Below are 104,641 nucleotides of genomic sequence, written 5' to 3' on the forward strand. Positions count from 1 at the left end.
AAAAGAAAAAGACATTTTGATGGATCATGTAAGACCTACCTAAGCAGAAATAGGTTAAAAAAATAATAAAAATAACAACGATGGCATAAAAACCCAATGCCTAACCAAAAATGGCCATGCACGTCGGGTAATGACTGGCACAGGTACCTGCACCAAATTTTAAAACCTTGATTTAATCACACTCCAAAATCTTGGAGCCCGTATCCAGTCCATAGCTTCCTAAAAAGTTGATACCATGAATTTTGATTATAGATTTAGATCCTTAATATGCACACATATAGACATAAATCTCAATATGTTAAGGTGATTGAGCGGGTTATGCCTTAAGGAAGGGGAAATCAAAAGGTTCAAGCAAAACTATAAGGTCATTGTCTTGATTCTGTTACAGCTAGAAATGGGCCTAGCCTGTTACAGCGAGGCATTGCAAGCCAGGCCAATTATAGTCAGGCTCTAGGTTAAGCTAGGGCCTAAAGTTAAAAGGCCCTGAAGGATTTCAAAGCATGTTTGGGGAGCCCTTATCCAACTTGAGCCCAGTCCAAAGGCCAAATCATACTTAATAATATATTTTGCCTAATGTATTCAAATGTTTAAAATCCAAATAATTCATTGCTAACGAATGGATAGGTTCAATTGGGTTTTCTTAGAAACCCTAGCCCATTTTCCTATTTCCCAAGCCATTTCCTAGCAGATCAAGCATCTCTTCATCTCCCATCTATTCTCCTATACTCCTCTCATCTCCTACTCATCCCCCTCTGACCTGCTTCCCAGTGCCCTATTATTGTAATTGCAAGTGCTATTGTAATATTGCAGCCACTTTACAATGCAGTGGGAAAAATAGTTTAAAGGATAAAATATAATTTTAAATTCTAAATTATTGGGATAAGTCAATCAACCTCCGACTCAAATCAACCAACTACCGACTTCGACTCAACAACAGCCGACTGATCAGACATGCAATCCCGACCGACTCTACATCGGCTGATTATGCGGTTCCGACTCTTAATCGATCAACTAAGCAAACCGCACCGACCTATTACTAGCTGACCGACTAATGATTCGACTACTACCGATCGACAGCAAACGACTTAGACCATCGGCATAGCAGAACTACTAGCCGACGGTCGCTCATGAATTATACTAACATATAGTCGGCCAGTCAACCTAAATATACCATAACTGTCACGAACGATTACCGACCGTATATCATGGTGCGATCAATGAGAATTAATGATCCACTACGTGATTATGATCCGATGATTTAGTGTCATAAAACACGGGACCACGTCCGATGGTTATGAAAACCTCATCTATAAAAGGGGATAAGAAAAACAGGATTGGTAAGCCAACTCTAAGCCAAAACTCTGCTACTGCTTACATTCAACTCCTGTTCATCAATTTTTCTCTCTGACTTAGGCATCGGAGGATCCCTGCCGGACACAAATTCGATCTGCGTGGATGCTGTTTTGTAGGTGTTCGTTCCCGACGACAGGCGACGGAGAGTTGGCTGTAACAGTTGATGCGTCGGAAAGGAGAAAAAGCAATCGTATTCACTATGACGAAAATCAGGGCCCAGTATTCTACTGCAACTGGGTCGACGGAAAGAGGTTCCTCCCCCTCCTCTAGTAGCAGAGCCTAGTTCTTCACGTCCTGTGATCATCACGGACGTCTAGATTGTTGCCCTCGTGTAGCAGATGAATGTCCTCACGGAGGCAGTTAAAAGCCTCCAACAGCAACAAACCCAGCAGCCACTGGTAGAGCAACTGGTAGCACAATCGATGCCGTCTAGGCACAGCCGCCGTCATCCACGGCGATCACCGTCTCCTTCTCCGGAGCGACCATCTCCGTTTTTTCGTCGAGATGAGCAACGATATTCTCGGCACTCTCGGCATGCCACTCATCGTTCCCGACGACAGGCAACGGGGAGTTAGACGCAACATAAATCTTAGTTTAGTAAGATCTTTAAATTGAACTTAAGAGTTTAGCGCAAGAAATAATGCAAATCTCAGTAATAATATAATCTAAAATTAGATTAACAGCAATCATAAGAACTAAAAATGAAAGGCTAATAACTGAGATCAATACACCAATATCAAGTGCATATAATAGTCCCAAAACAAACATCCAAGAAATGAATCTTTCCAAGCTTAATTATTAAAAAGAAAATAGATAGATTTTGAAGGATGGTGAAGTAGGTAATAGGTTACGAAGGTTATGAGAATATAGTGATTACCTTAGATGAGAAGATAAAGGTCGGTGAGGTTCAAAGTTGCAATAAGTTTATCAGATGCGAGTTACTCACGATCACTAAGGCTAGCAGCATCATAGTGGACAAACTCCAGCATGGAAAGGATAAAAAGTAAGGACAATCCAAAAGAAGTGGAGAGAAAGGAGAAATCGATCCGAGCGCGAGGAAAAAATATCTACGAATTAGAAGATAGAGGAAAGCTATATAAAGAGATAGGGGGTTTTAGGATTTCTATCAAGTCTTTTTTTTCTCCCTTTTCCAAGCCTCAAGAACGAATATTTATAACCTTTTTTATTTTTTCTTTTTTTGATTGATCCAGAAATGCTATTTTTTCTCTTTCCTCTCTTTTTTTTCTCTCTTTTCTTTTCTTTCCTCTTTTTCTCTTTCTTTTTTTTTCTTTTCCTCTTTTTTTTTCTCTTTCCCCTTTTTATCTTTCCTTTTTTTATTTTTCTCTTTATTTTTCTCTTTCTTTCTCTTTCTTTTTTTTTTCCCTTTCCTAATAAGAGATAAATTTATTGGAGAATCATGTGTCCCCCGCAAATACAGATTAGCATTCTATTTGACTAAAAATAAAAAAGATTGGGTTCAAATTTGGGTCAATCTATCTAATCTTTCTCAAAATAATTAAGCTGGATTGAATCAAACACCACAAATAAAGAAAAATAATGACTTGATGAATAAGATAAAATAATGGCTTGATACGCTACATCACCTATTCCACCCATTCATTATCCCTCTGCCATCTACATCAACTTCATTGACATCAACATTTGTCTCAAAGGTAACTCCACCACCATGGTCATTCATGGCCATAACACATCCCTCCCCATCTCCCTCAACTAGATGCTTGTCCATCACTGCAACATAACCCATGCCTACCACCCTCTCATCGATGACATCGCCACCATCATAGTCCATAGCCATGATAATCCTCCACATCTATGTTAGCCAGATATTTTCACTATCACACCATTGCCTACAGCACCTCTCACCCTCTTTTTGTCGACAACCACCACTTTAGCTCCTAGAAGTTCTCCTCCTAGGTCCCTCTCTTTCCAAAAAAAAAGTCTCTTTTTTCTTCTCTTTCACATCAATGTCAGGCTTAGACTCGCTCAGGCTTTGATCTTGAAAAGTTAAACATTGATCTTGTGTAAAAAGTTCAGGGCTTAGGCCTAGCTTGAAGCTCAAAAATAACAATTCAGGCCAAATTCAAGCAATTGGTGGCTTGATCAAAGCCCGACCCTTTTCTAGCCTAACTTTGTGACAAGGCATAAGTGATGTGTTTTGAAAATAATGAGAAATAAAAGAGATTTTTAAATCTAATCCTAGGCAAGCGTTTAAATCTTGATATCAAGCTCCATCTCGGCTTAGTCCTGCAATGGTACAAGCATTGAGATGGGACCATTTGTTGGTGAAAGAGCGAAACAATCAATAACAAAAGCAAAAATAAAATAAAAAAAAAGAAGTGCTCCAGCTGTCCCGATTGTCTCAATGCATCCCAAGTATCGGCATAGAACTAAGAGAGAGAGAATTGGTGTCCCGCACCTATCTCGATCGTGTTTTTCGATCAAAATTATATGGTACTAAGGACACCCTCCCATAAGGTGGGATTTAAATCCTTGCTCCTAGGACTAAAAGGTAGGGAAGGATTCTAAAAAGGGATTATGAAGCTTAAGAGCTAAAGAATTGGTTTGGTGTTGATCAAAAGTTAAAATCAATAATTGTGATAAATTTCAGCATATATTACTGAATTGATAGGTTAAGTTAATGACAATTTGCTGGTTATAAGTAGGTGAACTAAAACCAACAAATGTTCCAATTATCATCAAAATTAGTATCACTATGAAATAATAGGAAAAAAGTAGAAGAATGGTAAGCAAGTGGGAAAAACTGAAGAAAAAATAACCAAGCCTTGTCTTTCTTTCTTTTCCTTCAATCAGAATAAATTAAAATTCTTCAAAATGCATCACTTTAATGTACTGTAGTAACCATAATAGCTAGGAAACAATAATTCTTAGTCCAAGAGCGATTCTCATCTTACTAATTATAATCCTGTCGCTCTTTCAACACAATTTGACTCCAAAAAGAGACTCCTCGCCAACTAAAACTCCATTGCATCCAAAACTTTCCAAATAACAACAAAATAAAAAGAAAGTAAAGTTATTGCGAGTAGAGCATCCGAAAAAAAGGCTCCTAAAAACTATCTAACACCACTGAGACTTCAGCAAAAATCTCTCCTTAAGACTTGGAGAGGAAGCGAGCTCTTTGTTGGACCAATTATAAACTATTTGATACTATTGATGCTCCAATACATTTTAATCACACTCCCAACAACTAGATGTGTGCTCAAAAATTCTTGATTACCTGTCAACCTCAAGTTTTAAACCATTAATTGATCCAAACAGTGATCTGGGCGCTTCCAGTGTTGATTCTTGTGTTCAATATATCCTATCCTTCTTCAATGTTAAAGACAAGAAATCCCTCAACAATTTCATCGAGAGAGTAAAAGAAGTTTATCATGCTGTCCTCTCTTGTATGTTAACAGCTGATCTTCCATGGTTAGTGGATCCACATGTAATAGTGCAATCAAAAAAAGTCTGAAATCCATGTTTGAGTGGTGCTTTAACCTGTGTTGGAGCATACAAAAACGGAAAGGGAAAGCCTATGCTACTGCAGATGGAAGATATAATAGGAATGATTCATGATTCAATACAATCATATCAAACATAGCAAGAACAAGACTACATAATTATACATACGGCCATAAGCATGCATAAATGATAAACTAAATATTGTCGAATTAAATATTACACAACTAGATCGAAATGATAAAGCACAGCGTACTGGCTGAATAGGTTTCCTAGACAGGAATATCAAAACTAGCATGCCATGTTCCTCTCACAAAAACCATGGATAATTGTCATGCAGAAGATCTTTTTTTTTGAAGAAGATGATGATGAAGAAGAAGAAAAATTTGGTGACATTATGGAGCAAGAGTTGTCAGTGGACCGGATCCAGACCCGAGATCTGAGGGTATTTATCCGACAGATCCGGGTCTAGTATTAGTATTAGACCCGTTTATCCGGATCCAGATCCGATAAACCATCATATAAACGGATAGGGTCTGGATATTTAATATCCAGATCCGATAGACCCGAGATCTGAATAATATAAATATATAAATATATATATATTATAATTATATGTTGTTATTATAATTGTATGTTGTTATGTTTTTGGATGTTTTAATTGGAGTTTTACTTATTGAATTTGAATAATTTTTATATTTTTATTTATATGATCGTGTGATTGTATAATTTTTAAGTATTTTTTTAGGTTATTGTATAAGTTTTAAATTTTTTTTTTGAGACTTTAAATATGAGTTTCGATCTTGGAACCGGATCTAAATACCCAGGATTCATTAGGATCCAGATCTGGTACTTCAAGACTAGACCCGTCGGGTATTCGGGTTCGAATCCGGTATCAGTAATTAAAATTTAGTCCGGATCTAAATATTCAGATTTCGATCCGAATCCGATCCATTGACAAATCTATATGGAGCCATCATATAAGAACATGGACAATTGAGAAAACCAAAACAAGAACAAGGTCGATGGAAAATACCAAACGCCTTCGTGACAACCTAAATCACATGAGTACCAGACGAATGCATAAACACTCATGTCTGGAATTCTAAAGCAACTATAAGCCTTAAACAATTACACGTATCAAACTATTAGTCATATTTCACATGGTGGATGACTTTAAAATAAAATAATTCAAGTTTTTCATCTAATTTAGCCCTCATTTTTTCTCTGTCAAGGAAAATATTGTTTGTTGAAGAATACGAAATTTGATTCCTAACAACTTATTTCTTGTCCATCGAATAAGAAAATCCTAATTGAAACCACTCACATGAAGAAAATCATCAGTCCAAACAGTCCAACAACACGCATACATATAACACGGTCCATAGCACTAAAATTCGGCTTAAAAATCATTAAAAAGAGACAAAAACAAACAACTGGTAACAACTTAATTAAGATTTGAACAAAAGGTGAAATTAGCATAGCAGCAACAGCAGCAGAACCATCATAATATTCCAGACAAGTGATTCACGTAACTAAATAAAAAATAGCAATTACAAGCAAAAAAGTTGGGACAAAATATAGCTGCAGTTTTAGTGGATCGGATTTATCCAAGAAATGCTCAGAGGCCGCTTCATCCATTTGGAAAAAAATCCGAACTTTCTCAAAACTCGACAATCTGTGAAAGTTACCTGCAGGAACAGTTTAGTTACAGTGTTCCACCACTTCACGATCCATGGTGAGGAACCATAAAAGCATGATCCTCGAGCCTGGATCCTATAAGTATATATTTTAGATCGTAGAGAGCTGTGCATGCTCGGGTAGCCACCACAATCTTGAAATGGATGGCACCTGTACAATTTGTCAAAATTATGATTTTGGCACATTGTACATGATTCGATACCACAAAGTGCAGCAGGAAAAAAAAATAAATAAAATAAAAAATACAATACAAATACGTGAATCGGTCTCAAGCCTATCTCTAAAGGACGTGCAAGTTTTACTATGAGAGAATAAAATAAAATCAATACAAAAAGAACTCACCACTCAATCTTTGTACAAGAGTCTTTTAAGAAAAGCCTCAAAATCCTCACAAAAGCTTTCTGAAATCTTTGTTGAAGCTTTTTCGTACCTCCAAAACATCACCAGCTTCCCAACGCAATAAACGGTTCGTCAATCGAAGCTATATAGGCTCCAGAATCATAAAAATACTGTTTCAATAGGAATACAGAGTCCCAATCAAGTCTAGAACTATTTGTGGCTGTCCGATCGTGATCGGCTGGTACAAAAGCCGTCCGATCGTGCAAAACAATCTCCGATCATATCTGATCAAACTTGAAATCATTTTTAGCCATCCGATCATGATCGACTGTGATCTGGGCCCTCCGATCACACAAAAGCAGTCTGAACCGCGTGTGGACCGCAACTTCGATCCACACGGCTCCCATGGACCGCCAGTGCCCCGCAGTCCATGATGAACCGCACGGGGGTGCTGGCCTGGGCGCCTGTGCGCGCTAGGCCGACCCGCCCGCTAGGGATGGCAATGGATAGGATTTGGGTCGGATATTGTACTACCCATCCCTAAACCCGAACTTAATACCCTATACCCAAACCCTACCCGATATCCAATCAGGTAAAAAAAGAGATATCTATTCCCATACTCAATGGATTCGGAGATACCCATGAGTAACCCATTTTTTCATACACAATCCATATCCGCACCATACCTATCCCATATCCAAAAAAAAATAAACAATTAAAATAATTTTATGCATATTATCGATCAATACAAAATTATCAATTTAACATAAAACATAATATATAAGTCCTGATTTATAGAAATCAAACATTAAAATAGAATTACAATTCAACATAGAACAAATAAATAACCAAAATAATTTTATGCATATTATCAACCAAAACAGAATTATCAAAATAGAATTATAAATATATATATTCGAATATGGGTTCGGATATTACCCATACCCGTAGGTTTGAGTCGGGTTTGAATTTGGATTCGGATAGAAAACAGCACTACCCATGCCCTATCTATATCTGTGCTATAGTTTTCGGATTTTATCCAAACCCAGTCAAACCCTATTTTTCAGGTTTGATCGGGTTTGGATAGGGTGCATACCCATCGGGTCGAGTCAATTTTGCTATCCTACTGCCTGCGTGCGCTGGGCTGGCCCACGTGTGCGCTTACGTTGGGCCCGCTCGCACCTGGGCCGCGTGTGCCTGCACGTGTGCACGTCTCCATCGGGCCCAACGGTGCTCCATCGATCTCCGTCAGCCCGTCGCTGTCTCATGCACCGTTCTGCCCTCTTTCGCATGTATCTCCTCCGTCTGGACTCCGTTTGGACTGTTCTTGAGCTCGTTGGACTCCGTTTTTCATCCTGGACCTCGCTGTGGGCTCAATGTAGACCAAATCTTGAGACATATTTTTTAACAATCTCCATCTCGACTCGATATTCGACTTTTACCTGTCTTTGAGAGCCTGTGATCCATCTCACCCCCATGTCCTGGGGCATGCCTGCTATCTCATGGATGGACAAACGTAGGAGTCGAGTCAGACCGTTCGATCCCACCTCCGTTATGGACTGTATCCACTTTGACCAAAGATCTGCTCAAAAAAATCTCTTGCGACAATAAAAATCTCACCATGCGATGTCACTTCTCGTCCTCCCGAGTCTCCCGTCTAGTGCCCTATCCACTTTCATCTAGAGCTCCACCTCGTTCTGGGCTCCTTCTGACTCCTGAAGCTCTACCTCGCACTGGGCTCCCCGTTGATAGTAATGTCCTCTCGTCTTCTTTTTTCCCTCCAGAATAATCCTATCGCCGTGCAGTATCTTCAGGATTTCTCCATCAGCTACCGTTCTGTAGCCTCTCGAATCCAGTTTGCTTAGTGAGATAAGATTTTGTCTGAAATCGGATATGTATCGGACCTTCCTCCATCTTCTCACTGCACGATCATGTGTCCTCCAGTTGACCGTTTCGATACCTTTGATCGCACAGTTCGATCCATCCGACAGATAAACAGTATCCTTACCGCTCTTCAAGGAGTCAAAATGCACTTCTCTGTAATATACATAATGGGTGCATGCAGAATCTAAAATCTATTGCTGGAAAGAAGTAGATATCTCATCAGATATCTTCAGGGCATCACCCTCTGAGTCACTACTGGCTGTTGCTGCAGTAGCCCTCGTCCGATTCCTGACTTGAGGGCAATCTCTGGCTAGATGCCCCAACTCGTCACACCGGTAATATCTGATCTTGTTCAAGTCCCTCATCCTGGACTTGGACCGCTCTCGTCGCGATATCCTGTCGCTATGTCTACCACCTCCTGCTCCTCCGAAAATCTCCAAAGCTGAGCTGCCGCCTGAGCTCGAAGCTGGGTTCTCCCTTCTGAGAATCTCATTCTGAAGAATCACCATGGTGACCTCGTCTATCTTGATAGTATTTTTCTCAACTAAAAGAGCAGTCACCAAAGACTCATATGAAGGGAGGAGTGACGCTAGTAAGACCAACGGCTTGATCTTCTCCTCAACTTTCTCGCCAATGCTGAGGAGGTCAGTGAGGATCTTTCGAAAATGACTAAGATGCTTCTGCATGCTCTATCCCTCAGTCATTCACAGCTAGTAGAACTGCCTCCAGAGAAAGAGGGTGTTGGTGAGAGACTTCGTCGTGTACAACTTCTCGAGCTTCGACCATAGCATCGTCGGAGAAGTCTCGTCAAATACATAGATCACTACCATATCCATTAGGTATAAGCAGATCGTACTCACCATCTATATCTGGAGCCACCTTCAATCCTGCACCTTCATGGTGATCGGCTTCTTGTCGCACAAGAGAGCATCGATCAACCTTTGCTGGATAAGCACGTCTTTCACCTTTACCTGTCATAAGGAGAAATTGCTATTTTCATTAAATCTGTTGATCTCCACTTTGATTATGCTTGTCTTCTCTATCTTCTATCTCATTCACCACCACTGTAGCCTACGCTCTGACACCACTTGGCTCTGATACCAATTGTTGCACCATCAGAATTCGATACCACAAGATGCAACAGGAAGAAAGAAGAAACAAAATAAGAAACACAATACAAATACGTAGATCGGCCTCAAGCTTACCTCTATGGGGCGTGCAAGCTTCACCATGAAAGAATAAAACAAAATCAACACAAGAGGAACTCACCCCTCAATCCATGTACAAGAGTCTCTCAAGAAAAAAATTTAAAATTCTTACAAAAGCTCTCTAAAATCTTTGTCGAAGTCTTTCTGCACCTTTAGGATGTCACCAGCTTCCCAACATAATAAACGGTTCGTCAATCGGAGCTATGTAGGCTCCAAAATTATAAAAATACTATTTCAATAGGAATACAGAGTCCCAATCAAGCCTATAACTATACGTGGCCATCCGATCGTGATCGGCTCACACCAGAGATGTCCGATCGAGCAAAACAATCTTTGATCACGCCTGATCAAACTCAAAATCATCCTCAACCATCCGATCACGTTCGGCTGCTATCTGGGCCCTCCGATCGAGCAAAAAGCAGTCTGAACCATGCATGGACCGCGACTTCGGTCCATGCGGCTCCCATGGATCGCCAGCGCCCCTTGGATGCTCGCGCGCGCATCTCCGCTGGGCCCAGCGGCGCTCCGTCGGTCCGCCGCCAGCTGCCGCCGCCGCCTTGTGCACCGTACCGCCCTCTTTCGCGTGTATCTCCTCCATCTGGACTCCGTTTGGGTTGTTCTTGGACTCGTTGGACTCCGTTTTTCGTCCTGCATCTCGTTGTGGGCTCAATATAGACTAAATCTTGAGACATATTTTCTAACATGCTAGTGGTTTGTCAGTGTCTTGGCAACAATAATATCAACCGCATGAAGAACAATATTTTGAGATTTGCTAATGTCTGGGAAACATGAATGGATTATACTCACAAGACACCGTTTCTAACTATAGGGACTTCTTACTAGCCTGGGATAAGATGTCATTGTATATTGGTTAAGGGTTTAGGCAATAGAACCGAATCCATATAAAGAGGTTATGTATCTTTCTTATAACCGACTTGATAAAAATGCTGGCCCTTGTTGAAACCATGTTTTACAAAGAAAATAGCTAAATCTATGTGTTGGGATATACCGACCCATCCTCGACGCTGAGTCACCGACGGGTCACGATGCCGACCCATCCTCGATGCCGACTCACCGATGGGTCACGATGCCGACCCATCCACGAGGATGGACCGATCGACTTTGTCCGTCTGACGACGGGCGACACCAACGGTAACTACTGATCATGTCCGGCCAGAACGTGTCGGCCTAACAGGCCAACACTGCCTCCGATCGCCTGAAGGTCGATCTCCCATCGCCGACCCTCTATCGGCTGGGACATCACCGACTCACTGTCGGTTTGGACAACTGACGTCCGACCTCTACAGGCCCTTCTAGACGTCGAACGAGCGGCATGGGCCGCAGTCCTATCAAGGACATGCCGTGCAACCGCCTGAGGGCGTTGTCCTACCAGGAGCCTGGGGCGCTGTCCTGCCAAGGACGCGAATTAATTTCTAGGACCTGTCAGCTCGTCAACGACGTGACAACCCCCGATAATTTGATAACTCTCCAGTTGTCTATATCACCGACGGCGGGACCATACGACCTCTTACTATAAATCGGAGAAGGCAACAGTGCTGAGGAGGTCTTTCTGAAACCCTTGAACCCTTCCTCTCTAGCTCTCGTTCTCACCCTCTCTCGCTGAGCTCTCCTTGATTCTTGTCTACTGTTGCCTAGTCTCCTCTCTGACTTGACCGTCGGAGGGTCTCCACCGGAGTCACCTCCGGTCAGTGCGGACTTCTTTTGCAGGCGCTCGTTCCCGGCGACCAGGCGACGAGGGGATTGGCTGCAACAGGTTTGGCGCGCCAAGTAGGGGGGTGCTGGGGACGATCAACAGCACCAGGGATTGTAACCCCCACGGAACTCAAAGCATCTCCCAAGATGACAAGGATAAGAGCTCAACGGTCGAGGGTCATCGGATCGGCGAGGTGCTCTTCCCACCGGAAGGAGGCCTCTCCTCCACCCTCCATGACGGAACCTAGCTCTCCGCATCCCACGGTGACCACGGAGGCACAGATCGCGGCGATCATGCGACAGATGATCGTGCTGACAGACGCGGTCAAGAGCCTTCAACAACAATCGATCCGGTTGCCATCCTCACCGACGGAGCAACCGGCAGCACGTCCGATGCCCTCCAGGAGCAACCACCGACAACCGCATCGATCTCCATCACCTCCTCTGGAGCACCTGCCACAGCGCTCCCACCGAGAGGAGGAGGGACGGCCGCGACGTGACACCCATCGGCCCCGACGGTCATCTTCCTCCCAACTGGAACGAGTGAAGAAGGAGAAGCGACCGCGAACACCGTCTGCCTCCCTCTCAGACTCATCGAGAGACTCCACCCCTGAGGTCTCTCAGCACCGACGGATCGACGACTACGAACGCGGATTCGAAGAAATCGACCGTCGGCTTGCCTAGCTGCAGGTGGACGGACAGAAGTCCTCAAATGACGTTGACTTTCAGACCGCCCAACCTCTCTCCCGACTCATCCTCGACGAACCGATCTCCAATCGGTTCAAGATGCCGCACGTGGAGCTTTACGACGGTTCCACCGACCCGATTGACCACCTGGAGAGCTACAAAGCTCTCATAACGATTCAATGAGTGACTGACGCTCTTCTTTGCATCGGCTTCCCCGCCACGCTTCCTAAAGCTGCCAGGGCCTGGTACTCCGATCTTCGATCATGAAGTATCCACTCCTTTGGACAGCTCGAGCATTCTTTCGTGGCCCACTTCAGCACCAACCGGAAGCCGCCACGAACCTCGGACAGCCTTTTTTCTCTTAAACAGAAAGAAAATGAGACACTCCGACACTTCGTGACGCGGTTCAACGCAGCCACGCTTGAGGTTCGGGACCTCAACGAAGACATGGCCATCTCGGTCATGAAGCGGGGGCTGAGGGCATCCCGATTCACATATTCCTTGGATAAGATCCTCCCCCGAATGTACGTCGAATTGCTGGAGCGTGCGTACAAGTACATGCACGCAGACGAAGGAGCTTCCGACCGGCACCTAATCGAGTCCAAGGGCCCGAAGGAGAAGCGAAGGAAGGGTCGGGACCCTGCCGAGTCTAGCAGGCCCCCGACCGACAGTCGAGTCTCACCCCCACAACGGAACCAGAGGTCGCCTCGACGGTGGAGTCCAAGGCCGACGCATCCCAGGTATGACTCCTATACTCCTCTTTCTGCTCCTCGTGTGCAGATTTTGATGGAGATCGAAGGGAAAGAATACCTGCGACAGCCTCCGCCTCTGAAGGCAAAGGGCCTCGATCGATGAAAGTACTGTCGATTTCATCGGGTCCACGGCCATAATACCGAGCAATGCATCCAACTTAAGCATGAGATTGAAGCCCTCATATGCCAGGGATATCTCGACAAGTTTCGAAGGAATCCGCCGACCCGACCCGTTGCCGACCAACGATCCCAGCCGACTGAAGAAGCAACGAATAACCAACCTACGGCCGGGGTCATCAATATGATTTCCAAACGACTGGGCCCGAGGACGTCTGCTGGGAGGGAGCCGACGAAGAAGCTGCGCCCGGACGATGTAATCACTTTTACAGATGAAGATGTTCGGGGTATTCAAACTCCCCATGACGATGCTGTTGTTGTCTCGGCAACAATAGCCAATTATGATGTAAAAAGAATCTTTGTAGATAATGAAAGTTCAACGAATATTTTGTTTTACTCGACCTTCTCCCGGATGTGACTGTCGGCCGACCGACTCAAGAGAGTCTCTACACCCCTGATAGGCTTCGCTGGAGATGCTGTCACGGTGGAAGGAGAGGTTACTTTGTCCGTGACGGCTGGAACCGAACCACGATGAAGCACAGTTCACTTGACCTTTGCGATCGTCCGAGTGCCTTCGGCCTATAATGCCATACTTGGAAGACCCAGACTAAACGCCCTCAAGGCGATAGTTTCGACGTATCACCTCCTGGTTCGGTTTCCGATCAAGAACGGAGTCGGAGAGATGCACGGGGATCAGCAGCTCGCTCGGTGATGCTTTCAGATCTCTGCTCAAATCGACGAATCGAAGAGCCCCCTGACGGTCGACAAGCTGGACCAATGGGAAGAAGAAGAACGGGGTGAACCGGCCGGACAGCTTGCTCCCATCCCGATAATGGAGAATTCCGAATGAACGGTCTGGGTTGGGTCCCAATTATCCGACCCCGAGCGACGACAGCTAGTGGAGCTGCTGAAGGCTAATGCCGACGTATTCGCTTGGTCAGCAGTGGATATGTCGGGCATTCCTCCGGAGATGATGACGCACTGACTCAACATCGACCCAGCGATGAGGTCGGTGAGGCAGAAGAAGCGATCTTTTGCTCCTGAAAGACAGAAGGCTATTGACGAGGAGGTGGATAAGCTACTCGGGCGGGCTTCATTAGAGAGACCACCTATCCCGACTGGCTCGCCAATATTATTATGGTGAAGAAAGCCAATGGGAAGTGGAGGATCTGCATCGACTACACCGACTTGAATCAGGCCTGTCTGAAGGACAGCTTCCCACTTCCGAAGATCGACCAGCTGGTGGATGCGACGTCCGGTTATCGACTGCTCAGCTTTATGGACACCTTCGTCGGGTACAACCAGATTTGGATGGTGCCTGAGGACGAGGAGCATACGGCTTTCGTGACCGCCAAGGGCCTCTACTCCTACAGAGTAATGCCCTTCAGACTGAAGAACACTGGAGCCACCTACCAGCGACTTGTCAACAAGGTCTTCAAAGATCAAATCGGGCGTAACATGGAAGTGTACGTGGATAACATGCTGGTGAAGAGTGCGTAAATTTCGGATCACGTGCGAGATCTCGAAGAAACCTTTCGCACTTTACGATGACACCAGATGAAGCTGAACCCGACTAAGTGCGCCTTTGGAGTGACCTCGGGAAAGTTTCTCGGGTTCCTCATTTCGCAATGAGAAATCGAGGCCAACCTCGAAAAAATCAAAGCAATCATCGACATGCGCCATCCGGACACCAAAAAGGAGGTGCAGCAACTCAACGGAAGGATCATCACGCTCAACCGATTCATTTCTCGGTCGGTCGAGAGATGCCTCCCGTTCTTCAAAACCCTGAGATAGGCAAAGCATTTCTCTTGGTTGGACGAGTGCCGACAAGCCTTCGAGGAACTGAAGAAATACCTGACTTCTCCGCCCCTACTTGTGAGGTCGGAGGTCGGAGAGGTACTGTATCTTTACTTGGCTACCTCCCCGGAGGCAGTTAGCTCGGTGCTCGTCCGAGAGAATGAGAACCGAGTCCACCAACCGATATATTACGTCAGCAAAGTGCTTCATGAAGTCGAGACTCGGTACTCGAAGGTGGAGAAAATGATATTCGCTCTGGTCATTTCAGCACAGCGGCTCCGTCCATACTTCCAGACGCACGCTATCGTGGTCCTCACCGACCAACCCTTGAGAGCAATCCTGTACCGCCCTGACACATCAGGATGGTTGGCGAAGTGGGCCGTGAGACTGAGCGAGTTCGACATTCAATACCGATCGTGACCTGTTCTGAAAGCCCAGGTTCTGGCCGACTTTATCGCGGAATGCCCGACGATCGATCGAGCGTCGGGAGAGCGGAGCCCCAAAGAGGTTGGGACCTCCGAATGTGACCCCAATTCAATCTGGGTGTTGCACATCGACGGAGCCTCCAACGCTCGAGGGAGCGGGATCAGGTTCCTGCTCACTAACTCGGAGGGAGTGGTTACCGAGCATGCCCTCCGATTCGACTTCAAGGCCTCCAACAATCAAGCCAAATATGAGGCGCTCGTCGCAGGCTTGGGGTTGGCACTGGAGCTCGGGGTCGACCGTCTCAAAGTCTTCTCCGACTCTCAACTGATCGTTGGACAGGTCAAAGGCGAGTTTGAAGCGCGGGATCCGACCATGGCCAAATATCACCAAAAAGTAAAAGATCTCGTCACACCCTTCAAGTACTTCGAGATCTTCCACATCCCCAGGGCGAAAAATGCTCAGGTCGATGTGCTTTCCAGGCTCGCGACATCCGACTACGGCACCTTGGGCCGGACATTCATAGAAAGTCTTGAACAACCGAGCATCGACAAGGTCAAAGAGGTGCTACAATTGGCGACAGAGCCGAACTGGATGGATCCGATCGCTCAGTACTTGACCGACGGATCTACCCCCGAAGATCCCGCGGAAGCCAAACGACTCCGGTGGGCGGCTTCCCAATATGTGATGATGGACGGCCGACTATACAAAAGGTCATTCTCCCTTCCCTTGCTGAAGTGCCTGGGGCCGGCCGACGCGGACTATGCCCTTAGAGAAGTACATGAAGGGATTTGCGGTGATCACTTGGGGGGCAAATCCTTGGCTTACAAAGTCCTGCGACAGGGTTACTACTGGCCCACCATAAGGAAGGATGCAGCTGAGTTGGTTCGAAAGTGTGAGCCGTGCCAAAGGTATGCCAACATACAACACCGACCCGCCAGCCAGCTCACTCCAGTCGTCGCCCCATGGCCCTTCACCCAGTGGGGAATCGACATACTCGGACCCTTTCCTCCGGCATCCGGACAACGAAAGTTCATAGTCGTCGTGATCGACTACTTCACTAAGTGGGTGGAAGTCGAACCTTTGGCGCAAATCACTGAACGGAAGATGGAAGACTTCGTTCAGAAGTCCATCATCTTCAGGTTCGGATTGCCAAACACCATCATTACCGACAATGGGCGACAGTTCGACAACCAGGACTTCAGAGACTTCTGTGCAAGGTTTCATATCACGCACTGACTGACCTCGATCGGACATCCACAGTCCAACGGTGAGGTCGAGGTGACCAACCGGATCATTCTACATGGACTGAAGACCTGACTGAATGAAGCCAGGGGCCTATGGGTCGAAGAATTGAACTCTGTCCTGTGGGTGTACCAAACGATGCCCCGTGTCCCAACTGGAGAATCTCCCTTCAACTTAGCCTATGGAACGGAAGCCATGATCCCGCTGGAGATTGGGTTACCATCGACCAGAGTCGAGCAGTATCGCGAGCCGGACAATTTCGAGTGTCAGAGAGCCGACTTGGACCTCTTGTCCGAACTCCGACGTGAGGCACAACTCCGTATGGCTTCCTACCGATGAAAGGTGGCTCAGTACTACGATGCCAGGGTCAAGCCGAAGCTTTTTCGACCCGAGGATCTGGTCTTGAGAAAGGCGAAAGTCTCGAAGTCCCTGGATCAGAGAAAGTTGTCCCCGAACTGGGAGGGACCCTACAGGATAGCCGACACCTACGGGCTGAGAGCTTACCGACTGGAGACTCTAGAAGGGACGGCCATCCCACGGACCTGGAATGCCGACAACCTAAGATTGTACTACCAATGAACTTTGTATCCCCTCACTTGGAATACAAATTCAATTTCAAAACCTCGAAATCTGGAACCTCGACTCTTCGACTGTGGGTCGGCGCTCGCCAAGAAGTATGAGTCCCGACATCCCGACTTGAGCCTAACATTCCACTGGGGACCAACGGTCCGATCGCCGACGATGCATCGGACGCTTAAAGAAACCGATACACCCACGACGACGGAAGTTACACTACTTCTACAGTTGAAACTCTCGGGCAAAATGATCGGGCAGAACGATCGGTCGACTCGCCGACTCGGCCCCGATCGAGAAAGGCAAAGTGCCAACACGACCAACATCGTGTTCGCAACTTACCGACTAGGTCACGATCGATCGAAGGATATTCGGCTTACCACCGTTTATCATGCGGTGCGACGTAAGTACCCGACCTAAGTCTGGGTAATGGGAACTCGACTTGTCATCGTTTCCCCGACTAAATACGTCGGACACCATCCGACTGATCACATCAGACGATGTTCGACCCTACGCAATGATCGGGTCATCGGTGTGTGCCCGAAGGTCGGTCGACCTTCAACTCCACGACCGACCTTCAACTCCACGAACGACCTTTGACTCAACGAACGTGCCCGACTCGACGAACGTGCCTGACTCAACGAATGTGCCTGACTCATGTCGGGACGATGCGCATTCGATTTTGACCTTCGACTCACGATCGGGCGACGGACGTTCAGCTCAGGCCTCCGACGAATGCACACTACGACCGTCGGACCGACGGTCTGTGATAGGAGTTCACTTTGCCTTTTCCACGATGCACGTTACCGACTATCTTGACTAATGACTTGGGATGATACCGAGTAAGGTATGTCGGGCCTACGACTCTACGACTCTAAGTCAGAGCGCATTTTAACGTACGGAGGGAAGAAGTTGAAAATACTTAACTTCGTTAAGTCTACAAAATTGGGACGGAGCCCGATTACAAATATGTAAAGCAAAGCAAAAAGTAACAAGACTCCGATCATCCTTCAGAGTCGATTTCTTCAACCGAGAGGAGCTCGGGGATGGCCGGTGTATCCACTCTGTTCGGTGCTAGGTCGGAGGTCGGAGCTGGGTCGGAGGTCGGAGCCGTCTGCACTTCGGCGGTCTGCTCTGAAATGGTTTCCTCCACCGCAGTACCGTCTCCCGACGATGGGTCGGCCACCTCTTCTGTGGCTTGGTCCTCGGATCCTGGGGGGACGATGCCGCTAAGGTCGAGCTCCGGGTACAAGGCCTGGACTGCATCCCGAGCATCTTCGTACCCCACCCGATACGACGCGAAGCCGCTTTCCAGGAGTTCCTCCCGATATTTGTCGGAGCCACGAAAGTCTTCCACCGCCCGACCCAGTGATTCCCTCGCCGACCTCGCCTCCGCCTCCACACGACCAAAGGACTCCTTCGCCGACTCCGCCTCCGCCTTCGCTATGTCAGCGTCGGCTTTGGCGATCGACAAGTCCTCCTCGGCCTTGGCGAGATTCTCCAGGCTAACCCGAAGTTACTCACGTTCGGCCTCGAGCTCGATGACGACACCATCCCGCTCGCACCGCAGTCGGTGAGCGGTCTGACCCTTGCGCTTGGCTTCCCCCCGGGCCGACTTAAGTTCGATCCCGAGATGAGAGATCTCATCCTCGAGCCTCACCTCCCGATCGGTCGACAGCTTCAACTGCTCAACCAATACCACCTTGTCAGCTTCGACGGTCGTCGCCCTGTCCTTTCAGGCCGCCCGGATGTCCCCGAACCTCCGGTATCCGGTCTCTAGTTCGGACATAGTATAAATCAACTGCAAATGGGAATCGATCGTCAGAAAGATGAAATAATAAAGACAGTAATGGAGGGAGGAGGTGAGGCAGAACTTACCCCGATCATGGTCGGGTAAAAAGAAGACAGCATCTCGTCACCTGCCGAGCCTTCGGAACCTCCACATCGGCTGGGAGGAGGGTCTCCTGACATAGTCTCCTGGCCAAGTTATGGTTGGCCAGGGCTGACGCTCCCTCAGGGACCCGGGCGCCAGACGACGTAGCGCGACCCTCCGACCTTGGGTCGTCAGCAGAGGCCATCGGGGCTTTCCCTCGATCGACCGCCTAGGCCCGTAGATCGGGGAAGGAAGGGATGCTCGAGCTTGATTGAGCACCCCCCACGACAGCAGCGGGCGCCGACGGAGGACGTTCGGGTTCCCGAATGATGTCCTGCGCCTCCTCCATCGGCGAAACCGCCGATGCTCCTTCGGTCATTCCCTCCACCGGCTGCTCCTCCGATGGTGCTGTCGGGGTCGAAAGCGCGATGACCGGCTCCGACTGATCGGCCGCCGATGCGGTGGCGGTCGGCGCTGCTGTCGAGGGTTTCTTCGGTGGTTGTGAGGGCCCGACCCCAGACGCCGACCTCTTCCTCACCGCATATTGTCTAATTTCGATGTCGATCGGCCTCATCCTCGATGACGTACCTGCAATTTCAATAAGAGAATCAGTACATGTTCGGGGACAAACGCGAAACAAAAGGATAATCGATGGATCAGACGGTACCTAGACGGGGGACCAAGCTCAGGCCAGCATCATAGAGGGCTTGTTCGGTAACAAGCTCCCTCTGCTTCGGTACCGACATGTCCTTGAGTCGGTAGAAATCCTTCCGGTCGTTCGCCTCCACTCGGCTGTTCTCGTTCGCCTCGGTCCAAGGCCCGCCCCAGCGGAAAGGAAAACCCCAGGGAGAAGAAGAGGAAACAAAGAAAAACTGATTCTTCCACCCATGAATGGACGATGGAAGACCAGTGATGAAAGAAAGACCCTTCTGGGGAGTGAAGAGCCACCACCCTCGGGCCTTAGGGTGGGGTCGGAGGATAAAGAATGCCCGAAAGAGAGAGATTCGAGGGTTGGTCGGCAAGAGCTGACACAACAAGGTGAAGCTGATTATTAACCGAACTGAGTTCGGCGCCAGTTGCGCCGGACAAAGTCTGTAATAATCTAGAAGATTCCGAACGAACTCCGGAATCGAAAGTCGAAGACCAGCCCGGAGGTCCTCGACATACAGAGCCACTTGGCCCACGGGTGGGTTGTTGACCCGCCCCCCGGCCTCGGGGGCGAAGAGTCAGAACTGCTCCGGGATACAATACTGATCCCGAAGCTGATCGACATTCGACCCCGAAAGTGAGGAAGCCTCCACTTCCGGGGTCGACTGGAGATCATCGGTCGGGTCCCCCGACCGAGCCTCCCGAGGAGAAGTCCTGGCCATGATACCAGAACCAAGAAGAAGGAAAAGACAGAGAAGAAGAAGAAGAAAGGATTTCAAAAGAAGCGAGAGCAAGGCAAAAGGAAACACAAGACTCGGATGGACTTTCCAAAGAAAGAAGGCGAAAGCAGCTACCTGAGACGGAGAGGGGACCGTTTGGGCAGAGTCTCTGCAGCAAAAATGTGAAAGGCGAGATTTGAGAAACAAGTGGCCCCATATATATAGGGCCTTTCGACGGTCGGGATGTGGGCGCGCCGACGAGAACCTCTCGGATGATCGACACGTGGCGGCATCCGGGCCCTCCTCCAGTCCGACGGTTCGGCGCACCCATCCCAGATCAGGCCACGTCGCCTTCATTTGCACGAATGACGCCAGCCCAACGACCTCCCGACGCGTGGCAGAAAGACCGCGCCTCAGAATTAATTCACTGACGGCAATCCGCATCCCCGATGGGACGCCTGACAGCGGTCCGCGCTCCCAAGGGAGCGCCAAGCGGCGGTTTGCATTCCCCAGAAGGCGCCTGACACTGGATCGTCTGACACCAGATCGTCCGACACTGGATCGTCTGACATCGGATCATCTGACATCAAATCATCAAACATCAGGACGCCTAACGCCGATTTGTCCGAATCGTCCGCTGGTGAGATCAGCAGAATCAAGGCATGATGCAATGAAGAATCCACTCCTTTCGCCCGATGCCGCACCTGCGTGGAAATGCGGGCCGATGTGGCATCCGGCTCAGGAGTAGGGGGGCAACTGTTGGGATATACCGACCCATCCTCGACGCCGACTCACCGACGGGTCACGATGCCGACCCATCCTCGACGCCGACTCACCGATGGGTCACGATGCCGACCTATCCTCGATGCCGACTCACCGATGGGTCACGATGCCGACCCATCCACGAGGATGGACCGACCGACTTTGCCCGTCTGACGACGGACGACACCAACGGTAACTACTGATCATGCCCGGTCGGAACGTGTCGGCCTAACAGGCCAACACTGCCTCCGATCGCCTGAAGGCCGATCTCCCATCGCCGACCCCCTGTCGGCTGGGACATCACCGACTCACTGTCGGTTTGGACAACTGACGTCCGACCTCTACAAGCTCTTCTAGACGCCGAACGAGCGGCATGGGCCACAGTCCTATCAAGGACATGCCGTGCAACCGCCAGGGGGCGTTGTCCTGCCAGGAGCCTGGGGTGCTGTTCTGCCCAGGACGCGAATTAATTCTTAGGACCTGTCAGCTCGTCAATGACGTGACAACCTCTGGCGATTTGACAATTCTCCAGTTGTCTATATCACCGACGGCGGGACCATACCACCTCTTACTATAAATCGGGGAAGGCAACAGTGCTGAGGAGGTTTTTCCGAAATCTTTGAACCCTTCCTCTCTAGCTCTCGTTCTCACCCTCTCTCGCTGAGCTCTCCTTGATTTTTATCTACTGTTGCCTAGTCTCCTCTCTGATTTGACTGTCGGAGGGTCCCCGTCGGAGTCACCTCCGGTCAGTGCGGACTTCTTTTGCAGGCGCTCGTTCCCGACGGTCAAGCGATGAGGGGATTGGCCGCAACACTATGAAATAAATAATAAAAAATTAATCATAATAGACAACATTATTTTTCAGTAGATTGGTTTTAGTTCCCTAGCAAACATATCCATAATTGAAATTGCTTTATCAATAATCAAAAATTCTTGCTTTATTGTTACCAAGTGTGAAAGTTTTGATGCAAACTGGTTGTCCCTCTTTCACTATGGTAAATGGCTATTAGAAATAATCCAGTAATTACTACCACATATGACAGACTTCTATCTGGCCATCTTTGTCAATATGCAGTAGTACAGAATATATGATCAGATAAATAATTTCTAACAGCTAGATTTTTTATGGAAACAGTTATTGTTGTTGATGTGAACGGACACATTACTGAATTCAGTTCTCATTGTGTAAAATGTAGCACTTTCCAACTTACTCATGACTGGCAGCAATTTATCATCATCAATCGGTTTCGATCCTGCTGAGATGAGCCTCGAAAAATTTGTAAACTTTATGAAAAAAATAAAGCAATCACTTGATTCTCCTTATAAAAGTTTTGTATTATTCTAATGAATAAAATAGTTACAAAATATCATCCAATATTAATTTATTACAACCAAAGACCAATCAAATAGAATATAGTAATTAAAAGGACATAACCACTTCAATGTTAATATTTGCTCATTCACAATTGGAAGATTATGTACATCTCATGGAGTACAAAACCCATATCATATATCCATCTTGAACTTGCTCCTTCCATAATCTAAATCTCTGTATTCTTTTTCTGACCATGGTGGGTCCTCATATTGAAATATTCTTTCTGCATGCTGATCTTCTAGATTCAACAAAGCTACAACTTTCTAAGCAGCTCCTAATAAAGCTTCATTATTGTGTACATTATGACTTTTAACTATTTCAAATCTTCATTTTTTCTTTTCCTTTCTTTTCTTTTCTTTTTTTGTATTAGGAGAATCCAATGAATGAGCAGGCATTCCTGAGTAACTTCTGAAAAAACTAAGTTGTTTTTTTGATTTTCCTCCTGTGTTACAGTTACTGACCTTTGAAGAAGCTGTGTGGAAAAGAAGGTCTAAAACAACTGATAAGGATAAAAGTTGATTTCCTTTTTCATGGATGGTTGTGACTGTAACTGTGAGTTTGCTGTATCAGCTCCACTCTCAGTAGATGAAGAACAAGTTAGGTACCACAGAGCATAGCCAGATCATTTCTCTAAAGGTCAAGGACTGTTAGATTATCTGTGGTTCTTCTGACTAATAAAATTAGAAACATCAGGGGCAACAATGATATAAGTATTTAACCTTATACCAAATATTTAAAGCTCAAGCACATGCTGGTTTATACCATGGTGGTGTGAAAAACAGTAAAGGAAGATGTCTCTTCATCTCTTATTTGAGAATGTAGCAAAAAGAAACTATATCATACTAGGATAATACTCCTACTCTTGTTATGACATTTAGACTGATGAAGGTAGAAGGGTTGTTGACCCAGATCAAATACAGTATATATAAATACAGATAGACTATCTAACAGTATTTAAAAAGGTTAATATATAAACTACCTACAACTCACACAATTACTCATTTAAAGTTAAATAAAGTAATGGCAATGAAAATATGGTTCTTAATTCTCTATACCTTAGTTGACTGTTAGTTAGATGACATTTATAGAGTAGAAAGGCAGGTGTTTAATGGGTACCTTATATTAAAATTTTGAAAAAAATTCTGTATCAATTATTAACTGTATACTCAGCATATGACTTACAACGTCAATTAAATAGATTTGTTTGACTGCCGAGCTTGCCTTGGAGAGATGTATAAAGTACATAACGCAGACGGCTTTATTTATGTCAGGAGCTTCCAAAGATATAAATCTGTCAATGTACTATGGGAGGTAAACTGATTGCCAGCTGAAGGGCTAATTGCTTGCATTTTTAAGAGAACATTCATAAATAATCAAAATCCATATAACTGCAAGGTTGATAAAGACTATTCATTGCTACATAAATATATTTTTCTATGGTTATAATCTAACCCATTCATCTATAGTTTAGTACCTTAATGGGCTTGGCTTCCATTGAATCATTACCATCTGATCTCCGAGACCTTTCAGTAGAGAAACAACGGATACATAAATCTACCTTGGCAGGCCACTAGTTGTTCTGTCAATGATGCCTTCGTCCATGGAGATTTAGATGAGGAGGTTTACATAAAGATTCCACCAGGTTTGACAAACAGGAGGAGAGAGTGTCTGCCATCTCAGTCACTTTATGGACTAAATAAGGCATCAAGAAATTGGTTTGTGAAATTTACTATTACATATTCATTGTTATTTCAAGATCACTATGTTAAGGTTCGTTAATTTTCTTCTTTTCCTTCTTTTTCTTCTTGCTATTGCATAGCTGTAGTTGTTTTAAGATCATATCTGCAGTTGTGTGCCATAGTATCATATATCTTGGATGTTTCTCCTGAGAATTCTTTATGATGTAGAATACTCTCTAGACATGCATGAATTATTGATTGAGTTTTGTTTTCATGCTCCATTAATTTTAGAAATTAATGCAATGAAATAATGTTCCAGAAGCATATGTCTACTTTGAAATTTTCAAAATACATGCTTCTTGCTCTATTTTAGTGTCTCTCTCTGTATGCTCTTTTATAGACTGTAGCAGCCAAACAAAACCTCCAAAATACGCTTCACTTTTATAAATTCCAAATTTTTTAATGGTGGAAAACTTAAAACATGACTTTGAAAGCCAACTTTCATGTACATATTCTAAGCATGACAACTTAATATTTCTTGATGACTCATCGAGTTTATGGGACCACTTCTGATAAGATTATGGAGCTTGTTGTAAGCTGCAAGTCTCCTTGTTGCCTGTCAAGTAGCTTGGTTGTTAGTGGGATCAATCATATTGTTAGAGAGGCTAAAGTAAATGTTACGAATAGCCTCACCAAACTCATTGCTTATCACTAACTACAATAACAAAATCATTATGATTTTCTTCTGAAGCAACAAGTCTCTCTGATTAAACTTTTTTTTAGCTATAGTCATGACAAAAAATAATATTGCTCAAGCTATTTGTTTAACCAATAGAATAGTAAAGAGGAATATTCTAACCACTCAATTAACAAATAAATATGCGACACCATTTTTAACCTTCTCCCTTAAGCCTTGTTGCTATGTCCATCACTTTCGCTGTCACTGTTAGCCTTGTTGGAGAGACTTGAACTAATTGCATGCAATCCCTCCCGAGAAACATGATTGAAAGCAAGTTGGGAACTGCCCATGGAATTCATCTCACCTATAAATCCTCGTGGCAAGGGAATTCTCAAGTGAAAGCTCTTATTGAATCACCAAGAAAAAAGAAAGAAAAGAAAAACATTCTAAAAGCCCCTTAGCCTTCCTCTCTGGCTACCTAAAGAAGCTAGAGTGGTTTTGGAGTAGTTATGAATCCAAGTTGCCAAGAAAACTTTTCTTACTAAAATGTCCACTTCTTGACTCCTTTCTTGCTGGTTTTTTGTCCAAGATTGTTTTCTCATCTTTTTTTGATAAGGATGGTTGGTCTATCTTTTTTTGATAAAGATGGTTGTTTTCTCATCTTGTTCCTATGCACCAAACAATTCTGTTGTCTATTATATTCCTGCTTGCTTACACCTCATCATGCACACATCACATCTGCACTGACCTAGCAAATTATGTAGCATCTTATTTTGAGAGGTCGGTGTCTCCTATCTTAGCCTTGATTTAGAGAAAAATAAAGTGAAAAATAATCCATGGACGACTATAACTCAACTCATACCTTGCAGTATCAGAGGATTAATATGTTGTATTAGAGCTTAATTCAGGTGAGTCAGCTTTAAGCGTTGTTCGTTTCCTAAAGTTTTTTATTCAAAAATCTAAGACCACATGATCCATTTATACCTTTTGAGACATAGTGGCTCATAAAATGCTGTGTATAAATCTTTTTTCTTTTTTTCCCCAGTAATCAAGTAGTAGATGGATACAAAGCTCACTAATATATTTTAAATGAATGATGAATGCTCCATCCACCGGTACTACATGAATGAATTAAAAATCCTAGATGACCTCAAAAGGATCTAAATACACTGCCTTTTTTTTCTATTGGTAAAGCAGCTACTTTACATACTATGGGAATAAATACAGCCTGCAAATAACCATGCTTTGAAGTGATTACGTTCATCAAGTCGGTAAGCTTAATAATTATTTATGCAACCAAAATTTGATTGTTATTTCTTCAAGTAGATTAAGATCCACTTGACTGGATTTCAAACATGATCCAATTAAATAAACTTGAAAGATAAGATTTTAATATCAATATCCAAACTTGTCCAGTGTAATTGACTACCTTTAAACTACTTACATAATAAAGCTCATATAATTTAGAGACCCACTAATCTATACATCAACTAATCAAAATACATAATATTATATTATATTATTTAAGCTATAAATTTGTACTACTTGATGAATTGGTTAAAAATCTCTAAATTATGTGATTTTTTTAGAAAAAATTATAGGAACATCCCTTCAACTTTAGTCTAATTTCACTTACATCTTCTGTACTTTAAAAAGTGTCAAATTGATCCTTCTAATTATCAATATATTTTAATATGGTCTAGCCATCTATCTCCGAAATGATGTCACATGACCATTACATGATATCATTATTTTATAAAATGATAAAAATATATTTATCTCCATCTCCTCCCTCCTCTCCAATTGATCTTCTCCTCCTCTATCGCCGGCATCCCTCTTTCTTCCTTCTCCTTCCTCCATCTCTTTCCTCTTCACCTATTTTTTTTCTTCCATGGTGGCTTCCTCCACCTCCATCTGTCCCTTAAAGACGACTCTTTTTCTTTCTCCTCTCCTTCCTCTTCACTTACTTCTTTTTCTCTTCCTCCTCTAAGCTTGTCAATAGACCTTTTCTCTCCATGGTGGCTCCCTCCACCTCTAACTATTTTTTATCAGTGACGCATCCATCTCCCTCTTCTCCTTCCTCATTCATTTTTTTCTTCTCATCCTCCTTCAACTTGCCCATAGCCACTCTCTCCCCTCCTCCACTTCCTCCTCACCCGCTTTTTTTCTCCATCCTCTCCCCTTTCAAGACGTCCATGAGCCATCTCCTCTCTCCTTCTCATCTATTTTTTTCCTCATCCTCCTCCTCCAAGCCACCCATGAGCCAGATCCTTTCTCTCATCCTCTCCTTCCTCTTCATCCACTTCTCCTCCTCATCCTCTTTCTCCTCCAAACCATCCATGAACCATCTTCTCTCTCCTCCTCTCCTTTTTTGTCATCTATTCTTTCTCATTATTCTCCTCCTCCTCCAAGCCGCTCATTAGCCATCTCATCTCTCCTCCTCCCCTTCCTCCTCACCCTCTCTTCCTCTTTCAATCCCATCCATGAAGCCTTCGATGCTTAGTGGTTGGAACTTCCAGTTATCTTGGTAGGAATCTGATATCCGTATTTCCATCTCAGCAAATTATTTTTTTTCCACAAGGGATCGTGATGTCTTTCTATGGGATCTCTACGCATTTCACCGCTCCATCGGAAATTCCCTCTGCCCCTACCGTACTCCAGCTTGGTAGTTTCCACCGCCTGTCCAGGGTTGAGCCCTGGGATTTGACGGCGACTCTGACTCTCCCACTCCAGTCGTTGCTTTTCTTTCTGTTACTTCGAAAGTAGCTGCTTCAGCTTCAGCCACGCGAATTTTCCGTATTTCTTCCAGAGAATCTCCTAATTGTTCCAGAGCAACTAGAAGGAGATTCTTTAACCAGAAAGTCTCAATTAAAAAATATAAAGACAGGTTTCTCTCATGTCATGTACTACAAATTCTCATCGAAAAGAAAAATAGTTGTTTCTTCCTATAAATAAAGAATTCGTTCTCGTATAATCTTGTATCGTATAATCAAATAATAAGTTTCTATTCCTCATCATAGAGATCCAATGAAAAAAAAAGGAAAAAAAGAAGATTTTTGTTTTTTAACAATTTGGGGAATGGAAGCAGAAGTTTTGTTTCTGTTCATTCCTATCACAACAAGGTGGACTTTGCCTAGGATAAGACAGCTAGTTATAACTAATATTGAGTAGTTCAATACATTAATTAATGTGAATCGTTCATCTTAAAAAATTTTCAGTTCTTCGGGCTATGTCAATTCCGATTATCCATAATGTGAATATTCCACCAAAAAGTTTGATTTTAGTTCAAAATGATCAATATGTAGAATCAAAACAAGTGATTGCTGAGATTCGTGCCGGAATTCTCGAGCTCCGCTGTTATCCGCTACATTCAAAAGGGTCTGAGGTTGAATCATATATTTTTTATTTGAATCTGTTATTTCAATGCAAAGCTCCAGAATCTTTTCGATTGCTCGTTCGAGAACTACGATCTTTGGCTCTAGAACTGGACCTTTCTCTTCGTCTCAGGTCGATGGATCTTCTCAATTGGAAGATCTCCCATATGGATAATACACATTCCAGTTGACCGAGCCTAATTCTAATTGTTTTGTTCCGAAGCATCATTCGGAAAAGACAAGAAAATTTCAGGATAACAAACATTATCTAGAATTTTTCTTAGGTCCCTATGAGAATTTAGAAGTCCGACGCTTTGATAGAGCAAAAAATTCCGAATGGAATGATTTTATATAGGGTTTATTGTTTTTGTAATTTCTTCTCTAGCACACTATAGAATTTCCTTTTTTTAGCACACTTTAATGTTCAAAAAAGAATTCGCGGATTCTTTTTGGTAGTAGAATTTATAGAGAGAATACTCATGTTTCTATAATCGATTCGATCCCCAGATCCAATTGGGGACAAACGCCTACGAAAGGATCGCTTGTATTTACGAAAAGGAGCAGCAATGAAGGCGATAATGAATACAGAAGTTGCGGTCAATAAGGTAGAATAAGAAAGAGGAATCTTATGGAAATATCATGGAATAAGATTTGATCTATTCATGGGGATTCCGTAAATATCCCATTCCAAAAATAGAATTCGATCCATGAATTGGGCAAATTACTCACTCATAGAAAAAAAAATAAAGGATCTTGCTATTTGTGTATGTACTCCCGGTAAAAATAGGGGAACTCCTTTTTCTTGTATGTGTTCCTAAGAAAAGGAATTTGTCCATTTCATTATTTTTCGAGGTCTCAAAAAAAGGGCGTGAGTTATATACCTCTTCCTTCATTAGTTGATACTTCAAGGGGGTTACCTAGAATGAAAGAACAAAAATTGATTCATGAAGAGGTATAGGTATAGGTGGATTGCTTAACACATGCAAGCGGAGCTCGAGAATTGATGTGTATTCGAATCATAGGAGCTGGTAATCACCGATATGCTCATATTGGTGACGTTATTGTTGCTGTAATCAAAGAAGCAGTGGGAGAGATGGCTGAGTGGACTAAAGCGGCGGATTGCTAATCCGTTGTACGAGTTATTCGTACCGAGGGTTCGAATCCCTCTCTCTCCGCTTCTTCTTATTACTTGAAGACTTTCGAATTCGAAGGAATTTCGATCTTTTGAAAGGAGTAAGGATCACCGAAGTAATGTCTAAACCCAATGATTTCAGCAATGCAGTTCATCCAACGATAAACCTAATTCGAATTATAGACGCTGCTGTTTTTTTTGCAGCTTTCGTTGTTGCTGGAACTATGTGGTATGGTTCAGCAAGTAGTGTTTTTTAAATTTTTCTTTTTGACTCGTCAATGAATCCACTGCCATCGCATAGTATGGTGCGGCTACAGTTGGTGGGGAACTCGCTTTAGGAAAAAACATATTAGTAGCTTATATGCCATGGGAAGGTTACAATTCTGAAGACGACACAATACATCCGGTCGATTAGAATTGAGAAAATTTTGTCGCTATTGTCACAAGCATACGATTCATGGGGAAATAAAGAAATAGATGGAACGGAACGTGTGCGCGATCTTTCCAATGAAGAGGAAGCATAGCAATTATACTAAATTGTCAATCAAGAAAAAAAAATTTAGAAAAAGCAGGAAAAACTAAAAATATCTTTTTTTTATTCCTCACGTCCAGGATTACGCCCTGGATCATTGGATAAAAATCCGAAGATGAAGAGAGAATCCCTAAAATATTTTCCGTGTAATCGTGTTCGTACAGCAGTATCTACAACTCCTTTGCGGGCTCCGTAGCAGGAAATTATATATTCTGTCAAAGAAAGATATAGAACACTCATATCGATAAAATGATTTGAACCATTTATTAAAAAAATGGGCATCTTGCTCTTTTTTCCAATGCCGAATCTGTCTAGATATCATCATATACATCTAGAAAGCCGTATGCTTTCAGAACAGGTCCGAGTCAAATAGCAATGATTCGAAGCACTTCTTTTTACATTACACTATTTCGGAAACCTAAGGACTCCTATAAGTAAAGTAATGCAACTATGAATCTCATGGAGAGTTCGATCCTGGCTCAGGATGAACGCTGGCGGCATGCTTAACACATGCAAGTCGGACGGGAGGTACGAGAATTTTACTAAAATAGTTAATCGTGGGAGGTACCAAGAATACCCTCGGTACGAATAACTCGTACAACGGATTAGCAATCCGCCGCTTTAGTCCACTCAGCCATCTCTCCCCATCCCCAAAGATCGTAGTTCTCGAACGAGCAATCGAAAAGATTCTGGAGCATCCTCGGGGTTAGGTACTGTTCCTCCAACGATTGTAGCACCAAGTGCTTGGTATAAATAACTCACTTCTTGGTCTTCGACCCCCCCAATAGCTCGCTAATTGATCTTTACGGTGCTTTCTCTATCAATTCGATCCTTTATCCATAGAATATATAGGCCGTATCTATTTCTTCCTATTTCTACATCGCTTTCTTCCTCACTTTCTCCCCTTTCTTCCATTTCTGAGGTTTCTTTCAGTTTCTTAGTGACAATAGGCGACGGCATTCTGCCTAAATAATTTGATCCGGCTCTACCCAAACTTTTTTGGTTCACCCCAACATTACCCACTTGTCCGACTGTTGCTAAGCCCTTCCTATCTGATAGAAAAGGATCCCATGATCCTGAACCGATCTTACCTGGGATCTTCGATTTCTTCCGGAAGCAGATGATTATTCATCTGCTTCTCACGTTCCGTGAATAGCCGGGACATTGAGGAAGATCCAAAAAGGCATTTCGGGAATCGATCTGATTCTATCTCTGTTCGTTCCGTTTGAAGAAAGGATCTGCGCCTGCCTTTATACAGTTAGATACGAAATTATCAATCTTTGAAACAGGGATTAAAGTGGTGGATCTTTTAGCTCCTTATCGCCGTGGAGGAAAAATCGGACTATTTGGCTTTCTTTTCCTCTGGCTACTAAGATGTTTCAGTTCGCCAGGTTGTCTCCCACTCCAGTCGTTGCTTTTCTTTCTGTTACTTCGAAAGTAGCTGCTTGACTCTGACATCTTTACCCTTGGCCATGAACCCCCTTTTGATTTTGGATCGACTTAACTTCTTCTATTTTCGACCCGGTATACCATGAAGTTACAAAAGTTGTACCTGTAAACCAACCTCCTAAAGCGCGCAGCAGGGTTATGAAAACCCACGAGAAGCAACTGGACGAATTGTATGGCTTTTCTGTCGCTTCTTTCAAAGTGCACTGAACTGGCCAATACTTTTAGGAGGGATTACTAGTCTTCCTAATCTTCTATTCGACACAAGAAAAGGGATTTTACACCCTTTTCTTGTGTCGTCTTGTATCGAAATAATAATGATTTTTTCTCTTGTTCGTCAAAGATCCAGGTAATTATATTGAAGCACATAATTGGTTGAAGATCACGAGGCGTTTCGAATTCGAATAAGACCGCTCTTTTGTTTAATTCCTCTAACAGAGGAACAAATAGTCAATTTTGAAAGAACTTATTGTCAGCCTCTTTCAGATATGAATCTATCTGATTCAGAAGGGAAGAACTTGTATCAGTATCTCAGTTTCAATTCAATTCGGAGTTTTTAGTTATTTCGACCCGATAGATCTTAATCAGATAGATCTTAATGATAAAATCTTAATGAAATAAAATGATAAAAAAATTAAGTAAAGTGTGGAAACCACAGGACTAGAAGGAGTAGGATTGATTCTCATAATTATAATAAAGTGAAATATGTCGAAATTTTTTTTGGAATAGTGCCATGTCAAATCGAAAATAAATGTCCGATAGCAAGTTGATCGGTATTGAACCTCGACAAAAATCTGGTGAATCTAAGATCGAATTTTGGGGAACAGAAATGGAAATGTGTATCCAGATCTAGGGCAGAATCCACGAAATCATAGCATAATCTTTCATTTTTGCTTGCTATACGTATGCAAGATATGTTTGGGGGTAAAAGCTACTAAGAAATAGTATTCTCGTGAAAATGTTGAAGACAATTACGCGAGATCAGACATTAAAAAACAGTTGAACAATGAAAATAGATGGCGAGTGCCTGATCGAATTGATCAGGTCGTGTAGGAACAAGGTTCAAATCTCTCGGTCTGTTAGGATGCCTCAGCTGCATACATCACTGCACTTCCACTTGACACCTATATTGGATCAAATGACAAAGACATTGTTGAGAAAGAGATGGCTTTTCCCGGATGAAATGAAACATTTGATTCATGTAACTTGCGCCAAAGATCTTCCATTTCCGAAGGAACTGGAGCTACATTTCTTTTCAATTTCCATTCAAGAGTTCCTATGTGTTTCCACGCCCTTTTTTTGAGACCTCGAAAAATAATGAAATGGACAAATTCCTTTTCTTAGGAACACATACTGCCAGATCTTACTTATGAATTAAGAATGTTCCTTTACTCTCTCTCTTGAGCGCTTTCTGGTGAAATGAACCAATTCACCATTGAGTTCGATTTTTTCTAGTTTCAAAAGTAATAAAACCAGTTGTTGCTGATACCTCCTTCTCGGTTCCTTCTTCCATAACCCGAGCTCGGAGAAGGAAGAGAGAAGAGGCCCTCTTCCCCGACAAGTTTGCTTGCTCACTAGAAGAGTAAAGCGAGAGCAGCTAGTTCTTAATAACCGTTATTTCACGTAAAATACCATTTATGGGTATTTCAATCGAAATACCAAAACAGGGCATTAGTTCTTTATCTCGTTCTACTCTTGAATGGAAATTGAAAAGAAATGTAGCTCCAGTTCCTTCGGAAATGGAAGATCTTTGGCGCAAGAAGAAGGGCTCGGTGTCATTATGTTAATAAAAAATGGCTTGGTGGTATGTTAACGAATTGGTCCACTACGGAAACCTCCAGGAATTCCTTCTAGAGCCTGTTGAATAATTTTTATAGATTCCCCCATTTCACCTATTCGTACTAAATAACGAGCTAATGAATCTCCTTCTTTTTGCCATTGGACTTCCCAATCGAATTCATTGTAACACTCATAATGATCAACCTTACGAAGATCCCATGAGGGTCCAACTCCATTGCATTGCCAGAATCCATGTTGTATATTTGAAGCAGGTTGACCTCCTTGCTTCTCTCATGGTACAACCCTCTTCCCGCTGAGCCCCCTTTCTCCTCGGTCCACAGAGACAAAATGCCTTTTCTTGTGTCGTCTTGTATCGAAATAATAATGATTTTTTCTCTTGTTCGTCAAAGATTGCTAAAATATCGGTATTAAACCCGAAACTCCCGACGGATGGCCAGTGACCCAAGGAAAGGAAAGAATCGGTTCCATTTTTCATATGCTCTCCTCTTATAGATAGGACTAGATTAACGAAAATGTGCAAAAGCTCTATTTGCCTCTGCCATTCTATGAGTCTCTTCCTTTTTGCGATATCTTGAGCGGTTACGTATCTAGGCCCCCTGACGCAGATGGATTCTCATGGTTTTCGGTGAAAAAGAATAGAATACTAGGAGATGGGAAATGAAATGGGGTGGGCTAGCTACTCTTTCCGCTGACCGGTAGGTAGCAGTAGCAGCAATGGGGTATCCCAATTCCACAGTCTATGTGGAGACTAAAGAGTAGGGAGTTTTTGGTACTAATTTCTTTTTCTATTGATTCTTTTCCGATCGAGATGTATGGATCCATGGATCTATGTTCTATGAGGAACTACTGAACTCAATCACTTGCTGCCGTTACTCAACAGTTTTCTGTTGAGGTCTATCCCGTAGAGGTACTCAAATTGGATCAGTGATCGATTTCTAGGTTTCATCGTAAACCTAATTGGTTACTTCCAAAGAACTCATTTGATCTCCTGATATCAATCAAATCAGAATCTTTCTTCGTATATAAAGACAGGTTTTGCTATGACTTTTTACTATCGTCCAACCGTTACAGAAGCTTTTGGTTATTCAACTTAGATGAAATCTTAGATGAAATAGTAATAGTTCCGTTCATTGGTATACTACGAAATTGTAATGAAATCCAATCTGAGCCCGCTTAGCTCAGAGGTTAGAGCATCGCATTTGTAATGCGATGGTCATCGGTTCGATTCCGATAGCTGGCTTTTTTTTCATACGGATACTACCAGGAGATAGAGTAAAAATTGAAGTAAGTCGTTATGATTCAACCAGAGGACGTATAATTTATAGACTTCGCAAAGATTTCTCCTCGGATCCATTTGTGAAAGAGTAAGTCTCCTTCGTTTCGGAAGTTGTTTCTACATCGCTTTCTTCCTCACTTTCTCCCCTTTCTTCCATTTCTGAGGTTTCTTTCAGACACCTTGCTGGGATTGTAGTTCAATCGGTCAGAGCTGAGTTAAAAGGGCCCGTTTTATTCAATTCATGAATTTTCATTAAGATTCATTATCTGCTTCTATTTCTGCTTCTATTTCTGCTTCTATTTCTAGCGGAGGTAGGATGGGCAGTTGGTCAGATCTAGTATGGATCGTACATGGACGATAGTTGGAGTCGGCGGCTCTCCTAGGGTTCCCTCATCTGGGATCCCGCATACGAAACAGAAAGACTTATATTGGAACTATATAAATGCAGTGAACCGCAATCAAATCAATCATTGATAAGAACTAATAATCCAACCAAGTTTCAGTTAAATTAATCATTTTGACTGACTGTTTTTACGTAGATAATAAGTAAAAAAGCAGTAGGAACTAGCTTTCTCCAGACCTCCGGGAAAAGCATGAAAAAAAAGGCTCGAATGGTACTATTACCCATCAGAGCCACCGTTAACCATTGGTCGTTGAGGCGTATTCTCAAAAGACGGTGCCGAGTGGAAGGGCCGTCGCTCAACGGATAAAAGTTACTCTAGGGATAACAGGCTGATCTTCCGAGTATCTTATCTGTTGATACGAAGTATTCCGGCGATCCCCACGATCCGAGTCCGAGCTGTTGGAATTGGAATAGGTTCGGCAGGTCTTAGTTACTCTTCGGGACGGAGTGGAAGAAGGGAGGAGATTCTCGAACGAAGAAAAGGATCCAATTACTTCGAAAGAATTGAACGAGGAGCCATATGAGCTAGGAGGAAATAGCATTTACAGCCTCTACTCGTGTCCTAGCTCGTCTGAGAGCTAGACATGGAGTAACTCCCGATATAGCAGTAAAAGCAAGACGTGTAGGCGGATCGACTCATCAAGTTCCTATTGAAGTAGGATCTACAGCCAGGAGGTTTGAACCTATCGGGTTAACCATTTTTTTATCATTTTTTTTCATTAAGATTTTATCATTAAGATCTATCTGATTAAGATCTATCGGGTCGAAATAACTAAAAACTCCGAATTGAAATGGTAATATTACTGAATCGTCAGAACTATTTCGATATCTCATTTTGAGTTTCTACCCATAATGGAGTTTTTTTTTTTACTTTACGCGGAATTCCTAACTAAAATAGATATGTACAATGAACCGATAGATGAGATTTTCCTGTCCCTAAATTCGGTCGTTGTGGGCGGACTCTATTATGGATTTCTGACCACATTCTCCATAGGGCCCTCTTCTCTCTTCCTTCTCCGAGCTCGGGTTATGGAAGAAGGGGTTAGCAGCCTTATCGGCCCCTCTTATGGAATTGCTAAAGAAAAAGGTGGAGTACAAATGGGAAGAGGTCCATCGACAAGATACAATTGTGAAATATTGGATCTTCTATTATTTAAATCGTGTATCTCCTTCACTTGTAGTTATTTATCATTCAATGAATGAACCGCTACTACAAGCAGTACTACACCTTTGATCGTGAAATATCGATTGCTTGTTGAACCCCGTGAATCACGTGAAAGTAGGATACTCCAAATTCGGGGGTCAAAGAGTTTCATAAAACGTTCTTGGTGGAAAAAAATGTGAGTGAAAGATCCCACTATGCCGATAATTATGGTCTTTTTTCACGAAAAGCAGACATGAGATAACAAATCAAGTCTTTCCCTAAGATTTCGAATAGCTGTCCTGTTCAAAGATTGATTCATTCGGATCGACATGAGGGTCCAACTCCATTGCATTGCCAGATTCAATATAGTCTAGGAAACATTAGAATCGATGAAAAAAAACTCGTTTAAATTCATATTTGAATCTTCATTCAATAAAATAATCCTTAGTTAGGAGATTTGAACCGCAATGACCTCTTTCTCTCTCTAATCGGGAGAGATTTTTGAAAATAGATGAAAAAGCCTATCTTTGGACTCTTTCAATCTGTACTAAGGGTAGGTTGATAACCCACTGCGGAAGGCATTCTCCCTAATAAGGCGGATACTTCTGATCCTGCTTGGACGAAACGAAAAATATTGTCGATGAATAGAAGCACGTCTTGTTCATTAACATCCCGGAAATATTCCGCCATGGTTAGGGCAGTTAAACCAACTCTCATACGAGCTCCCGGCGGTTCATTCTTACGGGTCAGTGGAATCTTTATGCTCAAAACCCTGATTCGAGTAGTCATTTATTTGGTACTTCCCAAGGAGCCGGAACTGCCTTCCGTTTCATCTATTTTTTCCGGATCTTCCTGTTCTTCCGAACAAAGGGAAGGGTCTTCTTCGGCGGATCCCTCTTGTTCCTGTTTAGTCTCCTTCCTTTTAAGCATCCATGGCTGAATGGTTAAAGCGCCCAACTCATAATTGGCAAATTCGTAGGTTCAATTCCTGCTGGATGCACACCAAACACACATAGAGTTAATGGTATTTCATAACTAATAGATTGAGCAGCAGCTCGTAAACCACCTGAAAAAGAATATTTATTATTCGATCCATATCCTGACATAAGAAGCCCAGTAGGGGCGATACTTGAAATGGTGATCCATAAAAAAACACCTATACTGAGATCCATTTGTGTTCGTAAAGAGTCACATATCGTACCATATTACACTAAATAAATATCGTACCATTATTTAACGTAGCCTTGAGTACTACGGGTTTCTCCGGCCACAGGTGGTTGGCTAAGGGGGAGGCCTCTTAGTTCAGAAACGAGGGGGCAGGAAAACCTCCTATGTTCTATGAAGAAGAAGAAGAGGGGAAGAGGATGTGCGGGTCCTTTGTTCTCATGGAAAAAAAAAGAAAAAAGAAAAGAGAAAAAAAAGAAAAGAAAAAGAAAAAGAAGAAGAAGAAGAAGAAAAATAGAAAAATAATAAATAGACACTCTCTCCTCTCTCTCTCCCCCTCTTTTCTCTTCTTTCTAAAATTTTTCTTTCTCTCTCTAGTCTCTCTCTCTATTTTCTCTCTCTAGATTATTTCTCTCTCCTAAGATTTTTAGAACTTTGAGAAGAATGATGTTGAACTGAAATTGATCCTAGTGATAGATTTTGATCTGTGATCATCAGACAGTATACCGGCATCTACTTTGATTAGATCAGGTACTTTTAGGATTTTATTTCTTATGATTTTATTAAATTATCTACATAATAATTTCAGCATGATTTGATCCGATCAATCGGATTTGTTGAATCATATCGTCAGAAGAGTCCAAGATGAATTTTCTCTCTCTAAAATTTTTTTTCTCTAAAATTATTTCTCTCTCTAAAAAGATTAGTCAATGAAAATTTTTTTTTAATATTTCTAATCTGATGAAGAATTCTGATCCATAATTATCGGACAGTGTGCTGGCACTCATCTTGATCAGATCGGATATTTCTTAATTTGATCATCCATGATTTTGATTTAACCATGACTTGATTAGATTATTTTGATCACACCAATCGAGATGTTGGACTATGACATCTGATTAATTTGGATTGTACCTCATAAATGAGGGGACAGTGTGCTGGCACTCATCTTGATCTGAATAATTCTGATCCATAATTATCGGACAGTGTGCTGGCACTCATCTTGATCAGATCGGATATTTCTTAATTTGATCATCCATGATTTTGATTTAACCATGACTTGATTAGATTATTTTGATCACACCAATCGAGATGTTGGACTATGACATCTGATTAATTTGGATTGTACCTCATAATCAGAAAGATCTCTTCCATTTAGCAGCACCTTAGGATGGCATAGCCTTAACGTTAATGGCGAGGTTCAAATCAAAAGTAGCTCTAGTCTATGGTCAAATGAATGAACCGCCGGGAGCTCGTATGAGAGTTGGTTTAACTAAGGGATCATCGTACATCGTGAATAACCAAATTCCAATTGAAATGAAATCTTTAGGAGGAATCAATGAAAGGACATCAATTCAAATCCTGGAATCCATAATAAAGAATAATTAGGATTCATTAAAAAAAAAGAAAGAAAATCAATGGTCCACATAGTACTTTTTTTTGATCGAAAAATCAATCTGATTGATTTCGTACCCTTCGCTCGATGAGAAAATGGGTCAGATTCTACAGGATCAACAAACCTGGTCGGAAGAGTCCTCCTAATATTCTGGTCTTATATCAGTTTCGATGTTTTTGAATATAAACAGAAAAGAGAGGGTAGGCTCGACATGCCAACTATTAAACAACTTATTAGAAACACAAGACAGCCAATAAGAAATGTCACGAAATCTCCCGCTCTTAGAGGATGTCTATTCGATACTGGTAGGAGAAGAACCCGACTCGGTATTGTTAAAAAAAGAGGGTAAGCAGAACCTTTTACTTTTTTTCATCATGTGGGAGTTAGAATTAATTCCTGTTTACTTACTTTTATCCATGTGGGGAGGAAAAAAACGTCTCTACTCGGCTACAAAGTTTATTTTGTACACGGCAGGGGGTTCTATTTTTCTCTTAATAGGAGTTCTTGTTGGTCCCGAGGGACGGAGGAGGCTAGGTTAGCCGAAAGATGGTTATCGGTTCAAGGACGCAAGGTGACCCTGCTTTTTCAGGGTAATAGCTATGAATAGTTATCGACTCCCGGGAAAGGGTAGAAGAATGGGACCTATTATGGGACATACAATGCATTACAGACGTATGATCATTACGCTTCAACCGGGTTATTCTATTCCACCTCTTATAGAGAAAAGAACTTAAAGAATATTACCCCGTGAAATAGTAAGAGGAATGATAGCTATCCTTAGGCCATACAATCAGTTCTTTTTCCCGAATTTGACTTTTAGCAATCCCTATGTTAGAAGCAACATGTTGTCTGATTAGACCACGAATTAAAAATGTTTGGAAAAGCTCTATTGCTATTTCTCGAGGTAATCCACATTGATGTAATGAAACTAGAATTCTTATCGATACTGGAACTCATAGGGAAGAAAATGGATTTATGGATGGATCAACAGATATATATCTCTATGACTAAATCCCACAAAACAATTTGTAAATAAAGTGAATTAAAATAGAAAAAAATCTTTCTTTTTTCCATATGGGTTGCCCGGGACTCGAACCCGGAACTAGTCCATTCGCTCCGGTATAAATAGTAACTATCTGTTCTTCCACCGTGAGAGGGTCTGATTGGGATTGTTTAAGCAACTCACGTAATCGTTGACCTCTTGCCAATTGATTCTGAGTAGCTTTATCGAGATCAGAAGAGAGAGAGGGATTCGAACCCTCGATAGTTCGTTGTTCAGAACTATACCGGTTTTCAAGACCGGAGCTATCAACCACTCGGCCATCTCTCCCAGAGGTAATCTTCTCCAACTTATTGTCTACCCCTCCCTCCGGTATCCGCTGCCCGACCTTTATTGTTCGTTCGCTCCTGACCGGTGTCCCCTCCCGGATGGTCGAGTTCACGAAATACTTTTTCTTGGGTAAAGGAACAGATGACTCAATCGATTTCTGTATCGATCATGATATATGTAATAACTCGGGCATCTATTTCAAATGCATATCTCCTATTCAACTACTTCAACCATTTCCGAACACCTCATATCATTTCCAAGGCATACGATAGTTCGATTATCTATGGACGATTTCTCGCCCAATGCCCCTTAAAATGGGTTTCGAAGATACAAATGCTAGTTCTTTTTATGAGGCACAAGCAGGCGAATTTATCCTGGAAGCGGAAGAACTACTGAAATTACGAAGCCAATAATGGAAACACCTTATAAGGAATTTGAGGAATTTTCTATTGATCTATTGAATAACATACAGTTATGCATAGACAAGGAACAAAAAAAGAAGAAAAGAATTATGTAGTATTTCGGTACCCATCGAGACTGCGTTGCTGTGCCAGAGGAAGGATAGCTATACTGATTCGGTTTTCACTTGACTGTCTACTTAGACCGATAAATCCAAGTAAAATTGCTATATCCTCGATTCAAAAAGGAGAGATAAATCTGGGTGGAATGCTAATTCATAAAGATCCAACTCTTAGAGAGTCACGGGTATCTGACATATTCATACCTAAGGATTTTCCACAAAGTGGTGACGAAACGTATAACTTGTACTTTTCCAAATTCAGGAATAGCAATGAAGCCTTTTTTAGGCCTATCCATAATACGAATTAGAGTCCAGTTACTCTGTTTCATCTAGAACAGAACGTAAAAATATTCCTTGACTTGAATAGACAGGATGCATTTCAGACACAATACAAATAAAATTCAATCCCTTTTTATTTCGGAATTTCGCTGTTAATGAGAATAGTAATTCGCTCTTCTTAACAATAGGTCCTGGAGATTTCTTGGTTCATCATGCTATTGCTCTAGGTTTGCATGAGATAGATAATAGAAGGCTTGTTATTTAACAGTATAACATGTCTTATATGCCAATGTCAACCAATCTCAACAGATATATATCTCTATGACTAAATCCCACAAAACAATTTGTAAATAAAGTGAATTAAAATAGAAAAAAATCTTTCTTTTTTCCATATGGGTTGCCCGGGACTCGAACCCGGAACTAGTCGGATGTCTGATTGGGATTGTTTAAGTAACTCACGTAATCGTTGACCTCTTGCCAATTGATTCTGAGTAGCTTTCATGTTCCAATTGAACACTTTCCATTTATGATCAAAGGGGAAGATTATTCTTTTTACCAAACATATGCGGATCAAATCACGATTTTATAATAAGAACAAGAAATCTTTCTCGATCAATCCCTTTGCCCCTCATTCTTCGAGAATCAGAAAGATCTCTTTCGAGTTTGAATACTTCTGGTTCATAATTATGGATATTCTAGTACTACGTTATTCTAGTACTACGTTGCTTTCTACGGATATGGACAGTTCCAATAAGATTTCATTCTTGAAAAAAAATCCATTTTTTGATTTATTTCATCTATTCCATGACCGGAACAAAGGGGGATACACGTTACACCACGATTTTGAATCAGAAGTCCAGAGGTTAATCGTACTCTGGCAACTTTACGTAAGGCAGAGTTTGGTTTTTTGGGGGTGATAGTGGAAAAGTTGACAGATAAGTCACCCTTACTGTCACTCTACAGAACCGTACATGAGATTTTCTCTTATTTTGATCAATAATTAGTTTTATCTTTTTTCCCACCTTCAGACGAATGAAACATAGATATTCCCCTATATCGTTAGAATTTTCTGAAAGGTAACTATCTCGGTTTCATATATGAAATTCATATAGGTCAAAAAAATTGAAAAATTGGATCTATGTCCAACGGATCACACCCACCAAGAAAAAGTATTTTGTTTCGGTTCGGTCCGTAGTCTCCATATTTTTTGCAAGATTCTATGATATTGATATGGTAAGCCCCCCCTCCTATTAGACTGGAGAAAAGAAAACGGATTGAACTGGCTTACTCGATGTCTAGCCCAATCGCTCGCTTAGAAAAAGAAAATTTGACTGACAAGTTAAATTTGGGGAATGGAATCTTTCAACCCATTTGAACCTATAATTAGCTTTTCGGGAAATAAAACGGGCCCTTTTAACTCAGCGGTAGAGTAACGCCATGGTAAGGCGTAAGTCATCGGTTCAAATCCGATAAAGGGCTTTTTCCACTGCCTCCATTATGTTGTTGCTAGCAAATACCGCTGTTTTTAGTTTTGGATCTTCCAAATCATTCCCGCAGTAGATCCGGAAAATCAGCACTTTTCCAAATCCAGAAAACAGACGAGATTCTAGGATTATTCCTTGGGACAAATACTTTTATGCATACTTTCTCCTCTATGCCGACCTCCATAACCCCACCCCCTCTCTCCATGGTGAATCTCTCTATCTCCATTTCTTTCTCATTGGCAACCTATTTCATATGAGCAAGGGCATTTCCATCCATTAAAAGAAAAAGCTAACATCGTTTATTGATAAGTAAACAATTAGACCATATTGTAACATATCGATAACTAGAAGAAATAGTTTGATATTTTTTAAAGTACAGAAGGTGTAAGTAAAATTAGACTAAAGTTTAGAAGATATTCTTATAATTTTTTTTTTCTTATTTGTATATATGTTAAAAATAATATATCATATTTATTTGTTTATACCATCAATGTTAGTCCTAAAATCTTTTGATTTCATCGGATCAATTGACCATATTCTCTTCAAATATATTAAATAGAATTTGAGCCCACCTTACAATTTTTTCTATTTACAAGAAATAAAAAAATAACATATATCCCCTCTATTGGATGAAAAAGATATGCCAACAATATCTCTAAACACTAATTAATATAAGCTTTGCTTAAATCATTTTTTTAGTGGCAATCATTTTGTTCATAGCTCCAAGAAAGAGAGCAAACTAGCATTGCTGGTGGGGTATGTGTGCCATTTAACATCTTCAAAATGATAATTTTATCATACTTACAATATACTTTAAAGATAAAGTGAAAATAAATATGGCAAAATAATCAAAAAAAAGATGAAATTATCTATAAAATTTGATTTAATTTTTTTAAAAAAATATCAAATCTCTTGCAACTATCAATGAATCCATGTATACATCTATATATTTAAGATTGTACCCAAACATATAATTTATATTTTACCCTGGTGCATCAACTTCCCTGGTAAACTTGTCTACCTTACACGTGATTCTTCGCCCAAAATTGTTCCATATTTGTCCATATATAAATAACAAAAACATTAGAAAAACTTTTTAATGAAGTGGAGTATCGTAACCATCAATATGCATTTGTGCATGGGTGGAAATATCAATATTCTCACTAAAATTCAAAATTATCTTTTCAGAATTAGAACACAAATTTTTGGAACATTTCCACCTACGGTCCTGATCTTACTACCGTACTCAAAAACTGCCACATGCAAGTTTCTTGAGGCACTCAAGATATACACCATATATTGATAAGAATACATCTCAAGTATCTCCCCTCATTCTTAAGAGAGGAATATGCGGGGCGACATCAAACATAGGGTGCACTTATCATCGGAGCCACCAAGTCTTTCTCCCCACGTGATCCCGCACCATTCATATCTTCCATCACACGCACAGCACGTGCCCATTTCTATTTCCCAATGGCCACGTCCTCGTTCGCATGCCGTCGTCGGACCGAGAGGAAGACGGCACCTGCGAGAGCCGAAGCCCTGAACGAGGATAGAATGTCCAAAACACCCCTACTCCCCAACGTAATAACGAAGCCAGCTCAAACTTGCCCTCGTGGGAAATAATAATTATGTTGACCACCAAATGACCAGGCCACCAATTTTATTCCTTAATTAATTAATCATTGCCCTTTTTTTGGGGATAAAATTAATCGTTGCCGGTTGATTTGTTGGACTGCCCAAATCAATCTTTTCCCTCCTCTTTTTTTTTTCCCCAAGTTGATTTGCCAATTACTCTTTCATCCATGATAAGTTAAACCCATAAAAAAAATAATATATTAACTCATAGCCACCAATAGAACCATCCCAAAATCCAACATGTTCCGTTTAAGCAACATATGCATGGCTCTTGAAATGCAACTTGATGAGAAGATATATGATTCAGGATTGGAATCATATATCATATATTAGTTGACCTGTATTCTTAATAAAAAATATAATAATTTTAAAATAATAAATTTAAAAATAATCATCAATTTTTATGCTATTCAAATTTTTAAAAAAAAATGATAATATTATATATATATAATGTATTATTTTTTGAGACACTAACTGCATTATTGCATTACATTGAGAAGGATATTACAAAATATAAAAAATATATGAGATATTAAGAAATTATTTCAACAGAACAGCAAGCTAAATAAGATAAATTGTATGACAACGAAGAACTAACACAAAAAACTCCAAAACAAAATCACTAACATTGATCCAACCAAAAACTCCACTATATAGATATGAGAATATAGGCAATCCTTGAAATAGAGTAAAGGATACTCTAAAGCAATAATAGTGTAATAGTTCATTGCAATGATTTGCTTAAAAAAATAGCATCACCCAACCACCATGGGACCTAAAAAATATTAGATGCAGCAGCCTTCACCCTATATGGAAAAGAAGTTGTTCCATAGTTTGAACCTATAGCAGTTAGATGAGCTCTTTTCTTGAATAATACAAAAAAAAAACTTTTTTACCAAAATATATTCAAACCAAACTTATTTACCAAAATGATGTGAGAGGGAAAAACGCCATTTTGAATGGCGTTTTTTCCCCTGCCACGTCACCCCCCATTTCCACGGTGGCATCGTCCCAAAAAAAAAAAAAAAAAAAGAAACGCCATTTGGAATGGCGCTTTTAAAAACGCCATTCCAAATGGCGTTTTCCAATTTTCCCACCCAAAAATAAAAGAAAAAATCGTGGGAAAATGAAAAATTATGTTTTTTAAAATTTGAAATTAGTAAATAAATTAAAAATTTTAATTTTGATTGAATTTTAAAATATAAAGATTTGAATTTGTAATTCATTAAAAAAATTAATTTAGATTTTTTATTTCAAAATTTTTTTAAAAGATGTCCAAAAAAATCTTAAGAAATTAAAAAAAAATTATCATAGAAAATAAAAAAAGAGAAAAAAATATGAAAGAAATAAAAATTTGAAATTAAATTGAAAAACATCATTCGAAATACTTGTCTTCAAAATTTTTAAGAAAATTAAAAATTATAAAATTTTTAAAAAATAAAAAAAAAGAATTATAATGTAAAAATAAAAAAGAATAAAATTTTAAAGATAAATTGAAATTAAAATATTATTTCAAATTACTTTCTCAAATAAAAAATAATAAATTAAAAAAAGATTCAAAAAAATTTTAAAAATAGGCTAAAAAAATTTTATAAAAATAAAATAAGTCTTTAAAAACGCCATTTTGTAAATTGAACTTTAGAAAAAAATAATAATTTTTTAATTAAAGAAAAAGAATACGTAATAGAATGCTAAAAAGAAAAAAATGGAAGAGAAATGAAATTATAATTTCAAATGATAACTATTTTAAAATAAATAAAAAAAAGTATCATAGGAAAATAAAAAAATAACAATAAAATAAGAATTATAATTATAAATTTTAAAGAAATTTAATTTTAATTTAAATTAAAAATTATCATTTAAATTATTATTTTCATTATTTCATTTAAATTATCATTTAAATTAATTTAATTTATATTATGTATTTGTAATCTTTTAATAAATAAATTAAATGATATAATGAAAATAATAATTTAAATGATAATTTTTAATTTAAATTAAAATTAAATTTCTTTAAAATTTATAATTATAATTCTTATTTTATTGTTATTTTTTTATTTTCCTATGATACTTTTTTTATTTATTTTAAAATAGTTATCATTTGAAATTATAATTTCATTTCTCTTCCATTTTTTTCTTTTTAGCATTCTATTACGTATTCTTTTTCTTTAATTAAAAAATTATTATTTTTTTTAAAGTTCAATTTACAAAATGGCATTTTTAAAGACTTATTTTATTTTTATAAAATTTTTTTAGCCTATTTTTAAAATTTTTTTGAATCTTTTTTTAATTTATTATTTTTTATTTGAGAAAGTAATTTGAAATAATATTTTAATTTCAATTTATCTTTAAAATTTTATTCTTTTTTATTTTTACATTATAATTCTTTTTTTTTATTTTTTAAAAATTTTATAATTTTTAATTTTCTTAAAAATTTTGAAGACAAGTATTTCGAATGATGTTTTTCAATTTAATTTTAAATTTTTATTTCTTTCATATTTTTTTCTCTTTTTTTATTTTCTATGATAATTTTTTTTTAATTTCTTAAGATTTTTTTGGACATCTTTTAAAAAAAATTTGAAATAAAAAATCTAAATTAATTTTTTTAATGAATTACAAATTCAAATCTTTATATTTTAAAATTCAATCAAAATTAAAATTTTTAATTTATTTACTAATTTCAAATTTTAAAAAACATAATTTTTTATTTTCCCACGATTTTTTCCTTTATTTTTGGATGGGAAAATTGGAAAACGCCATTTGGAATGGCGTTTTTAAAAGCGCCATTCCAAATGGCGTTTTTAAAAGCGCTATTTGGAATGGCGTTTCTTCTTTTTTTTTTTTTTTTGGGACGATGCCACCGTGGAAATGGGGGGTGACGTGGCAGGGGAAAAAACGCCATTCAAAATGGCGTTTTTCCCTCTCACATCATTTTGGTAAATAAGTTTGGTTTGAATATATTTTGGTAAAAAAGTTTTTTTTTTGTATTATTCGAGAAAAGAGCTCGCAGTTAGATCATAATGAAACAGTTTTTTTTATCATTGTACCAGATTTCAAATAATTTATTCTTGCAAATCAGGTAATATAATAGTTACTAAAAGAAATAGAAAATACAGTATAAATTTAATCCATAATATCTATTTTTAAAGCATATGAACTAATATTTATAGGCTATTTATGCAAAATTTCTAGTTCAAAAAAAATATTGAAAAGTATAATTTGGTCAAATATCATATAACTCGTTCCCAGGGAAAAAAAAGAAAAGAGAAGAAAAGAAAAAATAATATAGTTTCCAATGCAGGTTTTCGATCAAAATTGCCTAAATCAAGACAGGATAAAGTTTTATTTTAACTTTAATACGAAGATAGATAGATCTGTTCAAGTGCGGGCCATTGCTGACGGCTAAATTAGGTGCCAACAGGAAAGCCATTCGGCCTGCGGTCCCACCGCTTCCAACCGTGTGATCATGACGCTGATCTAATGGCATTTTGGAACTAGATGTAGCCAAGGTGACAGAGACATCACACCCAAAAGCAGTGTGCGGTACTCACAACATCATCGCTGCAGCCAGGTGGGCATTTCGGTCACATGAAATTTTTTTTAAAAAAAAAACTAAGTGAGATTCCCACAATTTCTTCCACCAACAAATAGCTCGCAAGTCACAACCGGCAGCGAGGTTTAAATGGACGGTTTCCATGGCAGGAATCAAAAAGGAAGCAAATATTAAAAGGAAAATATGAGGCATGAGATGTAGCTAGAGGCCAAGGGAAGGACAAGCAAACGACAAGTGTGAGAGTTAAAAAGGCGTGCCTTTCTTCTTTACCTAAATCAAGTATTTAAAGTTTTATGCTGTCCAAGTATCTAATGATATTTTTATAATATTCAATGTTGAGGAATCGCAACACGAAATTTATGGTAGGAAAGTTGTATTCGAGTCGTGACATTATCAAAATTATGGTACGATATAACCATCAATATTAAAAGTTATGGATAAAAAATAATAAGCTTAATTGCTAAATTAGTCTACATTGTTGGAGCTAAAAATTTGTGAAGTCTCTAATTTTTTAAAAATTATAATATCATCTTTGATATTATAAAAATAATATCAATTAAATTATTATCTCTGCTTCTCTCAAACACATTTGTTCTTTTTGGGTATAGCAAGAAAATACTTATGTGTATGGCCAAAATATCGTAGAAAATAATTAAAAAAAATTATCATATTTATTGAATAAAAATTTAAAAAATTTAAATATTTAAATATTCATATGTCAGTGAAATATTTTGGCACTAGCCAAATCTCAAATGATGCTTGTTGCCATCACAATCTATTATATTTTAATATTTCAGCTAGATAAATAAGCAGATAAACCACATAATGTACAAGAAAACCAGTGCAAACCCCAACAAAGAAACAACATAGTTTAAAATATTTATTTTTTCTTCTTTCTATCATTTTTTTTTTCTCCAAATCTTACGCTACAGCTCTATAACAACCTACCTCTCAAATTGTCACAAAGTATGGTTCATACCAAATAAAAATACCCACATATACTAGTTTGTTTGAAAAAAAATAAAAAAAATAAAAAAATAAAATATTCGATGCATCAAATAAAAAAAATAAAATAGACAAGCCTCCTGGTTGAACGGAAGAAAAAATGAAGAAAAATGACAACTAATCTATCTCGTAGTTTTTGTATTTAAATTTTTCTTTTAAATTAACCTCTATTCATATTTATATTTATTTGATAAATATAAATATTAATTTAATATTTATATTTATATTTATGTCTCCATAGATTGTGATATAAAAATAAATTTATAAATATTATTCAGTCTATTTTTATCCTCAAGTGGGTGAGAGAGAGAAGAGGGTTGAAGGTGGGAGGCGTGTTTCTATTTTTTTTTTCCCATCTTTTATATAGATATATATACATGTGCGTGTGGTTAGATATGAAAATAGATCCGTAAATATTATCGGGTCCATTTTTACCCTCGGGTGGGTGAGGGAGAGAAAGGGGTTGGAGGTGGACGGCGTGTTTCCACTTTTCTTTCCCCATCTTGTTATTTTTTCTCCCTCTGTTTCTTTGGAGGTTTTGTGGGAGACAGAACACATAGTACTACTAGAAACAGGCTCTCTCTCTCTCTCTCTCTCTCTGGGGCGATGGTGATTGTGAGCAGCTTAAGCCCGTTCCATGCGCTGTCCTGATCCTCCACTCCAACCAATCGTCTCTAAATCCAGCTTTCTCTGGACTACTATCGGCTTCCCCAGGTATGGAGAGATCTCCCTTCAGTCCCATTCCTTAATCTCTCTCTGGGCGTGTTTCTTTACGTGATGCGGGGTTTTGGGATCTCGAATCTGGGTCTCTGATCCATCCCACTGTGCCCGTTTCTTGCGGGAATGGAATGTGGGCTGGTCTTGACCCTCTGGTTGGCGTCCGAGAGGGGGAAATGCTCCGGCCTTTCGGGGGATTTGGGTCGTACTAGGTGGTTTTGGTCTCTGTCCTTAGGTCTTCCTTCGATGCAAATGGGAATGTAGGTTGCTTTCTTTCCGGAGTTGGGATCTGGGATACAGGGATGTGGGATTCAAATAGAAGGGTAAAAATCGTTCCTTTTCTCTGAGGGCAGTCGAAATGTGGTGGGATGAGTTACTTTGTTTATCGATTTACTTCCTCGCGGTATGCGATCTACAGTTCTGGTTTTGGTGACCGATTTGCGGTGAAAAGTTTTTTTTTTTTTTTTTTCCATAATTTTAGTTCTTGCTCTTACTAGTATTTCAGTTTCTCGCCACTGCAAAATATTGCGGATAAGAGGGAGCAATTTGTGTGTATTTTGACTTACTAATTGAGGTCTGTAATCTGATTTAGAACTATGTTTGGAAATGGTGCAGTAATCACGTTGTTTGTGCGGTTTTCTTTGTAGTGCGTGAAGGAATGCTTGATTTCTATAGTGATGGCAGTTTATTAGTGTTGACCTTGCCATTAGAGATCTGCGCTCTGATTTGGGAGCAATGGGTCCTGGTAATATGTATGGATTTTCCACAAACTTGGGTTCAATTCTTGCCTCTTTTGATGGATTTGAGATGGGGGTCTTTATGGTCCCCCAGGATGTAATGGGATCTAATTTCTTGTTTTAGGTGATGGAAAAACGTAGTTTTGGCCAGGATCTTTCCTTGCACATAATTTTTTTTAATATTCCCTTTCGTGATGAGGTTCTGGGTATTTTTTCATTGATTTTAATGGATCTGCTCTCAGGTTTCTGGAGTATTTGGATGTAGAAGACAGTTTGCGTAAACAGACATGGGGGCATGTCTTGCCTTACTGTGTGGGATCGGTTTCTTCCTTTTGACATCTTGATGTTGAAAACGTTGGGCTGATTAACAATGTTTCTGGAACGTGGGGTTTCAGTTATGTCATTTCTTTTTTCTATTTTATAGACTTATCTGGATATGCCAATTCTTATATAGAATGTGTTTTTTCTTGAGATTAGGTGTAGACTCCGGGTGAGACTCTGGGTGTTAGAAGTAGTATAATTCCTTAAATTCCACATGGTGGTTTGGTTATTTGTCTTACATGTTTGACCTGATTTCAGTGGAATTGAAATGTCTACTGATGTGACTTTAATCTCGAGACAGGGATGAGGGCTTATTTTTCTACATAGTAGATTGACAGAGGTGCAACTTGCTATCTAGAAGAATATCATTGGAGTGCTTTACAGTAATCTGCAGTTTTTGCTTAGGAGGATGAGATTGGCTACAATCCTGCTATGATGTGATTGAGTGGAGCTAGATCATATTTTCCATTTAATATTTTGAGCATTGATGGTGCTTGAATCGCTACACTAATACATTAGAATTCATGAGTCCTGATCGTGAGATTGGTCACTTTTTTAGAAATGGGTGATAACAGGAAAAAAATTCTCCAAATGTGCAACTTAGAACCCTAAGTTTGATCTCATGCCAAAATTAATCAACAAGATGCCTTTGTTTCAATTTCCTGACTCAGGTGGGGAAGTTTATATTGTTGAACCAAAGAGATAAAATCTTACCAGGTCCAGAATAATGTTAAGCACCACCTTGTCTGCTTGATATAAGAACATGGATTTTTTTCTTTTTTTCTTCTTTTAGTTTCATAGAAAACTTAATAGGGCAATTAGTTCTTTTATATGAACCTGGCAAGGAGGGGCCTCAGAGTTAGGTCAAATGGCAGCAAAGTTTCTGTTCCAGTAAGAATATAGTCGAATTAGCAAGAAGATTTTTATAAGGAAAATCTGGTACTTGTGTCATCTTGCAGGTGCATGCCTTTCTTCTCCTTTCTGAGTATATCTGGTGCCTACATTGATTATTGTGATGTAATCTGTTTAGCTTCTACAACTGATACCAACAATGGAAGATTTTGCATGTATCATAATTTCTTTCTAACTAGGTTATATTTTCAGTTGTTAGTTTCTGACACTATGGTTCTTGTTGAATTTTGGTTCCAAGTTTTCATATTTTCAAAGCTAGACAAACAAGTTTATCATGATATTCTCTTTTTAACTTTGTTGCAGCTATTATTATGATTTCTCTTAACTAGTTTTAGTTCTGCCTTTAGTGGTATGACATTTTTGGGGAATGAGGTTTTCAGAGGCTTAAATTTTAATTTTAGTGGGTACTGTCAGACTATGTTTCAAAAACATTAACTTTTCCTTTCATGATTATGACTTGATATCCCCTCTCAATGCCCTCCACTTTTGCTTTCACACCAAAGGATAGAGCCATGATTTATATCATAGTTTTCGCTTCTCCTTTTTGCTCTTCTTCATCTTTTGCAGTGTTTAAGAGTGCTAATAGATGCCTCACGAAACAAAGGTAGGGTTAGAAATGAATACATTATGGAAAGTAGGATGTGTACCAATTGAGGATACAGTAGTGCAGGACTAATTTTAGCATGGGTGCAACAATATAAGGAGGCTTAGTATGGAAAGTGGCTGATAGTTCTGCTGGAAGATCAAGACAGGGGAGGGTAAGATTTGGATGAAATTTTGAGAAAGGACCTGGAAATGTTGACTGTAAAATGGTTGAAGCACTTAAGAATTTTGGTGAAGAATGGTTCATAAGATTAACTCTAATATGTTGGGATGAGATTTGATGTTAACATTACCATAATTAGTATGCAATTTGCTTTCATGCATATGTTGCATATATTATAGATTGAAACTAATTCAACCATGATTCATTTGTTTGCAGTAATCTTTTGTAAACCCTTTTATTTCACATAGGTTTCTGCCAGTATGGACATGAATTCATTGATCTCTGACATGGGTCACAGGTTCAGCCTACAAAGTGCTTTCAGGAAGTATTCTGTGAACCAGAACTTTGGTTGCAAATTTGGCCTCATGATGATAATGCCATTGGACAATAGCGCTTAACTTTGATCCCTTTGAACTATAGCAGATATTTGGCATTTGGTTTGCCGAGATCTAGTGGAGTGAATTTGAGAAAGCTTGATGGGTTCCAGATTCCCATCACATCAGCTCAGCAATGGCCTGTATGTTTCAGGCCGGCCAGAGCAACTAAAGGAGAAGCCTCCAACAATGAGCTCTACAGCCATGCCATACACAGGTGGAGATATCAAAAAATCCGGAGAACTTGGAAAGATGTTTGATCTTCATGTGGAGAAATCAAGAAAATCTGGACCACTTAATAATGCTCCTTCGAGGAACACATCATTTGGTGGTGCAGCCTCCCATTCAGGACCTATCATGCCTAATGCAACTGGTCGCTCTGGCTACTCATCTGGTTCTCTTTCATCTGCAGTTCCAATCACTGGAGGCTCAAACAGACAGAAATCCAATTCTGGACCACTTAACAGACATGGAGATCCAGTTAAGAAATCATCTGGTCCTCAGCCTGGAGGGGTCACCCCAATGGCTCGCCAAAATTCGGGCCCCCTTCCACCAGTGCTTCCTGCAACAGGGTTAATCACATCTGGACCAATTTCTTCTGGGCCACTTAATTCATCTGGCGCCCCACGAAAAGTCTCTGGTCCTCTGGATTCTACTGGGTCAATGAAGTTACATAGCATCTCCATTGCTCATAACCAGGCTATCTCTAATCTCATCCAGGAGGATGAGAATACATTCAAAGGAAGTTTGCCCAAGCCGATAATGTGGTCTGTTGTCCTGCTATTTGTGATGGGGTTTATTGCAGGTGGTTTTATTCTTGCTGCTGTTAACAATGCCATTCTTCTCATTGTTGTTGTGGTTATATTTGGAGTGGTTGCCACTCTTGTCATTTGGAATACTTGTTGGGGAAGGAGAGCGATCATTGGATTCATTACCCGCTATCCTGATGCTGAGCTTAGAACTGCAAAAAATGGTCAATATGTCAAAGTATCTGGGGTAATTTTCTTCTTGCAGAACATTGCTGGATTTTTTCAGAATTTAAAGAGGGAAGCACACTTGATATTAAGATTATGGAGACGTGCTAGTTGTAGTTGTTTTACGTGAGCTATGCAATTAACGGAAAAGGATACGCAGGGGATTCCAATTAATTTCAAACCTTCTGCTTCATACTGTTTTTGAAATTCCATGTGTATCTTGATTTACATGGTATCCAAATTTAACAAATAGCAGAAAAATAAATTGATGTCTTCCAGTGGTAGAAAATCAAATTAGATGAACTCATAATTTTGGAAAGTATATGGAACTTACATAATTTGTAATTATGGTTTTTTCATTGTATATCACTATGGAAATTCTGATATGTTTAACAGTTCTACTGTCTGCTTTCCTCATTTGCCATTTAGTTGAACTGTTGTGGGTGGTTGGACACTGGAGCATAGAATCTTCCACAAGTTATTCCAGATTACTATTTTTTGCCTCAAGTCCACTTTTCTATTTATTTATGGTGTTTACTTCTCAGTCTAATAGATCAAATAGCTCTGTCTTGTTAGAGACATTTCTTTTAGTCCTAAAGTATGCACCTGCTTTTGTTCACTTTTATGGTCAGTGTCACGTATTGTTTGATTTCACATAGACTTGTGCTTTTTGCAGGTTGTCACATGTGGAAATGTCCCTCTGGAGTCATCATTTCAGAAGGTTCCTAGATGCGTGTATACATCTACAAGTTTATATGAGTACAGGGGTTGGGACTCAAAGGCTGCCAATTCCAAGCACCGATGTTTTACCTGGGGACTAAGGTCATCAGAGGTAGGCAACTCTCTTATATTATTGAACTTTTTTTAAGATATACTGATAAATTGTGATTCAAAAAGCACTTAAGCCACTTGAACTCTGGTCATGATTCAGGCTATATATTGGATTTGCCTTTACTGCAACCATCCTAAATGCTCTTTTGTTTTATCATGATTTTGTGACATTGAACTCACTTCGTCAAAAATTGGAACTTTGGCAGAGGCAGGTGGTTGACTTTTACATCTCTGATTTTCAATCTGGGTTAAGAGCCTTAGTCAAAACAGGCTATGGTGCCAGGGTGACCCCATATGTGGACGAGTCCATTGTTGTTGACATCAACCCAGACAACAAAGATTTGTCTCCTGAATTCCTCAGGTGGTTGCGGGGGAGGAACCTTTCAAGTGATGATCGTGTAATGTGCCTGAAAGAAGGGTAATCTGAATTTTATGTTTGGTCATAAGCATCTATCAAGTTTAGAAGAAGCATGTCTGTTGCTTTCTGTCTTTGTTGGACTTATGCAAGCTTTTTGCCAACAAGTATCTAAATATAATAAGCATGATAGTATAAGGCCTCTTTTTTTGGTGAGAGATTTTGATGTGTTTCTTGCTGTATACTGCATGGGCTAGCATCAGGAGTTATTTGGCGTAAAGCAAAAAAAAAAAGGAAAAACAACTGCATTAACTTGTTAATAAATATTCTATTAGCACTTTGTAGATACTTACTTTGTCTTGTCAACTGTAGGTACATCAAAGAGGGCAGTACTGTTAGTGTAATGGGGGTTGTCCAAAGGAATGACAATGTGCTGATGATAGTTCCTCCTTCAGAGCCTTTTTCCACAGGATGCCAGTGGGGGAGGTGTATACTCCCAGCAAGCCTTGAAGGAATAGTGTTGAGATGTGAGGACACTTCAAAGATTGATGTCATACCAGTCTAGTGGATGCAGCAGTTGACTTCACATTTGTAGGGTAATCATATATGTCAACTCCAGAATTTGTTTGTTGGCTGTTGGCATTTGCAATTTCTGAAATGATGGTGATCAATGATGGATTAAGATGGAGGTGCTGTTTTCCTTGACTTGGTTTTGATTGTATAGCTTTTATGTTGTTATCCACCTTTTTGTTTATTAAGATTGAGTACTTCTGTAACAAGGATGTGTGATTAATGCAGCAGAGGTGATCTCCTTTGTGTTCAAAGGGAAGGATAAAGTGGCATTTGGTTTATTTGGTTTGGAGTTACTGAGCAAAAAATCAGGTTTAAAGAGAACTTTGTTGTCCTGTTCGCTTCTGAGCCTTTCCCTTCCTCACCTGCCCCGAATGTTTTAATAGTTTAGCAACAGATGCTCGTTTCGTAGGGTGGTGATTTTCCTTGATTTTGTTTTTTTTTGAGAAAAACTTCAGGAATTGCTCCACAGATTGCTCTGTGCATATCATTATGGGTGATAATATCTCACTGGCAGGTGGATTTTTTGTTTGCAAACAATCTGACCGTGCAATAATCAAACTGGACTTTTTAGAAATTAGATGACAAAAGTCTTACTGCATCAGTGGTTATTTAGGTTTTATCTCAGCATTGCCTTTATCTGGAACAAACATCTCCAATTCTAAGTGGGAAGCGAGTTTTTTGAATCAAGTATTCTGATCAGATGCTCCTGAAACATGATGCATTTTTTTTGAACGTGTATAATTTTTTGATCGACCCTCTTTACACATTTTCACAAATGCATCTTAATATCCTTTTTAAAATGGAAAATCTAGTGACCCATTAGTCCTTGTGTCATGCCAGGATGTCTTCTCAGTGGCTAATATATACTCGAATGTATCAGAGGATGCAACCCTCGTGGGCTTATACCTCTATTTACTGCATTTGCTTTGGGAAAGCCATGTCTCGAGCTTTCCCTCTAAAAGATGCCTGCTTTGGACCTGAGCACCAACATATTAGTAAAAGCCATGGCTTCCTCGAACATCTCAAGGATGCTGCCAAAATCATTGCAAGCCCGAATTTTTATTCCCATTGTCTCCAAACCCTGTTTGATTCTAACTATCAATAAGATATATGGCGTCATGTGTCTGAAGAATTTACTCTGGCAAAGGTGCTTGCTTCTTCTCTGTCTATATTCCTAGTCTTATGTCTGTGTAGTGCCATTTATTTTTGGTTGCATTCTTTGCTTTATTTTGTGCTATGAACTTATGAATGGAAGATTTATATGCCAATCATTTAAGGATTTTCGTAAACTTGGGATGGTTGTAATGTTAGATGCTTGGGTGTTTTTCCCTTCCCACTTTAGACTCATCTTTCTCTTATTCATCCATCTTGTTACTGTTTATGATGATCAAAACATGATGAGGTACCTTTTTTCTATCTTTTTTATATAATTTCTTTTTCGTTTGAGTGGATGGTTTGGTAAACATGGAGTGGTTGCTCAAGTTGGTGAGCATTTGGTCGGCTATCTGCTTTTATTGCATTCCCACACCTTTTTTGTTGGTTCTAAAGTTAGTTTTTGCCAATAAGAAATTGGGTCATTGTTTATTTGTAGCTATTGCCATCACCTGGTAATAGTGCATGATGATCTCATGATGATTTCTGTGAACTGAATTTGGTTTTTTTAATAAAATTGTTTACTCCTCACTTGGTATTCCACATGTACTATTATGAAATTCAATGTTAGTTATCACTATTAAACCCCACTTTAGATTTCTCAATTTATTGTTCATATATGATTCTGACCAAGGTTTGCCATATCGATCAATACCATACTGCACTGGATGTACCATACCATATCAATATTGAATTGGTATGCAGTCTCATACCGTATCGATATTTGGAATGCCTCATGTTTTCATATTGCACTGCATATCAATATTATAATAGAATGATACTGGTACGAGATCTAGCATCAAGATTGTGAATATTGATTGTGACTGTCCAAAGGTTCTTTCTTTTATGATCTTTTTCTTTTTATTTTTGGTAGCAAGGCTGATTTGCTGAGGATAAAAAGATGCGAAAATTTTTTACCCTTCTAGTTATCTTTTCCTTTGCTTTTAAAATTCTAGTAGAGAGGGAGTGTAAACCATCCAATACTCTTCTAGTATGTTAAATTGATTTTATATTAGGATCCTTGAATTTGAGGTGAGTCCAAGGTTTGTGCTCCTTTTCGGCTTTAGTGTCTTCTCCTCTTTTGGTTTGTTGTATATCACCTTGCAACATGGTCATTTTCTGCAGTTGTCCATTTGCTTTGCTATTTGTTGATCATTGCAGTTCACTGTTTTGTCAGAGTTCTCTAATTAGCTACGAGCTCCTAACAGACTTTTCGCTGGCAACTTTTGTGTTCTATTCTCTGTAACTCAACTACCTGTCAAGTTTTGTCTCGGTGGGTTATATAGGTAGTTGAATTAACATGGGTGCACAGGTTAGTGAAATGCACGATTACAAAGTAAAATTAAATTGCATACTGAGATGAGATCCTGACTAGTCATATACTTAGTGACAATTGAAAGAGTCTAGCAAATAACAAGCTAGAGATATGACAGAAACTTCAGAAAAAAATAATATATAAATGTACATAAAAAGTTTGAGAAATAGGAATTGGATAAGTCTCGGATGTTGGCCTGTTAACCCTGATACATCAGTGTGCCACAACACTACACATCCAACAGCAAAGCAGAGAACACTTACAAACCAGGAATGTGTTTGACCATTGATGTTTGTTCAGAGAATATAAATAAAGAATATCAACAGATAGGAGTTTAATACATGACAAGGAGAAATGCTTCAATATATTGTTCAAGAAATATTCTGTTCACAACCTGATTCGTGCACAGTGAGATGGCAGTCATGTTCAGGCATATGTAGTCCCATTAGTAGGATACAGTATATATAACATTTGCCAAGTGAAGAATGGTAGAAAACTTTGTGCTTCCATGGATTAACTACTAGTAGCATCACTGAAATGAGTTTTACATGAGAAAAGTAAAATAAGAATGCTGTCAAAAGGGAAATCTTTTGATGGATGCAACCTTTTCAAAAACTCCACAAAACATTCTTGAAGGAATCTAAATCTGAATTTGGATGTATCATTACTTTTCTCAAAATAATTTGGATGTACCATTCCTGTGTTGGATTTACCGAGGCTTCCTGTGTTGACTTCCATTCCTCCATGTACAAAGTACACAGTGAGCTCCTTCCAAGAGCCGCTCTGACAACGTGCTCAAGTATGCCAAAGGAATTGGTCTGCTGTCATCTCCACATCCCTTTCAGAAGGATGATTATAAATGTCTTGATATGCTTCTGTCTGAATGTGCTTATTTTTATTCTTATATGGGAATGTCTATCATTTATCTCCATAATGGAAGTTATTTAGGCATTTTACTTGCCTGAACTATGAATTTTTACCATTTGAACTGGTAATGAGAGAGTATACCATTTCTGAATCTGCATCACATAATATTAAACAAAGATGGACAAGGTTAATATATGGTATCAGAGTATCATGCGATCGAATACCCTGAAGACTTGGTCCGCTTAATCTCTTTAAGAACTTAGTGGCTAATTGCAGGGATTAGAACATCTGATTAGTTTGATGATGAAAATGCTCACAAGCATACAAATTTCTTAGCAACTACAAAAACTAGAGAACATAAGATGAAATGAAAGGAAAATTGTTTGATACCTAAAGAGCGTGTACAGATTTGAAGGGTTACAAAGAGGTGAAAGATGAAAGCAGAGTTGGATGGGGCCAGTAAGAATGATTTGAACATTCTGCTTCAGGACACTTTATTTTACTTAAAAAGATGACGAAGTGATACAGTTAACCCAGATGAATTCCATAATGGTTGTTCATGTCGATGAAAACCATAAGATGATAAGATTGGTGTTTGTTCGCCTTTTTTTTTAGAGGTAGTTTGCTCGCTTCACTTGATATGGGCAATATCTCCTCCTTGGAGGTGGCATGCCCATGACTAACAGGATATCCCCATCTACGAAAGTATCATCTTTTGGGACCATGAGATGCCACCATGGACCCAAGCTGATGGTGACAGTGATTTTCCGACAGTTATTCCTGAGGGATGCCATCATGGGTTGATCTAACAGTGATCTGTATCAGGACCTCAATTGAGAATGTTGATTGGGCGGTCGCTTTCTATGCGCTTGCATGCAAGGACATGCATGCAAAGGGGCTCATTGGTGGGTTCTCTATTATGCATGGGTTCAGACCAGAGTGTGGACCTAGATGGGACCAATTCAATCAATGCTCATTAAATCTATCAACTCTACCTTTGTCCCCACTGATGTGTGTAATTTGGCTCTTCATGTAATCTCTGGGCCTCTGGCTTCTACATCTTGCTTTCAGAGAAGAACGAAATCTCTGCTAGAGAATTTAAAGGATCCTCTTCAGAGCATACAAATGTACATTCCTGAGAACCATGCCACCAGATAAAGACTGCTGATTGTTAAAAATTCTCAAGCAATTGATAAGGTGGCCCGAATAAATAATTAGAAGTTCGGGCTCATAAGGACCACGATATTTGATCATCACTGGTCCCTAAATCTTTGAATTCTCACAACTTGTAAACGTTGAAGGGACCAGGGAGGATGGTCCTCACCAGTCCAAGCATGTTAGTATCAATGTGACTGTGTTAACAGAAGACTGGTGGTTCTCAGTGAAGAGGGGCTTATAGCAATGGAAAGTCTCTCCTGCCACCATCACCATCGTAACAAAACCTGTTGGGCTCTTTACAGAAGCCAACATCCTAGCATTGTTGTGATTTATGGACTTGTTCACTCTTCAAAAAAATCTTCTTAAAAAGAACAAGCCAAGATCTTACTATTACTGTGATTTATGGATCCCTTCACCCGTCAGAAAGGCTTCTTCAAGTACCGGCGCCAATATGATTACTCTAAGGGGTGCTAAATTCACGACCGTAATCGAAATTGAAATGAGAATCGAAATAATTTGGAATGATCAAATCCTTCAAAGTATTTGATTCGTAATGAAAATCAAAATCAAAATAAAAATTTAAATTCATAAAGGAGAATAGGGATTAGATTCTATATAGATTAGGTCATTCCATTCCATCCTAAAATTAGAATCGACATAAAACTCCTTCTAACCAAATGATTGGAATAGAAATTATTCATTTTCATTTTGATTCTTGATCTCTACTCCAACCAACCAAACATCTTCTAAATGGAGTTCTACAGTATTGCCCTATTGGTTATGCTCCACCTGAGAAGCTAAGGCTCCAGATGCAAGTTTTGAATGGTGCATCCCCAAATATTTGGACAAGGATACTTACGTAGACAAGATTCCCTCTCTCCATTCCCTTCACCATTTCTCAGGCACAAAACGTCTCTCTCTCTCTCTCTCCCCCTCCCCAACACAAGCTCTTGGAATGTTAAAACATAAATCCAAATTATAAGACTTGAAACAGATCTATACAGCCAAAAGCATTCAGCAACATGAAACCATACTGTACTTAAAGATGACAACCAGATCAGATTATAAACGAATTGAATCAAAAAATCGTCAACCCAAATTCAACTTAATTATTAAACGGATCAAAAATTTCAATTTGAATCTGACCTGTTTAATAAACAGATAATCTGATCTGACTCATTTAATCTATTTATTAAATAAATTAAATTAAATTAAATGAATTAAACAAATTAAACGAATCAGATTAAATAAATCAGAACCAGATTAAATAAATTTTAAACACACTAAACGAATCTTAAATAAGTTAAACAGATCGGATTAAATGGATCAAAAATAGATTAAACAGATTAAATAGATCTGACTCAATTCAATCTGGATATTAAATGAATTAAATGAGTTAAACGGATCAGATATCTAAAATTCAAATTCGATTTAATTATTAAACAGATTGAACGGATCAATCCGTTTATGACTCAAATTCATTTAGCTTAAGCTCAAATCTGTTTATACCGAATCAAATTGATAGATCGGATCATATTTTGTCAACTTTAACTGTATCCAGATCAACGCAGAATAAAGTTTCCTGCACCTTTCCAAGAAATACAATCGGAAAATTTTGCCTGCATAAAAGAATTAAGGATTTTAAATGATGGGTGCTGACAGCGAGCTGCATCTCATGAGATTACTGGTATCTGTACACTAGATTCATCGCTCTGATACTCTGATGAGTCTCTTTAGTACAATAAACCGCTGCACATGACAACAGTAACCGGAGTAATGTTTCTATTCTCTACAACTGCAGCACAAGCTCCACTTGATACAACTCCCCATCAAACCTCAACCCATAGGCTTCAGCAGCATGAACAACACCATCCACCATCCCACCAAACATGTAAACATAACGCCCAGATCGGTCTGTGCATGCCCCATGAAATGACCGGTAACCGGGGCACTGCCCTTCAACCCGTAACTTCTTCCACGCTATTCTTGATGTCTTCTTAAGACCAACTGATCGAAACCTCACTAGAGAACTGACATCTAACAGCCAGAAGTCATCCTTCCGGTGCCTCTGCGAATCTTCTCCCCCATATATGAGAACCCTGCCCCCCAGTATGAGGGTCGCAGAGTGACCGACCCGTGGAAGTGGAATCTCACCCGGTACATTGGATGCATCATATTTGAGCTCCTTCCATTCAGGATGGTCTCCACCAATGTCAAAGAGCCATACATCATTGAGCACCTCATAACGTGGGCCCCTTCCGCCAAAAAGAACCATCCAGGTCCCACCAATCCATGTCAGTGAATGGCCCGAACGCGGCAGAGGCGATGGCCGGACATTTGGGATCCGGTGCCATCTGGCAGTTCTAAGGTCATCTGATAGATCCAGATGCCAAGTATCACTCAGTCGTTGGCCATCCAGTCCAATCCCTCCATGGATCACCACTCTCCGGTCTCCGGTGCAGCATGCCGCATGGGCTCCACGCGGAGGAGGTGCAATGGGGCCCACATCCAGCAGCCTCCACGAGATCTTGAGCTCGAGTGTTCCTTCGCAAAGGACTCGCCCAACCCATGCGTCATTTAGGCGGACTCCGCTGTCATTGATGCCACCAAAGAGGACGAGGGAATCGCCGACGAGGGTGCAGGTCTGTCCAAAACGTCCGCTTGGAATGCCCGAATTGACATGCTGCCAACTTAGTACCCTGTTGAATCCATTTCCAACGTATGCCACCCACGTGTCATCCAAATGGCGCCCTAAAGAGAAGACCCTCATATTAGAAGAAAGTAAAAGAAACATATGGCCATGCTGGTTGCTTCAATCTTATCTATGAATCCATGATAGGCTTAGTTCATTAACAATGCAGACCGCGTCTGAATCATAATCTGCATAAGTATGTAAAAACTTATAGCAAAATTGATAATATAATCTCTAATACTCCAATAGCACCATGCTATTTAAACTCTAACATAATCATCTTGTTACGTAAAAATATGAATGAATCAACCAACAGTTTGCTGTTGAAACATTGGATTATACAGGAACATTAGTTCTCAAAATTTTGATGATTAAATAGCAAAACTCTTTGATCTGGTGAACATCTCCATGAAAGGAATAATTTTTTCCACTTAGGTACATTTCCCTATAATTCTAACAGCATGCTTTTAAATTCCAACAGCATGTATTGCAATGTGTCAAAAACTCACTCTTGTATATAAGGAGATATTATCAGAAATAGATAGAGAGAACATTCCAGCATGGAAAGTCTATGTTATTTCCAATTAGTCATCTATTATATATGCATATTAAATAACCTTATGCTTTTCATATCCTTCGTTTATATCCACTGCATCAGTATCGAGAGCCAGTAACTCCTAAACACGAAATGACAAGGATAGTAAGGACCAAAGAGTCATCCAAAAAGCAAGCTATCCAAAGGAAATATTGGAAGCTGATCATATCAAGATATACTGGCCTTTGTCAAAGGCATAAGGAACAGAAAAGTGAAAACATGGATCATAACCTTTTAGATGAGGAAATAAATCATAGAAATGTCAAATCAGAGAGTTCAGGTTAACATTACCGACATATAAATATGCAAGAACAGCAAGTCACAGTGACTTGAATTAACATTTACCAGCCTCTAAGATTTTGATGCTTTTTTGGATGGTATTTTCTAAAAAGGTCCTCATACTCTCAAGAAATAACTATCAAATAGAATTTAAGAAAGCAAAGAAGCTTATGCATGTTATATGTGTTGAAAGAAGCAGGACTCAAAAACTTTGAAGCACCAAGGCTTGCAAAAAAAAAAATGTCTTACCCCATGTGTTGATGGTGAATTTTCCTGATCAGGCAGAGCATTAAACCTTTAATAATTACTGTAAATATTACCGACCAGGGAGCATCAATACCCAAGAAATGATTTCTGAAGAGGATAGATGGATTTATAAACAAGCGATGATGGGAACAGTTTCTTAAAATTGAAGGAGAAATTGCCACACTGTCCAGGAGTGTTTTCTTTCAATCACATATCAAAAGATGAAATTTGTCCTTCCACTTGTATTAATGACATCACCACACTGTGGTTCTTGTAACTATCATAAATGGCTTATCTGTCAAATTAAAAGGTTGGTAAACTATTTAAAACAGAGCATGAAAACTTCACATGAGTTGGAGCATACAACAATGGGCTTCACTTTGCAAATCTCTCGTCTATTTGCAGAAATGATTGAAGGACTTGGGGCAAGAAGTTTGAATCAAACAAAACCTGATGTAACTGTTAAACAGACATGGGTTTAATTTCATCAAACACATATATGGTAAATGCTCACCAAGATATGTAGTCAAGTCTGGTGAGACATCGTGGGGGATCGAATCATCAGAATCACATAGGAAACATATAAGCAGTTGGAACTCTCTGATTGTTTCTCAGATACCTGGCTTACTAGCACTTTCAAGTTTTATCACTCCATATGAGGCCTGCTGGATCAAGTGAGCAAAAATATTCCAAAGTTGATACACAAACATAGAATAGTTTTTCAATCATACATGGAGAGTGCAAACAATCTGACATGATTTCCTGTATTCAAAAAACTGTTCAGAACTGATGTATATGTTGTTTGAGCAGAATCTTAACAGTGATGATCTTCTTCTGGAGGAGTTAATGGAGTCTTTTCCAATAAAAAATTTCATATATTTGTTTGGAAGGTTTCTCTTGGGTAGCTGGTTACAAGCCCTTTGTTTCACAGCCTAGTTTTTTGACTAGGGATTTAAGTGCTGCTAGTACAAGGAATGCTGGTACAGCTAGCAGAAGCATCCTATGCCAGCACATGCCTTGCCATGCTTAAGCTACATAGGAGAACTTTCACTTAGTATCATCATATCAAGACTGGTCAAACTGGCATGGGTCAATGCAAACCAGAACATGTTGATATAGGCTGGTATGCCCAGTTCTTGGTACTGATCCAGTGCTGGAAACCAGTATTGGTCTGGCACGGTATATGCTGCTGGTGCTGCATTAGCATGAACCAAAACTAGCCAACAACTAAATCCTCAATTTGACCAGACAATCATTGTAGATAAATGTCAGATTAGAATGAGTGCACTAAAGAGGTCCAATAATCAATCAAAACAACGTTTATGATTAAGTATCCTTCACATACTCTCCAGATGGCTTTAGTTCGAAGGGCAAAGACAACATGTCATTGAGCTAATAGAACAATGTAGCTACAGCCTTATCTTAATGGGAGAAATTGTTTAACCAAGTGCCAGGATTTTCAAAGGTTGGTTCAAAAAAACTCCGCAGTGGTAAAGCGTAAACGATAACTGAGTTTATGGAACAAGCACAGCATCAAACACAACTGGACAAGCTGTTTTCAGAATCAGACATAACTGGCAGATGGGGATGGAAGTAGAGACCTAGATTTTGTAAATGCCAATAGTTGAACCACTTCATACCCAGATACACCAGTCAGATAATGTAATCATGAATCCTGAGGTCAAGATGATCAATGGTTTGGCTATCTTGTAAGTAACCAATATGAGCAAGTGCTCTATAGCATCTCAACCAAGTAAAATTCTAGGCACTTTACTGAACAAACTTTCTTTTTGCAAGAAGGGTCTCTAGAAAAGGTGATTTAGTTATATATTTCCAAAATAAAGTTAAATGCTGACTCAGAAGTGGTACTCAAGATATTAAAGAGACTACTCACCACCCTCTTCATATAGAACCTATAATTTGACCGTTGTAGATTCCAACTTTAGAAGCTACTGGCGTGCTTACTGTACTGAAAACATATAGCCAGTTGGCACTGATTAGGAAATGTCCATCTGGGATGACCAGGAGAATACAGGAACATTAATTTGATAACCTCCCCCTTTATTTCCCTAAAATATAATAAGATGCTGCTGGGTGTTTTCACCAATGGAAACATAAGCCTTCCTTCTCATTTCATAGTTTTCATTACAACTGTTAAGCTTTATCCTTCTATTTATTGGAAAAGAATGTTAATAGAAGCCATCACTTCTTTCCCACCATTTGAATGCAATATGATTTTTAAGGCTCATATTATTTCAATACTAACCATCAGATAAGAAAGAAATACTACCGGTATCACCACCAATCATTATTTTTAATCATGTTCAGAATGAATGCACATACAGTTCTTGTTATCACATCTAGCAACATCGAGGTTTCTCAAATCAGTTGGCAAATTCATCCTCAATTACCTTTCTGCTCTCTTTCCTGTTGATATTCCTTTTTGAAGATTCTTTTGAATTATCATTAACTTTTTTATTTAGACATGTTGGTCATGCACTTTCAAGGCAAAAATAAACCCTTCTTAAAGGGAATGAAACTGTGAAGAACTTGTCTTTAAGCCAAAAGCCCATAGTCAATAACATTGCTACTCAAGATTAGGCCTTGATGGAATATGTGATGCCCTTGGTATTTCAAGGTATAGCATAGGCTACTGGAAACCCTGTAAAATCTCTTTCGTTTTGAGAGCTAAAGCACAGATGCTGCACATCTTGTAAACATCTAAAAATGTCCATATGTTTTAAATGTATTAATTTATAATCTTTTCAGTTCTTTTCAAGAATTTCAGCATAACAAAAAGTAAAATTCTCAATACTTGCACTCACTAGTATCTGCAGAATGAAATAAAACAAAGGAGCCGGATGAAAGCATGCTTCTATATAAGGCTCATGTGCACATGCATGCACACGTGTTTGTTTACACCACATCCTTGCTCAAGTTGACACATGGGAGACACATGCTGAAATTGGGCGTATGGTAAAGCGAGAATAGGCATAACAGGCATCACAAGAACTAAAAGACCATATGAACACCGTATAAGAGCTGACTACAAGCATCCTGGTAAAGGTCGAATTGAGAGCATCCTACTATAGGCCGAATATATGGAATGACAATATACTGATACACACAAGCCAAATAGAGATACAACAAGGGATCCAACTAATTAAGCATGAATATCGGCCTGACCGATGGTATAGGATCTATTGTCTTGATAGGTGATATCAAGTTAGGAGCTGAGGTAGTGGGAGACAACTGACGTCAGTTACCACAACCATTAGGAGTGGAAATAGATGTGGGCTGCAGTCATAGTGGGCAGTTATTTTATTTTAGTACAAGTATTGAAATTGTACTTTATATGGGGATCCTTTGAAAATCAATCAAATTCATTGTTATCCTTTATCTTAGTTTTACTTGACCTATTACATATAACTTAGCTCTTCACCATAGCCTAATGCTACACCTTTCTACCGTAGCCCAACACTATATCCTTCTATTGAAGTCTAGTGCTACATCCTCTTAACCACCGTCGAATGGCATTGTGATGGTGACGAAGGTTCTTGAATGTCAAAGGATCCAGACCCACGCTACTTTCTATACTCTCTTTGATCCGCATCGTCATCTTTCTGATTGATCAAATGCTAGCAGCATGTTTGCGCACACTAACCTTGTTGCCGCAAAGATTCGGCATTTTTTCCCGTCAACCAACTAAGTTCTCTGGCACTCGTCTGGATGGGACAGAAAAAATGCCAACAAGCCTTTTCTGCCACACAGGTAGGACAGAAAACATGCCAACATTGCTATATTTCGTGCAATAAAAACAGTTACTTGTGCTTTCCTACTTAGTCAAAATAATCATCCATGTTCATATTCACTGGTAGCACAGGAATATCAACCGTTGTACCAAGGCCTTGATCTTCTTCAAATAGTATTTGTGAAGCCGTCTGTTGGGTTGGAGAGTGGTGCATGGTGTTGCCACTACCAAAACCTCCTTGGGAACCAGCCCTAACTTTTGGTTCTCTCAACTATCAAAACTGCAACTTTACGAGCAATACCATCTTTGAAGTTCTCCGTGACCCTTGTTGGCTTGCAATTTTTTGGTCAGTTTTTTTGCAAACAGATGTGGAAGCATCAAGAAAGATGGGCTTAGAGACACAAAAAATAAACGAGGTGCATTTACAGCATCTTATGCAGAATATTCTAGGTACAAGAACTAAATCCATGCACTGCCCCATATATGCAATAGCTCAAGATTCTTGGTTGTTTGTTATCCGTGGAAGCAATATTTGTTCAATGAGAGTAAAGTAACTATGAAGGCCTTATAGGAACTATGAAGAAAGAATATTACCAGGAATGAACAAGGTAGATGCCCCCTCCCCAACCCCACTCAAAAAAAGAAAGAAAGAAAGAAAGAAAATAGAAAAGGAAAAGAGATGAAGACGAAGAACTTTGGCAAAGCGGGGGAAGAAAAGAAGTTAAAAGCTTCATCACTTCAAGTGATGTCAATTCCAACCCTGGACGCTCTCAATTCCACTCATTCCTGGCATGTAGGGTTGCATTCTTTATCGCTATTAAGATCTGTCATGGGGATTAGAAAGAAAGGAACAAGCAAAATAAGCAAGAAGTTATCTCTCCGTAGAAGGTCAACGGTGATCAGCTAACTTCCGAAAACCTTCCTAAATAGTTTATGCTCCAAACTTTTTCCTAAGCAAACTATCTTCCAAGCTCTGACCTTTGACACCAGAAAGGACTCGTCAAGCTTACTATGGTTTTGTGTGATAAAAAAAAGAAGGTTTGAGCCTACACTTAAATTAAACAATAGTTCAAACAGTACCACGAGGATATAACTTCTGGTCCTGCTCCCGCATATATAGCAATTCCAGCAACATCAATTTTTTACGTATTAATTGCGATTAAATAAGACTGCTAATCCTAAATCCGAGCTGAAAAGAATCCATCAAGCAGTAAATCCAGTACCAAGTTTAAAATCCACCGAAAAACCTTGAATTTATCTAGCAAGAAATTGGGAAAGTGAAGGGGTAAAAAGACCGACCTCCTTCGCAGCCCCCACCAAAGAGAACGAGCCAATCGGAGACGAAATTTAGGGAGTGGGAGGCCCGGGGCTTGGGAAAGACCCCATCTTTGCACGACAACCTGCGGCAAGAGAGCGAGCCCAGCTGGGAAACTTGCCGGTAGAGCCTCTTCCAAGACAACGCCCTCCTCTCGTGGGCAGAGAAGGAGGCGAGGAGGGCGTCGACGACGCTGCGGTCCCAATCCCTTCTGCATATGGACTCCCAGAGGGAGTCTGAGGAGGCCAAAGATCTGAACCTCCTGCAGGTCATGGAGAATGAGAGTATGGACTCAGGGGGAAGGAGATGGAGGATGATGGAGAAGAGGTGGTCATGGTCCATGTGGGAGACGCTGGTAGAGTGGTAGGAAGGGGGAGAAGAAGAGGAAGGAGAAGAGGGGGAGGTCTTGGATCCTGGGGCTGAAGCCATGGGGCGGGCTCTCTTCAAGCTCTTGGCGGTGGCGGTTGTGGGGAGGGGTGGGAGAAGTTCTGTTTCAGTTGGTGGATTCATGGAGGGGAGAAGGTAAGGAAGCTAAAGGCTGGGGCTTTTGAGGACAGTTTGGTAACTTTGAGCTTGGGAGGGTGGTGGGTGATTAATGTGAAGTTGGGAACCTGGGAGGAAGTGGTAACTTGTTAATTGTAGTGGTAATTAACTTGGTGTTTGAGAAGGGTAGGAGATAAGGATGGAGGGTGGGGAGGGTAGATGGGGGCATATAGATGTGCAATGATGTAGAGGTTTGAAATGGAGCAGTTTGGAGTTTCTGGACTATGGAGAGAATGCGTGAGTGGGCTGGTAACATGACAATTCGCAAAGGAAGTAGACAAAGATGGGAAGAAAGCAAGAAAGAGATGGTGGGAAGAGAGCACAGTAGTGAGGGAGATGGAAGAATCTTGGGAGAATGAGAGCCCATAGATAGAACAGTGAGGGAGACTGGCCGCCCTTGTTATTATTACTCATGAAATAAAAAAAGATCACTTGGAAGTAATTAACGTGGTACCAGCCTGCGGTCTCCTTTGAGGCATATGCTGAAGTTTTTTCCCCCTTTTTTGTAAGAAAAAAAAATCTACTTAAGTTATTAAAATAGGCTTACAATCTATTTATATTATGCATTATCAACCCACAAGATTCTTCCCATCGGCACAGTTCAGGATACGTGGATTTTAAAAGTTATATATGTGTACGTAAAAATAGATTTGAACAAGATCAATTAAATTTGAGTTTGGATCTAATTAAATTAAAATTAAATAATAAAATTCTATAATAATGATCACATATAATTTATTATATCAAAATTATTTATATATTAAAAATTATATAATTTAAAGATCATAAAATTTTTATGTACATATAATTTTGAGATAATATATTATATTCAATAATTTAGATAATTGATGTAGTATTATATTATAAAATTTTAATCTGACTAGATCTGAATGTAAATCCGATCGACTTGATCCTATCTTGATCCTCTCTCTTTGAATGTATATATATATATATATATATATATATATATATATATATATATATATATATATATATATATATATATATATATATATATATATATATATACACACACATATACATATATATAGATATATGTTTGTATATATGTATACATGTGTGTAGTTATGTATCTGCATATATTACTTGCTGCGGAAGTGTTATAAAGAAGTTTATTGATAATATAGTTCAGCAAAATAGGACGACTTCAAGATCATATGCATTAAGATTTACATTAGATCATATATATTTATATTTAAATTATATTAGATTTTTGCATCTATTAGAGACTACAGTGGAAGTATCCTGCATCATAATATCTTTTTTAATTAAAAATACATTCAGAATTGAATCTTTATCTTTCATGCACAAGAGTTTATTTATTTATTTTTAGACAATGATAAAGGACTGTTTTATCTGAGAAACCTATTGTCATGCATTCACCAAGCTAATCATTCAATCAATAAGTGATTATAGGATACAATTAATGCACACATGGAAAAAAAGTGGTTAAGTATATATGTGTTATCTAGTATCGTATTAGTATCTAAATTCAGCAATATACATCAACTATAACTCTCAACAAGTATTTAACGAGGCTGGCGGGCGGAGAACATAGTAACAAATGGAGAGTAAAGGAAAGTGCCAAAATTTTATCAAAAAAAAAAAAAACAAAGAAAGAAAATGCCAGAAAAAGTTCAGCCTGTGGATAGTGGTCGTGACAAGGACAGGCAGTACGTCCTGGCACTGGGCCAACGAGATTTGAGATGTGGACCATGTGGATAAACTATTAAGCTATTAAGCTGACACGTGGCCCGGGCTCTGGATAGAGCACTCACAGAAGTTTGGACTTGTCCAACAACTAAAAACTTTGATTGGCCCGGTTGCTTCAGATAGAAAGCTACACCTACCAGCGGATTAGTCAGTTGACGTCGCTATAAAAAATTATTTCACACACACACACACACACAAACACCCACCCCCACATACAAACCTCTAAATAAGCAATTAGCTCAAATGTCTTTGGCTCAACATTGATTCATCGTAGGTCTTAAGATGATGGAAGAATACAATTTCATGCAAATTTTGCCAAGGAATGAGTCTAGCATGAGCCAAACTGGACCTATTTTACTTCGTGCAGAGCAACAGGACCTCAAGACAACCCGTTTACTGGTTGGTTTCAAGATAAAATACCCAAGTCAATCGGACCATAATAATTTCATATGATGCTGATCTAATCCTATATTCTGGTGCCAATCTGGATTCCGTACCTTCTTTGCTATATCTTTAATACAGTAAATATAAAAGGCCTAAAATCCAGGACTTTTTTCAGGTTGCTTCAATTCTATTTTAGTTCTGCGGAGAAACAGTTAGAACTAAGTTCCAGAAATCATCATTTGTATTCCTTATTTGGTGGATCAAAATATATTTTTTATGATAGTTATCACATAAAAATGCTCAAGAAACTAAAACATTTTAATTCCTGTTATGCGATCTTGAATGCTCATCAATTATCCTTTGAAGTGCTGCCTTGGCTTCATCTAGAGTCTCCACTCCATGTTCCACTTTAAATGATAGCCTTTGAATGTTGAACTGCACCAAGGAAAGGAGATGTCCTCAACAAGCATAGTACACAATATTAAGAACGTCTAACCGTATTACCCATGTATGGATGACCAGAACATTGTAAATATGGATATTCAAACTGATAAACACTATGATGAGGCACTCACAAACATATGTTAGAAAGAAAAATCCTCAACAGAAGGGGGAAAACCTAGAGTCGACATAAATAGTTTCAAACTCAAAACACTCAGTTTGGCAAAAACACAGTCATGTTTCATTACAGATTGCTAGTTACTATAATACTAGTAAGAACTAACTTCTGGAGGTCATATCAATCCAAAGAGCAACAGCAAGAACCTCAGCCTTAACAAATTAAGTCAGATTCTTGACAAAAGCTGCACATGTAGGGTAGATTCATTCTCCAACACACAGATTATAGAACAAGATTCCTAGCCGTTTGGTGCAGCAGTCAAAGACATGACAATGAGATAGCACAACACAAGCTTGAAGAGCACATGAGGCCAGCTCTAAATCAATCTGTTTAAGATCTTCCAGTGGACTTAAATTCTCTCTCTCTCTCTCTCTCTCTCTCTCTCTCTCACACACACACACACACACACACACACACAAAAAAAAAAAAGAGAGTCAATATTAATAGTTTAGAACTCATGCAGGCTCTCAAATTGGGAAAATACATCCTATTTCATTACAGAATGCTAGTTACTATAATACTAGGTAAGATCAAATACTTGGAGGTCATAATTTCAAAGAAGAGCAGCAGCAACCAGACTGTCAACCTTTACAAATTACTAGTCAGATTCTTGACAAAAGCCTAAACATCCAGGGTTACAGAAAGATTATGAAACAAGATTCGTATCTGTTCTGAGGCAGCAGTTAAAGACATAACATTGAGAAATCATTAGTGAAGCTTGAAGAGCACATAAATTTAGAAAGGTCAGAGCCAATTTTGTTGTCTGATTTGGATTAGCCACTTTAGCGGACATGCAAAGATAATGCATTTATTCTATAGGCAGTTGAATAAATTAGGAACTAAGATCGGGATTAATCGGAAAAGGACAATCTCATATTGCACCCTCCAAGGCCGGAAGAGAACAACAAGGGGGCACAACTGTTTTTGTTAGTCATGACATTTTTGCAGCACTCGAGAATTTCTTGCATGGTTCACCATGCGGAATATGAGAAGCATTTTGGCATGAATCACATAGCAAGCACATTAATTTACTGATCATAAGAATCAAAACTGTTTGATCCTCAAACATGCCAGACACAAAGTATTGGCGAATTCAAGCTTGGATGATGAAATTTTTAACCTATATGAAATTTTTGAGAAATGCATATATTGAGTATATAAGCAGCCATCCTTTTGGCTGACTCATTGATAAAATCATTATCGAGCAAGAAAGCTACAATCTACTTTGAAAGCTCTCAAAGCCAGCAATAGGAAACAAGTCCAAAGTTAAATTAATAGAGATTTGAGAGCATATGCTGCAAACTGATGATACCTGTGCACCTTGCCGAACCCGGATATCAGTGCCTTTGCTGTCTACTGATATGAAAGCAGCATCATCTATCTCCATTTCAGTTGATAATATTTCTTTGAGTGATTTTGAGAACATTGCATTCAGTTCCTTTGAGAAAAAAGGTAAAAAAAAATTGTCATGCAGCTAGGTAAAAGTAAAATCTTTAGACATTTGACACTTCTGGAACCTCTGATCAGATTACAATTATTTAAATGTAAATGGGATGAGAAGAAACTAAACTAAAATGATGTACTGAATGCAACAGACATAGCAATCAAAACACACCTCCAAATTTTGTTCTCCACCATCAACAGCAATCTTATCAGGTTGAAGGGCCTCGTATTCCTTGACATCTACCCATGCAACAGTGCCAAACCCTCCAATGAAGTATATGTCGCTGGTGATATGCAAGCATTGATCAATTCCATGGATATAACAGTATATGTTTCTTGTTAGTTAATATCATTTGCTATCAAATAAGAGCAATAACAACAACGATCATTAGTTGGTCAAGAAGAATACTAACAGAAGTATAACAAACATAACAAGTATTTGAAAAACAGAAACAAAGGCAAAGAAATTTAACAACTTTGAGAAATAGCTATTCCATTTACTTTGTTTTCTGCATCTTCCACAAAAAACATATTCCATCTAAATTGATTTATATTTCTGATCAGCCCATCCTGTCTTCTTCAAAACCATCCTATTATATATAGATAACAAATTGCACGTTTATCCTTGATTACCAATGTTCTTGCTCTTTTCCTTTAACCTTTCTGTGTTTCAGAAGTCCTTGATGCCATTTGTTCAGTAAAATGTTTACAGAACAATTTATTTTGTCCTTGATTGCAGCCTTTTTGTAATTCTTTTCTCAGACCTTTTAAGTTTCCTAATGTCCTCAATGCTATTTGTTCTTTGTGATACATGCAAAGTTAGAGGCAAGCTCTCATATGCATACATCACCCTCATGTATAGTCTTGACACCGAAACCTACAAGAGAGAATTGCGAGCTCCAAGTTCACCTGATTACATGTATGTTTTATCAAATAGATAAAAGCAATGGCTCTTGTTTAAGTGTAGCATAAACATTTTATAAGCAATATGTGTGAAAATCTGAAATTCATAACAGGTATTATCGGATTCTTGTTCAGGTGCAAAATCAAACTTTGGCAAAAAACTGAAGGTTATAGACAAACCGAATGTTGTCCATCCTATAATAGTAAAAGTTGCCCCATTGTTGAGATGCCCATTGTTGGTGTTTTGCTTTAAACTGCTGATGAGCCCATGCCTGAAATTGGTAAAAATTCCCTTTTTAAAAAACATCCATGAAACATTTGTCTGACATGGTAAAGAAATCTAGTCACCAATAAGTATCAACAAAAACTAATAAGTACGTTGCAATTGAAAACTTTATGAAAAACTTGGAGACAATTCTAAATAAATGGTTACATAAACTCTTTTTTTTTTCCTGAAGGAAGAGAATGTGCTGATCCAACTAGTGTTCTTCAAAACAATGCGGTTAGTTACAACTTACAAGGAATAGATGATGAATGGACTTCAAGGATGGGACCATTAGAGTATGTCAAATGATGAAGCTGTTTACGGGCATGAGTAGATGATCTAAGTAGTTTCTCCTAACACTTTCTTGGTGATGATAGAAAATGTGCAACTGAAGCCAAATGGCTTAATGTCAATAGCTAGTCTGCACGAATTTTTCACAGCGGATAAATTGCAAAACAAAAATCAGTCCACAGTTATCAGGTATATGGGGTCTGTTTGGTAAAGTTAAAGGTCTGGGATAGTTACTTGAAGGGGATCTGAAAGTTTTTATTCCCTACTTCCTTCGTTTTGGAATTTGGATAAAATGAAGAACATGGTCACAGTGGAAGGTTAATTTTTCAGAGGTTTGATAGATCATACCTGCAGGGTGGGGGTTGGGTCGTCACCTTTGATGTGTGGAGTGATTTCCCTTTTAGTGTTGGCCTAGGCAGGAAAGCTGATTTTCCTTTCTTAAGAGGTTAGATTTTGTAAATTCCGTTCATATACATTCCACAGTCAACAAAAATAAGGTTAGATCCTTTCCAAAACCAACTTCTTTGGCCTATGAAATACTGATCATTGCTTTTAACCAAGCCTCAAGTTTCCCCTAGTATATGAAAACTGAATCTGATATCCAGCCTTCGAGTTACATTATAGGGAATTAAAGAAAAGAGTAGAACCAGGTGTTGCTTTAGAATAGTGACAGTCATATAAAATGATAAGATAGATAAAGCTGGATCATTTGACCAATTTTCTACATTCTCAAATATATCAAAGTGTAAGTTAACTTGATGGTGTTAGTTTAACCAAACTAATGATCGTTATATTCTGATATGGAAAGATAAAAAAGGAGAACAAATTAACTATATATTAGATTTCCAGACTAGGTTTGATCATTGGAGATCTATGAAGCATCCACAAGTTGTACGAAGAGCAGGAACAAGTTTCCAATCATTGGTGCAAACACATTAAGAAAGTCACTGTAGCTAAGACCCCTCATGGGAGTTCTAGACTAACTGAACATGTCCAAATGATCTCAAACATTTTCCTTTCCCTTTACTTTCTACAAATGTGATGCATCTTTTCTTTAATGTACTCATTTCTAACTCAAGACAAGTCCAACCGAACATATCAATCATCTATATGAAGATGGTTGACTATCTTATAATTCCTTATAGGTCTTGATGGATGATGAATGCATGAGAGAATATACCTATAATGTCTACCATGCCAACTTGTATTGCTCCGTACCAACTGTACTATATCATACTAGAAAGATACCAGTACAGTATCGAGATACAGTTCAGTATATGAGCTGAACTTTTTCATACTAGTTGGAACTGAATAGAACCATCCCGGACCATTCGGTTTTGGGTAGCACCATGATTAGGAGTGAAAAAAAAAAGAGGAGGAACCGAGAGCCTTTGTCGGTACAAGATGCATTACCATGTCATATCGACCACATTACTGGTACAATTTCCTGTACTGATTTTGCAAACTACAACATGTACTGTATTAAAAAGAGTGATCTGGGCCCATAGGTCTATCAAATAATCCAACATGGTTGCAATAATGTTTCAGGTAAAACTTTATTCAAATATTTCAAGCAGATGTTATTGCAGATATCAAAAATCCATGTCTAATTGCTCAATTAACGCTCCTACACTTACCTTCAAAAGACCTATCTCCATCCAAACGAATTTAAATTATCGATTGACCTCAATTTTTTCCTAAAACATGCAAGCGTACATTCCTGTACACTAGTTCTGATAAAGAACATATTGGGATTAAGATGTTTGTTTGAGTACATAAATAGTTGAAATTAAAAAGGAATAAATCAAATATTGGTCTTTTATTGATAAAGTAGTGAAGAGTTTACATAAAAAATGGAATGGTCAGGAAAATACAAATATAACTTGGAAAGAACCTGTTTATCAGCAGGAAGTGGGAAGATATCACCAAATATTGTCACACGTGCATTTGATAGCCCACTCCATCCAGGTATCTATGAATGAAAGTAGCTTTCAGCAGAGTAAAAACAAATGGTTGTTGTTCTAGTATTCCTAAGATGATAATCATAAGCACAAAGGTAAATTGCACCTGTATAACAAGTGTACATCTTGAATCAGCCAAGAGATTACGTGTGTGGATGGCCAGTGGAGAGAGTGAAAAAATAGGATCTGTGCAAAGTTGGAAGCAAATATTATACCCATGAAGCAAATGCACCTTGAATGAGCTCACAGAATATAATCAGTTTACTTACAGCCCATTGAATCAGTTGCAAAATCAACTAATGAACCGAATGGGTATCCCGCACGATGGTGATGCATCCGAGACATTAAAGTGCAGAGATGAGCAAATCTGGCCTTGAGTGATTGACACAGAGTAACAGCAGCAGAACATAGAGTTTCAAGGCATTCATAAGATTAATAAAGATCAGAATATAGAATGAAGACACGAAAGAAAGAATGATTTGATCAGATACAACAAGGTTCATTATCCTAGCTTTAGATACAAACTTACCTGCTCCATTAGATTGCGGACAGCCAAGGCCGATCGAGGTAAATTGTGAACAGAGGTTGCACTTTGTACACCACCAGAAATGGGTGTTCTGAAAAGCCCAGCTTTAGATCCACTTGCTCCACTTCCAAAAGTGGCAGGTGCTACCATCTCTGATAATTCAGTGATTCCACTAGCATGGCTACCATTCTGCACCAAGTTACCCTACATAGATATTGAAGGAAGCATCAGGACAGTTCTTTAGTAGATTCACTAAACAAAACAGGGAGAAATATTTTAGGCTGCTTTAACCAGAATAGTAAAAACCTATCTCTTATACTGCTTGATGAACCCTCAAATTTGAGAAAGGCCAATAGTAATGTGGAAATCATTTATCATTTTTGTGGTTGGTAAATTGAAATATGTCACTTGGTCATCAATAATGCACATTTTTACAATTCTCAGTGCCAAAAAAGAGAACTTGACAGCTTAATCCACACTAGACATGGGTGTTTTGAGCAGGCTAGATTAGGTACACTGACTTCCATCTTTAATAGCTGTTTTCAGTGACGATTGAACTTTAATTACCTAGACTTCAAGAACTTGATCCCAACTCAGCTAAAAGAATTTCAAATATTGGATAAAGAGATGATCAGCAAGCAAACACAACGAGAAGCACATTCTTCAGAAGTATAATGTAAGACCAGAAGCAAACCAATTTTAGGTTCTGGTGGAACTAGTGGAGCCAAAAACATAAGAGTAATTAGAAAGTTCCAATTTTTGGATCTTGTTTAATTAAAATCTGTTTTCAGTGTAATTATAGAAAAAGATGAACTAATATCAAGTTACATGCAAGACAACTATCACATCCTGAGATGAATCAATGATATTGATTCTTCTCTAATTGTATACTCTAAAGCAGAGGAATCTGCAACTTCCTTCACATGTTTGATGTTTATGGAGATTACAGAAAGGTCAACACAATGGTTTGTTCTACAAAGATTACGAGAAGCTAGCTTTTAGAAGTGATGCAAGGTGCATGGAGATAATAACAAAATCAAGAACCCGAATCAGTGCTCAGATTTTGCAAGTGGGTTGTTTAAAGGGCTTAGAATTTCCGGTCTCATAAGAGTATCTACCTTGTCCAATTATCACAGGCTTATGAAATTTCCAGAGATGCAATTCGGAATTCATATACTTCAAAGATTGCGTTGGGATTGCGATAGTTGAGCTGTTGTGCTGCCTAGGTACACAAGACTCTAACTGGTTAAGTCCCTTGTTTTAAAAATGACTGTAAAATTGGTATTTCAAAGGAAGAAGGGTCTTCTATTTTCTTTAATTGAGATAAAATATCCATAAAAATAGAAAGAAAGAGGAAATAGCATCCACTCTTTCTCTACCCACCCAGATGCTCTGCAAGCTAAGACAAATATTACCCCACGCCTTAATTTTCGGAACAACAAAAACGTGCCTTATTATTCATCAAAGAATGAGTTCAAGACAAATATATAAATTCGAAACACAAGAACAAGAATTCAAATATTTAGTCATGCACCACAAAAATCAAATTTTGACAATAAAACCCAACAACGGGCCAGAAAAGAACCTCAAACCAAGATGAGTCCTCATCCATAACCAAGCCAAACCCACTAGCGGACGCCCCATCTTCCTCCCCAGTATCCCAAGAAACTTCATGGGCAGTGGCTCGCAATGACGATCCGGACCTGTGAGCACTCGATCGAGCCCTCCACAGCCGCAAAGATTCAAACTTTTCGACGGTTCTTGCGCATCCCAATCGAACAGTCGGAATCTTGGGTAAGGTAGGGCTCGTCGGCTGGCGGGCCGAAACATCTTTCACAACCCTGGAGGGAACGGTAGAGCTCGAGAGGACCTCCATGACGGAAACCCTAGAAGAAGAAGGATCGGCGACAGCGGAGTGCGGAAAGATTAGCGTACGTAGGTTAGAGAACACGAGGAAGCGGGTAGGGGTTAGAACATACATATATATACACACACATACATACATACAAGCTTTAGTCGCATAGGGTTGTTCTATGCGGCCAGTAATGGATCCATCCGAATCTGAATCATGTGGGTCCCGCTTGTCAATCACAGCCGCCAGCTTCTTTCGGTGACTGATAACTAACACGTGCGAGTACCTTGCCGGCTAAGGTCCGCAGCATGTGATATGTTTGAGTTTTTTTACTGAAATCTTGGTGGATTCCGGCCTGCGAACAAAAATCGGACGGACACTATAAAATATCATACGAGGCGGGTTTTATTTTTGATATTTTTTAATATTATTTTTTTTAAAAAATATAAAATTAAATATTTCTCATACTAATAAAACTATTAATCTTATAATTAAAATTTTAAAAAATATAATATTTTTTTTACTTTACTTTATAATATATTTTTTATTGATACATACTACATAATTAAATGATTCACATCCATATACACCTCTAGATTTCTGAAACATAGAGTGCACAGTTATATAATACACGGCTAGATGATATATGCTAGTAAATTAGTCATTTAGCAACTCGATATACATATCCAAAAAAATTGATACATAATTTTTAAAATATTATATTCATAAATATATACTACATGATATAGTAATATATGCTCATTGATTTCATGATACATAATTAAATTTTTTTGATACATATCTAACAGTGATCTAATACACATTTTTAGATAAATCGATACACAATTTTTAGAATATGAAGTTCATCAATACATAGTATAATGTCAGATGATATATTTAGTAAATTAGTCATCTAGCAACCCAATACATAACTCCAAATAAATTGATACATAGTTTTCAGAAGATTATGTTCATCAATATATATTACATGATATGGTGATACATCCTCATTGACTTTTTGATGCTACTGCAAGCTTCTCTGATACACACTTAGTAATAATCTAATACATATATCTAGATAAATCATTACATAATTTCTAAGATATATACGTATTTTACCTTGAGATATAGATTAGATCACTACTGGGTGCATATTAAAAAAAGTTTCAGTGTATATCAAAAAATCGATGAGTATGTATTATTAGACTATATAGTGTGTACTAATGAACATAATATTTCAAAAACTATGTATCAATTTACTTAAAGATATGTTTTGAATTATTAGATAATTGATTTGTTAAATATATATCACCTAATTATATATTATACATTGGTGAACTCCATAGTCTACAAACTGTATGTCATGCCTCAAATCTGGGATATAACATGGCTATACTATCAAGGAATGTTGCCTTCAATAACATAGAGCCTAACAATCATAATCAGTTAAAATTCATCACAAAATAAATTATAAAAAAATTTATAGGAACACATCCGTAGCTTTAGCTCAATTTTACTTATAGTCTCTGTACTTTAAAAAGTGTCAAACTGATCCTTCTAATTATCGATATGTTTCAATATAGTCCAACCATCTATCTTCATTAATAAAATTTTTTAAAATAATAAAAATATCCATATCTTCATCTTCTCCCTCCACTCTCCTCTTCGATTGATCTCCTCCTTCTCCATCGCCGGTGTCCCTCTTTCTCCCTCCTCCTTCCTCCTCTCATTTCTCCTCTTCTCATTCCTTTTCACTCATTTCTTCTCCACCCATTCTTCCTCCCCTTTCTCTATCCATTTCTCCATCTCCTTCTTTTCTTCTCTATTCACTTCTCCTCTTCATCCTCTTCCTTCAAGCCGTCCATAAACCAGCCCCCTTCATGGTGGCCTCCACCTCCGTTCTTTCTTATCTTTTCCATCTTCTTCCTTCTTATCCTTTTCTCTTCCTTATCTTCTTCTTTCATCTTATTCTTTGCCGGCAGCCTCTCTCCCTTTCTCTCCTTTCTCCTATTTTTTTTTCTCCTTCTCATTCTTTTTTTCCTCCAAACCAACCCATGAGCCCTATCCCTTTAGATGGCCCCCTCTATATCCACCTCTTCTCATCGGTAAAATCTCCTTCTCCTCCCCTTTCTCTTCACTTATTTCTCCTCCTCTATGGTGACTCCTTTCATCTCCTTTTCTTCCTCATCCATTTTGCCTTCTCTCCCTCCAAACTACCTATAAGCAATCCCCTTTTAATTTTAGCCCCTTCCACCTCTACCCATTTCCGTCGGTAACCATTCTTTCCTCTCTTCTTCCTCTCCACCATCTTCTTCTTCTTATCCTCCTTCTTCTCCTCTAATCAATTCCTTACTAACGACCCTTCTCCTCTCTTTTCCTTCCTCCTTTTTCACTTTTTCTTCTCATCTTCTTCATCCTCCAAGCCCATCCATTAACAAGGAGCATTTTTGTCCATTGAGAAAAAAATCTAACACTATTTATTGATAAAATGTATGACTAGACTACATCAGAACATATCAATAACTAAAAAAGTTAATTTGAAACTTTTTAAAATATAGTGGTGTAAATGAAATTGAGCTAAAGTTAAGAGAGTGTTTATATAATTTTTTCTAAATTATAATAAAAGATTTAGATCCATCGTTCCTCAAATAAATAAACCAAAACTAGTTTAGAGCATCTAAACTAAAAAGTAAATATCAAACTCATATCTCAAAATTCATAAATAATTAATTATAAGTCTATGGTCATCCAATAAATTAAGTTTTAACTATAAAATTTTCAAACTTACTATGCAGACTTCCAAGCTTGGATCCTTTATTGTTTCTAATCTTATTTTTCTATAAAATAAAAAGAAAAATAAAGAGATTGAGCTAAATAAGCTCAATAAGTAGAACTTATACTTTCTTATTGGATCAAGTATAAATTTTTCTATGATAATATAATATTTAAAAAATAATAAAAATATAAAAAATAAAATATTTCATAATATATATAATAAAATGAGTCAAAAAGATAATAATATATGCATAAATCATGAATATTTCATAAATATGATTCATATATCCTTCTTATCATGTGTCCATATCATATTTTAAAGTATTGCTTACAAATATTCATGCTATGATCATTTTATACCCTTGACAGGGCTAGCATTCTTAATTGATAATATTCTTGTTCCGTATTCCAACTTTATACCTGTTAGCAGGACTTATATTCTTGTGGTTGTTAGCTCCAAATATCGATCTTTTTTCATAGAGATTTATTCATAGCTATTTGAGAACTTTTAAAATTTTTATATTTTTTTAAAATATACATATACGTAAGTAGAAAATTATAAATTTATGCTTCATAAATATGCTATTTTTATAAAATATATTCATAAAATTATTAATTATAATAAAATATATTTTTTGTATCATATATGTTGATCTTTATTTTATGAAAAATATAATTTTATCAACAAGTAATTTTAAAATAAAAAATATAAGATCCACTGACTTCATTCATCCTAGAGCTTCAAACTTCTTTAGAAAAATCAGATAATCTTATTTAAAATATTAAATTATAATAAATTTATTTTAATTAATTAAATATTAATCAAAGGAGGCTGTTGACTAGATGATCGGTCCCATAGACTATCTGGACATCAAAGCATTTCAAGATTATTTTGTCAAGGTCAACTTGGGCTTCTAGAGTAGGAAGATGGGACTCTATCCTAAGGTGCATATTTTTCTAGAGAGAAAGTAGCGAACGGGGATCCAACATATTGTGTGAATATCAAAGTGATTTTGGATTTCTTTAAAAAAATCATCTCAAATTCATACTAAAGTTCATAGATTAGATAGAGAGAAAAAGAGAGAGTAAAGAGAAATGCTAGAGAAAAGAAGAGAGAGACACAAGAGAGAGAATCCTTCTATCTTTTTTCTTTTTTGTTCTTTTGTTCTTTACTTTTCTTCTCTTCTTCATCTTTTCTTTTCTTCTTCCATTTCTTAAATCAAAGATGGTGGTTCGTGGCGGCTGGCAGCCGAAGGACCAACAATGGACGATGACAATAGATGGCCGATGGTGGTGGGTCAGGGGATGGCTGGTAGCAAGTAGCCCTTTGACAATAAAGCATCAAAATAGAGCTAAATCGAGGCCCTTTGCTTGATATCCTCGAGTCCCAGCCCACTCGCTAGTAACTGGGGCTCTGATATTGACCAGAGACTGATACAGGGGAGAGATCAAAGGCTTCGATGATGATCATGGTAGTGGAGGCAACCAGAGAAAGGAGAAACGAGGAAAATAATTGTCGAAACAGGGAGTTCTTTTTGTAACGGGTTTCCGACGAAGTTGATGGCCGGCGGTGGCACCCAAAGCAATGGGAAGAAGAGAAAGAAAGAGAGGAAGAGAATCAGGACTTACTTTGGGCTCCAGCGGCATCTTTGACTGATTTCTCACAGACACAGTGCTAGAAAAATCGATAAAAATCGAGAGAAAGAGAAAAAACTTGGTAACCTCCGATGGTGGATCAAGAGAGGGAGACAGGGGGCTGTTATAGAGAGATCTAAAGTTTAATTGCCCTAAAACTTGACCTTTTTTTGGATTCAATCAAAAGACTCTCATTGAGAGTCCTCTTTCGATATTTTTTTCTTTGTTTTTTTCTTTGTTTTTCTTTTGGCCACTTTATTTCGTGCAACAGATTATATTATCAAACTGTATATCAATTTATTTATAAATACATGTTGACTTATATATTATATTGATGAAAAGTATATGCTGAAAATAAGGAAGAAAGAGAATGTCTTTTTTTTTTTTTTTTAATCACGAGACTAATAACTCCATTAATAATTTTTTTTTGATAAATTAAAAAATAAAAAATATATTGCCATGCTTTTCATATAGTTTCTTTTTTAATTAGAAGAGAAATTCAATAACAATTTGATAAGCAAAACAATTGAAAGTGATACTTTTGTTTAACGTCAATGGAAGTATAGAACTTATAACCCCAATTCCAAAATTCTTAATAGTCTATAATTTTTTTATCAAAAATTAAGAAAACACAAGAATAATGTCTAAGAATCTAAAATATGAACTGCTATTCCCACAATGATTTGAGTGATTGCACACCAAGGGAAATTAAAAGAATAAGATCCAATGATTATCCCCCATCCACCCCAACAAAACAAGTCCAAAAAAGTTCAGATTACAAATTATTTCGTGTGATTCCCATTGATTATGTCCTTTATATTCCAAAGTCTACCACCCCTAATCCAGAATCTTCTCCCTTAATTTCCTTACAATCTCTTCAAACTCTTCTTCCTTGCATCCATCTTCCTTTTATCCACCTGGGCTTTTGTAGTGACAGCTCCTTCCTTCTTTTGAATTGCTGATGTCCCAATGGTAGGCTCCATTAGAGGACCAACATTCTGATCCTGGCCATTGGCTGCTGATACTCTGGGGGCTGTGTTAGCAGTCAATGGAGCAGGAGGTAGCAACACCTTGTCACTTGAAACCACATTTTTCATGTCCACATTAAGAGCCGTGGTAGATTCCGAGATTGCTCCAGTTTTAGATTTTGGTTTATGTTTGAGAGCATGAATTCCAGTATACAACCTGCAAAATCCACCATGAATTCCTCCCTCCATTATCAATTATCAAACACCAGCCCATAACACATGAGACAAACTTCATAATGTAAAACCATAATACAGCATCAGCTGAAAATAATAGTACATCTAACTTGAGAACCAAAGAGAGGGCATGTGTTCTTTTTTTTTTTTCAGGGGTGGGGAGAATGACCTGGCATGCCTTGCATACTCCTCGTAATTTTCGAGCAACATCTTACCAGCCTGTTCATTAAGTGCAGATTCAGGAAATGGTTCAATTAGCAGACATCTGACCACCTGCCAGCAGTGATAATAAGAACCATATTAGTTAAATGATTAATATGCCGAGATAGCTTGCTTTGCCCATTGAAGGAGCAAATCATATTAAATTCATGAAGCAATCAGCACAATGATTAACATACTGAGTACAATCAAACAAAATGTAGTCATAAAAATAAACTAAGAGTTCAGAAATAATAGATAACAAGGACAATATATCTAGCTCAGGCGCACAGAAAGATAAAACATGCAAATCTCCAAGAACTGGTTCCAATAAAAGACCATCTTGACATTCAATGGAATTCTGAACAATTGACAAGCTGGACTAATTAACATAAATAAAACCTGAAGGAGAGATTAGCAACTAATGAACTTACAAGCAAAACATGGCGTAAACCAAGACTTGGATTCCAGTCCTTCTTTAGTGTGTTCACACAAATCTCACCATTTGTTGCAATGTTTGGATGAAAGATTTTAGTCAGAAAGTAGCCTACAAAAATGGAACTGAATGATTACCACTCCACACACTGAAAGAAGTCATATCACGTAAAGGACCACAGAATTCAACTACAAATTTATGGCATAAGGAAAGACCTTTTGGAGGCAATTGAGGGAAGTCGTGAGATAATATCAGCTTCATGCGGAATATACCATTCTCATATGGAGTTCCAGCTGCATCAAGCAGGTCCAGGTAGCACAAACTTGTCAAACATTACTTCCGTGGCAATAGGCATACTTAAAAATATAATATCAGAAGCCTACCAGGACCCTCAATATCAGCAAATATGGTAGAAAAGTCATCATCATTTACAACCACTTTAATGCCTTCCGGCGGTGTTTCATCGAGATTCTTCAGTTCTTTAGCGAGTTGTTTGATGACATTAGGTGGAAGGTTTTCATTTGTTGCCTGAAAAAGTAATGATCATTTTCCTTCATTAAAAGAAGTTGGAGTTACAAGATGGTGCACACAACTAAAAACAAAATCTGGTTTCTCAATTGCATAAATATAGAAAGGTACTTCAAAGTATAGAACAAACTAAAAACATTTTCAAATTTTAACTTTTAATCATAGGATTACCATCATTACAAAAAGAAGTCTGTGGGAACTAAGCTGTTTGTGTTTTCTGCTGTGAAGAGATGATAGCAATCAGGTTACGACAACTATTCAATGCTTCAGAATGCTCCAACGAAGACGATGGTTAAGTGACACATATCACCAACAGATCTCCAAATCAATACACACAAGCCTGCAAAAACAAAACAATAAGCATTGGCTTGATTATTCAAGTATATATGAAAAGAAATGAGCAAGTTCAAATTAGCAAATAGTGTGATAGCTGTGATGGATATCATAAAGACAATGGAATGACAGGATTTACACCCATTAAGGGGTTTTGGTGCAGTCACACACTGCAAGAACCAAAAAGAAAAGAACAAAAATACCTGATGGACCACATGATATATATTAGCATAAAAATAACCACATGATATGTATTAGCATAAAAATAAGTTCCATGAAATGATATTCCATGTGAATATCTTAGCATATAATCAAGCTAGTGAAGAGATTTTCAACATCTTTAATACATCTGGTTATCATACATTTTCTTGTTATTCACATGTTTATAGGTTGTAGCATAGGCTTCCATATTCATAAAAAAGAGTGCAGAAAATGCATAAGATAAATTTGAAAAGGTAGCTAATATACACAAAAGAATAAATATCCATACTGCCAGAGCAAGTCAAAAGGTAACTTGTCTCGACATATAGTTGCTAGGGTATGAAAAGCAGAGCCAAGAAGGAAACAAATCAATAAAATGACTAATATTAAGGTGTTTTCATTTATGGATAGCATTAAGCATATACATGAATAAGTACTACACATGTTGATAACTTAGAGTGAATAATTTTAAAGCTAATGTATGACATCAAATACTTGATTTCCCACTTACACACACACAGAAATCTATGTTGGCTAATTAATGAGCATTCCTTTCTAAGTATTGCACATTTATAACAAAATATCGTACTTTTGGAAAACCTGTCAGTGATGGGTATGAATAGTATGTGAGAGTTAGCCTTCAAAGAAAGTTTCCCACTAACTGTGGAACAATGATATTTGCTTTGTACAACTAACAAGATTTTCTCCTTTGATGGGGAACATGCAGACTTTATGTGAAAGACAAATCCACCTGAAACGTCTAATATATCATGGAGACAATTGAAAGGATTGATGTCTATGAAACATTTAGGCTTTCAACCGGGCATGTTAAGATGGCATTGCAGGAACATTTTTTTAATAACAATGGGAGCACCACCAAATTCACCGATGTAAAACAGCTGGGAAAAAAACTGCTCACTTTTGAACACAGAACATCATCCAGAGATGAGAGGAAAGAAGGTGAAACCTTAAGGCTGTGGTGTTGCTTACTAGCAAATGAGCCAGTTGGAAGAACCCCACCTGGTACCCAACTCAACGTAAGCTTTTCTATTAATTGACGCCCAACTTCAACTAGATACATCTAATAAGGAGTCGACCAAACAAAAAGGGAAAAAAATTGCTGCCTGTAAAAGATAATCTACTCAAATCTCTCACTCCCAAACAAATATATACTCCTTCCAAAAGCATCTACGCACATAGAAGTTGCCACCAACAAGGGACTCAACTTCTGTGCTGCTTATTTCTCTCCACCCATAATTGCAGGCATCTTCTCAGCATTAACATGTTAACTCTTCGCCAATTTTTTTTTTTTTTTAAGAAAAAAGGAAAACAAAACTCTTCAAATCATTCCCATCAGCATGCAGTTTCCTAAATTTACAATCCAACTAGTAATAACAAAAAACCATACCACACAGGCTGCTAGACAGTCATTAAGAAAACTTTAGCAAACTATTTATTCACCTTAAATTTATAGAAAAGTTAAAGGGGATTCAATAAGTTATGTCCTTAAGGGAAATCGCAAAAATCTTATTTAGGTTCACAACCCAAAATAGGAGGAAGCTTTGCCACTCGCAAGCAAGACAAGGTGTGATAAATAAAACTTTAGGCAGAGGAGACTTGGATGATATCACGGCCCAAACCCACACACCTCACCGTGAGCAGCTAATAGAATTCCTCAAGAAGATCGAGCAGATGGTTAAACTAGTCCTTTTAGGAATTCCACAAATAAGTCATAATGAGTGCTGATTGTCCCCAGGTAACGCAGCCAGTCGACTTTAGAAGACATGAGATTTTAGTATACCCTCTTGGGAGTTTATAAGAATGATGAACACTTACCCAAGAATTTTTCAAATATACATTGAAAAATAAACTGACAAAAAGGTTATTTAAGAACATAGCAAGATATGACAAAACAAAATCAATCTATCAAATGAACCACGGTTCAAGAAGCTGAAAGGCAAGAACCCTAGCATGTTCCTGAGTATCAGAAGAAAAAGGCAAGAAAGGAAAGAAATGTATCATCCGAGAAGAAAGAATCAAATATCGACCAATCAAAACTAATGACTCCAATGCCTAATTAGAAACTGATATCAAATGCGGTCCAAACAAAGCCAAATCCTCGCACACAATTCCAAATATAACAAAAGAAGCACAACTGACTCAAACTGATAGAGATCAGAAGCCCAGATAACACCGTGTTTTACAAAACATCCAGAGAACAAGATTAAGAAAAAAAACTAAATTTTAACGAAGATTTTCGGTCAAAAAACAAGAAAATTGGAAAAAAAAGACGTCCCAAGTCTCTCATCAAAGAATCAATCGGAACGGATTTCTCCCAAGAAATCGAAGCAAATAGAGAGAAATTTCGATCGATCAAAGGGAGAGAAAAAGGGAAAGAAGGACAGATCGCTTACCTCGGAGAGGAAATGAGAGGCAAATGATCTCAGAATCTGGCTTCCATGGATCCCAAAAGCGAGATCGCAATGATTGGGGGAAGGGAAACTCCGAGGGCTTGGGCGAGAGAGAGCGAGAAAAAGAGCGTGGCTCTCTTTCAGGTAACACGTATTTGTAGCGGTGGGCGTCCGTCGAGCAGCGGATCTAGGGACTCCAATATGACGGTAATGCCCCTAAGCTTCGCAACAAATCACAAAATCGGCCCCTCTGTTTCTTTTTAACTGGTAAAACGGCCTTGTTTCTGTTGCGTTTCGAAAATTAAAGGAAGCTATTATCGTAACTTCGTTCAGATCCGAAATCTATAATTTACGCATAGACGAAAATGCTCTAAAAATACCACTCGTGTAATTGCGATTAGGTATTCTGAAGTTATGTGATAATTTATGGAACCAAAGGGTTGCGTTGTAATGAGATTTCAGTTGACGGTATTACCCCTAGATTTGGACCGTTGAAGCCTGGAGTCAAATGTCGGGGGGACGGGGCCGTGAGCCAGCAGGTAGCCGTTGTGGCTGCCAGCTGGCGAGCTCTAATTTAAATCGTGCGATCGAGGTGATGGGCGGGCATGCTAATAAACCACGTCCATTGATGTGGAAAATGTGTCCCCTTTCACTTTTCAAACTTTGCTTGAGATCTTCTACCAAGAGAAAAAAAAAAAAACTTTGCTTGATACCTTCATGGCCACTTTTAAGGTGCCTTGGGTTTGCAGTTGAAACCAGAATCAGAATAGATTGAGATAAAAATTAAAATAAATATATTCTATGATATATTCGATCTATGATTAGGTTCGAAATAAAAATACTTTCAAACAAATTTTTAAAAAATTAATTAAAAAAAATTATTTTTAAATATTAAAATTTTAAAATAAATCTAATAAAATAGAGTTTGAATATTGAAAAAAAGATAGTATTGATTGAATTTGGAAGATTAAAATATTTTTATTTCTTCTATAATGAAAATTAAAATAATTTTTTTTTCAACCAAATGATTAGAGTAAGAACCATCTGTTCTCATTCTCATTTTAAAATTTAATTTTCTCCGATCAAATATGTTCTTATTTCATTTAAAAGGTGAAATGATTAAAGGGCTACGTTGAGCATAGGTTAAACAGTAAGATTGTTAATCACTCTATGTTTTTGTTTTTCTTGCTTTGTTTGAGATAGTGAAAATAGAATATAGACCCATTGCAGTGAAAGAGTTAGTATGTATAATATCATTTTAAAAGAGAGATATTATCCACTTCCCGGCTTCTCTTTAGGGGTTTTAGTAACTATTCTTGGTGAATATCTCGTATCACAGACGATTGCAGAAGCTTCCCTAAACTAATGTCATCTTTGAATTTTTTATTCTCCTCAATCAACTAATGATTGCACAAATTTATTGGCCAAATCTGCTAGCAAAATGGGTGTAAATTCTGCTTGGCTCTCTCCAACCTCTTGTTTAGCTTCTATCATTGAATTAATTAAGCCACTTTTTCTATTCAAGAATAATTAGTTGAATGAAACAACTTAATGGCTCCCTGAGGGGTGAGACTGATATTAATATCAGCAAAGGGGCATCCAGCCCACCAACCTAAGCTAAGCTGAGTATTGCCACGACTAAGGTAGACAACGTGGCCCAGGAAATTTGTGACTCCCTTCTCTCAGTTCTCTACGGCAACACAACAGAAGCCAACAGGCCTACAAACAAGCAAAAATGACTGCAATACCTAATGATCATGTCAAATAGTTAGTTGCTTTCTCACTCGCTCCTTACACCCTGCGATATCAATATATTTTACCAATTAATTTTGCAATGACAAGTACTTGATTTATTTAATATTTAAATTTTATTTTTAGTTTAATATTAGTTTTAAAATTTGTCGTGCATACTGGGGTTTTTTTTTCTGGTACTTGGTTGATTCGAGAATGAGATTTGTCAGGATCCGGGTGTCTATGAGGGTGATTCACTTAAAATAAACGCAGTCATTTGATCCTTGATGGCCACAAAGTTTAATGGAAATACTTGTGTGAACAACTGTGGTGCCAGAATTAAAAGACTATATATTGAGTAATCTCTTTATCCCCTTAGTGTGTGCAGAGAACGATAATTTTTGATTCTTGCTAAACTCGTGACGATGAGAAGGCTCTTGTTTTGTTAGTTGTTACGTATATGGTTAGTATAAACTGGATTCTCTACAAAAGCACGAATTCAAATGAAAGTTCGACACCACAAAAGTTGATTGGAAGGGAAATGTATTTTTGGGGCCCATCTACCCAACACGTTAAAGAAGCCATGTACCGATGGTGAGTAAGACCTTTTGAATGGTGAAACTATCGACTGAACAAGATCCACCAGCTCAAAGGTAGACCAGACCATGTCTGCATTACTCACTATTTCTTTTTTCATCCATGTCCTTTTCCCTGCATATCTTTGTGGTTGGTCTGATCCACTGTTGAGGTGGTGGACCAGATCCACCAAATAATTTCTCCCTTGGAATGAGGTGGACACCAATATGGGCTCATTTTTCCAATATACAATTTTGTCCAAATGGAGCACAAGTTAGCACTTATCTATCTTCAGGAGGGAGAAAATCTCGTCAGGTCCCAATTATCAGGATGCACCTCCCAGAACATGAACCCATAATCTTGTCCAAATGAAGGAAAGCCAAATAATATTGTTGATGTTAATATAAAAAAAGCCAAGTCTTGTTTTCTTTTTTAAATTTCTGGAGGAAACACAAATTGAAAATTTTGTTTCACTACTCAATTTGACCTTCCTCCCCGGCAGTTTGGTCATGGATATATCTTCAGTTATATTTTAAAATAACTAGCTTATAACCTCATACGATGTACACAATATAATTTTTTAAAAAAATATATTTTAATTTTATTTATCTATTCTATTATATTTATTCTATATATATTTAAAAAATAATTAAAATAATAAAAAATATTTTATGCATAGCGTGGATTATAAGTTATTAGACAAATATTGTGAAGATCGACAATCTTGATTCTGCGAAACTCCTTCATAAACCCCTTATTTCTTACTATTTTGTATATTCAATTATTTTTAAACCTTTCTATCTCTCTTTCCTCTTTTGCTTTGATCATCTCCTCGCACATCCCCCACACTTCAATAGTAAAGCCGACAATGTTGTCCATCAGCCACCGCTGCCATCAATAGCAGCAGCATTTTCAAGCTCAGGACAAAGCAAAAATATACCAATGTAGTGATAGGCGGCAGCCTTGTGAGATATCGATCAGAAATCGGTTGATAAGCGTGCCTCCAACTGATGTTCGCGAGAGATTTAGACTTTAAAAATTGAAAAAAAAAATCTCTTTTTTGTATTAAAATTTTAGAGATCTAAACTTTTAAATTTTTTTTTAAAAAAAATAGAAATCTAAATTTTTAAAAAAATTTATTTTTTTCTCTTTTTTTCATTTTTTTCTTTTTTTTCATAATAATCAAGGATCTTCATTATTATCTTATAATCAAGGTTTCCATGAAATCCTTCTTTTCTTTGTCTTCTCTTTTCTCTTTACCCTTTTTTTTTCTTTATATTTTTTTTCTACTTCCTCTCTCCTTTCATGAAATAGAGGATCCATCATCCCTCTTATTTCGAAGTAGCGGAAGGTCCCCTGATCGGTGGCGCCCATGATTGGAAGAGCATTCCACGGCGACATGACCAAGAGACTCCAATTTGATGATCGGTAATATTGTCGATGCTCGCTCATCTCCCATCCCTCCTATGCCTGTCCCATCACCTCTATTTCTTTTGCCGCCGCCTCGCCATCCACCCATTCTGTCTGATGCTGACCATCTTCTCAGACTGGCCCATAATCCCAAGTTCCAGCCCTTCCATCATCTCTGCCACCCCCACCGTCATCGGCTTCATCATCGTCATTATGGTGGCAGCGACGGTGGCAGTGGCACCATCCTGGAGGTGGTGCTCGATGTAGTCGAAGCGGATGGCGGACTCGATGCGGAGGTGGTGGACATCGACGAGGATGCAAGAGGGCATCTGGTGCTCGAGCCAGCGGGCGATCCATCATGGGGAGGTGGCGGCCTTGCGGGCGAGGTCTAGGGCAATGCGGAGGTGCTTGACGAGGTCGGACAGCTGGGACTGCCGGGCCTGTCGGAGCTCCACGCTCGACAATTGGGTTCGCTGTTCCTCTCCCGACTGCGTTCGGATGATTTTTTTTTATCTCACTCCGCTGGATTGACATTTGACTCTGTTGAAATGAGGTTAGATTTGGTTATGCGAGAAATGGATCATTCATATTCCTCTCTGGAATAAAAATCGGAATGAGACTCTCTCCAACCAAAAAGTAAGAATAGGAGTTATCCATTTCGATTCTCATTCTAGACCTCAATTACTCCAACCAAACACCCCCTTAGTGTCACAGTATATCTTTATCGATCTACTAAGAGAGTCAATAACTCTTAAGTTCTGTGATAAAATTTAAAAATCATATAACTATAGAGGAAGTCTTATATAGGCTACATACTTTACTTTTATAGTAGATGTGGTGAACAAAGTATTATTTTACATATATCCATGATATAGCACCTCATATACATAGAAAGATATATTGATGGTAGACTTCTTATTATTTATGCATCTAGTAAAGTTTAAATCCTAATAATCTATTACTTTGTGATGACCAGACCAACTATATGTGAGTATATAAACTTTTATACCTTATAGGTAATGTAAGACTTTTATTGTAGCTTTTCAATATTTTATTTTTGGATCATGTTGATAATGTCCAAACATTGAAACAACAAAAATAATGTCTGAATGCATATAAACATGAGCATACATTAAAATCCCAACAATAAATGCATAGGTTATAAACCTTATTTTATTTTTTTATCTTAATTTTTGGATATTGAAGTTTACTAAATTTATCACCCTTTATAATATGAACATATTCAGGAGAATATTTTATATCTTAAATTTAGTACTATAAAAATATAAGTCCTTTAAAATAGTCTATGTAGCTCTAAGAATCTATCTCTGTGAATCTCAATATTGATAACTTAAGTGCCTTCACTCCTATCTTTCTCAAAATTTTGGGATAGAACTTGTTTGATTTTCTTAAATAGACCAAAATCACTACTGACAAATAGAATATTAATTATCCACATAATACCAAAACTATGAACTTACTTTCACTAATCTTTGGATATATACATTAATTAATAGCATTTTCTTTAACCCAAAAAAAGTGATTATCTCATTAAATTTGAGATACCGCTATATGGAAGCCTGTTTAAGTCTATAACTGGATTTTTTTAATCTACAAATCATGTGCTCTTGTCTATTAACCACAAAAATTTTTAGACTATTTCATGTAAACCTTTTCTTCTAGATCACCATTGAGGATGGTCATTTTCAAATCCATCCGATATAGTTCTAGATCAAAAATGAGCTACTAAGGTTGTGACAATCTTAAAAGATAATAGATCATTTTAAAGTCAATATCTTTCTTTTGTGTGAATCTTTTTGCTACAAGTCTAATTTTATACCATTCGACCTTTCTATTGAAATTTCTATTGGTCAAATAGATCTATTTATAAATTATTGATCGTACCCTTCAGATAGATCAACTTATTTTCAGACATAGTTATTATCCATAGAGCCTAACCCTTCTTTTATGGTATCCAACTATTATAAGAAGTTCATATCTTTCATGGCTTGTAAGAACATCTTAGAGTCATATCTTTTTCTCCATATTAGTTAGATACATCACATAATCTAAAGGTATAATAAATTTTTTTATTCTAATATATCTCTAAAGAGTTGTCCATTGATCTGCTTGTGATGGTGGTTAGATAGTTACTTCTTTGATAATAGAAACTTTATGGAGTAAAATCTGATAAGTGATGGTTCCTCCTAAATGTTATTCCAAGGAATAACTATAGGAATCATCACTTTTGTCTATTTTTTAGATCCAGAATATATGTCCTATATTTTCTCAAACATAATGTCTCGAGGTTCTCTACTTTCACTAAATATGCCATCCTCTAAAAATCTAGCTTTATTAGTTTCTACTATCTTTGATGCATGAGATGGATGATAGAATCTATATCATTTTGACCTTTTCAAGTAATAAATAAAAAATTATTGGTCATTCTGACATCAAATGCCTTTTCTTATGGGTTATAAATCTTGATCTCAACTGGACAATCCCATATACATATCTATCCAAAAATAAATTTTGTATCTATCCATAACTCATAAGGAATTTTTTGAACTATCTTAGCTAGGATCTTATATAACATATAAGTATAACCTTCTTTATAACCTCATCCCACAAGTAAATAGATAGAGTAGAGTAACTTATCATGGTCCGAACTATTTTTTTAAGCATTCAATTCTTTCTTTTAGCTATATTATTTTGATTTGATGTGCTTCGATATTATGTACTAGAATACAATGCCCAGCTCCTCTAAAAATTTTGCTAATGGTCCTCATCTTTATCTCATCTCATTATATCTACCATAGTATTCGCAACCTCTGTCAGATCTGACTACTTTAATCATTTTTTGTATTGTCTTTCTATCTTATTTTAAATTTTTTGAAGACCTCAAATATATCAGTCTTATCAAAAAGAAGGTATAGATACAAATTGTGAATGATCATCAATGAGTGTGACGAAATATTTTTACCTATTAGACATGGAAAAAGATTTACATATAATTGTGTGAATAATTTTTAAAGTTTCTTTACTTATCTTGATACCCTTTCTTAGATGTATATATCTACTTTGCCTTTATACAGTCAACATATGTCACAAAATCAGGAAAGTTTAATGATCCTAAGATCCTATCCTTACTGGCCTTTAAACCTTTTTTTCAAATGTATGCCCCAGCCTTCAATGCTATAACATAGAAGAGTTTTTCAATATAGATTATCCTGTAGCATCCGTCTTAATAAATGAACGTGCTTGATTTCTAATGAGAATGGACCATTCACTCTCAATCAAATGCCTTCTTAATAGGAAGTCCTAAATATTATTAATAATGTGTATGAATGCATTAGAGTTAATGTACCAGGTAGAATTAGGAATCTTTGCAAAATTAAATTCAAAACACATGCAAGAGTAAAAGGTTTTTTTTTTTTTTTTGCAATCACCTTTCATATTTAATGTAATTTTATTTATGTATCTATTTCTTTTGCATAAGAAGTATTTGACAACCTTATTAATTGCTTCACCTAATGTTACAACAAATGCTTTCTTCCTTTTTGCCTTGAGTATACCCTTTTCTTTACCTATTTTTCCACTAATCTAATACAAAGCAAAGTTCATGAGCTCCGCTCTTAATCTCTTCTTCTCTTGTACACATATAGTTAGTATTAACTATATCCAATTCTCATTATATGAATTACATGAGACTTTAAAGAGATCATACTCTAATGGAAGAGAAATAAGAATCAAGTAGACCAAAAATATATCTAATATGGAAACCTTAATATCAGATAATTATACTATAATTTTTTTATCTCCATAATATGCTCACATATGCCGATCTTTGTTTTATTAGAGCTTACCGATTTCTGCTCAATATCCAAGAAAATAGGTGCCTTATGACATGAAGGGATGGATCACCCTAATATGCTGCATTAGATTTTCTTAGGAGCAAATTGAGGCCATTGAAATGCTCTCATTTCTCAAAAGCTCTTCTATTTTGATGTACTTTCATCCATAAGTGATGAAGATTCATCCACTCGGAACACTAAATCAAGGTTAGCATCTTCTAATGTGAGCATTAATCTCTCTTTTTATTCCAACAAATCCAATCCATTAAGAAAAGGATCAAAAGGCTTCAATTTTCAAGCCAATAACCTATATGACTCTGATACCATAATATTAGAATTTTATGGGGCAATAAAACTTATAAGAAGATGAAGCAATTGATACTATCCAGGATTGCTCCAATCAGCTTGTTAAATCAGCAACTAGAAGAGAAAGCTTACAATCATCCATGATCTGTAACTAGAAGAGAATCAAGCTAGATATACTCCTCGCTGTCATCAAGTAGCATCTTGGTTTTCCAATCTTAACTTCAAGAATTCTTGATGGAGAGAACCTCACAACTCTGGATGAGTTAAGAATCAAGTCCATAGAGATATCTTTTTATAACATGGCTCGTCCATAAGAGGCAGTATCTAAATTAGTCACAAAGAATGCAAGATGGATATTATCCACGATGGTTGTGTAGAAATTAACTTTATTCCAATAACCATCAAGTATATTCTCAATTTATTGGTGGCTTATTTTTAGTTAGAGTCGAATTAATTAAACCAACTAAAATAAAATTTGATGCGTGTTAGTATGGGCCACATCTAGATGGAGTGTAATCAAATAAATTCCAACACTTGGAGCTTCCATACCTAATCACCGTCCTTCCTTATCTCTTTGGAGTTATTTTATATAATTTATACAACTCCTTAGCCTGAATCTTAGAACAATGAGACATCCCCCAAATCAAACGGTCCAGCATGTCACCATCATGCACATTAATACGTAAGATTCTATCAGCTAATCCTTCTCCAAATATATTTTTCATTAAAGTATCATTATAGCCGATCATCATGAAGAAGATCTCTAACTTTTAAACTCTGCAAATATTCATTTTCAAACATAATTGACTTAAATGCATGTTTGGAAGTACATTTATACTCATCAAAAGTGATTTTAAATTTAAAAATAAAATTTTGGATGTTTTGTTATTATCCAAAAATAATTTTTGATTATATTGAGAATTTCTTAAAATATGATTTACTTAAAGTTAACCTCTTTCCACTTCTGATAGATGTGGTCCTGTAAGTAGAATATCAGGTTTGCAGAAAGTTATTTTTTAAAAAAAAATAGTATGCTATCCCTTGATACCTCTAGCACAATGTACTTCTCCTCGACTCCAAAATGTATCTATCTCCTCTCCATATCCTTCGACATCCCATATCCTTGAAGTCTTTTTGATTGTAGAGATCACGTTCACCTTTCTTCCTATCTAGTTTTCGAATTTTTTGGATAGTAAAGATCACATTCACCTCTTTTCTCTATCTGATTTTTAATTTTTTGGATGGCAAATATCATGTTCACCCTTCTCCCTATCTAGTTTCAACCTTTTTGCGAGTACAAGCCTTTCCACCATAGCTCACCGCCATCTTCCATCGCCATAGAGAACCTTTGATAACCCATCTTCTTGAAGTTTTTTATAGTAGAGATCATGTTCATCCCTTCTCCCTCTCTAATTTTAAACTTTTTTTGATAGCAGAGATCATGTTCACCCCTTCTCTCTATCTGATTTTCAACTTTTTTTTTTTGAATAACAGAGATCACGTTCATCCTTCTCCCTATCTTGTTTTCAACTTTTTTGTGAGCATATGGTCATCTCCATCACTGCTCGCTGCCATCTTCTATCACCATGAAAAAGCGAAGGTCATGGCCTCTCATACCCATTATCCTATTTCAAATGAGAAGCACGCCCTCTTTGCCCACACCCATTACCCTACTTCGAGTGAGAAGCACGGCCCTCTATGTCCTGAAGGTCTCTATCTCGCTTTCCCTCTCACATTGATAGATAGGTACTGGAGTATGTTAGTATAACATTCTTTTGATTGAAGATCTTAACAATTATTTAATTTAATTTAATTTTTTATATTATCTATATTTAAAAATATATACTATAAGATTTTTATTAAAGTTATTTGTACAATGGTACTCATTTGTTTTATATCTAAATAATTTTAGAATCATTTTAGGCATTTGTCCTTTTGATCATTTTGTTATTTAAAAATGGTTTTTGGATTTACTAACTAACCATACGATAGGCTATTTCTATAATTTCATAGCAATTTTTGGATCTTTATAGCCAAATAATTTTTTAGTAAGAAACTATTTTACTTTAAAAAAACTTTTGACTATAAAATATAATTTTTATTAAAAATTATTTTTTGATAAAAAGATATAGCATCCCAAACAGACTTTAAGGTAGTGTTTGGTTGCCTTATTCTAGGTGGAATAAGGGCTTATTCCAGCTTATTCTGCCAAACAGATAAAAATTTCATGGTGAGCCACCCTAGTTTAGCAATTTCGATCAATCCATTGGTATTCTAGAATATCAATTCCATGGTCCCCCATGGAATTGATAATTCTAGATCTCCTTATTCCAAGTCGACCTAGAGATAATCAGTGTCATTTGTCAAAAATTAATAAGGATGGTGAAACCCTATTATCTCTCCTTTTTACCTCTTCGTCTTCATATCGCGGCCACTGCTCATACCCTCTCACCTTCTCGGTGGCTTGATCTCCTCCGCAGGCCTCCTCTCCTCTGTCCCCTCTGTTGCTCCAGTGTTCTCCTTCGTTCGATTTATATTTCATGACCGTTGGTCGCCACTACACCTGCCTCACATTCTCTGTCCTTCTCTCTCCATCTTCACATCGTGTCTATCGCTCACACCCTCTCACCTTGTTGGTGGCTTGAAATCTTCTATAGACCTCCTCCCCTCCATCCCCTCTGTCGCTCCAGTGTCCTCCATCAATTGATTTGCTTTTCAAGGCCATCAATCGCCGCTGCACTTGCCTCACACCCTCTCGATCTCTCTGCAAGTAGGTCTCCTTCTCATGCGCACTGTTATCCCCGTCGTAGTGGCTAAGGTAATTTTAATTTGGCAGTCTTTTGATTTTAAGTTGGATATGTTATGAACAATGTTAAGAGGATTTGTTGCCTTATGGTGTCCAAATATGAATGCTGCCTTAAGTCTGTGAATGATACCTATGAATGTTGCTTTATATCCGTGGATTCTCCTATTTATTTCATAAAATTTTTATTTTTTTTTGTTTTTAATTCTTCTTGACTTTGAACTTTTGTGCTTTTTACCTATTTTCTATCTATATTAAGTTATATTATTTTTCTTGTATTTTGTTTTGGCAATGATGATGGGCTGCCTTATGATTGAGCATGGCTCAGAAATAAGTGTTTAACTATATAATTAGTTTTTACATCTTATTGCCACGATGCTCCACCGACTTCAACTTCACATGTCATGAGCCACCTTTCATATTATTTTTTATTTGTTTTCTTCTTTTTGTATAATTATTTATATTTTTTTTGTATATCCTTTTATCCTTGCCGTAGATTGGCTTCTTGTAACTAATTATCTCAAAGTTTGCATTCATGTAGCTAAAATGCTGAGAGTCCATACGATCGATGATTTTGAACCCGCAAAGATAGAATCATCACATAGGAGGGCACCGAATTGGATTGATGCCCTTGAACTAGTCATGCTTGCTTGATGAGGCAAGAAAATGACCAAGGCAATTATCAAAATGATATCTTTTTCCAAAAAACTTAGAAGAAGATGACGAATATATTTAACGAGCAATTGCTTGTGTCACATGGCCTAATAGTTAGCACCCATTGTGTGACTGTCTAGGAGCAATTGGCCTATTTTCTGTACTGATCAAGAAAAGCAAACAACCCTGCATTCACAATCGAAAGGGCATCATTTTTTAGAATGTTATGGCTGTAGCTTCATTTGATCACTCATTCCTTTTCATTTGTATTGGATGGAAGGGATTGGCAGTCGACATGAGGATTCTCCATTGATGTATCAAGTCGGAGGGTTCAACGTGCCAGAAGATATCCATATTATCTCTTTTTTAGAATTTTAATATTTTATTGACTTTCAAAATCATTTTCACATTGCATGATTGGGTACAAAAAAATATTATCTTGTCGACTCAGGATATGCCAACACGGACAAGTTTCTTGCTCCTTATCAGGGCAACAGGTACCACCTAAGTAGCTTCAACAATCCTCAGACATGACGATATTCTAATTGTAGAGATCTATACAACTATCGACATGCACAATTACGAAATTATGTGGAGAAGGCCTTTTTTTATATGAAGAAGTGATTTAAGATTTTGAGAACTCCCATACCATACCCCTTCAAGGTGCAGAAATGTATTATTATGACATGTTGCATTATTCACAACTTCATAAGACGCAATCAAGGCAATGATAAAAATTTCAACATGTCATTGGCATCCTTACTTATGGATCCGGACGGGGACGACGTCGATCCTTATTTGATTGTAGGGGACGATGAAACCCGTAGAGGTGAAGAACTGCGCAATTCGATAGCTAATAAGCTATGAGTTGCTCATAACCAGTGGAGTACGTTTCATAATTGGGGCCATACAGTGAAGTTCATGTGTATACTTATTGTAGCATAGTTTATGTTATTATGTATAATGTGTTTGACATTGATTGCACATAAATGCAAAAATTTGAAGGGGTGTTTAGTGAGTTCTAGTGATGTATTCGGAAAGATTCTATATGATTTTTGAGGGATGTATACGAGGAATTTATGACTCTTGGGTTGAATATCAGCAAAAAATCTTCGGATATAAGCATGCCTTATACAAGAAGTTTCAAATTAAAGAGGAGGCCATTGCTGCACTTAATAGCTATCTACGATCTCTTTGCTTCTCTTTCAAACAATATGATGACAATAAGTTTAAAGAGGATAAAATCCTTGTTGGCAGCCTCATAAATGTATGTGCACGTGATATTGGTACCCTGTTTCTGGTCGTAGTTGCCTTTAGTGTAGGCTTTCTTCTTGGGCTTGTGGTTGGACATCTTTAACTTATGTTGTCTACACTGCAATATTGGATACCCTCTTTGTGGGCTTTAACTCAAAGTATTTTATAAGTTAATGGTATTTTTGTATTTTACTTTTCATGATGTATTTGGACTTATCCTGTACAAATATTTAACTTATTATGCAAGTTGTTTTGGATTTATTTTCTTCTTAATTTTGAACTTTTGGCTGCTTGATTATTGAATTTTGAATTTAAATTGTTGTTAGCCCATTTTAGCCATAACCTCTGAGCTTAATTCCCCCTCTATTATTCTTTGCCAGCATTTTTTGATTTGTTCGTGAATGCTTAGGTAGAGAATAGGTCTAAAGCAATGATGAGTATCATGGCATGGCTATTTTGGCACTCTTGAAATGGTAGGATTATTTCAGTCCTCATGTGCCACAGCACATTTCTTCTTTTGATACTATTCTAAGCAACTATTAATGATGTATTTGAACTTTAACTTCTTGGTAGCCTATGAATGTACCATTTTGTGCTACGTTTAACTTATTGGCAGGCCCTTCTATTATACATATTTGGACAATTGCATGGTTGTATTTGGATTGCATGACGGGCTCATATTCCATATGCTCATCCTAAAACATACAACTAAATTTTTGGCTCTACTGCCTTGGTTATTATTTCTCAAATAATATGTCAATGGAAGCTGAAATTGATAAGAATGAGGATATATTCTCTGCATATTGTGCCTTAGTTATTATTTTTCAAATGATGTGTCAATGGAAGCTGATAACTGTTCACATTTGCAGATAACTATCCAGAAACTCAAATATTTTGGATCATCCAGGTCTCATGTTAGCAGGTCAGCTATACAAATTATTCATGCTCGATTCTTATTTTGGGTTATCACTATCTTATGTTCTGGATCCAACTGATATATCTTTCTTTTTACTCGCTCTTTTGGATTTGGATAATATTTTGTTTTATAGCATTTTGGCTTACTTTGTAATTGTAAATTCTTATTGAGTTATTTTTTATTCTATTGTACAGTTTTTATTACTTTTCAGTTCATACATATTCAATCATCTTTTATCAAATGTTGTAAAGTTAAACACAATGTCATTTGAGGAGTCTCAAACACACAAAAAATTTAAAAATAAATATTATTAGAAATAAAGAAGATCTTTTCCAATATTAGCAACTATTGTTCTAAAGTTGCTAGATAAGCTTGTATCAAAAGAAATGTAAATTCACAGGCCAAAAGTATTCTTGAATTTTAGAAAAAATTTATCTTTTATGTCTCATGGAATAGAGCCTTATTCCCATGTCAATCCAACAGGGATTAGAATAATACTATATTAATTACACTAGAATAAACATAAAATATCAGATTTTCAATCAAATAAAAATTTAAAATAATAAAAATAAATAATTATTTATTAAAAATTTATATCTTTATTTTAAAAATAAAATTTGGATGTCCAAATATTTTCTGAGAATCTCTCGAGGATAACCACGTAAATAGCTTCTTGGGACTCTCTTTCTACCGGTGCACCCCTCAACACAGACACCATTACCTTCTTTCTTTTTTTTTTCTTTTTTTTTTTCAGGATAAAAGAAAAGAAAATAGTCACATAGAACTACGACTAAGGCATTGGGGAAAAGACGTCCACAGGGCCCTTAGTCACTTCGACTACTTTTAAATCTATTATTTAATCATTATTTTTAATAAAATTAAATTACTAATAATCATAAATTTTTTATGTTTATCTAGACTTCAATTGCTGGTTGAAGGACAGTATGTCCCCTCTGCTTTACGAAGGAAAACAAGAAAAAAAAAAAAAAGGAGGACAGCATGTCCCCTCCAACAACATCAGAAGAAATCCAACCGAATCATGTCGTATCTGAGTTGAGAAATTTCTCCCCTCTTTACTTTGTCAAATTCTCTCTTTCGTGGTATTTTCGTTGCATTGGATGTTCTGCTCGGGAGCTAACCAATCGCTAAATACCTAATGCACTAAAATCCTTGACAAAGTTCATCATTAGTATCTTGATGGATGGCGACTCCTCTATATGCAAAATAATATATATATATTTTTTATTTTTTAATAATAATTATATAAGTTTCAAAATATTTTTAAATATAAATAATAATTTTTTTCTTTACTTTGTCAAATACTCCCTTATCTAGAATTTTCTACATCTTGAATGTTCTGCTCAAGAACTAATCAATTGCTAAACGCCTAATATGCCAAAATTGTTGGCTAAAATTCATCGACAATATCTTGATGGACGGTGACTCCTCTATGTATAAAATAATATATATCTTTTTTTTTATTTTTTAATAATAATTACATAAGTTTCAAAATTTTTTAAATATAAATAATAATTTCTCTTTTTTTTATTTTGTCAAATTCTTTCTTTTCTAATATTTTCTTTATCTTAGATATTCTGCTCAAGAACTAATCAATTGCTTAATGCCTAATGTGCTAAAACCTTTGACCAAAGTTCATCAACAGTATCTTTGTGGATGGTGACCCCTCTATGTGTAAAATAATATATGTCTCTTTGTCATTTTTTAATAATTATTACACGAGTTCAAAATTTTTTCAATGTAAATAATAATTTCTCCTTTCTTTACTTTATCAAATTATCTCTTTCCTAATATTTTCTTTGCCTTGAAAGTCCTGCTCGAGAACTAATCGATTGCTAAATGCCTACTGTGCTAAAACCCTTGGCCAAAGTTCATTGACAATATCTTGATAGATGGTGACTCCTCTATATGTAAAATAATGCTTGTCTCTTTTTTTTATTTTTTAATCATAATTACATGAGTTTCAAAATTTTTTGAATGTAAATAATAATTTTTCTATTTTTTACTTTGTTAAATTCTCTCTTTTCTAATATCTTCCTTGGCTTGGATTTGCTCTATCACTAATCAATTGCTAAATGCCCAATATACTAAAACCCTTGACCAAAGTTTATCAACAATACTATGATGGATGGCGGCTCCTCTATGTGTAAAATAATGCATATCTCTTTTTTTTTATTTTTTAATAATAACTACACGAGCTTCCAATTTTTTTAAATGCAAATATAGGTTCATTCTATACATATAAATAAGATTTCATATATATTCTCTTCTTTGAATTAATGGTTAACCATTATTATTAATTGAATTAATTTAATAAAATCTAAATAATTTTCCCCCTCTTCTATAGAATTTGCTCTAATCTGACTAGGTTGGAGTCTTGGGTGGTGCATCCCAAGTATTTTGATCTAGATAATTATAGCTAAAATAAAAATTTGATATTTACAAGTAATTTTAAGGACTCGATTA

The 104,641-nt window shown here is 38.1% G+C and overlaps 4 protein-coding genes and 3 non-coding genes across 9 annotated transcripts; 4 read left to right on the top strand and 3 right to left on the bottom strand.

Annotated features, from left to right (window-relative positions):
• The first annotated feature begins 29,468 nt into the window (after positions 1 to 29,468).
• On the top strand, positions 29,469 to 29,556 carry TRNAS-GCU (transfer RNA serine (anticodon GCU)). The gene has a single exon. It is a non-coding gene; the product is annotated as a tRNA-Ser (tRNA).
• Positions 29,557 to 34,458: 4,902 nt separating this feature from the next.
• Positions 34,459 to 34,531, top strand: TRNAT-UGU (transfer RNA threonine (anticodon UGU)). Its single transcript has one exon. It is a non-coding gene; the product is annotated as a tRNA-Thr (tRNA).
• Positions 34,532 to 42,210: 7,679 nt separating this feature from the next.
• Positions 42,211 to 42,282, top strand: TRNAT-GGU (transfer RNA threonine (anticodon GGU)). Its single transcript has one exon. It is a non-coding gene; the product is annotated as a tRNA-Thr (tRNA).
• A 6,678-nt stretch (positions 42,283 to 48,960) lies between these two features.
• Positions 48,961 to 55,294, top strand: LOC105050410 (uncharacterized membrane protein At1g16860). 3 transcript variants are annotated; one of them, XM_073242426.1, is made up of 5 exons: positions 48,961 to 49,197; positions 52,153 to 53,306; positions 53,961 to 54,116; positions 54,322 to 54,533; positions 54,843 to 55,294. In XM_073242426.1, the coding sequence occupies exons 2-5, from the start codon at positions 52,413 to 52,415 to the stop codon at positions 55,033 to 55,035; spliced, it is 1,455 nt and encodes a 484-aa protein (XP_073098527.1). In that variant the 5' UTR covers positions 48,961 to 49,197; positions 52,153 to 52,412; the 3' UTR covers positions 55,036 to 55,294. The 3 variants fall into 3 exon arrangements, with proteins under 3 accessions (XP_073098527.1, XP_019707590.1, XP_010928711.1); XM_019852031.3 differs by having other exon boundaries at positions 52,185 to 53,306; XM_010930409.4 differs by having other exon boundaries at positions 52,235 to 53,306.
• Positions 55,295 to 61,037: 5,743 nt separating this feature from the next.
• LOC105050409 (F-box/kelch-repeat protein At1g51550) lies at positions 61,038 to 69,363 on the bottom strand. Its single transcript, XM_010930408.4, has 2 exons — positions 68,398 to 69,363; positions 61,038 to 62,286 (listed from the first exon to the last, which is right to left on the bottom strand). Exons 1-2 carry the CDS (start codon positions 68,921 to 68,923, stop codon positions 61,325 to 61,327), a joined length of 1,488 nt encoding a protein of 495 aa, XP_010928710.1. The 5' UTR covers positions 68,924 to 69,363; the 3' UTR covers positions 61,038 to 61,324.
• A 1,934-nt stretch (positions 69,364 to 71,297) lies between these two features.
• On the bottom strand, positions 71,298 to 79,036 carry LOC105050408 (uncharacterized). Its single transcript, XM_010930406.3, has 9 exons — positions 78,668 to 79,036; positions 77,086 to 77,286; positions 76,826 to 76,928; positions 76,663 to 76,742; positions 76,490 to 76,567; positions 74,220 to 74,311; positions 73,309 to 73,420; positions 73,006 to 73,131; positions 71,298 to 71,509 (listed from the first exon to the last, which is right to left on the bottom strand). Exons 1-9 carry the CDS (start codon positions 78,956 to 78,958, stop codon positions 71,393 to 71,395), a joined length of 1,200 nt encoding a protein of 399 aa, XP_010928708.1. The 5' UTR covers positions 78,959 to 79,036; the 3' UTR covers positions 71,298 to 71,392.
• A 4,990-nt stretch (positions 79,037 to 84,026) lies between these two features.
• Positions 84,027 to 88,795, bottom strand: LOC105050407 (ubiquitin-conjugating enzyme E2 22). The gene is made up of 7 exons (XM_010930405.4): positions 88,657 to 88,795; positions 85,880 to 86,048; positions 85,564 to 85,708; positions 85,396 to 85,473; positions 85,179 to 85,291; positions 84,716 to 84,819; positions 84,027 to 84,529 (listed from the first exon to the last, which is right to left on the bottom strand). Exons 2-7 carry the CDS (start codon positions 85,883 to 85,885, stop codon positions 84,211 to 84,213), a joined length of 765 nt encoding a protein of 254 aa, XP_010928707.1. The 5' UTR covers positions 85,886 to 86,048; positions 88,657 to 88,795; the 3' UTR covers positions 84,027 to 84,210.
• Between the last annotated feature and the right edge of the window lie 15,846 nt (positions 88,796 to 104,641).

This window comes from Elaeis guineensis, chromosome 8 (assembly GCF_000442705.2).
Source record: "Elaeis guineensis isolate ETL-2024a chromosome 8, EG11, whole genome shotgun sequence".
Classification (NCBI taxonomy): domain Eukaryota; kingdom Viridiplantae; phylum Streptophyta; class Magnoliopsida; order Arecales; family Arecaceae; genus Elaeis; species Elaeis guineensis.

Bases quoted from the DNA above. Each gene is read 5' to 3' on its own strand.
- LOC105050410 (XM_073242426.1), top strand. From the start codon at position 52,413: ATGGGTTCCAGATTCCCATCACATCAGCTCAGCAATGGCCTGTATGTT. The intron at 54,117-54,321 runs GTAGGCAACTCT...GAACTTTGGCAG, and splicing joins GGGGACTAAGGTCATCAGAG to AGGCAGGTGGTTGACTTTTA. The intron at 54,534-54,842 runs GTAATCTGAATT...TGTCAACTGTAG, and splicing joins GTAATGTGCCTGAAAGAAGG to GTACATCAAAGAGGGCAGTA.
- LOC105050409 (XM_010930408.4), bottom strand. From the start codon at position 68,923: ATGAATCCACCAACTGAAACAGAACTTCTCCCACCCCTCCCCACAACC. The intron at 62,287-68,397 runs GTCGGTCTTTTT...TCTTCTCTTTAG, and splicing joins TGGTGGGGGCTGCGAAGGAG to GGCGCCATTTGGATGACACG.
- LOC105050408 (XM_010930406.3), bottom strand. From the start codon at position 78,958: ATGGAGGTCCTCTCGAGCTCTACCGTTCCCTCCAGGGTTGTGAAAGAT. The intron at 77,287-78,667 runs GTTCTTTTCTGG...ATATCTATGTAG, and splicing joins AGGACTCATCTTGGTTTGAG to GGTAACTTGGTGCAGAATGG. The intron at 74,312-76,489 runs GTTCTTTCCAAG...TACCAATTTCAG, and splicing joins CACTTCCTGCTGATAAACAG to GCATGGGCTCATCAGCAGTT.
- LOC105050407 (XM_010930405.4), bottom strand. The intron at 84,820-85,178 runs GTAAGTTCATTA...CACTGCTGGCAG, and splicing joins GTTTACGCCATGTTTTGCTT to GTGGTCAGATGTCTGCTAAT. The intron at 84,530-84,715 runs GTCATTCTCCCC...TGGATTTTGCAG, and splicing joins GAGTATGCAAGGCATGCCAG to GTTGTATACTGGAATTCATG.